The sequence below is a fragment of the Dermacentor andersoni genome, chromosome 6 (genome assembly GCF_023375885.2).
Source record: "Dermacentor andersoni chromosome 6, qqDerAnde1_hic_scaffold, whole genome shotgun sequence".
NCBI classification, from domain to species: domain Eukaryota; kingdom Metazoa; phylum Arthropoda; class Arachnida; order Ixodida; family Ixodidae; genus Dermacentor; species Dermacentor andersoni.
In genome coordinates, this window is record NC_092819.1 from 44872548 (window position 1) to 45016726 (window position 144179).

At 44.8% G+C, this 144179-nt stretch overlaps 4 protein-coding genes across 5 annotated transcripts; 2 read left to right on the plus strand and 2 right to left on the minus strand.

Annotated features, from left to right (window-relative positions):
- Positions 1 to 12735: 12735 nt before the first annotated feature.
- LOC126522013 (protein O-linked-mannose beta-1,2-N-acetylglucosaminyltransferase 1-like) lies at positions 12736 to 37136 on the plus strand. Of its 2 annotated transcripts, none has more exons than XM_050170786.3 (19): positions 12736 to 12904; positions 12969 to 13046; positions 13112 to 13159; positions 13721 to 13805; positions 15428 to 15577; positions 16118 to 16227; positions 18126 to 18210; positions 20041 to 20167; positions 24005 to 24071; positions 24171 to 24269; positions 25521 to 25610; positions 25729 to 25805; positions 28528 to 28627; positions 29603 to 29652; positions 29793 to 29919; positions 31167 to 31428; positions 35063 to 35236; positions 36719 to 36850; positions 36941 to 37136. In XM_050170786.3, exons 1-19 carry the CDS (start codon positions 12853 to 12855, stop codon positions 37050 to 37052), a joined length of 2025 nt encoding a protein of 674 aa, XP_050026743.1. In that variant the 5' UTR covers positions 12736 to 12852; the 3' UTR covers positions 37053 to 37136. The 2 variants fall into 2 exon arrangements, with proteins under 2 accessions (XP_050026743.1, XP_050026744.1); XM_050170787.3 differs by having other exon boundaries at positions 13724 to 13805.
- A 1661-nt stretch (positions 37137 to 38797) lies between these two features.
- LOC126522016 (uncharacterized) lies at positions 38798 to 55306 on the plus strand. The gene is made up of 7 exons (XM_050170790.3): positions 38798 to 39049; positions 39108 to 39194; positions 39306 to 39592; positions 39903 to 40049; positions 43720 to 43940; positions 48988 to 49117; positions 54038 to 55306. The coding sequence occupies exons 1-7, from the start codon at positions 38998 to 39000 to the stop codon at positions 54197 to 54199; spliced, it is 1086 nt and encodes a 361-aa protein (XP_050026747.1). The 5' UTR covers positions 38798 to 38997; the 3' UTR covers positions 54200 to 55306.
- A 3825-nt stretch (positions 55307 to 59131) lies between these two features.
- On the minus strand, positions 59132 to 60025 carry LOC129382302 (uncharacterized). Its single transcript, XM_055066095.1, has one exon. The coding sequence runs from the start codon at positions 60023 to 60025 to the stop codon at positions 59132 to 59134; it is 894 nt and encodes a 297-aa protein (XP_054922070.1).
- A 504-nt stretch (positions 60026 to 60529) lies between these two features.
- LOC126522015 (reticulon-4-interacting protein 1, mitochondrial-like) lies at positions 60530 to 70876 on the minus strand. The gene is made up of 9 exons (XM_050170789.2): positions 70456 to 70876; positions 70205 to 70356; positions 69973 to 70041; positions 69749 to 69873; positions 69297 to 69345; positions 66698 to 66834; positions 65264 to 65447; positions 63286 to 63378; positions 60530 to 60874 (listed from the first exon to the last, which is right to left on the minus strand). Exons 1-9 carry the CDS (start codon positions 70676 to 70678, stop codon positions 60731 to 60733), a joined length of 1176 nt encoding a protein of 391 aa, XP_050026746.1. The 5' UTR covers positions 70679 to 70876; the 3' UTR covers positions 60530 to 60730.
- Between the last annotated feature and the right edge of the window lie 73303 nt (positions 70877 to 144179).

The window sequence follows — 144179 nt, forward strand, 5'->3', positions numbered from 1 at the left end:
GATCAAGCGCCGCAGCTTGTCCTCCGTCTGCGCCAGCGTCGCGAGGAAGTCGGGGTCGCGCACGCGCCCCGAGTTTCGGTAGTTGGCGATCTCGTTGGCCAGCTGGTTCTCCAGGCTCATGAGGTTGTGCAGCTTATTCTCGGCCGAGTACACGCGGCTCAGGGGCGCCGGACGGCGGCACCGCAGCCGGTCTCGGGCGCGGCTAACGCGCCGCGACTCGCGCATCACCTGGTCGGTCAGATCGCGGATGCGGGACGTGATGTTGATGGTGGCCATTGGCTGCGCCCCCGAGGTCGTCTGTTGCACGTGCGATATGGTCTGCGGTTGCGGCATCATGGACACCTGCGGCGGGGACACCTGGACCGGTCCGACGGGCGGGATGGTGATGTGCTGCGTCGTCATTCGCTGACCAGTAGGAGGCAGCGTTATTGTCGCCATTGGGGACGCCGCCAGGTTGGTGGCGCTGCTGCCGCGACGAACGACGATGTTCCCCGGGCTGCCCGGCGAGCCCTCATTGAGGATTATGGTGGTCTGTGCGACCATCGATGCGTTGCCGAGGAAGTCATCCTCGTCCATTGATCCGCAGCCTATCGCCCTCACCGACGGCTCCCGCCGCGGGGGAGCCGGAAATTTGATGTCGTACTCGTTCTCGAGAGTGACGACCGCGCGTTGCGCCTCGCCGACCGCCGAAGTCTCGATCACGGGAGGCGGCGAAAGGATCCTGAAGTTAGGCTGCGGGGCCACGGTCGACTCGTGGACGATGCTGTTTTGCCGCTGCCTCTGCATCGAAACCGGCATATAGATGGGTGTGAACGGGATGCCGGTGATGTTATTAGCAGTATCGACGTTCTGAGTCTCCAAGGAGGCCTTGAAATGAAGCGGACACTCGGTTTGGACGCTGCGACTGAATCTCTCAGCGGCTTCAGCTGCCGACGCGCGGCGACATCCTCCCGGTATCACCGGTGGCGGGCACAGTAGCGCTGGCGGAGGTATGGGCCTGGCGAAAGGTACGAGAGCATGCGGAGGCACTGGCCGCACACGGAGGCAGTGCTGGTGGCCGTACGGCGGCGGAGTTGGGGGTCGTGCCTCGACGACGACCGTCTCGACATTGGGCTTAATGGCGTACTTCTCCCTCTTTCGGCTGATGACAATGCCGTCCGGAGTCACATGCCTCGTGGTGGCGACTTCAGGTTTGCCCGCGCTCTTCCCGTCGTCAAAGGTTAGGGCCGGCTTGATGAATACGTTTGGGGAGATGTCAATGGGCGTGGCCGCTGGCTTACCCTGTTCGCCTGGTGGGTAGTACACCGCGGTTACCTTTGTTGCCTGATCTGACATTGGAGCCTACATGGTGAAAATTTCGTTCAGCCTAATCCTGCGGATCGGCCTGACCCGCGCCCGACGCTGCGCTCGAAGCCGTCGCGCGAGCGGCTCTCGAGCGCTGTGCGCGTGTCATCGCCGCTTCGTCTTCCTCTCCTTGAACCAAGGATATACACAACCACGACAATTCAACAAAGGCTACTTTGTAAAAAAAACAAGCGGAAGACTTGGCGCTGTATTCTTCTCCCTATAAGACTAAGGACACAATGCATGCATACGTCGTCTGAAGGCAATTAACATGTGAACGACAGCATTATCCCTTGATTCCGCCAGTTCTGGAGCCAGATTCACAGGAAACTTGGTTATACGATGACGAAGACGTGCTTTTTTTTGTTTTTATTCTCTGCTGTCAGTATAGGACAGTTCTCTCTCTCTCTTACCAATGTCGTAGATTCTAATTCGATTTTGACACTCCTTATGATTTCTATGAGCACGCCAGGGACGTCACCAGATTCTTAGCCGATTCCTAAGAGAGTAGTATGGCTACTTACTGTACCAGAGGGCAATGGTTATCATCATGTTGAGAAGACACAGAAAGTCGGTGCAACAGCATATATGCCTACTTAGAGAACGTTGTGAAACGTGAGATCAGCCAATAACCTCTACCTATATAGACTCCACATCTACGGCATTCTAAAGGAGGGCGGTGGTGCTCTGCGAATTGGAGATATTGCGAAAAGCCCCTCTCCAACCTTGCGCGGGGAGCCCTAATCCAGCAAGGTGAGGGGTAGCGTCACAAAAATGGGAAATCCTGGAGGCCGTGGCTGCAGGGTGGTGCAGTGTCGCCGATTTGTTCTGCAAGGCGCTGGGAGTGCTATTCTGCACACTATCAAACTCCGCAATGTTGTCAAATTTTGCAGTGGCAGGATTTAATTAGATGCAATGTAAACAAAGAGCAGACAGTCGCAATACAGAACCGGGGAATACCTCTGGTAAAGTGTACAAATAACTTGGTGTATATGGTGTTGGATCTGGAGGACAATACCAATTGCTGTCCCCCAGAGTTTGGACCTTGCCGTTGGGTGCGGAAGTTGGCTGAGGTTGAGGAGGACTTTGAGAAGAAAACTGGAGGTTTATTTACATTATTTACAGTGAGAGTGCAAAGAAATTAACAGTCATAAAGTCATTACGGGCCGGCAGCAACTCGGACTCTGCGGCCCGTGGCAAGAAGCTCGAAAGAGATGAATGAAGGAATGCTCTCTTGCTGCTCTCGGTCTCTGGCTTTTAACCCCTTCGGTGTCTCGAATTCACGTCACGTTCGGCCAGTCGGCGAGCCCGCTCAGGTGGCGTCATTTTCGGCCAATGGTGGGCGCCCGTGTGAATGTAAGTCACACCCGGCGCAGAGGGTCGCTCCTTGAGCTCCAATTGTCCGAGGGATTACTTGTCTGCGGTATTGCCTTCCTGGTCTGCAACTGTCGTCACAAAGGCGGACGAGGGGGATTGCTCCCAGGGCTTCACGGTGCATTACGGCCGTCGTTGCCTCGCGGCTTGCAAGCGCCGTCACAACAGGCGGATGGGGGGAGACGGGTTGTCTTCGAGCGACCTTTCAGAGCTGCAAAGCAGCTTGGCTCGGGATCCACGTTACCTGGAACCGTGCCAGGCTCCCGCTACACTTTCGCGAAGAGTCAAGCAGTGGGACAACAGCTCCACATGCGGCGCACGAGGGGGGGTGGGGGACGCCAACTTGTTTGAACGTGCCGTGCCTCGGGAACGTCGTATATAGATGTGCTTCTGCGCTCCTTAATTAGGTGTGACGCGATTCGCTGTGGTCTGGTGAACTCGAAGTAGGCTCAGGAAAAGGTCCCGTATCTAACAACGGATAAACGAAGGCAATATATATATGGAAACACAGGAAAACACAATAACAGCAAAGAGTGCGCGAATTGCGGCCACAATGAAACACAGAGCGCTATGTCGATACAATAGGTGCGAAGTGCTTCCAGGTGTGAGGAAAGATGCAATGGTTCCAGGACTTACATTTGGAAATGTGGTTGTTTGCTTAAAGTCAGAGGTACAACCTGGGCTCGATGGCAACGAAAGGACAGTGGAAAGCATCGCATTGGGTGCCCACGGGAAGACTACACATGAAACTGTGCATGGTGATATGGGCTCGACAAGTAATGAAGTGAGGGAAGTTCAGAGTAAAATTGGTCTTAAAAGACGACTCAGGGATCTGAAAGAAAGTAAATGGGTTGCGAGAGTGTTCAGGTATGTGTACAAAAAAAAAAAACAGACTCACAGTGGAGGAAAAGAACTAGGAAGCTTACCTGCAAGTAAGCAACCGGTGTGGTAAGCAACCTGAAAACAAAGAACGGCAAACGCAAAGTCAGAGAGGCTGATACAATCTCATGGGTGGCGGCAATGGAAAGGAAACCTGCTGTGAGTAACTACCTAAGAGAAAAAAAAACGACATCGGAAAAGAAACAATTTATGATCATTCAAAGGCAAGCTCCTTTTCGAAGCGAGATCAGGAGGCTTTAGAGCGCGTACTTATAAAGTGAGGTACACCAAGGAAGAGGAGCATTTGCTCTGGCCTCCTTGAATCCCTTGGGTTCTAGGACAGCAGGGAAAAAGTAATCATCTCCGCAACAGATATTAGTAAGAGGTGATTGGAGGTTTCGTGGCAGAAAAGAAGGGAGACCACAAACAACGGCGGCGTACAAAAACAAAGTTCCCCGTATAGTGTATATAGTGTCACGGTGTTTCACTGCACACAGTAATCACTTCCTTCCTTTTTTCTTCTTTCTATTCCCCCTTTCCCTCACCCCCAGTGCAGGGTAGCAAACCGGACGCTCGTCTGGTTGACCTCCCTGCCTTTCCTCTCCTTGCTCTCTCTCTCTCTCTAAGAAAGTGTGTGTGTGTGTGTTTTACAATTAACGGCGATGCGTTCAATTTTCTTTACTTCCATTCTAGGTAACCGTTACGTTTCGCCTACGACGCGCGGTATAGCCGGCGCGGATGCAACGGACGCCGGGGCTTCGTTCAAAGCGGCGGACATTTTGGCCCGTTCAGCGCCGCCGATACGCCTCCCCGCCAAGCGCGTCCAGGCATGTTTCAATGCCACGTGTCTTCAAGTGTGCGTGTGTGTGTGTGTGTGCATGTTGGTGCCCACGCTTGTCAAAGCGCGGCAGCCGGGGAGAGGAGCTCCCCAAGTGTGAAGCGAGGAGGTCTGACCGGCGCCAGCCCGGCGGATGCGTCACTGCACTCGTCTCAACCTGTCTCTCAGCGTGTCCGTGCCCCGTCACGTGCGCCTCTATCGAGGCGTTCCTTCTTGCCCTCAATTCCGAGAGTATAAGAGCAGCTGCCCCCGGACGCCAAGAGAGAGGCTCCGATTTCTTCTGTTGAGCAACGTGCTCTCCCGTCTCTCCACTTCGGTCGACCTGACCGCCCGCTCTTTTGCGATGCTAGAATAAACAAGTTGTTCTGTTACCAGTCGACTCATGCTTTGCCGGGACCTTCGGATGCTTCCAGTTGTGCCCCAGGCCGCCAGGCCAACGCTACCCTTGGGGCTTGCGACCCAGTTGCAACAACTCGTGCCAGCGGTGCGATTGCAATAACGGGTGTCGGCGCTGAGACCACAACAACTGGTGGCAGCGGTGGGATTCCAACAACTGTCTGCCAGCGGTGAGATCGCGACAACGGAGGCCAGCAGCGAAGATATGCAGTTGACTGTATGCTGAGCAGCACAACGACCATCCGGGAGCAGTGCAACGAGCCCTGTGTGATGACTGGTTGCCTGCAGCGGAATGACTGCGCTGAATTCTTGGCTGCGAGGTTTGGTGAGTGCGGGACTTTCTTCTTCTGAGTTTTGCCAGGCTTTTGTTAGTGTCAGAAACAGAGCTGGTAATTGTGGTTGTCGTTGCTGCCGGGTTAATTTGCGGCAAGACAATAGTAGGCAGTAGAGAAAGCAGCATTCAGAGCAGCCATGGATTTGAAGTCGTTGCGCAAACCGAAATTGCTGGAGCTTGCAAGAGAGTTGGGTCTGGATGTCTCAGACAAACTCAGAAAACCAGAACTGCTGAGGGCTATTCTTGAGTTAGAAGCTGAGGATGACGATCTGTCGGAATGCCTTGAGACCATTGAGGAGCGGGCAAAAAGACAGGAGCGCGAACTTAAAGAGCAGAAAGAGAAAGATGAGCGCCAACGTCAAGAACAGAAAGAGAAAGATGAGCGCGAACGAAAAGAACAAAAAGAGAAAGAAAAAGAATAGCGCGACCGTCAAGACGCTTTGGAAATGAAGCGTCTCGAGGTAGAGATGGAACGCGCTCGTAATGGAAGTGAGGCACACGGTGCAGGAGAAGGAGTATCGTTCAAAATGACTGACCTGATGCGGCCGTTTAAGCTTGTAGAGGACATTGGTTTGTTCCTGGTTAACCTTGAGCGAACGTGCGAGAAGCAGGGGTTCTCTCGGGAAACGTGGCCACAGCGCTTGCTCACTTTGTTACCCGGCGAGGCGGCCGACGTAGTCGCTCGCTTGAAGAGAGAGGAGGCAGAGGATTTCGACAAAGTGAAATCGAGTCTGCTAAAAAAGTACAGGCTGTCAGCGGAGGCGTTCCGTCGGAAGTTTCGGGAAAATGAGAAAGGCAGAAGTGAGTCATATACAGAGTTTGCCTACAGGCTAATGTCAAACATGCAGGAGTGGCTCAAAGAAGAGAAAGCGTTTGGTGACCACGAGAAAGTTCTGCAGTGTTTCGGGCTGGAACAGTTTTATAGTCGGTTACCTGAGAACGTGCGGTACTGGGTCTTGGATAGGCCAGACGTTAGTACGGTGGCTAAAGCCGCCGAGCTAGCCGAGGAGTTTGTGACGCGTCGGGCTCGCGGAGCTAAGGACGGTCAAAAGGGTGAATTTGGCTCCAAGTTTGAGAGGCCGAAGTTCACGCCCATGAGAGCAAAGGGGGACACACGTAGTTCGGATGCGAGGGAAAGCAGTCCGACCGAACGTAAGGAGACGGCGGCAACTGAAGCCGAACGCAGAAAGCGGTTCGAGACGAGGCAAGCGCGCGTGTGTTATACGTGCCAGAAGCCGGGTCACTTTACGGCGCAGTGTCCGGAAACAAAAACAAAAGTCGTGTTTTTGTCATTATGCAGCACTGACGAGAACATGAAGCTTCTCGAGCCTTACATGCGAGACCTCCTCGTGAACGGAAAAGAGTGCCGAGTGCTTCGCGATTCCGCAGCTACAATGGATGTAGTTCACCCCTCCTACGTAGAACCCGATATGTTCACGGGCGAGTGCGCATGGATCAAGCAAGCCGTGGAAGCTCATAGCGTGTGTCTGCCCGTAGCAAAAGTGCTTATTGAAGGACCTTTCGGAGCACTTGAGTCGGAGGCCGCAGTGTCATCTATGCTGCCCCCCCAGTACCCGTACCTATTTTCGAACAGGTCCGATCACCTCCTACGCGAGAAGGGGCTTTTGTTTGGTGAGGCTAGCGTTCAGGCCTTAACCAGATCGAAGGTTCGGGAGCTCGCTGCAAAGGCGGTAGTTGCGGGGCCGACGTTGTCGAACAATGAGAAAGGATCAGAGGCGCAGCAAGCTGATATTCAGAGCACGTCCGAACTGAATAAAATTGAGCCTGTAGCGTTGAAGGCACCAGATACTGGAGAGGAAATGCCCGACACGGGAAAGTTAGAAGAGATATCTGCAGATTTGCTCATCGCGCCTACGTCAGACGGACTTAATAGGTTGCTAAAGGTCAGCCGGTCGGCTTTGATAGCCGAGCAAAAAAAAGATGGCAGCCTAGAAAACATACGCTGCAATGTCAAGGAAGGTATCGCCAAGAAAAATGCTCGCTTTGTGGAAAGAGGTGGGGTCCTGTACCGGAAGTATCTAGACCGCAGGGGAGTGGAGTTCGATCAGCTGATCGTGCCTCAGTGCTACCGTCAGGATCTGTTGCGCTTGTCGCATGGGGGTTCGTGGTCCGGACACCTAGGAGTTAAGAAAACTAAGGACCGTCTCTTGCAAGAGTACTATTGGCCAGGGTGTTTTCGGGACGCAGACCACTTTGTGAGGAGATGTGACACCTGTCAGCGGGTGGGCAAACCAGGGGACAAATCGAGGGCGCCGTTGAAGTTGGTACCTATCATTACGGAGCCTTTTAGACGACTCGTTATTGATACAGTGGGACCTCTGCCGGTAACAACCACGGGGTACAGACACATTTTGACTGTGATCTGCCCAGCGACAAAGTTCCCTGAAGCAGTGCCGCTTAAAGAACTCAGTTCAATTGAGATAGTCAATGCACTACTGTCCATATTTGCGCGAGTTGGTTTTCCTGCGGAAATCCAATCAGATCAGGGCACAGTGTTTACTAGCGCTTTGACGACAGCCTTTCTCGAAAGGTGTGGGGTAAAGCTGTTACACAGCTCAGTGTACCACCCACAGTCGAATTCCGTTGAGAAGCTCCACTCCGTCATGAAGCGCGTGTTGAGAGCATTGTGGTTTGAACAGCAAACTGACTGGGAGCTGTGTCTGCCTGGGGTGAGGTTTGCATTTAAGGACCGCGCCGCATGCGGCTACGGGGTTTTCGCCAGCTGAGCTGGTGTACGGTCGCTCGCTACGATCTCCGCTTCGCATGCTTCGATACGGATCACTGCCCTCTCCAATGGCTGCAGACCATCTCTTCCACAAATGGCCGCCTCCTGCGCTGGAGCCTCGCTTTGCAACAACATTCCTTGGAGGTGCGTTACAAAAAGGGGAGTCTCAACGGTAACGCCGATGGCTTAAGTCGAAGCCCCTAACGTAAGAATCAGCCTCAAAGTTATTTGTTAGTGATGTTTTTCTTCCTGAGTCAGGATTTTTAACATATTGCTTTTGTGTAGTGTTTCAAAGTGATGACGTGCTTTCTAGTGCAATTTTCCAATTTGTGGACGTGTTCTGGGTGCTGCTAGACTACTGTAAGGAACTAGGCAGTAGTATAAAAGGGGAAAGAGCCTGGCATGGCTTAGTGAGGGTTGTGTCGTGCTTGCTGACTGAGCGGTTGAGTTTCGGCGTAGTTCTAACGCTTGCCGGGAACGAGAACAAAAATGTCAACTCTCCCGAAGTCACTTTGCAGTGTCCTGTGTGAACCTGAACGAGAGAACGAGGCCTTCTCTGTGCGCTGCGCTCAAGAAACGCCGAAGGACGCCCGACTTCGGTTATGAGCATCATCGAGCGACATCCCTCCGGACAGCGGATGCAGTCCCCTGACCATCGGGATCTCCTTCCCCCGGCGGGGCGGTCTGTTACGTTTCGCCTACGACGCGCGGTATATCCGGCGCGGATGCAACGGACGCCGGGGCTTCGTTCAAAGCGGCGGACATTTTGGCCCGTTCAGCGCCGCCGATACGCCTCCCCGCCAAGCGCATCCAGGCATGTTTCAATGCCACGTGTCTTCAAGTGTGCGTGTGTGTGTGTGTGCATGTTGGTGCCCACGCTTGTCAAAGCGCGGCAGCCGGGGAGAGGAGCTCCCCAAGTGTGAAGCGAGGAGGTCTGACCGGCGCCGGCCCGGCGGATGCGTCACTGCACTCGTCTCAACCTGTCTCTCAGCGTGTCCGTGCCCCGTCACGTGCGCCTCTATCGAGGCGTTCCTTCTTGCCCTCAACTCCGAGAGTATAAGAGCAGCTGCCCCCGGACGCCAACAGAGAGGCTCCGATTTCTTCTGTTGAGCAACGTGCTCTCCCGTCTCTCCACTTCGGTCGACCTGACCGGCCGCTTTTTTGCGATGCTAGAATACACAAGTTGTTCTGTTACCAGTCGACTCATGCTTTGCCGGGACCTTCGGATGCTCCCAGTTGTGCCCCAGGCCGCCAGGCCAACGCTACCCTTGGGGCTTGCGACCCAGTTGCAACAACTCGTGCCAGCGGTGCGATTGCAATAACGGGTGTCGGCGCTGAGATTACAACATAACGTGTAATGTCATCCAATCTTTATAGGTTTCTCCCCTACAAAGGTCAAAACTTCATTGTCTTGCAATTTTGTTTTATGTTTATGCAGTACATCGCTCGCAAGCTACGCCGAAATGCATATACTACAATTCAGGTGGATGCACAACGCGAGACGTACACGCAGCGATGTCACAAGGATGACTATCAATGTATGATGCTTCTCGAAGGAAGAATAGTGATGACAGGTGTGCGCGCAGAAAAGTGCGACCCGTATCAAGCAAGCAACATTTAGGGATTATGTACCTGCTGTGTCACAGTGGGACGTACCCATTTTGGACTGGCCAAGAGTGGACACACCCCCCAGGACTTACCAAATGGCTAAATCACATGAAATTGAGTCAATCAAACTATCCCTGGAGTATAACTCACCATTTTATTAACGTATCGGCGTGTTTGAGAGATATATCTTATAGGGAGTTAACTTTTTGTTACGCAGAACAGAGGGGCGCACACCTGGTCCACCATACAGCAGGGTATTACATGCCAGTTCGCTGGTACTTTCATTCGTGCGCACGTATAACCTTTGTATGCATATCCTGAAATATATCCGTCGGGATACTGACCGACCAAACAGCTACCAGCAGCCAGGCAGCCAAGGCCAAACACGGGAAATTAAACAAAGAAAGCTTCGCTTTAAAACAATGGACGGCGCGCTTGGGTAAGATTCGCGTCTGCTTTGGGCTTCTTTACCAGGAAACCAAAAGACACCATTGCAATCCAGAAACAATCCAGAAACAATCCAGAGGGCCTCGCTAAAGTGTACTATTTTAGTACACTTTAGCCTCGCTTCGCCGAAACGCCCGGTCGACCTACGCGCGCATGTTCGACGCGTAGAGGGCAAGACGGCTGAGAAACACGCCCGAGTTCACAGCGCAGTAAATAGGAAAGATTGCGTGTGCTTCGTAGGATGTGCTCCGGGAGGTGACTTTGCTGGCGGCTCTCGTGGGGCTTATATATATATATATATATATATATATATATATATATATATATATCAATGATCCGTAATGAGAGAACATAGACAAATGACGAGGAAAACAAATTAGCAGAGCAGGAAGAAACGATTCACATATCGCCGATTAGAGAGACTCCACATATACCAGGTGTTTTATTTTCATTTTTTTTTTTTATTTTTTAAGATGCACCAAATTTCTTAACATTACTTCTGGTAGGTAGCACAATATTCTAACGCTTGAACTAAATTGCTCAATGAGGCGACCATTTCATCTGCAATCGAAATGCCTGATCGAATAATTAACATAATTACACTAATTATTTCTTTAATTATTTACTTTGCGGCACGTATTTCAATGTACGAATCAATTGTAGCCGGTAGGTTCGCAGGGCGTGTCCACTTGAAACTAATCCGCAGGACTATACCAGTTTCCATAAATTAATTTTCAGTGTCCGACGAAATGCACAGGTGTTCCAGTTGCTTTTGTGCTTCAATGCACAAAACAGCGTTTTCGTAGATAACTAAGTGGAACAGCGCGTTTTTACCGCAAGTTTGACGGCGCATATCTCAAAACCGTTCCAAGTGGATATATCTTGTGACCTTACTAACTACAATTCGTAGAGCGAAATACGCGTTTTAAGGTAATTAATTAAAACGACAATTAGTGTAATTATGTTAATTGGTCAATTAAGCATTTTTGCTTCTTCAGAAATAATGGCCGCCTCATCGAGTAATTTAGGTCAATGATTAGAATCGTGCTATCTGCCACAGGCCACTTTTAAAAAATTTGGCACTGCTAAAAAAAAATAATGACACTCTGTATATGCTTTCGCATATCACAAAGTGTAGCATCAGGAGCCCCCAAAATTTTCAACATTTTAATGGAGCGATTTGCATTGTTCAAGTACACTTATGAGCACTCAACAATGATGCGCAAACCTGTAAATATTGTGACGCAGCAGTATATTTATATATATATATATATATATATATATATATATATATATATAACCCAACAAACAAAAATGGAAGGAATGGTTCGACGATAGACAAATTACTCCGAAACTATGCATGGTATTGAGAAACTGTTGAGGTGAACTAGTCACAAAGACGATTACATAGTTTAGGAGACTGGAGGGAGGGATACATAGGGCTACACATGAATAAAGAGAGGGCTACAACGCCGTAGTAGCATTGAGAGTATTTCAAACAAACAAACAAACACACACGCACGTTCATGTATTTGCATGAATGGCGGTTGGGCGCACAAGAATTCATATTCGACCGTGTGCGACACAGAAGCTTCACGTTTATGCGTGATTCTCCGTTCTTTGTGATAAAATACGCTTCTAATGCAAGCATTGGAGCTTTTTATCGCTGCTACCCATGGCGCAAATGATTAAGGTCAGACGTTAATGGTAGCATTTAAAAAGTACTGTGTAGAACACTGCATTTAGTGTAGAAATTATTTAATTACTCTAAGCTGCATTGTGCATAGGTCACGAAAAGAGGGGCTTCACTTTTGGGCCACTCCACGTCGACATGCTTTAAAACGGAAGGATTTAGCAAAATGAGACGGCTATTTATTTATATTGTATTTCTTCAGAAAACAGTGTTTAAACGTGTGCTATTTTCGAAGTCGCACGTCAGAAACAATTGACCACACGCTTCTCGCATTTATGTAAGTGATGACATTTAGCAATTAAGACTATTTAAGTTTTTACGCTGAGAAATGTCTCGAAATGCCATATCTGGCATCATCGACGCGTGTTAACGTCATGACATGTGACAACGACATGATATTAAAGAAATGTTAGTCGTCGTGTAGCAATAAAACCAGGTACGACGACCCTGTCCATAAAAAAGGCAAACGAAAGTTCTGTATGCATTTCTTCTGGCTTCTTTCGCACGTGGCAGCCGCGATGATTAACTTGTAGAAACAAGTATTATAGTAAATTATTGTGGTGCTCTAACTATCTAATGCAGTATTTTTTTTTTCCTAGGGTATGATGGCCAGGTGGAGAGGAAAAGTTTTTTTAGCCATACATTATGAAAAGCTTGCACCTTTTCGGGCTTATCTTGTCTCCAAACGTGACATGGTATTATTAACAGGAAAGTAGCGAGCCTGGAGTTTTCAAGAAAGGAAATGTATCTGAGCTTCTGAGGATATATATATATATATATATATATACGATACTCCTGTTTATTTCTGTAGGAAACTCCGTGTACGATATGACAGGTTTCGCAATGCAGCAATGCCATGCAGTATTGATGGAGGAGTGCGCGAAAACCGACATCTCTTGAGCGAAATATGTGTGTGCCTGTTGCCTGATAAATCCATTAAATCGCGAGTCGATTACCTAAGGTGAATCACAAACCATGACCAACCAACGACCTCCTCTGTGTTGCCTCTACCATGATCAACGTTTACCATGACTGCACGAACAAAATTTAGCGGTTACTCGTTCGCAAGCTGGCAACCACTTTCAACATGGCGCCTGCCTGAGTAAAAAAGTTCCCCACAAGAAAAGTGCATAAGAAAATGTGATACCTAGTTTATTTAGCGAGACACAGTTGTACAAAAATACGCGTAAAACATGGCAATTATAGCGCGAGTCATCTGCTACAAGCTATTTAAGGGCGGGAGTGGTAAGCTGAGCTGTGACACTTGTGTGCGTTGTACAATCGCGCTATGATGCGGTTTCATTTTCAGGTGCTCACTTGCGTCTGAAGCTAGTTCTTGCCATTTCCGTGCTGTACTTACTTTTTAGACCCTGGATATCCTGGAAAGGTAAGCCTTCTCAAATGTTGCCGAATATTAGTACAGATACAGAAGTTGTCTTTTTGTTCCCTCAGGTTATAGCGGCGGTAACGGTGATTATGCACTGGGGTTGAACTCCACAGGTGAGTTGCCAACTATCGCCGTTTTATTTCCATCTCTGTAAAGTGCACGCGAATCAACTATACAAATATTCTCAAATAACTTATTCTTATCTGTAAGCTGTCCTTTGTTTCGCTTTACGTGACTTGTTTTGCGAAAGCACGTAGGCGTACCACTTTTAGCTGGCTTACTTGCACATCATGGCTGTCATGTGGCATAACCAACCTAGTCGCGCCTGTGTTTAAGGAAGTTCGTGCGCTGGAGAGGTTGGTAAGAGGAGGCGCCGGACAATTGTGGCAGCTAACATATTTTTAGCAAATCCGGCCAGCCAGTAATAAACAGTTCTTAGCTATGAAATGTTTTCTGAGCTCAAGTCTCGAAATCTCTGTTGTTTGTGCTTACTTTCCATGCATGGTTGCTGCAAATAATGAAAGCATCTTTGAGGTATGATGTTATCTTGAGCTTAATGTTATTGAGTGTTCGTAGGAGCAGTAATCTTATGGGTTGTTTCCGACCTAATTCAACGTATAAAATCAAATTGATTGGTAAGGTTCTGACTTAATTTGTGATTGCACGTTTTTCAGCAGGTTCTGTCTACGAGGACATACACATGAGCATGACGAGCTTAACAGGATTCTTGAATGCATTGAAGGTGGACACGGAATCGGAGTAAGTGGCTCTCTAAATGAGCACTTACTTTCTTTGCTTAACTGACACAGCATGTGGAAAGTAGCACTACCAACTGAACTAATATCTTATCATGTATGTCATTAGGTTCATCCGCCGTGGTTGCTCAGTGGCTATGGTGTTGGGCTGCTGAGCACGAGGTCGCGGGATCGAATCCCGGCCACGGCGGCCGCATTTCGATGGGGGCGAAATGTGAAAACACCCGTGTACTTAGATTTAGGTGCACGTTAAAGAACCCCAGGTGGTCGAAATTTCCGGAGTCCTCCACTACGGCGTGCCTCATAATCAGAAAGTGGTTTTGGCACGTAATACCCCATAATTTATATGTCATTAGGTTCGCGAAATAAAATGCTACATAACGGTTATTAAAATGTTGCTTTCCCTCAGTTATTGATTATACGTCTGATACGCAAATTCGTAGTTTCTTGGTGAATCTATAATCTACGTATACCCATTACTTTATTGAAGCTGGTTTTTTCTCACTTGTAATTTTTGCATATTTCGTAATCCCCCTCTGCTGTAATGCCTTAAGACGCTTCAGATATGGGAACTAAATAAATAAATAAATAAATAAATAAATGTTTGGCATTTTTGGCATATTCACCAGTACCCTTGTTTTCTCTCATTCACAAGTTCACGTTCAGAAAGATGCCTGCATTTTCAGTTAAAATTCGTATCTGTCTTACTATTAAGGCTTCTTAAAAGTCAGTTTGTGTATCTCCTTCTTTATAATATTTATTTACAGTTAGTAGTTCTCTCATTATCAGTTGAATGCATTGATCAGATCAGCATAATAGCCTTAATTTTCCCACTTTGTAACTAACAGGCTGTTGTATTTAGTGGCTCAGGGGTTGTTTTGCACTTGTAAAAGTGACTGTGTATTTAATAGCTAAACTTCCACTTATAACCTTTAGGACATCAGTGTGTGCTTTTAGATTAAGCTGTCAGTGAGAGTTGAATTTCAACGCCTCTAAATTGTACTCCAGCAGTTTTAGTTGATGTTTGTTTCATTAGCACCTTTATACATGAGCTCAGTTATTGTACTGTTGATCTTCAACTTTTCCCATGCCACTGTTATCATCTTTGCTTCCACTCCACTGCTTAGTGCTCAGTCTGTGCTCTTGAGCCAGAGGTGCTTCTAATATCCAGTTACTGTGTCAAGAATGTTACAGCTTTCAGAATAACAGTTGCATATGCAACACATTCAAAGCATGGTGAAATTGTTGCTAAGACCACCACTGACTTGGTCAAACTACATTTCAATTTTGTAAGGAGAAAAGTGTTTGAATAAACAGTTTTGTTCTACAATGCAAAATATAAAGGGAAATGAAAATTTCATCATATCCAAAGCACATATCTTTGAATAAAAAAATGTTGCTTAATCGATGGTTCTCCATGTGACTTACACATTTATTACCCATATATTCCCAGATGTACCTATTGCATTCTTTTGAAGTTTTGATGAGCTGATTGGGTTTATAATAAATGTAAATGACATTTCACATTTTAAGATAGTCCATAGGAGGAAAAGACAAAAATAGAAGAAAGGAATGAAAGAACTATGGGTTTATGCAAACTTGCTTTCAACCTCTTGTTCACTTCAGGATCATACATGTTGTACCAGCAGTACTAATCGGTGAGCGTGTTCCCAACTGTGGTCTACCCGAACCATGTGCCAATGACTCCTTTGCGGTCCACATCTTTACTGGCAAAGACCACCATGACCAGCCAAGACTGTGCATCGATGGAAAGTAGTACGAAAACTTGTACCTTTCCTTATGCATTTGGAAGACAGAGTGGCAACATTGTCATGGTTATACATGCCATTAGCATAAAGTTTCTGTGTACCTATTTTTTCAAGGGCTGCGGAAAGGTATTTAGAAAATACGAAGAGTTTTCGGTCTTGGAAGCTTCGAATAAGTTGTAAACAATAATGACAAGTGTTCAATTCCTAGTCTCCTTTTCTTTTTTGATACATCTAATGAGTAGCATTGTTTTGCTCAACAGAGAATATGCAGTTACACATCACTGTTTGTATTTTATCTGAAACTACACCTACTTTATGTGTAAGGGGATTGCCATGTGTTCATTGTGCTCACTATGTAATTTATAACTTACGTGCGCGATATCATTGCTTGTGGGCTTACGACCCTTGTGGACAGATATTCTTCTCTATATCTGAAGAGTAGTATATAAACTTTTCAAAAACCTTTGCAATAGAGTTCTTTACTAGTTTGCTTGCTCTTTTTTTTCTTCTTGTTGAAATACTGACAAAGTTTATTTCTGCATGGCAGCATCCTTGGAGCCAACCTAAACAGTGGTGGACGTGGCATGAATGTGGCAGTCATCGATAGCATCACACGATTTGTGCAGCATGTCAGCCATTTTGACACTTACGAAGAAGGTATGGTTCCCAAAGTTCCTCTTTGCAGTGCATAGGTGTTCAATGTGCTGAATTCTTTGAAGCCAGCTTTCAGTCAGTGTAGCTGCATAATGGGCTGTGCTTATTTCACCACAGCAGGTTTAAAGCCAGCAGGTTTGCTGAGCAGCATAGCCTCCCATTGCTCGGCCGTGGTGATTCTGAATGTAGGACTGGTTCTGTGTTTAGGGGAATGATGAAAGTCTGAGGAAGCCTAACCTGGCGAGTAGGGAAAATTTGGAGGCAGTTTGAAGCCACAAGACTCTGTGACAGGCATTGGAATGATGGACTTGTGCACCGGTGCGGTGTGGAAAAGGACACACTTCTTCAACGTACCAATCCATTTCACCTTCATGGCCTCTCAAAAGTGCTTCACTTGGGCAGCATAATGTGTTCCTTTCACTGTCCTACCTTTTTGGGGTACTCAGTCAGGATGACACCTCTCGCATCTGAAAAAACAAAGACCATCACCTTGCCAGCTGATGGGACTCATTGAAATTTTTGTAGGGTTAGAGGAGGAGAGGTATTTAAACTGCTTTAGTTGCACTTTGGACTGTGTCTGAAACTGGCGTACACATGCTACGTGCACGGTCACAAAAAGTTTGAGAAATTTCACGGAATCTGCCTCAAGGAGAGTCAAGTTTGCGGCAGACTTGGTGTGCCTCTGGTGTTTGTTTTCAGGTGTCAATATTTTAAGGACCAGCTGACTTTACGACTTGTGTGTGTTGAGTACAACTGTTAAGATGTGTCCGACCCGTTCCTGGGACATTCCCACTTTCTCTGTGATGAAACATTCTGTCAAGCACTTGTCTGCCTTTACAATATCTTGGATTGCTGTGATGTTTTCTTTTGTACTGGCAGTTGCTGGTCTTCCACTGCAAGGGGCTTTTTTGGACCGAGTAATGAATTCAGCCACACACTTTTTCACAGTGGAATAAGATGAGGCATACTCCCCTTATGCTTCGATCCTATCCTTGTGAATGTACTGGTCAGTCATGCACTCTTTTAACAGGTATTCGATAACTGCACATTCTCTCACTTTATCGATCTTTCAGGCAGTGATCACCTTCTGCACCTTCTTCAATATCTGAAACAAAGAATAAGCTATTAGCGAGAACTTTTATATGGGGCCTTGCAAAGACATCTACGTACTATGAGTTGCAAGATTAACTTTCAGCTGAGGCAAATGTATCATTGTTAGGTTGACAAGTCACCTCTTGTATAGCAGAAATTACTTCCAGAGGTTTTATCATAAGAAGCCAACAAACACTGACACCAAGGACAACATAGGGGAAATTACTTGTGCTTAATAAAGGAAATAAAGAAACAATAAATTAATGGAAATTAAAGTGGATGAAAAAACAACTTGCCGCAGGTGGGAACCGAACCCACAACCTTTGCATTTCGGACACATAAATACCCAAGAAAGTGGATGGGGAAACAGCGCCGCGGTAGCTCAATTGGTGGAGCATCGCACGCGAAATGCGAAGGTTGTGGGTTCGGTTCCCACCTGCGGCAAGTTGTTTTTTCATCCAATTTCGTTTCGAATAATTTATCGATTCTTTATTTCATTTATTAAGCACAGGTAATTTCCCCAATGTTGTCCTTGGTGTCAGTGTTTGTTGGCTTCTTATGGTATGACCAATAAAAATCGGGCCCCTCGGTTAACCACCTTTCTTCTCGTTCATTCCAGAGGTTTGTCATTCAAGATGAAAACTTACGTACATGTGTTGTAGCATGGTCTACTTTCATTGAAAAGCTGGTTTCTATTATATTATGGGATCATTGAAACACACAAATTGCAACCGTGTTCTTTTGTGCACTTTACACTGCAAGTATTTCATGTATAGTTGAAGGTTTTTGGTTAAATATTGTAATTCCAGACTCATCTCAACTAGAGACACTCCTTCTAAACCTGAGGCAAGGAGATATCCTGATTCTTCTCACATTTGATGAACCCACGCGCAAGTGAGTTGATTCTGTTGAAGTGTCGTTCGCTGTCACATACTAAAAGGATAATTTTGTACTTAAATTTATATTTTTGGTAACCATTGAAGGCGCACTGCTTAAGTCACTGATGACTCAATAAGCCTATAGCTTCCTGTATACTTTCATAACCCCCCATCCATGCCAGGACTGCAGGGCACAGGCAATTGCGCCTAGTGCCGACACTTGTCGGCAATGCCAGCCCAGAATAGGACAGACAGCGCAATAGCATGATGCACGCTGTAGCTGTCCTTTTTTTTCTGCACAGATTATATCGCTTTATGAATATAAGTGCCAGTAACATGTGCACTGACACAAACAAACAGTCTGCTGCAAATAATGTGTGCATACGAGAAGTGAATAAGCGTAAGAAATTGCTCTAATTTATTTGAACACGCTTCCTTGTGCTTTTGTTTATACTTGAAAGATGTATTGCATGCTAGTATAGCAAAAAAAAGCGATGTAGAGTTTTAGAAGTATAACACAAACACATTCATTGCCATCATTTGCAGCTAAAGTTTGTGGACCATCCGTGACAGTGGCTTCTGTGCAAAAGGTTTAGCAATGCTCCATCTCATAAGTAGTATGCAGCACTATGGAAGCTGCAGGCCTCCTTTACAATAGGAAGAATGCCCCTTATGATGTGTTCAGCTGCACCATGCGATCTGCTCAGCGGCTGCTGAATTCACGATATACGACGTGCATGTGCAAAAGTCCCAAAATGTAAATGTAATGTGTCGCAGTGACATATCATGTACCAAGCAAAAAAAATAAATCGTGTATTGGTGTCATTAATGAAATAATTATACATGGAACTATATTCCGCTGCACAAGGATATTGCCTGTGTATGCGTCATACCTTCAGCCGCGATGCAAATTACTTGCGAGATATGAAGTATAGTGGGCACCATAGGTGAAATGCAAGGAGGCCTAGTGAGAAGGTTTAACGGCATTGCTGGAGGGATTGTGGGGGCACGAAAGTGTATAGGAACCTATGGAATGAGTCAAGCATGTTATGGTCATGGTTTGGACTATTTGGTATAAACTGATTAAATATGAGAAAGGTGCCCACCGGTTCGCATTTCATGAAACCAGTGTAAACCGAAAGAGGCCTACTATTTTCAGTGCAACCAAAAGAGAAGAAAGATGGCCAGAGAAATGCAGGATTAATGCTAGCACTATAGAAGATGCACTGAAGCTAGCCCTTCCTGCCTGCATAAGTTAAAGCTACCAGTTGCTTGTGTCATTGTCTGTCAGTAATGTGGAATAAAGTTTTTTGCAAATCAGGGTTATAAATGGAAAACAACACTGCTGTTTGAATGATGAAAAATCTTGAGATGTTCACTTGCATGTAGAGCAACAACCTCAAGCTGAATGATTTCGCTTGTTTCATTGATCTGTGCCTTCATGTGGTTGTGACTTAGAGAAACTGGAGCCCCTTGGATTCTATTATTCTTCAAGTTGGATTTTAATTATTTCAAGAAGCAAACATCGGTGATGCACTGTTACCTATGTGCATGTGCCTTTTTGTGTTATGTACTGAGCAGCATACCTTGAGATTGAGACACGCTGTACCAGATAGCCCTGTCAAAGCATTTCAAACATTGCAGAACTGGTATTGTTCAGTGGTTCATGTTGTACTTATCAACTTAAGAACTTGACTGTACTATTTACCTGCTGATCTCTCATCTCTGAGCCACGTAGTGAAAGATGTTTTGCAAGTCACTACATATTGTAATGACCGCATTTGTTGTATCATCATCTGTACGCAATAGCACTTCAGGCATGACAGTTCCCTTTTGTCGATTACAGGCTTTCGCAGATTGCCAGGCTGCTCCTTCATGAGCTTGGCAGTGCAATGGCACAGAACCTGCATTACCGCTCCTCGTGGTACTTCATCACTCAGAAAGGCATATCTGGGTTCTCACCTTACGAAGATGTAAGTGTGGTTGCAAGCGGTTTGTCCCTCAAAGCTAGAGTTCAAACTAGTTCACATCATAAAGACTATCATGTTTTCCGAACTGTAGTCAGTGGACTGTAGGTGTCGAAGTTGAAATTTTGCGTGATGCTAACCATCTATGGGCACTGACTATACACAGTTAATTTTCTTAAAGATCGTAGGTGCACATGAAAAAAAGGTACCCAACTGTGCCTGCAGCCTTTTATTGTGCTAAATGACATAGTGAAATTGGCCGTACAGATTGCAGACACTATAAAAAAAACACTTATTTTTAGGCTGAATTTGCACCTGCGGACTGGACACCGAATGTGGACTATTTACTGGAAAATACAGTAGTTAATCTAAAAGAACACATTTATTGAAAAATTGTTTGACCATGTTTGTGTTCATTCACAGCTGACAAATGTACACTGATATTTCTTTCCTTTCATGGCGCTGCTTGCTCGCAATTATGGTAACTCTGCTAATTTTCTCTTATGGTTTGGTCAAACAGGTTTGAGATTTTGGATGTTCTGCTTCATCTGATGTATTGTTATGTGATGAAATTCAGTCAGCACTTTCAGTTGATTTTTCTGAAAACATTTACTGCTTTGTGCAGTTGATTGTCCAGAAACCAAATCCTGCATGGTCAAATTCACCTCAACACAGAAACTTAGAGCAATGCTTAATCAGAATATGGCCATTCTTAGTACTGAAATGTGAAAGGTTATTTGAAAGCATAAGCAAGATGGCAGTTGGATCCACGATTCCACAGTCAAGACTGGCCATGTCATCAAGGTGACAAAGTAGTTTGGCATCACAGTGGCTGCCAGACCTGCATACATTACACCATCAAAACTAACCATTTGATCTTCTGTTTGTGAGCTGGTGTAATATGCCCTCCGAAAAATGATCACGCACTCTCTGGGAACGAGAAAGTGGCCTCTATAGCCAAAATTGAAGTATGCTGCCGTGGAGAAGAGTACAGTGCCACTGAATTAGTAAATAAGGCATCATCATATGCATGCTGCTTTGATGGTAAAGGATAAAAAGTAAACACCAATAGCTTTTGGGGATAGCTATGAAGTCTGCTTTGTTTGCATGTCTGCTCATACACCAACTCAAGGATTTGTGTAGTTGGAAGCATCATTTGGTTTCTAATAACTCAAACATTAGGTGGTTTACATAAAATTCTGTGTCATCGGAAGTTTAAGTTGATATTTTATGTGCACTAGCTTATGTGGAATCTTTTGTTTGATTATCATTTCAGATCTGTTTGCTTTGTGGGTAGTAGCTGTGCCTAGGTTTGTATGTTGAGTTCTTCTTGCATGAAGCATGCGAAAATTGTGTTTCTCTTAAGTTGCATGCCGTTACACCCTCATTAGATGACGATGGCACAATATGTTGTGTATTTTACAGCCTCTTGGGCACAATCTCGCTTTTCTCCCTCACGAGTATCTTTCTTTTCTTTCTATTTATCACCTACCTACTGAAAAACATTCTTAGTTTAACGTATTATCTTAATTCAGTAACAAAAAACCGATAAGCATGACACAGTGTGCAAGTACGAACTAGGATTCGTTTTTATCTACAGCCTCATTGCCAATAAGTATTTAATTTGCACTATATAATGCAAAGAAATTGAGGATAGACATTCTAAATACTTGGAAAGTCATGCTTATTCTTTGCAAACGACACAAGGTATGTAGGCTTTGAAGTCCCATTCGCTCACTGGTACCTTTTGACTTATGACTTCTATGGTACCATACCCTCCTCACTTTGGTTTTCTGCTTAGGTAGTTTCGTAGTGGAAGGGCGGTGACTGAATGCATATTTGCCACTCTATTACTTAACATTCAACCACTCGGCGCACTGCCTTGACTTCCAAGAGGGGAGAGCGCTGCTCACTTGAGTAATCCTGCTGTGTGATTCTTGCACTGAGAAATTGCTTGAGAAAAACCTCTCCACTGCCTTTGAGTAGGTGTTGAAAGTGCCTGCTTTAAAATTGTAGCCTGGAAATCAGTGAGAAGTTTTGGTAAAGTGTAGTGACTACTTCAGTCGACAGACCACCCTACCATTCTCCACTCAGTGGAGTTGAGTTTGTATTAGCGTGAGGTTGAGGTAGATTTGCAAATATGGGTCTCAGTCTGTTGCACCGTTTGATGCTGTGAAACTTGTTATGTGCAATCAGGTTAACAGCTGCATTGTACTTTGGAAGTCACAAAAAGTTTAATTCCTCCTTTTCTCCCTCCTGACTACAATTGATTGGTGGATGTCAGTGCCAAGAGTGAGAAATTATCACAGACATTGAGCTGGTCTGCAAACATCCACAGTCAATGCAGATTGTCTTTTGAAGTGCTTCTTGCATTGTAGTCTCCTATTGGACGGTCCATTGTGATATTGCACTTAAATTATGGGGTTTTACATGCCAAAACTATATGATATAATTATGAGTCATGCCATAGTGAGGAACTCCTGATTAATTTTGACTAACTGAGCTTCTTTAACATGCACCTAAATCTAAGCACAAGGGTGAATCAGAAAGTCCTTGCCCCTATTTTTTATTAGCCAAAATAAGGTATATACAGGCAATTACAAGTATGCGTACTATTCTACGTACCTTACACTATAGTACTTCCACATAGTGCCCACAGCGGTTCAGACATTTGTCCCATTGCAGCACTAAATTTTAGAAATGTTGTCGTCAGTCAGCGATGTACGTGGCCTCCCCGAACAATCATTGTCATGCAAGTCTTCGCAGCCTTTTGTGAACTCACAACACCACCACCTGACACTTCTCAAGGCGAGACACCTCTTCCTGTATGTGGGCTGCATTTGCCTGTGGATTTCGATGGGCGTTCGTCCCTTGCTCCATAGAAAACGGGTCACACTTCGTTGCTTGTAGGCCATGGGCGTGTGAAGCACAACGACCATCTTCAACAACTTACAGCAGTGCTGTGCTACAGGGCTACCAGCAGATAAGGCTGGGCCGGTCCAAGAAAAGTCCACAGCTGAAAATGGATATGTTGACTTCATATTTACAGCCATAATCTGGCAAAAAAAAGAAAAAAAGAGATATGGACAAAGACTTTCTGATTTGCCCTCATGCATGAGTGTTCTTGGATTTTGCCCCCACTGAAATGTGGCCGCCGCAGCAGGGAATCAAGCCTGTGACCTCGTGCTTAGCAGTGCAATGCCATAGTCACTATGCCACCGTATGCATTTACTGTATCTTCTGGCTTTTGAAGAGGTGAATGGAGTGTTGCTAGGCTTTTCCTGTATATTTTTTGCATGACATCTCTTATGCAAGTGTCATTCAAGATTGGCTGTTGCCAAGGCAATCGTCTCATTTTCACACTGATCATTGTCATAAACAGTGGGTGTCAGAATGCTGGCCATTGAACCAGCGCTCTTAGCACTCTTACATAAAAAAAAAGTTTTATGAATACCGGCCTTGGTTTTTCATCTGGGAACTTGAGATGGCATACAGGTTACCTGCAATGTTCAATCATGTTGAAACAGTATTTTTCGCTCCTTGGAAGCACTTGAAATGCTAGGGGTAACCTCAAAGAACTTGGGACAGGCCGAGTTAAACACCAAAGACTTGCCTTTACACCACGATTTCAAGTCCTGTTATCGTGGGCTCATAGACAGTTCAAAGCCAGTGACCACTCTGCTCGGATAATTGTGATTTTAGAGAATGGCATGTTTAATTCTTTCTTCGCTGACAGTGCCTGTGTACCCTACTATGTAGTTGTGGTAGATCCAAACTAATTTTCGCATGTTCAGGTGAGCAAGTCTCGAAGTAACAGTACATCTGGTGTATTCTTCCTGACAGCTACACTTTGTAGAAGCAAAAGGCTGGGCCATCCCCCATGACATTCGTTTCTGCATACCGTTTCAGAGTGAGTATATATCAAAACAATGCATAAATGCTTGTCAGTGGTGCATATGAATGCAAATTGTTGTTTGAATGCCCATATGCTAATATCAATTCTCTGAAGTGTCAGGGAGAAGCATTCACCCTGACCCCAGGCCTCAGGAGAACTTGGCAAGAAGACATTTTTGTAATAAGTACCAACACTTCCCTTCGTTCTGTTCAGGTATGTAATTCTGTGTCGCTCATGTTCTGTTACTACACAACCGTTTACATTTTGATGAAGGTGAAATGCAACAAGCTTCATGGACCATATTTACTTGCATAATGAACGCACTCGCGCAATGATCGCACCCCTGGATTCTGTCGTCAAAACTGAATCTTTTTTCTTTCCCGTTTAATGATCGCACCCCGACCTTGCCGCAGCAATATGTCGTGTGCCAAGTCTAGCTAATGATGATTGCACTTACGATCTGTCAAATGCTGCCAAATGCTGCCAAATGCTACGCAAACGACTCTTCAAGACATACCAAGCAGTGTGCACCAAACATTAGTAAAATTCTTAAGCAGATGCCCCATTTCGTTCCTTTCATCACTTTCTGCACTTCCATGAAAAAAAGAAGCTACAACCAAACTTGCCTTGGCTTTATTACTTGTAGGCCTTAGAATGGTTGTGGTCAACAACAACAACAAAAAAGGCGCCTTTCGATTCTTCTCGTCTGCACTCTGGGCACGCAACAAATCACGAGTGGCAACGATAATAGCCACGTCTACACTGATACGTTAGAAGTGTACCTTATTCATATGCCGACACTTGTAACACAGCTAAGATATTCGCCCACCCTTAGCGGAAACAAGCCGTATTAGGATATGTAGTAGTGAAGACAAATGCTACAGTTTCCACTGCATGCCCGCCATGTGTTTCTATGTCACTGGCAGCTAAGTGTGCCCATCTCCGTTTCCGTCCCCTCACAGTAGACATGGCTGCGTTACTGCCGCAAATTTGCCGATATTAACAATATTATTCATTACTGATACAGAAGAAACTGTTTCAATGCCCGTAATGTACTCATAGAGAAGAAAAAAAAATCTCGTTCGGCGCATTCGGCTTGCCCCGCCGGCCGCCATTTTTGTTTTAGTGTTCCACACTGTTACAGCAGCAGCCGCCAGTTTGTTGACCTGTTGTCATCCCGCAGCAAACGCAGGATGAACAAAATTTTTTTCTTTTTGCGGGAAATTTAACCCACGTAATGATCGCACCCCGGAATTTGCGTCAATATTTTTGACGAAAAAGTGTGATCATTATGCGAGTAAATACGGTATTTCGATTTAGGTCCATGTCAAAATATCCCACATGGTAAAAGTTAACCCAAAGTCCTCTACCATGGTGTGCCTCATAATCGTATCCTGGTTTTGGCATGTAAAACCAAAAAGTTAAATATTAAAATTGTTTTTCCTTTCTATTCTACATTTTCAGGAGACGTCGTGGACAACCCACTTTCTCCCAATCCTAGTGTGAGGTCTCCGAGCAGCAAGATCTTTTCGACACCTGTCATTGTAATGAGTGGTGCGTTGTTCACTTAACAGCCTTTTATTGAAGTGTCTTTTTTTTTCGCTCAGATCTTTATTTTGAGTGTACTCCTGCTATCAACTCTACACAAGTCTTTCTTACCCCTACCTTTTAGGAGAAGACATTCGTCACTTGCCGTTAACACTAGAGACTCTTGTGATGCAGCCTGGGATAAATCCACATCGTGTCGTGGTAAGTGATGTGAACAATTTTTTAATCAGTTGTTGGGGCTTTCTACAGTTCGATTAAAGGGACACTGTAAGGAAAAATGTTTATTGGAGCTGAATTGGTAAATTACATTTCTGCAATATCAGGCCTTCCTGGAATACAAGGTATTCTTGAAATACCAGAAATGTCACTATTCGAGAAATGTCAGACCACCAGAATACCACAAATGTTGGTTTCTCGAACACCGGAAATGTCAGCCTTATGGCTGGCAGAGTGCCAGGCCAGAAATAATGTAAAAGTGGAAAGATCGGCTTGAAGTTGTCAAACTAGTTCCTTGCGATGTCGTGAGATTTGGACTGCGTTTGCTTGGGATTGGTTTGTAGTTTGTTTACAAACAAGAGTAATATTGCAGTCTAAAAGCTCCACCCATAGAGTTTCTCATTATATTTTCACAGGGAAATCTGGTGCCACCGTCTATGGGAGTTTTCTAAGGAGTGCTATGCCATCTTTGGAATGACGGTGTATAGGTGTGCGAGGCTTGTGTTGGCTGGTGTTTTACGAGGCTTTGTCTAAAACGTGGATGTGGCTACACAGATAATGAATTAGTAAAATGAAATCTTCATAAGAGGTTTTCATTCACCCATGTTACATTTTTCAGTAAAGTTTACTCACCTACAGTGTATAATCAAGAGAAGAAAGGCAAGAATAGACGACAAACTGTTCCAAAGCAAGTGCAAATCTTGTCGTCTGTCCTCAAACTTTAGTGGCCTGCTGATGCTTTTTGCATTTGATATATTTGTACATTCAATCACAAGTCCTCATAATTAAACAAAACATGATTTTGTGTAATAATAAAGCTAAAATAGCTCTTTACGTGCTGTTTTAGTAGGTAATGAATCATTGTGACAGACGGAACGGTGCTAGCAAGTATGGTCTTCAATGTGTCCTGGCTTTCCGAGAACGATGCCAATCCAAAGTCGTCGTGTATTGTCATTCCCATGCATACAACAGCACAACAGCATCAGATTTCTCTCTAGGTAATATAGTGAGAAACTCTGTGGGTCTGCCTAATGAGTCCTAAGGCCTTTTTTTGAAAAAATATGGCCAATACTTGCAAGAATACTTGGAAATTCAGGACATCATACTAGCATACCAGCGCTGTGCTCTGGGCATGAAATTCGATTAATTTCTCAATTTCTTCAATTTCTCTGCTAACAACCATTTTATTTTACACCAAATCGAGTCTTGAAAAAATATTCCACCAAAGTGAACCAAAGTAACTGAATCTCACTCTTTAATGTCTCTTTAACACAGTAATTAAGGAGAGAACAAAAGAGAAAGAGAGGGAGAGAAGTAACTTTATTTAATGTCCAGTGGTTTAGGGGGATGAATCCCTGCCTAAACGACGGCCAGTAGCCCTTCGGCCCTTGTAACGGCCTCGGCCAGCTAGATGGCCCAGAGTTGGTGAAGAACAATTTGAGATGTATTAGTAAATTACCCTACAGCAATACCTAAAAAGCATTTATTACCTTAAGAAGAGAGTTGCTAAACCAGAAAAGGCGCAAAAGTGAAAGACGAGTGGCAGTGCTGCATTGATGTTCCCGCACCAGCTTGCCACAATGTCGTAGATTCAGCAACGTCTGCTCAGGCCTAGCTAAACATTTATTAGTAAAGATGGACTACCTTGTATTCCAAAAGAGCCAAAGCTGTACTCGGAAAGTTCCAAGAATTTGTACTGTGCCACAATGGTCCAAATTGATGGAATACCTAAGTTTTGAAAGAATACTCTACCGGTTTAATCTGATTTTGTGTTTCTCTTGAGTGTCTCTTTAAAATGAAAAACACACAGCCGAGACAAGGAGGGAAAACATTATGTAAAATATGTTGGTCAGTGATCAAGCACCTTAGTCCAGAGGGTCGCTGTCTACTCGCATTATTGCTGATTCGATGTAAGCAGCCAGACAGTGTCGACCGGCAGTGGATGTGGCCTGAGTCAGCCATTTGGCAGATTGAGATATTCTGAGCTCGGTTACCAAGGGGAGTGATGGCAATTGGGCTCATGTTCCCATAAAATACATGCTAAACACTGCAATTGGAACCCTTATAAAGGCTAAATGGGATTGACAGAGTGCATATGTCCATCTCGCTTCCTTGTCCCATTTGTATGATCTGTTTCTTCATTTTAATGAGTGCGTATCAGCTAGACCAACATTAGTGTCTTCTGTTGCTTGACCTAGGTTGTGACTCAGGTATTTGACAAATTTTTCGCCGGAATAATTTGAAATTGTGGTTGTAAAATGTAGTACTGTACATTTGAGACTGTAAAATTGCATTTCTTTCTACTTTAATTAAGATATGTATATGAAGATGTGTCTAGGTTTTAATTGCTTTTTCAATGAGAAAGCAGTGCCGCAATTATGTGGAAATGCAGGATCCCGAATGAATGCATGTCTTGCCAGCTGCTGAAAGAGCGTGATGGTGAAAAGTTTGCAACTGCTGAAGTTCGTGACACGTGATGCAGAGTTTTTAATTATGTGTTGTGTGTCTGACACAACAAAAATGTTTACACATTATCCTACAAGGCTCATAATACCAATAGATCACCGCATGTAAAGCAGAAGATCAAGCGTGCATATTTTCTCCTGGTAGTATTAAGGTTTTCTTTTCTTTTCGAAAGTACACAACACAAAAGAAGATATTTTTGAAACATGCATTTGAATTATTTGCCTTGTTTTGCAATTTGCAGGTGTTCTACCTTCCTGAGAACCCAGAAGTGAAAGAACTCTGTGATCTGTTTGAGTTTGCAGCAGAGCAGATAGACACCGCCAAAATCGGCAAACCATGCGGTCTGTGGCTTTACAGTATTTACTTTTATGCGCATTTGAACAAGTGACATGCATGAAGGTTAGCTTTTTTTTTAGACTTTGCCTTGTAGCACAGTGAACTTCTAGGTTCTACGCATCTTGCGTGATCACAGTGTTTCATTATTTAATTTGTCCTCAATCAATTTTTACCCTTGCTAAGCACAGCTGTTCACTGTCTCACTATTAAAAAGAAAGTTCTTGGGTGACAGAGACTACCCTTAATGGGCCCAAGATCAAAGGAAAAAAAGAAAAACAAATCAAACCTCATTAAAGTGACATGATGTACGACGAATGTGTAGACATAATGAGGCAATATTAATTCCTGTAATTCCCATAGAAATGCATGCACTTAACATCTTGCTTTAACAAGCCCAAAATTTTCTATAAATAGATGTAGTAATTCCAGTAAGGTAGAAGCATAGGCCAGTTGGCGTAGCATGGTTAAAATTCTAGAAGACCAGCGTTCACACTATCGCTCCTTTCTCTGTGCTTTGTCTGAGAGCTGGTCTTCCAGAATTTCAAGATGTAGGGAACCTTTTCATAGTTCATATTAATATTTAGTGATCATTTTGGGTCGATTCGAAAAGTGGCATCACGCGACGCTGCTGGTAACTCATCTGATGCAGCAGTTTAATACTCCCCCGAACTGGCAGCCACATACAACGTGCCAAACTGGGCATGCTGTCGTATCATTGGCCAAGCCCATGCCCTTCTGCTGCTACCGCGCCACTGCAATTTAATAATGCCGCTGACTCGCACATTCTCCTGCTCTCTGCACCCATTACATGCTGCACATTGATCAAGCGTTGCATGCTGACAAAGACAAAACAAAGCAAATATAGTGTGTTGGGGCACCTTAGTCACCCAAATTAAGAAGTTTTCATCTGCCTTCATTAACAATGATCGGCAATTATGCTACACCCTAACTTCATTTGTCTTTCCGTTTTTCTTTTATAGATCAGTTCACTGAAGCATTCGAGTTTGCAAAGCACCAGTTTCCAGATGCCGTAAGTGAGCACTTGTAGTGTTAAACCGTGCACAGACAAACTTTCCTGCTGAAAATCGGTTATGTTTGTTGTTTTTGGGTTGATCATGTTCAAAGCACAAACATCAGGTGCAGTAGCAAGGCCTCATTAACTATGTTCAGGCACACTTTGTGGTGATTGAAGAAGGTGTTTTGCTGGGACCTGACTTCCTGGCTTACCTTGGTCAGCTTCTTCCACTGCTGGAGATGGATTCTACCATAAGCAGCATTTCAGCGTGGAATGACAATGGTAAGACACCTTAAGTATTTACTATGGAAAAGCTGATTTCGCTCAACTGAAGCCTTGGTCATGTTACATGTGGCACGACACTTACATTTGGCATAGTAGTTCTGCGGAAACCCGCAAGGTGGAGAGAAATAATTAATAAAGGGAAAATCAGACATCCACCCGTTCGTAGCAATTGCTACAAAGGAAACCCATACAAGTTCCTCAAAAGAAAAGCCTCACAGATGAAGAAAAATTCGTCCTGGTCCGGGACTCGAACTCGGGACCACCGCCTTTTCTTTCGAGGAACCCGTATGGGTTTCCTTTGTAGCAGTTGCTATGAACGGGTTGATGTCTGATTTTCCCTTTATTAATAGACACTTACATTTAGGAAGGTGTACTTGCTCCTGTTAAGAGACAGGAAGAGAGTAGTGTGGATCAGAGATCTAACAGTGATAGCCGATATTCTTGGTGACATTAAGACAAAAAAAGAATGGAGCTGCGCAGGCCATGTGATGCGTAGGATGGATAACCGGTGCACCATTAGAGTTACAGAATGGGTGCATAGAGAAGGCAAGCACAGTTGATGACAGCAGAAAACTAGGTGGCGTGATGAAATTAGGAAGTTTGCAGGTGCAAGTTGGAGTTGGTTGGCACTGGACAGGGGCAATTGGAGATTGCAGGGAGAGGCCTTCATCCTGCAGAGGACGTAAAAATAGGCCGAGGATGATTAATTTTTTATTCTTTACTTCTGTACTATGATGATGATGATGATGATGGTTTGCTCCAGTATGTTATAATGCGCAAACTTTTTACTTCATCTGCACATGTTTGATGGAGGAGAAGAATATTGAGAGCTGACCAGCTTAGGTTGGTCACTCTCAGTGGCTGTGGTGTTCTACTGTTGAACACGATGTCACAGCTTCGATTCCTGGCCAGCACTATGGCATTTTGATGGAGGTGAAATGCTAAAATGCTTTTGTACTTAGATTTAGCCTTCCACTACAGCATCATTCATAACACCACTGTTGCTTTGGAATGTCAACCCAATCAATCAATCAATCAATCAATCAATCAATCAATCAATCAATCAATCAATCAATCAATCAATCAATCAATCAATCAATCAATCAATCAGTGAGATCAACATTGAGAGGTACAGACGCACCTAGCCCTGCAAAGATGTTCATGCTAAAGCCTTATTGCACTGTGATACACCTACATCCCCAACATCCTGATTCATTCATTCATTCACTCTGCTTGGCTTTCAGGTTTTCAGGGTGTGTCTGCAAATAACAAAAGATTGTTTCGCATTGAGAGTCTGACCGGCATGGGCTTCCTAGTGCGAAGAGGCTTTACTGCCCAGACTTGGTGTGAGCGGCGCTTTGTGCCCGACGGGTCACCGAGCGGCGGCGATACAATTTCACCAGACGTCTCCAGAGTGATGCGAATCTCGGATCTCATTTATGATGATGAGACTCCATTCTCAGAAGCAATTGGAGCGCTGCTGTCACGTGAGAGAGTCACAGATATGTAAGAGTCTTTTCATTCATGGTCTCACTTTTTTGCATTATTGTGGCGTGCAATGTGATGCATGCATGATATTGTCGCAGTTCACTGAGAACGGGAGCATTAATTGCGAGAAGTCTGTCACACTCTATAGGCACACCCGAAAACAGGGAACGCCTGCGCGCACTCTTGAGCAGATTGTCTTTGTCGTCACCATCGTGGCTCAACCTAGACCGGCGTAAAGCATTGGCCTCCCTCCAGAGCGAGCGCTGTTCCGATGCACGGCGAATAGTAGTCAGTGCACAAATGCAGGCTGCCCATGTCACTCGGAGAGATAAGGCTTCATGCGAGCAAGATGGGGTATCAGGAACCATAAGGCTTCAATATGCTTCTTAACAGGGCATATTCAAATTCTGTATGCTTCCAGTAATGGCACAAACATGCACTTCCCTTGGAATGTTGTTGTGCAGTTAAATATTGAAGAATGCCAAATTCTAGGCATTGGAAGGACATACTTAAATTGAAGAAATTGTGGAATATCACATGTGAAAATATTCAACAAGGAAACCAAAGAAAACATAGAGGAAATTGTGTTTTTTTTTATTAAAGTGTCGAATTAATAATTCATGGCAAAGCCAGCTAAAGCTGGAAACTGTGTTTGCTGTGTCTGGCTTTCTAACCTTTCCATTGAACCATCATCGCCATGCAGTCAACACATTGTGGTGTTGTCATTTTTGTGTTGTCATCATCATGCATGGAGGAAGAAAACTACGAGGGAGCATAAAATCAGGCAGACTGGCTTCCAAAGTTGCCAGTGCTTTCTCCAGCCCCGTGCTGATTGTTTCTGCTCACCACATTTAATGTACTTAGTTCTCGTCCTCGACACCTTGTTGCTTTGAAACATCGTTGCTGTTGCAATAGCAACACTAGCTCAGGAGCATCCACACAATTAGGCACTCATTACAACTTTCAAGCAGCTGCAAAAGCGTTGCAGCAGACAAACAGACGACGAACCCAGCACAGCTACATGGGGTGACTAAAAAACACCAATTCCTATCACATGCTTGGGTACTTTTCCCATGATTCCTCCTTTTCATTTATTTTTATGACTAGGCTTGATGATTGCTACGTGATGCTCCTCCTATTTTAAAAACAAATTTTTTCTTTCCTCTATGTCATCAAGCCACCTCTTCCTCCTGAGCCTCACCCTCACCAAATGGCAAATAAAAACATAAGTTTGCTGACCATCACCATTGGGGCTGAAGCTCATGTCCCTGTGGCAATCTTCATTTTGGAGCCAGATTCACTAACCACTGAGCTATTGCACGAAATTCATGCTTTGCAGTGTGTGTGGGGCTTTTGTATCTGCAGAATACTCTGAGCGGTGGCATCTGTTCATGTATTTCGGAGGCCAGAGCAGGCGATACTGTAGCGTTCAAAGATGGCAAAGTGTCCATTGCAGTGAATTTTTTCTCGAGCAAATGATGGTGTCTACTGTAATAGCGTGTTGCTATCACAGTAGGTAAGCTTATAAATGGAGGGAGTGCTGAAATCTGCTGATTTTTTTAGAACCATCGACAGTAATGTGTTTCATAAACAGTGCACAGCTTTAGGAACAAGTGATGTATTAAGCAATTAATGCTATGACACTGTGGTGTTTCTTGTGTTATAGATAGCACTCAAGTTCTCTCGTCACTCAGATTATGCATGTACAGTGCTCATGAACTGAAAGTATCAATTCAGGGTCAACTAATGCGCGCAGTTTCACTTCCACTGTTTGCAGTTTGTGTGACATTGGTACAATTTTGGCTTGTTCACTTAGATCACAGTCCGCATCACCTTTAATGACCTGATTCATAGCAACACGGCATGGCACTTCCAAGTATAATTGCATATGTGAAGTGTTCTGCACTCCATTTCACACGTAGCAGGCAGCACTACGAAGGCTTCTCTCACTGTTTACATCTGCAACCAAAAAGTAGTGCGTCACGTGTGAAAGAAAAGCATTAGGTATGACGTAATAGTCCTGCGGAAACCCGCTAGGTGGAGTGAAGTAATTAATTAAGGCATTAGGTGCACACCATGTAATTGGATGTAAAATTAAGTCTCGTACTTGTACCCTGCTAAATATGGTGTATTTATTACACAAAAGGCGTTGGAGATCTAAGCCTATTTCCCGCCAAATGAGCAGAGTAACATGTTTTTGTGACCAGCGGCTACGGCGCATCACTTGCGCTTGCAACCAAGTATATATGTGGTATGTTGCCTGCTAGAAGCGCAAATATGCACAAGTAATAAATGATTTGATGTAAACTTGCATCCACAAGTAGCAGTTGTAATTTGCGACGTAGTTATTCAAAAATAAACATTGCAGATGAAGAACAACTGTATTGTAAAACGTGCAGAGTGAGATTTCTATGGCCGCATACTAGTATGGCCTCTGCAGTGTTGCATGCTAACTGCGAACCAGGGTACACTTAAAGCTTACCTGCTGCATTTAATTCCACGAGCACTGTGCACCATATACAAACAAGACAAAGGAGTCATAGAATGATGGAGACTTGAGGGAATTATGAGTGGATGAGCAACACTTATATCTTTGGGGGGGGGGGGGGGGGGCTTGTCTTCTTAGAGAAGTACTGACACGACAATTTTGTGCCCCACTCTTTTTCTTTAGGTAGCTGTAGACACCATAGCTACAATATGAAACCTCAATTCCTTGAGAGTGCCACAAACAATGACTAATTGCAGCACATTTTAGGCAACCCACTCAGAATGCACGCCAAACGCAGCATAGCTTGAAACGTGAGAAAGGAGAATATTCACAGTGCATTGGCGGGCTAGTTGGTGCGAATCCATGAAAACTTTGTTTAGCGCAAAACAACAGAAACAAGAAAGACGACAGGGAAAGGCGTTTGTCCTGTCGTCTTTCTTGTGTCTGTTGTTTTGCGCTAAACAAAGTTTTCATGGAGAATATTCACGTCACCCAAAAGCAAAGGACGCGCTCATGGGGTATCACAAGCAAATCAAGAGTGCGCCAGCTAGCCTGGTGCAGTGGCTGAAGGTAATGCGATGGCCATGTCACTGAAGGCTCCAGATTAACATTTCTAATTGTGAACTTCTCTTGGAAATGCAGGGGAACTCGCTCTCCCCTCTCGTCCCATCAAGTGTTGAACGGGCTCAGCTTTCGGCAGCATGGTCTCAATCTGTGTGTATGTGTCTCTGGTGTCTGGTGCCATGAGAATGCAACATCGGGTTTCGGCGATGTTAAAAGTCTCCTCTTTAACGTCCGAAGCCATGGTGCACGTGGCTCATGTTTTAAACTGGTCACATTAAATGTAAATAATTCTTTTTTGCGCGCTCAAGGAATTGAGGCTCCATGTGGTAATTACAGAATCTACAGCTGTCCAAAGAAGAAATATAAACTAGACAGAAATTTTTTGTCAATGCTCCTCAAAGATGAAGACACGTTTTCTTGTAAGAACATCGGCTGTATACTGAGGCTTTCCTGGTTCACCCTCTGTTGATCTCTACATAGTATGAAGTGACATTGGGAATTGCTAGTGTAATATTGTAACACCCGTTGTGGAACTCCTGTTGTACAGGTTGAAACAATCCATAATGTGCATGTTATGTTTCTAACATCTCTGATGTTTAGGGAGCTTGGAGTTACCATTGAAGGCGTGGAGACTCTTGAGCGTTCACACTACGAGAAGGTCGTGCATAATATGCTGAGCACCAGTGAGACATGGGCACTCATCCAGCGATACCTTGCACTCTGCAGTGCTGGATCATGGCTTCCACACCTGTCTAGTTCAACGGCATCAAACAGGTACTTGTTTATTAAACGTGTGCATTTCAAGGCTGTAGTGATTTTCTTTCCTTTCTGCTTCCGAGATGCTGTGAGCATTTTATTAGAACAGTAGCAATATGAGGCAACAGATGATGTTCGAAACATGGCTGCCATGTTGTTTCTTCCAGCATCTGCGGTATTCAAAAGCATGGTCTTTGAGATTGGTGCCTGTTAGGCCACGTTCACATTGGCGAGTCAAAGAGGTCACACAACTGAGTTAGTCTCAAATGGTCACTTTTTTACTAAAGTGACCATTTTGGGGCACTCACTCGCTGTCCAGTCTTTCAGCTCTGCAAATCGCATTGCAAAGCTGTTAAACAAATAAGCCGCACAGGAGAAGGACATCGGTGCAACTCACACTTGCTGGTGGGAACATTAGTCACCATGAGTTGCTCTTTGGTCATCAATCACAGTCATCCACGTGACCTCTGTCAATTGCTGGTGTGAGTGCAACCTTACTCTAAAGGGGCCATTGCTGGAGGCTGCCGTGTGGGCACCATCTTTAGTAAAAAGATGTTTATTTCAAAATTTCAAGAGAAAAGTACTCAAAGGTCATTGCTGCAAAAATATATATGCATATGTGTATGTAAGAAAAGAAAATCTTCAAAGAACTTATTGGAGAATACGTTGGAAGCTCAGCCTCACCTATTCAGTAGATGCTAACTGCGGTAGTTTCCCTCACCTGCAAAAGTGCGCAGTTAGCCGCCAACAGATGTCATAACAAAGAGAGGAGTGAGAGCCTTGTACCCGTACATTCTAAAAAAAGTTTGCATCTTTTGTGGCTGACCTTGTCCCCAAGCAATAATTTTCATCTATCTTGCATACCTTTTCTTTCTTTAGCACAGCACACCTGGTACTTCAGTCATGAAGGGGGTGTGCGTAATCGGCATGACATTCATGACAGTAAGAATCGAGCGCAGTTTTCAAGAAAGGAAACACAAGCAAAGCAGATGGCGATTATTGTTTAGCAGCAACAAGATATGTCTCAAAGGGTGTAAACATTTTTAGAGTGTAGCAGTGGTAGTGTTAATTTTACCAGCTTTCTATTTTCGTAAATAATAAATATATGCAACATTTCTTGCATGTTGCTCTAGCCCATGTCAATGAATTTGATATGGAAATGTTTCAAGAAAATCAAAGATAGTAGTGTTTGTTATTAAATTCATTTTTTTTCAATGAGGAATATTCAGTAACATGTCTGCATTTGAGTGCACAGGTAAGCACAGGTATCACGGGCAAAATTTTTTCTCACCAGAATAAGATTGGCTATATTATTCAGGTATTCACTCGGGAAATACAATTTTTTATGAAAATCAAGAACATTCACTCACCCATTCAAACTTATTTCAGCACTTTAGCAGAAACTTATAGCTGCACTTCAATTTATGTTTTGAGAAATGAGTTGGTTGCTGGAATTCAGTCTTGATTGCCTGTAGCATTTGCCAACTGCATCCTTTTCAGGCCTGCAATCAGCATCTTCTTCTACCAAGCATCAAAAGATGACTTTGAAACTTTGCGTGCACTTTGCTCTTGTTTTGGCCTTTACCATCATCCAAAATTTTCGCCAAGGGGACTGTATCGTGGAATGCTGAGGTACATACCAAAACTTTTGAAAGTATCGATAATATATCGATGCTGTTGTTTCATTGCTTTTCTTCTAAACACTTGGTATGCCATTTTCAGGTTCACTTGGAAGGGGCGTGACATGTTCCTAATTGGACGTTACTCACCGTACTACAAGTACAAGCCAAAAAATATGAGCCCTGTATCACTGCGCATTGCTACCTCGGGATAATATACTATTTTTGAAGCCTGTTGGATGGATGATGTATGAAACAAAGAATGTTTCACTGATAATAAAGTTTATATGATTATTATACACCTTTGTCTTTGTCTCATCTGCATAGGTCATTGCAAGTTCTATTCAGTTTGTCATACCAGTTTTTCTGCATACTACAGCTGTAGCCTTGTTGTTGAGTATCCATCCACCTTGGCTGCAGGAGGATGTAGGTTGAAAACCGCACTGCCGCCAGTTATTTAGCAGTTATTCAAATAGACACAGGCGTACCCCAACGTGACACTCAGCTTTCTCTAGGGGTGAACTGTCCTAGCCAGGGAATGAGCCTGCGCCATGTGAATCTTGTTGAACCCAGTGGACAAAATAAGATCACTGTAAGAGGTTATTCTGGGCTGCTTCTATGGCAGCACTTTCCCATGTGGTATCCCAAAGCATGATAGAATGCATAAGCACAGCTGAACGAAGACATACAAAGAAACAGATACACAGAGACGGCGCATCTTCGTTCAGTCGCGCTTACGCATTCTATCATGGATTCAAACCAGCTAGCCCACCGTGTTTTAATCCCAAAGCACCTATATTAGGTGGGGATGCCTTCAGGTTGGAAAGCTACACCCTCTTCTCGGCACTGAGGTCTCGTAATGGCTGAGCAGCTGGCTGGGGCAAGCGTGTGACTCACGGCTGTCCTATTTCAGGTAGGTGTCACATTTTTTCTCACTGTAATGTTTGTACCACTTGCACCTGCTTTAGCTCTAGCCTGCCTTCCCACAGCAGTGATGGATGCATTGGGATGCTTTGATATTGATCAATAAGTTGGCTGCGGTGAAGTGCAACTTTACCTCTTTAGCCAGAGTGTGACTCAATCATTAGTTGCAACAAATTTTATGGTGCAATTACAGCTAAGGTTCTGCTATATTACCCGTTATTAAACTTGTAATCATTTGCTTCAGGAGATACGTTTCAGCAGTGCAACTGAAGCCAATCAGCGTTTTCTGTAAGGACCAGCTTCAGTTCAATATCGGCCCCCAAATTTTGATGCGAAATGCGCTTGCTTTCCTAGCCATTTAGGCAACAGCGCTTAATTAAGAAAGTCTATTGGGAAAATAAGTGACAGCTGAGTCGGTTGGCACTTTCGTGCATGGCTTGATAATATAAAAAAAAAAAAAACAGCAGCAACAACTATAACAGCAACAGAAAATCAATTTGGAACATTTGCAAAATTCTGTAAGCCCGCTTTGCTGTGTATATATATATATATATATATATATATATATATATATATATATATATATATATATATATATATATATATATATATATAATATGCCTTTTCTTCAACAATAAAAGATCTCTTTCACAGACTGCATTACTTGCGCTGGTGCGGTTCCCCTAGGAAAGAGTTTGACCACGAAGGCTTTTCGAATTCTGAAAATTTAATAGCGGTCACAGTTCGCACAGATGTGTTCCCCACATGTGTTCCCCGACGAGTCACATGAATCGGGAATCCGTTGTTACTTTCTTATTTGTTAATTTTACTACCAACGAACTGCTTTGATTTACGTAATACATCCAAAATAAAAGAAACAAGAAATGCTTTCAGCCGTTTAGTTAAGTTGTATTTGTGATAAGCCGGCAGTCTATTGTGAGAAGCGTTTACATTTTTCGAAAATCGCTTCTTTTTTTTACGTGCCGAAACCGAAACTTTTCCAAGCGTCACGCGCGTTTCCGCCGTTGAGAGGCGCTAGATGTCTTTCTCGTGCACCGCTTTTTTGCGAGTTTTGAACATCTGTCGCTGCCTCTGCGCGCGATGTACTACGGCTTATTTATATTTCGTGTATCAGGTGCGAACTTCTGATGAACGCTCTTGTTGTACGCAAGTGAGCACAGACCGTCGTCAGCACCTCCTGTAAATTTCCCACAAATCTTTTGTATCGGGCTTCCGATGCCGTTACAGATCAAAGAGACCGCTAGCCTTCACGGCACGAAAGGCGACGGTAAGGCATGTTTGTGTTGTGGCTTGACCGAAACTTATCGTAAACTTGTAATTTACAGCAGTGATACATTCACTCGCCAAGCTATTGGAAAAGGTCCACCGCCTCGAGGCGAAGAAGCGCGCGGCTCACAGCTGTCCTTCTTCAGGCAGGTGTCACGTTTTTTTTTTTTTTTATTTTCTCTCGCCGTAACGTTTCAAAATTTTGCATCCTTGTCGCTTATCCTCTTCTCGCTTTTCCTATTTTCGTGTGTATATAGAGCTCGGAGAGCACATCGCACTGGTGGAAGCCCAGTGTGCCTTGCTTGAGGAGCAACTGCGGTACGCGCGACAAGTTCTGGTTTTCTCCACTAAACCGAGGAGCCCTCCCGACGCATTTCCGGAATGCGCGTTTACCAAGTCCTCCAGCTACGACAACGACGATGTGTTTGACGAACCAGAAGACGCCCGGGCCCCTGTGTCCGAGCAGCGACCTGCAGCCCAAAAGTCGGCCCCAGAGATGAACACGGATGGCAGGAAAAGGACGTCGAGAAAAACGACTCCAAAGGTGCGCCGGGTTCAGGCTGTGTGTTCACTGCAGTTTACACACAGCCACGAGAGTGGTTAATCACTGATGGCTTCAAGCTGCTCTGTACACCGGTGATTGCGTTCAAATCTGTCATTTTTATTTTACATGACCATCATGGTGAGGAATACGTTTTGTTTGCAAGATTTGCTTTACCAGAATGAATGAGTATGTTTTTAGACATATGCAAGGATTATTATTATTCTGTCTAAACGCTATTTGTAAAGTACTGTCTTGCACAAGTGTATAACAGTGTATTAATGTGTTCATTGCTTTTCATGCCTCACCTTAGGTGCCTGAAGCTGCAGTGCCTGAGAAGCACTTGAGCCAGACTCGTCGAGCAAGGTCAACATCTGCTGTTCCACACACTGTTCGTTTTCCTGACCAAGTTTACCAGTGCAGACTCAATGTTGCAGATGTGCCATTCATCCTCAGCAAAGTAGGTGCACTTCTTTAGATATGGTTAGTCCCTTAGTACTTAGCCAATCACAGCCATAGACTTGTCTGAACATGCAGATGGTCACTCAGTGCTGTTGAACAGCAATGGTTCATACTACCTCTGGGTAGCAAGGATATATCAAGACAGAAAGCTGCGGTGATAATGCTAGTGCAGTGGGTCATCGCCTTCTTTAGTCTTTCTGTTCATGACATCTTTCATGATGTTAACCAGTGTTATGTGCTACACGACAGATTGCTACAATGGAATAGGCGAGAGCTTGCGCATGTGCTCTAAACTAATACCTCTGTATCAATAATTTGCCAGGCTAGCATCTTGGGATTTGGGGAACATTGTTGCAAGTGGATTGGCCTGTAGAAAGGTTGACTGGGGGCACTTTCTTCATGAATGTGTGCATGTTTCTTGATTTCAGTGCTTTTTATTAAAGGGTCCATGAAGCTTGGGCATGGGGCGCGCAATGAAAATATAGATGGAAAATTTGAATGAAAGCTTTTGTGCCTGTCTTCTCAGAGGAGTGACTCTCGCCGCCAGCAGAGATGACGTCGCACACTTTCCACTTGCAGCATACATATTGTCAGTAGTAATGCAAATGGCCTGTTTAGCAGCAGAGAGAATCTCTCATTTACCTGTGAAGGTCCACTCGGGGGCAGATCCAGATGCCTACTACACGTCTGTAACCAAATGGTTATGATTAGTTCTCATTTTCATCCCTTAATGCCTTTTTCATTGACACCTTGCAGGGAACCATGTGACCAGTTTGAAAACAGTTTACTGACATCGCTGGGCATGGTCAAACCTTGTAATAGCACTAAAACCTGTAAGGAGACGGAAAACGGAGGTACAAATCACACTTGACCTCTTTACTATTGAAAGAAATGTAGGCAAGCAAACAGAAACATTTTCGACATTTCCTTTGAAGTGGTTTCAGAAGTGCAGAGAAAGAAACAGTGAGAAAATCTTCATTTTCAAACTATACAAATGAGTGTCCACTGACATGGACATTAGTTGGATGCGTGGTAAAAATGAAAGAAACAATTTTACCCTTGCAGGCATAAGAAAACATTGCATTTCATGCACAAAACTCTCAAATTTGCTTTGCAATCTTTGTTCCTGCATCATATTGCATTTTCAATTTAAAAAAATTCTGGGAAGTGGTCATAACCATTTTCTCGTGTCGCCATCAGGCAGCTAGGCTGGCCTAGTCTTCTGAAGCTGCTGGTCTACTTTAATACTTATGTTTCCTGGCACTATATCGATTTGGGTTATGTCTGGTTAATGCTTTGACTACATCCTGCTTGAAAGACAGGAGATACCATACCTCTTTTTGTTGTAGGTGCAAAGCTGTTTCGTCACGACGGTATTCAACCCACGCTTTGCAGACAGCAACGTCGAGAAAATGTGGGAGCCTCCTAATGGCCCATTTCCTGGAGTTGACCTTTGTCCTAGCACATGAAATGTACCTTTCGATGAGGTCCATTCCCCTCATTTATTGATTACATTCTGATACACTTCCTAGGTACAGTACAAATTTCTTTTTCATTTCATCCTTCAACCAGCACTTGCATGAAGACATAGGGTCTATTCCGACAGCACTGGAAGAGTAATTTATGCCTTTATCTTTCCATTTGACCAGATACACATTTCTGTTCTCAGACACGAGGGAGTTCAGTTCTCCATGGTTTACTTTGCTGTTCATTGGGAAGGTTTACAGCAGCGCCCTCAGTACGGTTCGGATTTACTCTTCCATGCACAAACTTTTTCTCATGAAATAAGCAATTAGAAATCTCCAATGTGGTAAGATATTGATTCGTGAAAATATGTGACTACTGCACAGTTGTCTCCACAAGCTCTATTAGCACTGCTCTGCCTAGGCCACTGGCTTTCATGTCATCAGCGAGGACTGTGCATTTTAGTGTATATAAAAAAATATCAAGCACTAACCCATCTGAGGAGGTTGAAACAATATCCATGAGATAACGTGCTGCAAAACACGGAAAAAGACACACCAAGTCAACACACCCACAACTTGTGCCCACAAACGGGGCACCGAGTGCTCTACGTTCACAACTGCCTACAAATGTGGACACGATTTGAACACGTATGATTAATGACAATTTTGGCTTTCAGTGTGGTGGAATATTGTTAAGTGATTCAAAAAGGAGAGTGGCATAAATTTTACCCGCTGTATTCCATGTACAAGAAATATTATTTGCAAGAATTGGAAAAGCCTATGCATTGGTCGCCATGCATTGCATTAGTTGGTTTCCGCCAATTTGTTTGTTTTATATCAGCCGCTGAAGGCCACTTGTGCTGCCCTCTTTTGAAGCATGAGTAAAGCATACTCTTTGCGATAAAAGGCGCGAGTTTAAATGATGCTGAATGGTTTCGAGATCTATTGATACTGAAAGATGACTCATACCAGTGCAGATTCCTAACGTAGCAGTGCGGAGTAAGGGAGCACGTGTCTCTGAGTAAAGGAGGGAGAAGGGAAGGCTCCCTCCTTGCTGCCAGGCTGATTGCCTCGCTTGTATGAACAACCTTCTGCCCTCTGAAGGGACAAAATGGCAGGTGGGGAGGAAGTGATTAGCTTGCTTCCACAAAGGCGGCAGTTGCATTAGCCAGTTTCGTGCCCAACAAGAAGTAGGAGTGAGGGGTGCTTTGCTTGCCGCAGACAAAAATGGTTGCCCCTATGGCTTAAAAAATTTCACGTGCTGAAAAATTGCAGTCAAGGGAGGTGGAAGGGGTGGGGTGTGTATTAGTTAGTGGCTTTGGGGAGGGGGAGGACCCCCTCCCTGAGATCCTCCACAGGGTCCACTGATGGCTTTGGTTGTTTCCGCTGTATTTACTTGGTAGTATGCGTAAAACTGCTTCCAAAAATGCTATGCACAGCAAGAAGAAAGGATGGAAATACAGGAAAGTAGGAGGTAGGTTTGTGGTGTAAATTTGATGGCCCTTCAGCTCTGGTATGAGAGTAGGCAAGCAAGCAATGTTGCCTGTGTGCACTGGTTCAGGTAGTGGAAGAGAGCTGGGGTGAGAATAGCTTAGCTCCTTGCATCATCATCTTGCAGCATTGCATTTGCTCCTATTGCGGTTATTACTAAACCCTTTTTAAAATATCCTGTAGTAGTATGCTCCCTGAAACAGTATAATGTAAAGGTTGTTTGCTTGATTATATTTGTTTCTCATTATCTACAATTTACGGCTCATAGAGCCAATGATAGCATGGGTGGAACAGCACATGGGTCATTGACAAAGTTGAAGTATGAAACGGAATACCATCAGAATAGAATCATTACATTATCTCGACCATGGATGGCATTTTACAACGTCTAGTTTACAAACACGATTTATAGCAGGGCCTGGTGAGGGGCCCTCTAAAGATTGACATGTTTCATGTTTGATGCTAAACTGTGGCAAGTACATAGCAGTACAATTGAAATGTGCTGAGAAGAACAAGTCGTACGTAGAACATCACTGTTGCACACAGCTGCCATAGGCCAAGGAGCAGGTGTCTCTTGAACCATGAAAATGTTCATAGAGTTCAGCATATTGCCAGAACACGCACACTTTTGTTGCGTAAAAATCAAACTATGAAATTTTTGTTAACAGTGCCAGTCAAACAATGTACTGCATTACTTTTGCCTTGTTTCAGAGCACTTCAGCGAGTCACTCACTCCCTGCGAATCTTCAGAACCTTGTGTCTCTCCTGAAGAAGGCCAAGCCACAGAGTGTGGGGCAGGACTTTGCAGATGGCACACATCGAAATGTTTGTGTAGTAGGGAAAACGGGCTTGCCCAGGAGCAACAGTGAGATTGACTTGCGTGCGGCATCTCAACCTGATGCTGCTAGCAGAGACCTTGTGCAACTAATGCAGTGAGTTTGCTTCTTTTTCACTTGAGCTATTAATGAATATCCAGAAATTTTTTAACTTAGAAAAAAAAAAGGCTTTATGGGAGAAGTTCTTAAAATTTTTTCTAAGTTGACCAGAGGTATAATATGTAAAGGACACACAGATACATAAATAGTCCCACACTTTCTGAAAAAGATATCACGTAGCGGTGTGTGCTGTTGCAAGGTGTACTCTGATACTGCAACATATCGTGCTCTGTGTTAGGATCTTCCATAATGTTGTTGCATAGAAAGCGTCAAGGGAAAGACTTCGTACAAGTAAGTGCATGTGTAGCTCTGCCTCATAACAAATAACCCATGCAAGGTAATGTCACAGTCATCTTCACCACTACGGTAGACTTCTTCGTCAAAGGCAATAACTGTTCTGTAACAATATTTTTGCATACCTTTAGCACATCAGGCACTCCGTGCCCCCTTCCCCTCCTCCCTTTACCATTCTGGACACGGACCCACTTACAGGCTGTAAAGTTCCTACTATGTACTGTCAAACCTTGATATAACAAATTGATGAAGGCTAAAATGAAAGTAAATCTAAGATTTCTTTCGTCGATATCAGTGTGTAACGAGTATATGCTTATAACGAAGATATTTTTGTATCGGATGCAACTTTCTTACAACTAGATTTGACTGTACCACCACTACTACTACTACTACTACTATTACTATTACTACTATTACTACTGTTACTACTGCTGCTACTACTACTACTACTACTACTTGTAACGACGACTATTATCATCATGCTAGGTTGGCACAGTAAGTAGATGGTCACTCATGCTCACTCACCAGTTGTTTTTTCAGGCTATTTTCAATATTGATAGAACAGCGGCACAGATTGTGTTAAAGCGGTCATTTGCACCATCCTGCTTCAAAACGGCATATTAGCAGAACATTGCACCAAGCCTGCGCCACATATGGAGCATTAGAACAAAAGTCTCCTTCAGTTGATACTGCTTCGGTAGTAGAAATGAAACCTAAAGCATGCCGCTGTCGTCATGATCATGCTGAAAGGCAACAGAGTGCCCATAGCCATGGCATAGCTGATCGCGTTACATTATCATTAGCCGATTTTGCACTTTTGTTTCATTTCTCTTCTGCTGGTGTTTCAAGCTGCTGCCATTGTACGAGCTTTCTGTATGTGCCATTTGTGCTGCCGTTCGATATTCCTCGTACTAGCATGGCCTGAAGCTTGCGCAAGGAGGATGTCAGATCATAAAGAAGCCTCAGATAATGTCTGGCCACACATTATTTAGGGTAGTTCTTGGTGGTGCCGCTTTAAAATTATCTTGCAATGCATGTTCTAAACTTCTGACGTAAAATTTGCTTATGAGGGGGGACCTTCCTTGCAGCCTTGCGTGATCGCAAAAGCAGACTCCATGGTTTAAATTTAAGCAGCTTTCACATGTACCATGGTGTAGTTATGTAGGAGAGCTAGTTTACATTAGAGGAAACCTGTGTTGTAGAGAAGACGAAAGCGGCAGCTCCCAATAACTTCAGTTTAGTTGTGCATGTCCTGCGGTATGGTCTTGTTGACATGCCCTAGTTCTGCAAACTTCTTTTTCTTGCTGTCTTGGAGTGCGCCGAATGCACAATGGCTGTTGCAAGTCTAAATGGTAGAAATGGCTTTATACCGTTATAAATCCACAGGCAAAATCAGTGTATCAATAATGAATGAGACTAGTAGTTTGGTAGCATGTTGTGCTTGAATGCCTCATTGATGCACATAAAGCTGGCTGTGCTATACTGTTTGACTATATCAGTTAAAATTCAGACTACCTGGTACATATATGTGTGTTGGATGCTGCAAAAAACTGCTTGTCGCTGTGTCAGATCAGATTTTTGGCCGCACCAAGGCCTGTGCTAAAAGGGGAAATGGCTGTTCCACCACTGACTCAGTGGCACTCACGTGCGCTCACTCATCGGCACTCACTCATGTGCCTACTCGTGCTCGCACGTACTCGCCACCGCTCACTTACGTCCGTGCTCACTTTCATCTGCACTTACTGACACCCACTAATGCTCATAATCATGTTTACTCGCATACATCAGCACTCGCTCGCGTTCATACTCAAGCCTACTCTCACTCGCCGACAGTCTGTCACATCCATACTCACGTCCACTCAGTCAGTGTCACTAACTTTCATTTTCATACTGATGTCCACTAAAGTTCACTGAAACTCATTCCCATTCCTACTAAAGTCCAAGCACACATTTCACCACTCACTCACACTTCATCTTATGTCTGCATGATCACTGTGGAACAAGTATGAGTCATTGTAGTCATGTGCGAGAACGCCAACCTATGACTACTAGTACCACTGCTACTAGCAATGAACAAACTTGTCCAACAAAACCCATTGTTGCAGGTGTCCTTGGCAAGCATAATTTATGGAAATACCAAATGAAATGTGTTGTGAGGTGCACCATTGACCCCTAAGGTAACACAGTATAAACGAGAAGTCCTTTCTCAGCCTATGCGCCTTTTAAATGCACGCTCCCATGATAATTCTCAGTGGATGCAATGCATAATGGCCGTTAGCAGGATTGTGTTCAATCTATAAACATGTGGAGGCACTAGGGATTGGAGATTAACTTGTTTATTCCATTAACAATTAGTCACTCATCATTTTAACCTTCATTTGATTTTTATGCAAGGTCTTTCATAGATTGATCGGTTAAACAAAATTTTAGGAGGGCACTTTTAAAATGCTTGAAACACAGTTATGTACTTCTGTAGGACCATATCTTAATGTTTGAGAACAGGAACCAAGTTTGAAACACAAGTGTATAAAAATTTGATAAAGTATTATCTTTAACTTGTTAAATGCTACGGAACTATTAATTATTAAAGACTAAGGAACTATTATATCAGAGGCTAAATACAGTAGGTAGTAGTGGCTTTTCAAAAAATAAACAATATATGTTTTATAAAATGGCACTTTGTGCAGGATTACATAAGATACATGGCACTAGTGAATCCCTCTACAGTACAGTTAAACAAGATGTAAGAAAAATGGCAAACATGAAAGGTGAAGTCCAACTGAAGTATGCAAGAAATCGCAATATGTGCAGGGGAAAAGAAAATTACTGGTTTAGGACTTTAAAACCCATGGTCTTTTCTACAGAGCGAAGGAATGCCAATTGGCTGGGATGTTTGGGTAAAACTGACACCTTCTTTGTGGGCCACACAACCAGCATGAGAGAATAGATGTTCGGACGCCAAATGTTTGCTGGAATCGACATGCACTTCATTGCTATGTTAAATACATGCTCCAAACTTGCGTGCGTGCTGTGCCATGTCTTTAGTGGACTGGGAGTGGCACGACGACCAACTGGGTTGTTATAGTATGCCTTGAACTGTGAGGGCATTTCAAGTCGGTCGACGTGGTGGTGCATGGGCCAGAGAGGGGAAGCGCTCAGCTCGATATCTCTCGTAAAAGTAGTCGGCAGTCGCTCAAGTACAGCCGCACGGTTACTGCTCGTGCGCCGCCATTCCAGTACGATTTCAAAATTTTCACGCCACTCCTATCAAACTCTTGGAAACGGTTAATCGAACAGGTCTAATCGATTAAGTCAATTAAATAAAAGGTAGACATCGATTAAGAATAATCGTTTTACGGGATACTTTTAATTGATTAATCATTCATCGATGTTACCAACCCTAGGAGGCACTGGTTGCATTGGCCTCTTCAATGTCAAGAAGAAAAACCAAAGCAATACTAAGCCGGGCTTCCCCACATTCCAGTAAAAGTGACATCTACTTTCATTGTAAAAAGCCCAGACTTGGAGCTGCAGCCGACGCTATGACGAGGTTTGCAACATGCTCAGCGGTAAAATTGGACAGTGGTGCAATGTACAGCTGCAGAGCGTTGAATGCCACAATTGCCTCTCACGTCAAAGCTCTTTACTAGTTAGCAGACTCTTCATTACAGCTACTGTCGTCGACCTTCATCTCCATCTCCTCCTTGATGGCCTCAACAATGTTGTCAGTTCCAAGCACAGATCATCATGTTGGTTGAAAGTGGGGGGGACGGTTACCGTAGCTACTGCGATGTCTGTACCCTCCGGCATGGTGGCGGTGCCGCTATGTGCGTTTGCCATAAATCAACCAATCAGCTTGTAGATGCTTATATTCCTTTGTTATACAGGTTATTTTATTGTAAAGGCATTCGACTGTATCAATGAATGGTTTAATGAGCATGTGACGAACTGAAAAGATACTGCAGCCAGTGGGAGTGCTTTTGTAAGAAGCATTCTGTCTGTGTATTGACAGTGCCATGCCGTAGTGTTAGGATTTGGAGAGAAAGTACCCCTGGGCATAAAGTTACTACAAAAATTACTAGAGGAAAATCTAGCGCTGCAAATCATTTAGCTACCATGGGAACTATGGTTATAACCTGGGTTGGCTTAATCTTCATGCTTGTTGCTTCAAACATTCTTGTGGCATTATTCATTGCACTTTATCTTTCTAATTTCCAAGCAATCATATATTTCTTTGCACATACATAATCATTGCGAATTGTTGTATATATAACACAATATTTTGCTTAATATTATCAATTTGCAGTCACATATTCATTTGAAGCCAGAAGTACAAAGTATAGGCAAATTCATGTACTGCTCTTTATATTCCCATGCTGACCGAACCGCCACGCTTGCAGTTCCTGTAGGCACCAACGCCAGAGTTGCTGCTAGTACATTTTTCTAGTAAACTCTATGGCCTCTCGAAAAATAACGTCCAGGCGTGTTAAGGCCCTCTAGCAATTCCAAGTTTTCTCTGCTCTATTTTTTTTTATTCACGGCCATTGATGAATGTTTGGGGACAATAGCTTACCATCAGAAGCAGCAGAGCTGTGAAGGTACTATACCTAGCTCTCTCAGCTTGTGGCCTCACTATTGTTAATGTTGTGTGAGCACATTAACAGTCTTCAAATGATGATTGCACCGCGCTCACAAGGTGTTCGTTGTGCTGCCTACTTTTTTTTCTGATTGCTGCTTTTGGTTTTTGCAGCCAAGGGGAGCAGCTGTTGAAGCAGTTGAATCAAGCCCAAATGCCTGGCACGCGACACTCTCTAAAGTGCCAGTGCCGGCGGCTAATCAGCCGCATTCAGGCCAGAATGGCAGACATTGGGAAACCAGAGGTATGTTGAGCATTACTGGACGCATTTTGCTTTGTTCTCTTTAATGTTAGCGATGGTGTTTATATAAGTGAAAGTGTTACTGGTAGGGCTATAAACAAAACCTCCTTGTACTATTTGTATGCAACTAGAATAAATGCTGGAAGAGCATTGGATGTAGAGCCCTACACAGCTGGATCAAATCACTGAGAGTTAGGAATGATTCATACATTGTTCATTAATTCGAGTTAATCAAACAACTATGAGAAGTTTGATTGGCTCACTGTGGTTCTGATGCTGTGTAAAACTGCCTAATTCAATTGTCCAAGGATTCCATGGTCACAGCCTTTGTTCTGGCATGATTCCATGTCATGCTACTGAAATTTTTGACCTCACGAGTTTCAGCAGCGTATAGTGAATTAGATTTGAGTCATTTGTTAATTAATTGACAAGCAAAAAACTTTTATTGTGCTTCATATATTGCCTCAGGTCATGACTCCACCTTTTTCATTACACAGAACATTGTGTCTGTGCCTTCTTCATAAAGCCTGCAATGATGATCTACATATGTACAGTAGAACCTTATTGATACAATCCTGCTTCGTAAGATTTCCCGGCACCAATGTTTGCGATTGAGAACACAAAAATGACCCACTACAGTTAAGCATCCTTCTTGCCAGTTCATATGTTCCTGGAAGATATGCCGAACTGCTATCATAACATACATTTTCCGGTCGCTAGATCACTTGTAAACAAGAAAAGGCGTGAGGCACGTGTGATTGAGAACAGTAGTCGCCCGCTGCAGCAGCGGCGCTGTCTGTTTCTTATTATGGTACCAGCAAATTTCCTCCCGGATCATCACATATTGCCACCAACCCTACTGCGATAAGCATCTTCAGCTATCTGTTTCACAGCGCGTGGAGGTTAGTGCCATTGACAGCGTACTGCGCGCTATTACTAATAGGCGGTAACGTGAACACACTGCCGTTACTTGCTGCAGGCGGCATGAAGTGACTGTCGTGTTTCACTCTCGTGGCATCGCAGGCATCGTATTCTGGTGCTGTCCACTAGCCTATTTCATTTCGGTGTCCCGTTGCCATCTTAAAACGCTACACAATAGGAAAGTGACAATGTACGTCTCTGGTTGCTCGGGCACCACCAGTTCGACGCATGTTGGCGTCTCACACCACCTACAACGATTTGCGCTGAGTGGGTATATCAAAACTTCCAGCCAAACCGCTCCGCTAGAAGAAGCTGCTGGCCCAGGTCAAATTCAAGGAGCGCAAATGTAAGCTTGCCAAAGCTGGAAAAATGAAGGAGTGCCTCTCGCCAATTGGGACCCCACCAGCTCGGCACGCGTCAGCGTCTCACAATGTTTCACATTACGTAGGTGTCAACAACAGTTGAAACTGCCAAATTTTCTTGTAACGTTTGGTCGTACATTTACGCGGTTAGTATGTTTTCTTTTTTTTTTTTTTTTTTTCTCTCATTGCTTTTTTTGCAAAATGTACGGATGAGGTTGATCTGTACAAGTTGCCGTCAGACTTGTATATCACTCAGTAGTGATCATTGCCACCAAGTTTGCAGCCCAGTGATAAAGTGCACGCTTGGTGTGCACTCCAATCTGTAGAAGTGCTAGTAGTATGTACACATTGTTGCTTCGCCACAGTATTCGACAGTGGAACCCACATTATGCACAAACACAACATGAAGCAATCAATTATTTTTCAGGGTAAATACTTCTACCTCTGCCTGTGTGGCTCAGACTACTGAGAATCTGCAAGGTCTGCTGTCTAAACCTAGCTTAGTTTACCGTATGTACTCGAATCTAACACACACTTTTTTTCTGATGAAACGGGTCCAAAAATTACATGCGCATTAGAATCGAGTATGACCCTAAATATGCGTTACCATATCGCCATCGGCATTTCAAAATGGCCGCCTCATACGTGCTTCAAGTCTAGCTGCCGTAGCATCCTCCATGTGCTGCAGTAGGTGTGCTTAAACAGTGCTTCCTTTTGCTTAGGTTAGTGTACCGCATATCTTCCCGTTTTCTGCGTTTGCTGCTCTATCAGCATGGAAGTGCCACCTGCAAAGACATGCCGAGTTCATCACAATATGCCGCAATTAAAAGGAAAGCGATCACATGTGCGGAGACGGACGGAAATCGGGCCGCATCAAGGGCGTTTGGAGTCCCCGAAACTTGCGTGCGAGACTGGCGCAAACATGAGAGGCGTTCTAAACCGGCGGCTGCTACGTACAGTGTGGCTGCGTGGTCCATATCTTGAAAGCAATCTGCGGTGGAGACAAGAGTCTACGTATCTAGGCGCGCCGCGCCATGTTTTCGTCGCTTAGTTTGCGTTGAAGCGAGAGGCCGCACAAAGATCAATTCCCTCGCTCTTGCTACCGCACTTCCTCGCTCCAGTGTTTTGATAATTACCACGGTCATTGAGTGAGACGTATTCACGTTTGCTTGTGCGCGCGTGACGCTATGCTTGGTAATTTAGGTAGTAAGCGAATGTTTGAAATTTTATGTGGCCGATAAAACTACCGTATTTACTTGCATAATGATCGCACCGTCTTATTAAAAAAAATTGATGCAAATTCAGGGGTGCGATCATTACGCCGGTTAAATTTCCCACGAAAAGAAACATTCTATTTTTTCATCCCGCATTTGCTGCGGGATGACAAGCAGCTGGCTGCCGCTGTCGGTGCGTGCCACCAAAACAAAAACGGCGGCCAGCGGAGCAAGCGGAATGCGCTGAACGCGATTATTTTTCTTCTCGTGAGTACATTACGTGCATTGAAACAGTTTCTTACGTATCAGTAATGAATAATATCGTTAATATCTGCAAGTTTGCGACAATAACGTAGCTATGTCCACTTTGAGGGGACAGAAACAGAGATGGGCATGCTTAGCTGCCAGTGACATAGAAACACATGGCGGGCATGCTGTGGGAACTGCGGCATATGTCCTCACTGCTATCCTAATACGGCACGTTTCTGCTAAGGGTAGGCGAATATCTTAGCTGCATTACAAGCATATGAATAGGGTACACTTCTAACATATCAGTGTAAATGTGGCCACTATCGTTGCCACTCGCAATTTGTTGCGTGCCCACAAGTGCAGACGAGAATCGAAAGGCGCCCTTTATGTTGTTGTTGTTGACCAAAACCATTATGAAGTCTACAAATAATAAAGCCGAGGCAAGTTTGGTTGTAGCTTTTCTTTTTTTCATGGAAGTGCGGAAAGTGATAAAAGGAATGAAATGGGGCATCTGCTTAAGAATGTTGGGTACGTGCAGACCGCTTGGTATGTCTTCAAGAATCGTTCGCGTAACATTCGACAGATGGTAAGCGCGATCATCATTAGCTAGACTTGGCACACAACATATCGCTGCAACAAGTTCAATACATGGGAAAGAAAAAAGTCTAATTTTGACGACAAATTTCAGGGGTGTGATCATTACAAGAGTGTGATCATTATGCAAGTAAATACAGTACTATCCTTACTTCTTGTATAGCTGTCTACTAATTTGCTGTCGTAATCGATGCTTCACCTTTTGGACGAAACTGCAATTTCTTTTATTTATTGCAACTTTATTGCATTGGGAGTAAATCTTTGTTTTTCCCAAATGAGAGAATGTTGTATTTCTGTATGAAAGAATGAGGTGCACAGTACTGTAAAGGACTTTTCCATGTTTAGTTCAGGGCAAATGGGTGCATGTTACAATCGAGAGCATTTTTTTTCCCTGTTTATTTTGGTCGCGCAATATGGGTGAACGTTGCAATCGAGGGTGCATTAGAATCAAGTAAATACGGTAAGTCATTTTAATGTTAACACACCTGCCACCCAATAATACTTTTACATGTGAGTAGGGTATGTTGAGAAACCCCCAAAATAGGGTCTGTTGTTGCTGAAAGCATATGAAAGTTATTAATAAAAAAAAACTAGTTACAAAGTTCCCAATAAATAAACATGTGGTAATGATGTAGGATCCCATGCAATATGTGCTGTCCTACCGAAATAACCCATAAGGTTCCTTGTGATCATATGGGGTTATTTTATATACAGCATATGGGGCTTGCATGGACCTTTTTATGTATTGGGGAGTGCTCTTAGCTTAGCATTTCAGGTCTCATTCTACGCCCCCGTGTTTCCTCTCATTACTGTCCCACTCATGGCTTTAAAGGGACGCAAAGTGTCCCCTTAAAGAATGTTAAGCTAGGCTGTATTCATATAACATTTCTAGAATGCCAATAAGCTCACTCTCGTCCCGAGTAAAAGCTGTTTACATTAGGAAACACGGAAATGGGTGCCGAAACCACTCTGAAGTTTCTAAGCCAGCTTCGCATAGCATCATAAATTTCGACAGCATTTCCTTGTGTTTTCTTAGGTAACTGTTTGTCAATAAAGAAAGCTTACGTTGCATTTTGAACAAAACCAACACGAAGCCTAGAAAGTTTTGGAAACTTTCTCTACCCTAAAGTTGCCGAAGTACGAGAAAATACAGTTGACTTCCTTCAAACGGAACTTGGGAAATTGGTTCCATTTATCAGGAGTTCCATTTGCAGAGAGACAAAGCTGAACACAATTGCATGAATACAAAACCAACCAACCATGTGCATGGTGTTTTGTTTAAGAGGCAGTTCCGTTTAAGCTATTTCCATTTATCGAGATTCCACTGTATACTGTGAAATTTGTGACATGACACCAATGTACCAGCGTTACGGCTCGATTGTGAAATTCAAAAATGGGAAGCTGGGCCTTCATTTTCTGCCTTAGTGATAAACTTTGTGTGCCATGGGCATGAAAATAGTTTTGAAAGGGTACCTTAACTGTCTAAACTGATTTCGTGTTGTTCATTGCAATTTAAGAAACTGAAATTTTTTTTCTGTTTAGCTCTATAACTTGCATTACTCATGCTTTGATTTTTTTTACAGACTGGTTTCTCAAATAGCACAGGAGCGAAGTTGACACACAAAAGAAAGGGCACTGTAAAGCCAAGGTCGGCTTCTACATCCTCTCACGTTGGCGACACTTTCAATCGCGTTTTTATGCGAGAGTTGAGGAGGATTCAGAGCCACCTTGAAGAACAGATATGAACTGCATCTGAGACAAAAACCACGAAACCATACCTTTTGACAGCGATTCTCTGATCTCACATTCAGAGCTCGTAGTTTGTGCCATTGCTTTTGTATATTTGTAGGCTTGTACAGGCTTGTCAAATCTGTACATCCATGGTCAAAAGTATGTGAACCAGGGTTTCTGTGAAGAAAAGCATAATTCTTTTGGTGCCTTGGGACTTGAAACTAAAGGCTGCAGTTCAGGCTTGGCATTGCAAACATCGTAGTGCATTTGTCAATTTCAGCTCACCAATCCGAGTTGCCAGGAAACTTTTTTTTCACCTCAGATATGGTCCACATACTTATGGTCATGGGTGTACATACTGCTGGCCCTGTGATCACTAGTAAGAATGTCACCTGATTTGCCTGGACCTGTCAAAATGCCCTGCTATTGGATGGCGAGTAAATGGTCCACTACTTTTCTAAGTGCCATTTTATCATACTGTTTAGTAACTCGCACTTGCGTGCTGCACTGTCACCTTCTTTGGTATTTGAAAAGAGCACAGACATGAAAAGATGAGAACGTTGTTTTCTTGCTGGGAATAATAAATATTCTGTTGCTTGTGTAATGCTGTTAATGTAGTTTCCGAGGACATGCCCTATATTTTATTGCACCAAGCTTTCTTCCCGTGTTGTAGTTCTAATTTCTGGAAGTCTTGAGATGGAATGAGATGATGCATGAGTAAATGAGCTTTGTTAGCTGTAGCTTTGGAAAGTTAAAAGGTAATCCTTTGATAACTTGATCATCTAGAAAACAAGGTGGCGTTGCTAGACGTGCAGCAGCCTGTGAAGCCAAAATTGCATTGGAGAAAAATTGTTAACAAAGCTTAGTTATAAACTGCATTGGAAAAAATTGTTAACAAAGCTTAGTTATTGCTCATTGGCAAATTTTGTAAAGTAAATCGCAGTGAATGCTCCCGTAGGCAGTGTTCTCAGGATGAAAGTGGTACTCTACTTCAAATGCCGTCTCTCCCTTATTTCCTTCGGTTGCTCCTTTCCTCATCTGCCTGGAAAGTGTGAGCCACTTGTGCTGTTATCGATCTCAGTTGACTCTGATTGGCTCAATAAAATGAAATGGAAGTGTTAGATTGAAACGTGGGGTGCATTAATTCCATTGATGGCATTTTCACATGTAGTTGGTCGAGTGCAAACACAATATGGGCAGTAGAAATGTTGTGGTGCTGTTGAATACTTATTGCTACTGTGAAGTGTTATGCTGAACTGTACATCTCGCAAGAGTGATGTTGAGCATGCTCAAGAGTACAGTCTCTGATTGGCTCGTTGTGGGTAGTCTGCGCTATTATGGTGCTCTTTGGGGACATAGAATGGACTTGCAGACATAAAAAAAATTTGTTAGAGCTTTCTTTAGTGTTCTAACATGCCAGAATGAAATGCAAATGGCAAGAAACAAAGTACTGTGGCATTAGTAAATGCTTAATTACTTGAAACTGCAATGTGTGGCAGTACCGTGCATGGGCACTGAAAGCCCTGAGGCTCCCGGACTAAGCATCTGTGAAGAGATTGTTCCAGTGTCGCTGACATTGGTGAATGTATGCAGGAAAGTGAAACTTCATGATAGTTCTGTCATATTTGCATTTCATTCCAGCATGACAGCAAAATGTGTGTGCCATATTTCTGCATGTCACTGGCAGATTGTCTTTCAATGTGAATGCTTTAGTTGACTCTGTGACTAAAATTCTGCAAGTATAAAAGTGCATCCATATGACAGGCAGTTCCTTAGACAGCTGTTCTGCAGCTCATCTGGTTGGGAAGAGCATTCACATGACGAATGAAGCAAGCAGAGGTTGCAGCCAGAAAAACTCTACAACTCTAGACCCCACATCATCCACAAATGCTAGTAGCAGAGCCACAGAATACCTTTACTGAGTGTGGCGGGAACCTATGCCAAATAAATTAATGTCAAATTCAATTAAGCTTCAGCGGAAGCTCTTGGAAAGCAAAAAGAAAAGTGCTTCGATCCAGATTTGGCCATATTTGTATAGGAGCTGCAACCCCAACCAGGCAGCCCAAAATTTAAAGAATAACAAAGGTTGACAAAAATTTGGAGAACAAGACAAAGCATGCCTGCTCTTAAATTTGGAGCACATGGGGTGTCTGGATGTTGCAGTGAAAAGCTTTAAAGCAGCAGATGGATCGTATGGAGGACGAGTGTACTATAACCAAAGGTGTACTGCAAAATTGAGCCTGCGCAACGGTGACAGCAGCAGTGGTGAAAAACTAGATAGGCGCCAGATGTGTTGTATGCATTGGTGAACAAACAAATGCATTATGAAAACGACAGCATTTTGTGTTAAGGTGATAAGGGATCACGAATAGACGGAAAATGGTGCTTGAATGGCCTAACCTGATGCAAGAGCCATGCCTTTTCAAAATTGAGGGGGGGAGTATGGCCCTTAGGTGAGTGTATACAATACATCCACAGTGTTTGATGACCAGAATCAGAATGTGGAAAATAGTTTGGCATCTTCCGTCCATGTGAGTTGTGGACAAAAGCAGTTTGCAACATATAGTCACATGGCACGTCATCTGGCATGGAAATATCCGGGTTTTTTATGTGTGACATGCTTTATAGTGCATGCATTTTAAATTTCTTTATACCGGGTATTTCCACAAAGGCTAAGTAATATAATAGCTGTATTGAACTAAAAGGACAGTTCCTTTAGAGACATGCCATCACTTGTGGCGACACGGGATGACGGATGATACGGGGTAATTAGTCTAACAAAATCCATTAAAGAACTCTAGCGCTTTTAGTTCAGCAGGCTCATTGCAATTGGGATTGAAGCGAGCTCTCCGTACAAGCCGCATCTACTTTTGGATCTGGAAAAATCTGATTATCTACAATACTGTGGCACGACTAATTTCAGCTGCCAGAATGCGCGAAACCAGATGCTTGAGTCTTGCATTTTGTTTCAATTTATTAGACAAAAATAATGTCAAAATAAAGAAATTCAAATGAAAAAATTCACTAGAATTTGATATTAACATATTTCGTATGAATAGAGCACCACAATTGCCTAGTAAGAGCATTGCATTTTCCACGCGCTTAAGAATGGAAACCAAACATAACCATGACGAACTGCTGCCTTCAAACGATTCGGCTTGTGACAGTTCATAGTAGCTGTCATGGAAATTTTACTTCACTCTGCATTTGTTTAGTTCCTGCGGTAAAATAAACTCTTAAAAAACAAGTATCTCCTTATATGCAGCTCTCTCTAATGTACAGCATCATGCCGAATTTTCAAGTGCTTGCGTGAGATATCTTGGAACAGCTGTGCTCCTCTGACATTTGGGTTACCACATGCATTGTGGCCTTTTGCTTTCTCCCAAGTGAATTTGATGTGGATTTTCAGATTCAATGTCTGTCATGATTATGGAGCTCATAGGTGTGACATGTACCTCTGTATTTCATGGACAATTCAAATTGGGACAATTTTTCAGGCAACAGCTGTTCTGCATTCAAATGTGTCAGTCAAGGTGATTAGTGAATGGTGTCCTGTAGCTCCCATATTTGTGCTTTTAAACTTATTTATGCTAGGAGGTGCCTGTGGCATGCTGAGAAATCTTGAAAGCGACATGCTCGGATTTATGTTGCATCTGCTAACCACCAGGTGCAGGCATGGTCTACTTGGGTGCTATTTAAAGACTGCTAATAAGAAAGACAATTACCAGCACTGCACCTTTGACAAGATTGCTTCAACAGTATGTACTAATTTAAATCGATTTATTCATAGTGAAATTTCATTGCAGTTTGCCTTTAAAGTGAGAGCCGCTGTAGCAAAATCTTGAATGTAGGTGCTTGATAATGCTCACAGTTGCATCTCTGTTTTGACATCACTTGCGATTACATTCAGTAACTGGTCTTCCATAAAGTGGCACAAATCTTGCCTGCTGTGATGACTCAGTGGCTATGGCATTCTGCTGCTCAGCATGAAGTTGCGGGTTGAATTCTCGACTGAGGTGAAATACAAAGATGCTCAAGCACTTAGATTTATGTGCACAATAAACATACCCAGGTGGTCGAAATTATTCCGGACCCCCTCCACTACAATGTCTCTCATAATTAAGAGTCCGACGAAAGTTCGTCTGGTCAGGCATGGAAATGAAGGGATTACGGTCAATGACCAAGTCTGATGAATAATCCGACGTTTCGGAACCGCGTACGGGTTCCTTGTTCACTGAGTTGGACAAGAAATCGGCGTCGCTTATATAGCCAGCATGTGACGTAATGAACGTGCGTAAACAGCAGGCATAGTCCCTGGTGTCCGGTTCATTGTAGCTGGCGTCGATTGAATGATTAGAGATTCTAGCAGCCGTCGGGATGACACGTTCTTTTCTTTGGCAACAACAGTGGCATTGTCCCAGTCAATCTTGTGATTATGTTCATGCGCATGCTCGGCAATGGCGTTCGTCGTGTGGCTATTATTTCTTACATCACGTTTATGTTCCTTGAGGCGTCTGGAGAACTTCCCTGTTTCACCAATATATACTCTGTGGCAATCAGCGCATGGTATCTTATACACAACTCCTGGGAATGATTCAACAGGTAACCTGTCTTTCACATTCATGAGCTGGTTCCGGAGCTTGCTGGTCGGGATGTGGGCAATGCGCAAATCGTATTTCGAAAACACGCGCGACAGTGCCTCGCTGATTCCTTGGACGTAAGGGATGGCTGCACGTGCACGGACTGTCGTGTTGTTCTCCGAGCTTGGCTCTAATATCCGCTTCTCGGTCCTGCGTATGAAACGACTAGGGTAGCCATAGCAGGTTAGTTAACGGTGGATCGTCCGTAATTCCTTTTTTAGTGCATCGTCGCCTGAGCAGACGCGTATGGCACGTGTTATCAGGGATGACACTACAGATGTCTTATGGCCGACAGGGTGACAAGAATTAAAGATAACGACCTGTGTGTGTAGGGTTTCTGTATACCGAGAAGGCGAGAGCGTCCCCATCCCGACGAACCAGTAGATCCAAGAAAGGCAACGAGTTGTCCCTCTCGTGTTCCACAGTGAATTGTATGTGCGCATTTTGGGCGTTCAGGCAGTCCAGGAAGCGTTGGATGTCTTGTTTCTTCAAAATACAGAAACAGTCATCCACGTAGCGGTAAAAAACTTTAGGTGCCGGGTTGAATGTGGCCAGCACTTTCCCTTCCAAGGCTTCCATTACTAGATTGGCCGTGGTGACCGATATTGACGCTCCCATTGCCGTGCCATGCGTTTGCTGATAAAGGCTGCCACCATAAGAAAAATATGTGTTGCTTAGACAAAACCGCAGCAGCTCGCTGAGTTCGTGGACGTCGAAGGGGGTGCGACCAGGAAGACCACTGTCTGCTTCTAGGGCTTCTTTGCATGTGGCTACTGCCAAATCCACTGGGATACTAGTGAAAAGCGATGTAATGTCGAACGAGACCAAGGCGTCATCTTCACTCAACGTGATGTCCGTTATCTTTGCTACAAATGCGGATGAGTTTTCGACGTGCGTCGAGGTCTTACCGGCAAGAGGGCTCAACACCTGGTGAAGGTAGCCCGATAGTTGGTAGAGCGGTGATCTGGTGAAGTCGACGATAGGAGGAAGTGGGACGTCAGGCTTGTGGACTTTTGGCAGGCCGTAGATTGCAGGGGCTGATCCGTTCGTGCAGAGCAAATGGTGATAGAGACCCACGTGGTGTGGAGGGACCAACTTGAACAGCCTGGCCAGCAATTTTTGGAGTTTGGTTTGTAGTCTGCTTGTAGGGTCATAAGCCAGAGGAGCGTACGTATGATGGTCGTCGAGAAGGGCCGACATCTTCTTGTGGTAGTCGCTCTTATCTAGCAGGACCGTAGCGTTGCCTTTGTCGTTTACGCACGTTCATTACGTCACGTGCTGGCTATATAAGTGACGATTTCTTGTCCAACTCGGTGAACAAGAAACCCGTACGCGGTTCCGAAACGTCAGATTATTCATCAGACTTGGTCAGTGACCGTAATCCCTTCATTTACGTCTCTCATCGCTGTAGTGTTCTTTTAGGATGTTAATCCCGATTAATCTGTCAACCATCAATGTTATCAGTGTTCTGACCACCATACCTAATGGTGGCCTGTTGTGTTTGATGTGTGATTGGATAGACCTGAAATGCTTGTCCTGCCATGTTTGCTGGTCACCTGGACGGATTCTCAAATAGAGAAGGCAGTGTTTTTTGTTGTTGGTAAAGGGCATAAATGTGTGTTTGTTTCAGTTGCCATTGTTTGCCATGTTTGTTGGACGACCTGTGCCTTGAACGCCTGCTAATGCAAAGATGTTTTTCGCTACTGCAAAGAGGTGCGAATTTTATTTGTGTCGTATAATACATCCTAAAGCCCCAGCAGGGGAATAAAAACATTCCATGACGGAAATATTCGTCTAACATATTTGTCATGACTGCTTAATCTGCATTTATACACGACGAGCAACTCGTGAACATTCCCTGCATGTACTTCTGTAAGTAGAGGCTCAAAATTACGCGATTTCGAGTCACGGTTTCTGGGGCTTGTGGACAGGAGGTTCTTGCTCAACAACCGAGATCACTATCTTTCCCCTGGCGTGGCCTTCCTTTATCTTGTGGTAGGCTGCTGGAACTTCAAGAAAAGGATAGGTGCTGCTCACGACAGGTGTCACCTGAAAAAGAATAATTGTATTCTATTCACTCTCGGTTTCTTACCATCATCGAACTTCTACAAACAATTGTGAAACAAGCACCAAGTCTGTCTAGGCAAGGTCCCCACAGTGGGATGAATGGCATGACAGGAAGTCGCCAAGCCTGACATCTTGTCCAGTGTGATAGCTTAGTTCAACAAAAACTAAGCGCAAACGTCAGCACAAGTCCTCTTAAACCTACTCTGGAGGTTTTCTTCAATTGAGAGTTTAGCTGGTGTTAGTACTGGTGGCGCTACTGGTAATGCAACAGCAGTTCGACCCAATCAAGTAAGGAAGCTGTCCACAAATGCTTTTAAGAAAGCACTGGCCAGCGATATTTACTAGTTCTTGCAACAAAGTCAACACAGGCATCTAGTATATATTTACAATCACTTACATATTGGCACATAGAATAAACCTCCTAACCAAAAAAAAATCTGAAGAAAATTGAGTCTCAAGCTGATTCAATTGTTTACAGCATGCTCTTATCATTTTCCACCTTCAGTCCACTTCCTTGCTTTCATGTTCTGCTGCAGCAGCAAGAAATAATAGCTAAATAATTAATATGGCCGACAGAATGGGATAAGCTCAATGAGAGCAAGCTGCACTTGATTATACCAATATTTCGAGCATGTAAAAGTTGCAGACACCGCGAAAGGCTTTATGAGGTCGTACTGTGTCGACTTCAAGTTAGCCATGGCAAATCAGTCCTGCAGAAGCACGCAACGTGACGAAAGGTTCATGAAAGGGAAACTTGCCATTCACCTGGCTTGAAGTTACAAAAAAAAACCATACGTGTTTCTCGTACAGGAAGCTTTTCACCTAAAGAAAAGTTTGTCCAGGTCCAGCGATCGAACTCGGGACAAACACTTTTCCCGGGCAATCATGCTGCCATCTGAGCTAACCCGATGGGGTGTGCACAGGTACTTGAAACCCTTGAAATTGAAAAATATGTTTTCAAGGCCCTTGAAAGTTCAGGAGCTCTTTTTTCCCTAGAAAGCCCTTGAATTTCTTAAGTAATACAGTCTAAGATCAATGTCAAGACCCACCTTCTTGGCAAATCGGCATCGGTCCAGCAAACTGCCCATTTTAGAAACAATGGCACAGTAAAATAAAAAATAAAAATGGAAAAATTTAAATGAGAATAGGCTATTTCAGAAATACTTTGCTGCAAAAAGTACTTCAATGTGTTCAGCAGAAGCGGAGTTATTGGCAATCGAACATGACCTCTGCTGTGCTCCCGTTCCTTCTTCAATGCTTTGCACTGCAAAGGGTACGGCGCCATGGGGAATGCCCACAACGCTCCGTCTTCTAAATGTCACCGTGGCACACAGTTCAAATTTCATTTTGGATGTTAATGTAGACTCCACGACTTCCGCCTTTGGTGCCTACGACGTGCTAGACATAATTCAAACGCGATTGTCCTCGGCGAGCCACAGTGCGCTTAGCCAGTGGCCTTGTGACGGCACCCTGTGGCGGCCGCGGTATCTACGCCATGTAGCCAACCATAGCTTGATGTCAGCTATTGGCCAATAGCTACCGTCCAAAAGCTGCCGTCTAAGGGAATGACGAAATAGTGCATCTAGAAGAGAGTAAGGACAGGGCTTTCTGTTGAAAAGAGAGCATTTGTGAGAAGATGCCTTCGCGATTCGCTTACGAGCTCCACGCACTCCATATGGCAGCAAAACTTGGCCGAGATGCTCACAGCAGTGTATGCTACCCCTGGACTATGTTATTTCACCAAGCCCAAGGGGTGGTTCGGGCCCTTTCAAGCAGGGCTTTGCCCTCTTGGCTTTCGGTTGTGTAGCTTCCAGTGGACAAGCAGAGACGAAAAGAGAGAGAAAGCTGGGTAGCGGTGGGATAATTTATTTATAGTTGGAGGATTCTAAAAATGTTTGCGGCATGAAATTTGTGAGATGACGTCCTTTAATAGTGAGGCCATTCTATGATTAGTAAAAGAAAAGTGTTTCAGGGCCCCTTCTGGGATGTATGTGGAGCGGCTTTAACTGAGAACCGTTTATTAACATATCTTGTAATTTTTATGAGAACAGCTGCAAGAAGTGTTTTGCTGTATTTTACAGCTACAAATATTATTCATCTTCTAGGAGAGTCACGAGTTGGAGTGAAAAGCCCAGTTGATTTCTGAAGGCTGCCAATAGCTTTACACCAATTATATTTCACTCAAATATCCACAAACTATAACCACTGAATTCGCACATTCATAAAAAAGGCACGGCTGCTGTGCCAAAAATATTATAACAATACGGCTACAACAAAATATGCTGTTAATGTACATGGCAATATATTGTTGCACTTTGCAGCTGCTTTGTCTGTAGGAGCCCTGTTCCACAAAAAAATTAGATAAATGACCAACTGTATTCAGTGGGACTTACCTTGCCGAGGTCAACAAGCTCGGCAATCTCCTTCAATGCATCGGCATTGGTGCAGAAGAAAGCCCAGCGAGCACTGCGGCCATCAACAAGCTCCTGCACATTATACAGAAACACGTTCCCTAATCAGATTCAACTGGCCAAGAACGTAAACGACACGAGGAAGTACCAGTATAAAATGGAAATACTCTAATCTCGAATGCATAGCAGAATGTGTAAGGAAAGATGCCACGTGTGACTGCTGCCACAACTAGAAGATGGGCTTGCTAAATAAATAATGTGTAAATACACAGCCTAAATCACACTTGTCTATAAAGGTCAATCACCTGATTTCGCGGCCATCTTATGCAAATAAAAAGCACAGGCCCATGCTGCGGTGAGACCATGCATGGTCATGCCGCATGCTGAGACCATGTACTATAGGACAAATTTGGAACCTAGCTACCACAAGGTAGCAGCTGCAGGCGCTGGTGCAGTCCGCAGCTGGCCACTCGACCGCTCTCGGCAAGTGTGATTCAGACTGGTATTTAAATCTGGCCTGTTAGAGCACCGCTTGCAACGAAGCAAATTCGTTACCCCAATTTTTTTTAATAAAATGCACCGTTATACTGGTGTCACTAGTGACGAAGTCCTTAAGAAAAAGCTTTAGCTCGAGAGCTCCTATATAAACATACATGGAAACAGAGAAATCATTTTTCTCTGGCAGGTACACTAAGATGGAGCTTGTAGGTAGGCTGTTACATATGTGTACAGAGCTACAGTAACAAAAAAAAAAAGCAGCTCACCATGTGTATTGGTTGCCTGCTTTCTTTTAAATGTTTATGTTATTTAGCTTCCTTTCAAAAGCTCCTGCGTCAACTTCAACTGAACCCACACCATTACTACAACTTTCTCTATCTCTGCCGCCCTAAACTCTATTCCCCTCCCCTTCAAATTTATTTGGGTCATGGGTCACCTGGTCTAGGTATTACATGACCTGTGCAGATTTTTATAGCTTTGCGCTGTGCTGTCATGTGGGTGACAATTTTTTTTTCTTTTCGACCTGTGCACCTCCATTTCTTACTGTTAATCTGAACAAGAATACCATCTACTTGCATTTGGTTCATAATTTAGAGTGTTTTAATTCTATCTCTTAAATGACTGATAAATAACTCAACAAAAAAATGTCATTTATCGCCAGCTGTTTGCAGTCTACAATAAACATACAGCCACAAGAATATTTCCAAGTGATGCTGCAATAGTAATGTTACAGGCATTTGATGAACGACTATGTGGTGCGCCTTCTTTTTTTACCCTCCCCACAGGCACTCTCCTAACAACATACTGTCACCAACACCATACAGTGCGGCAAAGGCTACGGGTCACGTCAACACACAAGAAGAAAGGCTCCTCCATTGTCTGCCTCTGATCTCTCTGAGCACGACGCCGTGCTGAATGGAAGCTTCAGGGAAGGATCAGTGGCACACAATGGGCGAGCCCCCTATTTTCATAAAACACACAGCCGGCTCTCTCATCATGTTGACGCTCTCGTTCCTCGCCGACTGACCAATGAACAGTTTTTATCCTGGTGCTGGCATGCACATGGCCCTGCTGGCCTAATGCAATCTGTAGAGGAGACCATAAATGTCCTGAGAGAAGCACGGGATTCCTTTCTTTACTTTGTGGCTTCCTCGTGGTACGTAGTGCTGCCATGTTCAGCAGGTTCAGCGAGATGATTGATGTAGCATTCTGTACACAATGCATGTGTTTATTTAAAATGTGTTGAAAGTGTCAGAGGCGATTTAGAGGGCTTTTATTGCTGGATTTTCCGTCTTATCACCTATTCCTGTTGTGAACGAGACTGCGCTCAGGACAATAATACTTAAAGTACTATTTAGCTTAGCCATTATCTGTTTTGTTTTTCAAACCCTATCATGCTAGTAAGTAGAAAATAAGAATGTGCAAATCTTTGCCACTCTGAAAACAAAATCAATGTCCTCACCTTAACAGTAACCTGTAAGGCCTGGCAAGCAGACAGCGCCATTCCGGAGAAAAGCCCCATGTCATCTGTGTTTCTTAACACAGGTGACACGACGGTAACATAGGTCGAAAGGCGCCCTTTGTGAAGCAACTTGGTTGGTGACAAGCCTTGATGAGCACCAACGCAATCTAGAATAAAGTCAAACCTGTAAAAAAAAAAAAGAAGTATGTGCAAATTGCGAAAAGCATCACGAATGCAAAGGCAGAGTGCTCTAGACCCATTTTAGAGCTGTTTAGGCTGGCATTCCTCCATTGCAGCTTTACGTTCACTACGTTGGTCAACATATTGTTAAAATTACGATTAGTGAGCACCTCTTGCACTGGTGCTGCTTTATATGCATCCCTGTTAGACCAATTACATAAGCACCAAGCAACTAGGTTTATTAATTCAGCCCAATATTATGGAGTCATTCTGAATTTACTTCAATCAATAATGGCTTTGTGAAGCTGCAGCAGCTTTATATAGGCCCAGCATAGCAACCCTGGTGGCTGGCGGTAGGTGTTTGTGGAGATGTGCAGTAGATGTAGTAGATGTTTATGTAATGCTTACGTTAGATGCGTTAGATGTTTATGTAGATGGAGTTTCCTAACTAGAATGATTTGCATGCAATGTCCACTTTCAGTTCCAGTCAATAATCTTAAATCCACAAATGTGTGACTTTCACACATTATCATTATTGATGTGCTCACCACCACATCCTTGGCAGAGGTGCATGGCAGAAAAGCCAGTGTAACAGTTTTCAGCTAACGCAAACTATTCAAGTTATGTTCACATTTCAATGTTTGTTTAGTGACTTAAAAAATCTAAACACAGATGACTAAACATAGATGAGTAAAACTGCCTGATTGCTGTCTCCTGCTAGCATCACTGCAGAACTTATAAGTACTCTTGTCTCTAGTCTTTCTAGCCTTGTGTTGAGTGAACAGAAATGAATGCTAGGATTGTCATTTTTGGAAATGACATTTTCCGTGCAGACCAGCTGGCAAGACATGCAAGAGAAACACTTATTCTGTGACAGAAAGACATTGACGGATGTGGCACAGAAAAATGTTTTCTTTATATGTGTTTATTCTAGATAATGAAGTTAATGGGAAAATACAATAAAGGTGCTTTTCTCTGCCCTTTTGGCAGGGCTGCAGTTGTGGTCAGCAGCTGTGTATCCGGCGCTTCTTGTGAGATGCAGTTCTGCTACAAACGCATGCCGTGACTGGCCTCAACCAAGCTACTTTATATATACTATCAACCGTTGTTTAGCCCTCTCCAAACGGCGTGGCATGCTGTAATGACATTATAAGCAAGCAGTTCTGAAGCAAAAGTATAAAAAGTCGTGCCGACAATAATGTAAATGAGAATAAATCATGCAGCGAGCGAGCTTTTAAAATTGACGATACATACCTTGGGCCATGGAGCAGCTGCGCCTCAAAATCGGGTGCAGTGTAATCCACAACTGTGTCTGCCCCAAGTTTTGAAACCAGCTCTACCGCTCCACTGCTGCATGTGGCTGTGACGAATCCGTTCCAAGCTTTTAAGAGCTGCGTAAGCGCAATCACTTTTATAATTTAGCCAAAGGGCCACTACCAAAAGAAGGGAAGTAACTGCATGTAGGACATTATTACGAAATCAAATGTTGTATAAATAACATAGCCAAGGGGTCCTTTCAGCTAACCTACTGGCTTTTTCGTGCTCAAATTTCAAACAGAGGTGCCGTTTTTCAATACATTTTGTATAATGCCGTTTTTTTTTTTTTTTTGAAGCAGTACTCTTATGTTTCATCTGGGGTAAGTTGTAACTATATGCTGTTTGCAAATATGAGAGATTTAAAAGTGTTTGTTACACTGAAAACAATGGTTGCCCTGTGTAATGCACTTTTTTTCTGTCTGTTTCATACCAATAATATTGAAATCCGGTCACCTCGGGAGTTCCTCAAGGTAGTGTGCTAGGGCCACTGCTCTTTTTACTCTATATAAATGATATTACTACTTCAATCCATCCCAACGTGCAAATTAGGTTGTTTGCTGACGACTGTGTGCTTTTTAGGGAAATCACTTCAACCAATGATCAAACTGATTTAAATGCTTCTCTAGCTGGCATTACTGATTGGTGCAAAACATGGGGAATGCGGCTTAACGCTGAAAAGACGGTCTTTCTTCGCTTCACTCGTCAGAAAGCTCCACTAACCTTTAGTTACACGTTAGGTTCGTTGCCTTTGCAGGAAGTAACAAAATATAAGTATTTGGGCGTCACAATTACTAACAACTTATCATGGAATTTACACATTGATAATATCTGTTCTTCAGCCTTGCGTAAATTGTATTTTTTGCGACATAAACTTAGAAATTCCCCACCTAACGTAAAACTGCTTGCTTATTATTCATTAATTAGACCTAAACTTGAATATGCATGTGTTGCTTGGGACCCGTTTACTAAACAAAATATTAAATGTCTCGAAAGGGTGCAGAAAAAAGCCGTACAATTCATATATTCTAAATTCTCTCGCTATGATTCCCCCTCACAAATAATGCGTGATAATGGCATCGAAGTCCTTGAGCAGCGAAGGCAACACTTAAGAATTCGATTTCTTACCATGCTTATTAATGGAGACTTATCAATTAATCCTGCATCGTTTCTGTTCAGTACAACGTCTAGGCTTACTCGACACCGTCATCCGAATTCACTAACACCTTATTTTGCACGGACGGATGCATTAAAGTATTCTTTTTTTCCCCGAACTATAACAGACTGGAATAACTCGTTGTTGCCCGTTTCAATTGATTGACTCATTGTATTACTGTTGTGTCTTACCACCGTATTTTATTGAATAATCCATTGTAATATTGTTGTACTTAACCACCCTGCTTGGACCTGTTTTAGGTCTGCAGTATGAAATAAATAAATAAAAAAAAACTAAACCACACGTGAGTGGCGGCAAGAGGCTGAAACACTAAATGCCTCTCTAAAAGGAACAGTTTTGTCCTCTGTGGCTGTTACAGTGAGACATAGCACTCGCTGTGCTTCAGCATAATCCTGACAGAGGGCCCCACTGCTTTGTTGCTGAGAAAGTCTACACTTATGTCTGCTATCATCCATTGACAGGCAATGTCTACTGATTCATTAATGATGAAACAGGCAAATACTGTGCGAGTGGGTGATGGAACGTCTTTATTAAAAATGAAAGTAAAAAACATTTACGTGACCTCAGTGCCTAGCCTAAACGAATTTATAATGGTGGCTGCTCTTAATGTGTCAAAACACAGCATTAGACAAAGTGCACTGTTCCACTTTTGCTTTGCACATCACCAAGCATCTGACATAGCCATGAACCAAATCAAAGCTGAAGTGAGAACTTAGACAATATCGGGCGCATCACCAAAGAAAGGGCGCTATGCCTTGAGCTGCTCATTGATCCGCCTTGTTGATAATAAGGTAGTGACCCCATCACTGCCTGTGTCGTTGCTTTTTGTTGCCTGTTAGGGTCGGCGAGTGTGCCACATTAATAAAAGCTTCTTCGTGTTCCCGGAGTTGTCTTATGGTCCAGTCTATAGCCTTGCTCAGCCAAAACAAAACAACGCCATGAAATTACACCTCCATGTGAAACTTCAGCTGAATAGAGCTATAGGTTTAGCGTTATTTCAGTTGGATATAATAAAACTGAAAGAAAGTAACAAAATATACACCTCCCTGTACCACTAAGTATAATGAAATGTGGTTTAGCAGGAAGAATCGTATATACCTGATCACCTTATTTGTGAAATGATTGGTATTGAGTCATGTGCCCGTGTCATATTGTAACAGTGGCCAGCACAGTGTTGAATTGAGCAAAAATAATGCAATGTTTTGTAGAGAAGGAGAGAAGTTTGGTTTAACTCTCAAATGAAAACAGTCATGTAAAGCCAGTCTAGGGACAAGTATGATATTCGGACCAAGGTGTCTGTAAGGGTTGTTGAACTTCATTTAGCAATGTTTACAACAAGTAGTATGTAGGAATAAAACACACCTGTACTGCAAACGTTCCAACGCCACCAGAGGCCCCTAAAACTAAGCACCTACAACGAGGGAAAAGAAAGAAAGAAGATAAATACAATAAAGCACAACAGACGAAGTTGACTGCTAGCCCTTTCTCTGCGGAAAGTAGCTTTAATCGCACTGACCACTCGCTAAATAGCCGGCATAAAAACAACAAGCACTTTGTTCAGGTGGAAAAGACGTAGCTATAACTAACCTTGTCAAAGGTGGCAAAGTACAAGAGAGATACTACATTAAATACCACTTTTAGTCTGCCAAGTCTGTTGAAAAAGATTACAGCTACTATTGTGTATGAAGCTACTAGATTCGATTTGCTTTGGCCACTATTCAATTCAGTCTCAAAAGCTATTATTCGCACACCCCTGTGGCATCCTACAACTACTTCATTACAAAGAAAAGCTATGGTTTGGACGCCTTCCTTACCTTTTATTTCGGGTTGTGTATCTGCTGAGGTTGCCCACAGTGCGGATCCCAGCCCAAGCGGTTAAACCTGCATACGGCAATGCTGCCGATTCCAAGTGGGACTTTGTTCTTGGCTTTTTCGATATCTGCAGAGTAGGTGGGATGCGAAAGTTTCCGTCATAATGTAGCTTCTTGAACTGCTACTTGAAACGAATTTGCATATAAAATCAATAAGAGCCTCTTACAACGCTTGCAGGTACTGCAATGTACTCTGCGTGAGATCCTTGTCGGCCAGCCATGGTAGCACCCCAGACCTACAAAGAAAACAACGTCGCAAACTGAGTGACGAGGTCAAAAATTAAGCATACATAACTTTGAAGTGTAGCGAGAAGAGGAAGGGTGCAGTTATCTGTTCACGAGCGATATCGCACGTAAATTACAAAAATGTTTAAAGAAAAATGTAATCGTTATTCTTGCCTCGTCTCCAAATTGAAACTCCTTCACGCCGTGTCCAACACCGACGACTTCACCGGAAAAATCTCTGCCCAGGACCATAGGAAACCTTTCCCTGCTGTTAGGGAAGTACTGAAGCGTCCTTAACACGTCTATAACATTTCTGCCATATCCATCTGTGAAAAACAGCATTTCACCCTCTCGTCAGCACTCCTTCGCGTTTAAGCATCCTTAGGAACAAACAAAGCTACGTGCGCAACGGACGCAGTGCGTACCTAACATCGCCACATCAAGTGGGTTGACGCTGGCTGCGTGGACTTTAACGAGGACTTCGTTCGATGACGCTAGCTGTGGAACTCGCGTCTCTTCCAGAAGGACGCTGTCGATGCCATTAAAGTTGCGGGCTTGCCATGCTTTCATTTTTGCAGGCAATGTATGCAGTTTCCGCGATCCGAAAGTAATAATGCGCTTGGTTTCGAGCAACCGGTAAACGATCATTGCGTCGCTCTGTACAGCCCTCACTCTAACACAGATAGAGGCACCGCTGTTTTTAGGCTGAAATAGAAGAACAAGCGCTTGACAGTAGATCAGCAAAGTATATCGACCTCACGTCACTGAGTTATCACACCACCTGCGCACTCCCATGCACCGCCCGCCTGATGGAAAACACGGAAAACAAACTCTATGCAAAACACATGGTTTTGTTGCCCACAGTGTTGCTTGTTGCCATTAGTTCTAGGCTGCTGGTAGAGAATTCTCGTGATTTGGCCATGATTTGGTGTTCGGGTCTTGCTCCGTGGTTCGTGAAAGGAAAGACGTGTCACTTTCCTCGTGCATGCGTGGTCGTGATTTGCTGTATTCCTTAAAATTTCTTTCTTTCTTTTTTCCTAGCTCATCATTTGGACTGCTGGCGCGTGCAGCACAGAGGAAAGAAAATGGCGCGCAGTTTTAAACGTGTTCGTTTTCGTCATGGAGGAAGGTTTTGTTGTCACCTTAGATTTGTGTAAAGTTTAATTTGCGTTATCTGCATGGGCTGTCTGTACAGCTTAACCGTAGCTTACCGACTACCTCAGTCTATCATTTTAGGTATCAAATGATATTAATTTACTAGGCGTTGTAGTAGGCAGTATACATATACAAATATGCGAATGGTCAAAAATAGACTATTTTAGATCGGAAAGTGACACTACGAATTATTACGGCCGTGTGCAGAGACTTTCATTGATCTGTTAAGCAAAACAACAGTTAGCGTGATCGGCATACTGCGTGCGTTAAAATAGAGAATGAGTTCTGACTCTGCCCAGTCGCTGTCCATGCTGCGGTGACATGTCCATAAACGAACACTAACAACATTTAAGTTAAACCGTTGCCATACGAGATCGGGCCGTGCGTACGGGCTTTGTGCTGCCCGCTCCCGAAGGTCATGGTTAAACGAAGCAGAATGCACGGCGTGGTAAACACAGGAAAAGAGGTCACAAGCGATGCATGAACAATCCCCCACTGTGGCTACGTGCTATGTATGGAGGAAGAATGAGAATAATTTCGCAGGACCAGTCTCACGACGAGTGTCAAGGTTACAGCGATTAGCATTGAAGCAATGTAGCGACACGCCGTAATGCCAATAGGGAAACACGGCATCTATGAGTCGTGTAAGCAGCCGGGCTCCTCTGTCGCGCTTAGGTGATGATGTTTATGTCATGGTATGACATGTCAATGTCTGTCATGTCATGGAGGCTTGACATTCTTGTCATGTCATGCATGTCATGTCATTCGCGGGATTAAATCCTAGCCACTGCGGCCGCATACAATAAAATTTTGCCATACCATACTGAGGCCGCATTTCAATGGCGGCGAAATGCAAGAACGCCCGTGGGGTCCCCGACTGCGACGCGCCTCATAATCAGATTGTCGTTTTGACACTTAGAACCCCAGAATTGCAAAAAAAGGTATGTCATGTCGTGCATGCCTGTCATGCACGTCGTATACATATATCACGATATGTTATTGCGGTAGCATTTTTGTGGACACTCAAAGGGAATTTTTGTCGTCACCGTGATGTTCCGTATACATTTAGGTAAACGTATGTTCCCGGTGCCGCGCTATTCTCCACCGGAAAATACAAAAAAAAAAAAAAAAACCCGTGTGTTGAGAAAATTGCACAAACAGGCCTGGAGTGCGGCCTGATCCCGGTGACCAGAACCGGTAACGCACTCTCTCACCAGAGCAGGATTGGCCACCCTGGTGCAGTACTTGGCCACAACCTCCTATATGAATACAACAATCGAACCCCGGCCCTCAGTCCCCAGCAGCCGCGAAGCAACTGACCACGGCGGCGGTCAGATCTGTGACGCTGCAGAGGGTGCTAAGAATACCTGGCTCCGGACAGGCCGCCATTGGAATCTGAACCTGGCAACGTTTAACGTTAGAACGCTATCTAGTGAGGCGAGTCTAGCAGTGTTATTGGAGGAATTAGAGGGTAGCAAATGGGATATAATAGGACTCAGTGAGGTTAGGAGGACAAAAGAAGCATATACAGTGCTAAAAAGCGGGCATGTACTGTGTTACCGGGGCTTAGCGGAGAGACGAGAACTAGGAGTCGGATTCCTGATTAATAAGGAAATAGCTGGTAACATACAGGAATTCTATAGCATTAACGAGAGGGTGGCATGTCTTGTTGTGAAACTTAATAAGAGGTGCAAAATGAAGGTTGTACAGGTCTACGCTCCTACATCTAGTCATGATGACCAGGAAGTCGAAAGCTTTTATGAAGACGTAGAATCGGCGATGGGTAAAGTCAAAACAAAATACACTATACTGATGGGCGACTTCAATGCCAGGGTAGGCAAGAAGCAGGCTGGAGACAAGTCAGTGGGGGAATATGGCATAGGCTCTAGGAATAGCAGAGGAGAATTATTAGTAGAGTTTGCAGAACAGAATAATATGCGTATAATGAATACCTTTTTCCGCAAGCGGGTTAGCCGAAAGTGGACGTGGAGGAGCCCGAATGGTGAGACTAGAAATGAAATCGACTTCATACTCTGCGCGAACCCTGGCATCATTCAAGATGTAGACGTGCTCGGCAAGGTACGCTGCAGTGACCACAGGATGGTAAGAACTCGAATTAGCCTAGACTTGAGGAGGGAACGAAAGAAACTGGTACACAAGAAGCCAATCAATGAGTTAGCGGTAAGAGGGAAACTAGAGGAATTCCGGATCAAACTACAGAACAGGTATTCGGCTTTAACTCAGGAAGAGGACCTTAGTGTTGAAGCAATGAACGACAATCTCATGGGCATCATCAAGGAGTGCGCAATAGAAGTCGGTGGTAACGCCGTTAGGCAGGAAACCAGTAAGCTATCGCAGGAGACGAAAGATCTGATCAAGAAACGCCAATGTATGAAAGCCTCTAATCCTACAGCTAGAATAGAACTGGCAGAACTTTCTAAGTTAATCAACAAGCGTAAGACAGCGGACATCAGGAACTATAATATGGATAGAATTGAACAGGCTCTCAGGAAAGGAGGAAGCCTAAAAACAATGAAGAAGAAACTAGGAATAGGCAAGAATCAGATGTGTGCGTTAAGAGACAAAGCCGGCAATATCGTTACTAATATGGACGAGATAGTTCAAGTGGCTGAGGAGTTCTATAGAGATTTATACAGTACCAGTGGCACCCACGACGATAGTGGAAAAGAGAATAGCCTAGAGGAATTCGAAATCCCACAGGTAACGCCAGAAGAAGTAAAGAAAGCCTTAGGAGCTATGCAAAGGGGGAAGGCAGCTGGGGAGGATCAGGTAACAGCAGATTTGTTGAAGGATGGTGGTCAGATTGTTCTAGAGAAACTGGCCACCCTGTATACGCAATGCCTCATAACCTCGAGCGTACCGGAATCTTGGAAGAACGCTAACATAATCCTAATCCATAAGAAAGGGGACGCCAAAGACTTGAAAAATTATAGACCGATCAGCTTACTGTCCGTTGCCTACAAAGTATTTACTAAGGTAATCGCAAACAGAATCAGGAACACCTTAGACTTCTGTCAACCAAAGGACCAGGCAGGATTCCGTAAAGGCTACTCAACAATAGACCATATTCACACTATCAATCAAGTGATAGAGAAATGTGCAGAATATAACCAACCCTTATATATAGCTTTCATTGATTACGAGAAAGCGTTTGATTCAGTCGAAACCTCAGCAGTCATGGAGGCATTACGGAATCAGGGTGTAGATGAGCCATATGTAAAAATACTGGAAGATATCTATAGCGGCTCCACAGCCACCGTAGTCCTCCACAAAGAAAGCAACAAAATCGCTATAAAGAAAGGTGTCAGACAGGGAGATACGATATCTCCAATGCTATTCACAGCATGTTTACAGGAGGTATTCAGAGGCCTGGAGTGGGAAGAATTGGGGATAAAAGTTGATGGAGAATACCGTAGCAACTTGCGATTCGCTGATGATATTGCCTTGCTTAGTAACTCAGGAGACCAATTGCAATGCATGCTCACTGACCTGGAGAGACAAAGCAGAAGGGTGGGTCTGAAAATTAATCTGCAGAAAACTAAAGTACTGTTTAACAGTCTCGGAAGAGAACAGCAGTTTACGATAGGTAGCGAAACACTGGAAGTGGTAAGGGAATACATCTACTTAGGGCAGGTAGTGACCACGGATCCGGATCATGAGACTGAAATAACCAGAAGAATAAGAATGGGTTGGGGTGCGTTTGGCAGGCATTCTCAAATCATGAACAGTAGGTTGCCACTATCCCTCAAAAGGAAAGTGTACAACAGCTGTGTGTTACCAGTACTCACATATGGGGCAGAAACCTGGAGGCTTACGAAAAGGGTTCTGCTGAAATTGAGAACGACGCAACGAGCTATGGAAAGAAGAATGATGGGTGTAACGTTAAGGGATAAGAAAAGAGCAGATTGGGTGAGGCAACAAACGCGGGTAAACGACATCTTAGTTGAAATCAAGAAAAAGAAATGGGCATGGGCCGGACATGTAATGAGGAGGGAAGATAACCGATGGTCACTAAGAGCTACGGACTGGATTCCAAGAGAAGGGAAGCGTAGCAGGGGGCGGCAGAAAGTTAGGTGGGCAGATGACATTAAGACGTTTGCAGGGACAACATGGCCACAATTAGTACATGACCGGGGCAGTTGGAGAAGTATGGGAGAGGCCTTTGCCCTGCAGTGGGCGTAACTAGGCTGATGATGATGATGATGTTATATGCCACACTATTTTATATTACATGCAGTTTATGCGGGTTATATTGCCGCACCATTCTATTCCTAAAGTTGCTTGTACCAGGTCTTACATTAGTGACAAGATTATTCCTCAGAATTTTGGGAATGGCAGCCCGCAAACAAATGCCATCAAACAAAACACCGACAGCGCGTGTCTTTCATCTTAAACCTGCTCAGACTTACATCTTAAAAGGGTGAAACAATAACAGAGGTCAAATCTTAAAATGATGTAATTTCATTGGCGCGGCTGTCCACTACCTTGGGGATCGGCCCATGAAAGAGGTTTGAAACATACCCGATACGGAAAAGTGATGGTAAAGCCACTGAGAAAGACGTTGGCTTTGATTAATAAACATAAAATGAAATTGTCCGATGGCAGGATTCAAGCAGAGCACCACTAGCACAACAACTCGTTTTTACTTGGTCAGTTTACGTTGACTTTAATTTATACTGACACTACAGCTACACTTCGTGTAATATTCTAACATGTTGCTATCGCATTCATTGCTTCGCCCTTATGGCGAAACATTGCTTTATTTTTTAATGTTCATTTAAGGAAATGACGGCATCACGACAGCGTAAGACGCAAGATATATATATATATATATATATATATATATATATATATATATAGAGAGAGAGAGAGAGAGAGAGAGAGAGAGAGAGAGCTTCTTCGAAAGCTTCTTTAGATAGGGTAGGCCAGTCCAAGGTTCTTCGAGAACAAAATACTGTGAAAGGGATCGTTTCAGCCAGTAGATTTATGGAACTAAGGTATCAAAGGATGGCTCGACAATGCCTGTATTGTCAGCGCCTTCTGACTGCTCGCTTACACTGACAACAGCCTAGCCTTTACGTCCCTTGCGGGGAGCATATGCAGGGATATATATCTAGCCTTTGTATCAAGCTCCCATTGTGCCCGCACATCATTTTCAAAACCTAGAATGTCACCGAATTAAGCTCATGTCTATTGGTGGTTTCTCCGTACAAACGGTCTTGACTGTCTGATTTCAGGTATGGGCATGTTTATCACTGATAATGTGGTGGCGGTGTTATGTTGTAGCGGCATGCGGGTTTAGTCTAACGATCGAGGCCAGCAATTGCTCCGCCTGAGCATGTCCTGCAGTGTCACCGGAGTATTTACCACACGTCGAACAGATCAGTGTCTCTTAGAAATATAAGAAGAAGGCGTGAAGCAATTCCTTGCGGGCTGTGGATCCTTCTGCAGAAACACACGGGCACGCATGTGGTAGGCCTTGCTTCTGTAGATTCTCTAAGAGAGCGTCCCTTTGGCACCACTGTAGCTTGGGCACGACCACAGCAAGCGTTATAGATGTACTGTCTCATTGCATGAAGCATACAGAGCGGAGAATCGGCATGTCCCACCTTTAATAACCAGGCAAGGGTTATATGCAGATCCTGTCCTTATCCGATGCAGTAGCGAGGCTTTCTCTCGACGAAACCGCTTGGTTGCGCAGGGCGCATCTGGCGGAATCCAGAGAGAGATAGAGAGCTCTTTATTGGAACGCATAGAATTCTGTACGCAAATGTAAAGTCGCTTACATGCTACTCTACATGGGGAAGGGGCTGAGGGATTGAAAAGCCCAAAGTGAGAGAGTGAGAGGGCGGAAGAAAAGAAGACGGGAGAAAGATTTTCTTGGTATTCATATATGTTCGCTATGTTTCATTCAAAATGAAGGCTATATGTGAAAATGAAGCTTTCTCTTTCTAATGCATATACACGACATTTTCGAAAGCTTGCCAAGCAAGCCAATATCTCGAAAACAAGCAAGCAACAAGCTTAAAGCCTGCCGCTGCTTACAAGGGCAAGACATATAGGACCTAATGTGCTTCTCAGTGTGAGTGGTTCCTGACTAAATTAGTCCATTTCGTTTTCATAAAATGTCCTTTTTTTATATAGGCTGGGCTTTCCAACAAAAAGCGAGCACTGATGCCCGATTTCGTGATTTGATTACCTTTTTGGTGCTTTGATTTTCGAGGGGTGTGAGTGCTGCGTATGAAAGAGCGTATGCTTCGATCTCCATTTCCAGCAATCCCAACGTGAGAGGGGATTCACTGAAACGTCACTGTGAAGCCCGTATCGTTGAGGTTTTTCACGAATGGCAGTGACTTGAGTGGTAATTTGGGGAACGGAAAACCACGGCAAAGGTGTTCCGAAGCAGACTTCGAGACCGCAAGGAGTACGACATCTTGTGCAGGCAACGTCTTTAACTTTGGTATGGCAGCAGCTGTTGCCCCGCCCTTGACTACCGTTGACGAAACCAGACGGTCCAGCCGGCCCGACCATACGTAGCTCCCACAGAGGGTATTCAAACGCAGCGGCGCAGCCCTCTGAGTCCTCTTTGACGGACCCATCAGTGTACACTCACTGATAACATCTGTGTATGCTCACTGATAAAGCACTGAATACAAATGTACATTGCTGGCGTTGTATGCCCTCTTCCACTTATCTATAGCTGTTTGAAGATTAGGAGTGATAAATATGAGCTATGACACGGGCTGCTTATATACGTACACTGCACCATGGTGGTGACTTGTGTTATAACCAACCTTTAGCTTTCCCTGCCCTGAATTAAAAGGCATCTTTACATTAATCGGTTTCATGCGTCGTGATTGTCATTACAAGCCCCAGTTGCATTTTAGAGCACAGTGTTGTTCACTACCCCGCTAATTTTAGGTTACGTCAGTCGAGTGCGGTGTGACGCAACACCTACTCCATAACGGAGGGCCTCTTCGCTTTCACTTGTGACGTCAACGGTAAGGGCGATCATCTAAGTTCTAATTGGGCCTCTGCCACCGCTTATCACGGCCTTTTATTTTACTGCATCATCATCTTCGTTGGAAGCGTCGCTTGCGGTGTAAGGAGGTGAATGTGCGATGATACTGAGAGAATTATTCGTACGGACCGAACTTTCCCGCCTTGGTAACTGTCTTACGCATTAATGGGTGGCGCCACTAGCCCGTTCGCTGCCTTTTCCATGTCGATGACGCTCGCCTGCACGGCAGTAGCATGGTAGCACCGCTAGCAAAAAAATATTCGAACTCCGCAGAGTGCTACCACCTGTTGGCGACAACGACAGACGCAGGACCGTGAGTGTATCACCACGTGTCACGCTGCGATCGTGTGCCGCTGTGGTGTCCTGTGACAATATCGTTTGCAGCAATGCTATATAAGTGGGGTATGTTTCGTATAATTCCGCTACCGGCGTTGTTGTTAGTCTTAGTTTGCTTCTTTGAGGATAGCGAAAGTAGTGTACAACCGTCTGCGTTGAAGAACTACAACACTGCTATTTACGCAAATGACTTTCGTCTGTGGTTCATGAATTAGACAAAGGTAATGGAATTGAAAACGAACGGCACAAGAACTATACACCTAAGCGTTGTAGCTTTGTAGCTTAAAAAAAAAAAAAACACGAATGAGAAAATTAGAGCTGAAGAAACAACGAGACCAGAGTTCATCGCATTCTGCTGAACACTTGAATACAGGGACGAGGACTAATACACGCTTCTCTGGGACATACGGCCCTGATACGATTTAGTCGATTTCAGAAACGTGTGTGCCGTAAAAAGTCAGGGATTTGCAAATTTCGAGGTAACCGCATTCACCACATCTGCTGTCAGAGCCAAGTGAAGTCATAGAAATGGTCTCTCCTTCGAATTCTCCTAGCAAACGAACTCGAATCAAATCTGAGCAATCGGTGATTTCTCGAAAATGTACATATTCCGACGTCTTCACGCATCTAGAAAACTCTCCGAGCACGAGAATAATTTACACTATCAATTTAAGGTGTCACGCGGTGTCGTGCAAATTTCAGGGAAAAGGCGCACTCGTAGCCACAAAGTTCTATTTTTTTTTTTTTTTTGAAATTTGAAGTTTATTTTTCTTTCTTTGTTACAGAACGAAGAAACAAGAGCTAAAGGCCATACGGCCAGACGCCGTATGAAAGACGCCGGGCTCTTGCTGAATGAGAATGAGAATGAGAGGCTGTATTTCGTCACGAATAAAAGTCTGTGTGAGAGTGCCTGATCGTCCGTGCTTTACCCCGTGAAATGTATGTCATCCAGTTCTATCAAGCATTCGATAGGTTTTTTTTAAAGAAATATCTTGTTTACTGTTCACGATAGAAAATGCTAAAAATATAATTACTTAAAAACGTACTTTCACGCCGTTTCTAAGTACTTAGAAACGGCGTGAAAAAGCAGGACAGGATCTGACAACCACGAGCATACGCAAACAAGAATAACTTGTTTGAGAAGACCTATGTCTACTGGGTGAAGAAACAGCCAAATATCGCTTATGTTCGATACCAAAAGCTAATGTTGCAGTGTTAAACGACAGCCGGATCTCACGTCTATCACGTGGTCAGATGACCGAATCGAAGTATCGTAATATTTTAAAAATATCTCGCACGTTTTTGCCCGTTACATTAAAAGCCTTCACCTTTACGCCCTTTGCGGGTGTGAGTTACACCTTTAAGGTTCGGGTGCAAATCGGCTTGCAGTATACTTGCACCACTTAAGCATCATGCTCTGCTCGAAAATCGCTGTGCAACCGCATGAGGCAGCATAGATATTCCCCCGGTTTCACGTTGGGGGTCCATACATGTTCCCTTAAGGCTTAGCCGGTCTTTTCATGACAGGTGGCGCATTTTTATCTATAGAAAATAATGGCATTTTGGGAGAGCTTCAGAATGGCTTTAGAATAGGTAGGCGTTTGGATGATAACTTGTTTGTTCTTACTCAGTGTATTGAAATATCAAAAGCAGAAAGCAGACCGTTGCATGTGGCCTTTTTGGACATTACAGGAGCATACGACAACGTAGACCGCAGCATTTTGTGGGATATTCTGGAAGGGGAAGGCTTAGGTAACGATTGTATACAGCTTTTGAGAGAGATTTACCTAGAAAATACTGTTTGCGTTGAATGGGAAGGGATGAGGAGCGCGGAGAAAGTTCATATCAACAAGGGACTGAGGCAGGGGTGCCCTTTATCCCCGCTGCTGTTTATGATGTACATGGTGAGGATGGAGAGGGCGCTAGAAGGAAGTAATATCGGGTTTAATCTCTCATACAAACAGGCAGGTACAGTAATAGAGCAGCAACTCCCAGGTTTATTTTATGCGGACGACATTGTGTTGCTCGCAAACAAGCAAAGTGATTTGCAACGTCTGACTAATATCTGTGGACAGGAAGGCAACAATTTAGGTTTGAAATTTAGTGTTAGAAAATCAGGTGTTATTGTATTCAATGAAAACAGTGAACAGACAGTGGAGATACAGGGCCAAGAAATACCTCGGGTAACAGAATATAAATACCTTGGTATATGGATAAACGAAGGCAACGGATATATGGAAACACAGGAAAAAACCATAACAGTCAAGGGGAAGAGAAATGCAGCCATAATGAAGCACAGAGCGCTATGGGGATACAATAGGTACGAGGTCCTCCGAGGTATGTGGAAAGGGGTAATGGTTCCAGGACTTACTTTTGGAAATGCGGTTGTTTGCTTTAAATCAGGGGTACAATCAGGACTCGACGGGAACCAAAGGTCAGTGGGTCGCCTCGCATTGGGCGCTCACGGTAAGACTACAAATGAAGCGGTGCAAGGGGATATGGGCTGGACTAGTTTTGAAGTGAGGGAAGCTCGCAGTAAAATTGAGTATGAAGAACGGCTGAGGAATATGGAGGAAAGTTAATGGGCTGGGAGAGTGTTCAGGTATCTGTACAGGCAAAACATTGATTCACAGTGGAGGAAAAGAACTAGGAAGCTTACCAGCAAGTATGCGGCCTGTGGGGTGGGCAACACAGCAACAAAGAAGGTCAAGCGGAAAGTCAGTGAGGCTGAATTAATCTCATGGGTGGCGGCAATGGAAAAGAAACCTGCCATGAGTAACTACTTAAGGGGAAAAAACGAAATTAGGAAAGAAACCATTTATGATAACTCAAAGGGAAGCTCATTACTTTTCGAAGCGAGATCGGGATGCCTTAGAACACGCACCTATAAAGCGAGATATAAGAAGGAAGAAGAAGCATGCGCTTGCTGCGGTAAAGCTAGGGAAACGACGGAGCATATTTTATTAGAATGTGAAGACGTCTATCCAGCGGTAGATTTAGGCACCACTGGCCTCCTTGAAGCCCTTGGGTTCAGCGGGAGCAGTGGTAAAGCAAACAGGTCCGCAATAGACATCAGTAAGAGGCGATTGGAGGATTGGTGGAAGAAAAGTAGGGAAACGACAAAAGACGGAGACGTACAAAAGCACAGTTCGCAATAGGGTATCAGAAAATTTGGACGTGGTAGTTCATACTGTTTTTTTTTTTTTTCTTTTTTCATTGGTTAACCTAGGTAGGATATTAGGCAGCATAGTAGCAAGAGATTGGTGGCGCAAGCCACCGCCCCGTTCCAAAGGGGACGCTCATAACATCCATCCATCCATCCATCCATGTATATACATATACATATATGCATGTTTTCAAACAGAGGGTTGTTTTCGATGCGGAATTTTGTTGTTTGCCCCGTTTTTTCGCGTTGTTCCCAAATATTTACGATATAGAAGTATGATTTCACCCATACATGGAGGCTATAGTCGGGGATCTAAAATTACAGCACACAAAAGCAGAAATTACGAGAAAAAAGAAGGAAAATAATTTTTTTCTTCCCCAGGTGACATAACCGAATTAAAACAAATATCGAAAATATCGGAAGTTGATGATTGAAAAGTATAGCATGGCAGCCATTTTACGTTGACATGTGACAGCCTCTGTTCCTTTTAAAAAAAAATATCGCTTAACGCTGCGCGCAGATACACGATACGCTATTATGCTGCCCGGCAAACCTAGCTGTTTGAATTAAAGACCAAACAAAGAATGCGCTGTTCTTTCGTTATAACACGTGCGTAAATAGAAAGTTACGTTATGCGAATTGAGGACTTGGTGCTCTGCTTGTAGCTTAATTAAACTGTTAGTGCCTCCCATCATCCTTGTTCTTTTCTCCCGCTAAGCCGACTGCAACCAAATTTCACTTCAGCTAATTTGGCTATAGACGAATAGTATACATCACTGAAGCAATATCGGCAAAGCCGCAGGGTAGGTAATCACATAATATGCTTATTAGCAGTCCCTAAGCAGCCGACGCTTGCACTCGATGGTTAGCCGCCGTGACTTAATTTCCAGCACGTCGCCTCCGAGATTTTGCAGCCTCCTAGTCTCGGAGGTCATGCCCAAGAGCAGCGCCTTTTAGATCATGCGTCATTTTCAGCGACAGGTAATGGCGGCGTTGTTATTATTACTTTTTTTCAGTTTCGGCATCAAAGACGGCTATTTTTGCGATATATTCGTGACGTTTCTATTCGTATTTCAAACGTAAAATTTTGCATGAAGACTCCTCTGCATTTGCGCTATCCTAAATTATAGCTTTTTTTACGCCGTCCGAAATTTTCTTGCAGTGCCTCTAACCCTCTTCCCTGTGTGTAAGGTAGCAAACCCGAGGCACATCTGATTGACTTCCGTATAGTTCCTCTCTCTCTCTCTCTCTCGCCTTAGGCGAGATGCCAGCGAAAACGCAAAAAGAAGAAAGCCAGACACTGTGGCGATATATATATAGAGCGAGGAGCAGGTCAGGAGCGGTCGTAAAGGTAGACTCGCGGTGCTAAAGGAAGAAGTCTGCTGATCTAGACGGCTGTTAGCTGTCAACACGAAGCCGTTCCAGAGGGTGTCGGCCAGGTACGTGGCTTGAGATGCTCGGAAATCTGAAACAAGAAGAAAGGGACGGGAAAGCAGCAGACAACATGACAATGAAAACAATGGGGCTGTGCGATTAAAAAAAAAAAGGAAAAAAAACACTGAATATGACAAGGAAAAAAAAATTAAAACAGAAGAAAAAAGATGTGTTAAGCATACCCCAAGCTTTTCCGCCTTTTTGGTTTAGTCCGCGGGAAAGACAAAGAGCTCAGCTTTGGATGGGCCTGTGTGGCTGGCCATGGATACTTTGCGAATAAAGCAAGTGGAGGCTCACGGAGAAAGAGAGGGAGAAAAAAAAAGAACCCAAGGCGGTTAACCATAGTCGCGGCCGATTGGCTACCCTACAAGTGGGAAGGGGAAAGGAGGAAGGAAAAATGGGAAGAAAGGAGAGTCAGTGTGCGCACAGCCGCAGTTGAATGTTCACTCACGTATCACTCGCATACGAGTCACAAGCTCTCGTATACCCCAGTTGCCTTCAAGGAGCGTATTTTAGCTTCGGTGGCCTTGTGCATGTTACAGAGCGCTTCGGCCAAGGTCTTGCGTTGTTTGCTTCCGAGAACGGTCTGTCATCCGTGTGGCTGAGTGAGACTAGCACACAGAGTGTATCTCGCACAGTCGGACGATGAACAGTGCCTCTGAAGGGCCTTATATATAGTTACGTCACATCCGCGGGAATGACGTGTGTTACTGTCCTTGGTGTCAGTGTTTGTTGGCTTCTTATGATATCACTAATAAAAATCGGGCCCCTCGGTCCCTTTCTTCTCGTTTGTCACATAACGAGGGTCTCGAATCCGGCAACATTGATGCCTTCAAGCAGCATGTGTGAGTTTATTGACCAGTTGCCTTCACCCAAAAAGATGTACGTTCTCGTGACGCCTACGGAAGAAAGGACGTTCCACGTCCACCGCCACGGTCTGTGAGTGGTGGCGCTGGCTAACACTCCCAGGGTTCTACTAGGAAACATAAATACCCAAGAAAGTGGATGAGGAAACGGCGCCGCGGCAGCTCAATTAGTAGAGCATCGCACGCGAAATGCGAAGATTGTGAGATCGTTCCCCACCTGCGGCAAGTTGTTTTTTTCATCCACTTTTATTTCCATTAATTTATCGTTTCTTTATTTCATTTATTAAGCACAAGTAATTTCCCCTATGTTGTCCTTGGTGTCAGTGTTTGTTGGCTTCTTATGGTGTACGTGTTACTGTCGGCCATTCTGATGAGGAATCAATAAGCGTTCTCAAATGCAATGCCCAGCCACACGCTGTTCACTAAAGCTTCCCACCCCCCCCCCCAGGAGAGGAATTTGCTAACAGGCATACCTACTCGTAGCCAACGCGAACCGCGGAGTAGACGTGTAAGCTCGCTGTATACGGGCGAGATCTTTTTGGCTTTAGTGCACGGTTACGGTTGACAGTACTGTAAAAATAACTTGGAGGGTTCGGTAGAGTAAGTGAGGAGATACAGACTTGGGTCTTGAGAACCGGTGGCGATCGCGTGCTTGTAGGTGACAGAGCACTTCTTTGCATGCAGGGCTGCCGCGAAGCAGCCATCGTGTTTACATCTGAGTAAAAGTGAAATGAAAAAAATAAAAAAATAAAAATAAAAAATAAAATAAAATAAAATAGCGTGGGTTTTGAGAAGGTGAAGGGAAGGGAAGGGTAGCCGCATACACAGTAATAATATTTGACTTGGATATTAAAGAAATGTCCTATGGAAAGTCTGCAATCTTATTCACAATGTTTAATAACTATTGTTGACTCTCTTGAGCAAGGCTACAACAATGCTAAATAGTTGCGTGTTTTCTTTTTACGAGCCCCTCCCGCAAACATTATTTCTACTGCACCACCCCAAGGATGAACAGTGTTCACAAAATAATTACCGACAGAATTGTAGTGTCGTCATGGCTTTTTCCAGTTTGCATGCTCCTCCATTATTTCCAGACAACGATTTTAGAATTAGCCTGAGCAGGTTAGCGGGTGTTTATTGTTAACTTCCCTCCACCAAGCGCCAGTTCGGGGGATGCTGGTTTCCATTTGGAAAACCAGTGGGTGCCCGGCGTCAGCAGGAACCGAACGCACGACCTCCCGTAGCAGAGGCGGGCGCTCTACCACGAGGCCGCGGCTCTCTATTCCTCATTATCATTGCATGAAAAATGGTATTCTTTCTAGTTGACTAGGAATAGCAATTACACTATTCTTTTTTATATTTATGTTCTTTCACTTAGCCCCGAGAACGAACTACAGGGGCGCTGCGAGCGGCGCTCGCGTCACGTCGGGGCACGGACTCGCGCCTTTCGTCTGTTGCAGTTCGGGCGGTGTCCGGGCTCCTTCTGCAGTGTTTTCGTTTGTTCTCCGTCGTTCCCTCTGCTTGTATAGTTATGGTGGTCGTCTCAAATATATTTTTACGATGTCTTCGTTCGCGAAAATTTTCTCAAGGAGCTCACTTTTTAGACGATAATACAGTTCTCAAAAGCATCGCTATAGTGCCAGCCGAAGGAGCTCAGACCAGCCCAGTGAGGGTTTTTCATGCGCGGATCGACAACCGCAAAAACATAGCATATAAGAATTCAGTTATGATACCATACCTGCCGCGGTGCAACAAGTATGTCACAGACGCTGGCTATATATGACTTCTATAACAGTTACTTTGATTTTAATGCGCTAAAACAGGTTAGCTCACGAAGAGTAGTTCATGGTATAATATCGAATTTTTGCATTTCTTCACAGAAACGCTCCACCACGAGGGCTTAACACTGCAGTTTAGATTGTACCAGTAGAACTTGCTTATTTAACTGCTTCACAAAATTAGGTGGTTCTTCAAGTGTTTATTTTAAGCGGCGGTAATTTGAAGTAAAGCTAATTGAGGCTTACAGCTGTTTGCAGAATATGAAAAAGAATGTACCAATATATATTCCCTTTCCCGTGCTACACGTTCAACTCACTTGAACAGTTTACTGGCGTTTGTTGGTTGAGGAATATACATGACGAATATGTTTGGCGAACTGACACAGGCTGCTCGGCCCAATTTTTTTTTTTTAGTGAAGTATGCCTTTTGAGCCGTATGGCTGCAGCCAGAAAGAAGCCGAAGCGTCATTCATTATTAGTATGGGACATATTGAAGATATCATAATCCCCCGGTGGAGGGTAAAAATGAAGTGAAATATGTAAGGATTGTGGTGTCTTCCTTATGAAGGTTTGCGACGTTCTCTTTTATGTACCGACCAGGCGAATAGTTCGCCGTTTGTGCAATTAAGCAACGCTGGATCGAGACATGGTGAGGCAGAAGGTACTTGACTTTTCCTTTTCTAGGCAGCCTAAGCTGCCTAGAAAAATACCTCGAGTATGCTTTGGGCATTGCAGTTGGCGCTGTAAAAAACTGCTTCATTGTTTCAATTCGAAGTTGTAGTTAACTGATGGGTTTCGCGAACAATGCATGCCTCACCATAACGACAGTGGGTTGCTACCGTTGCGTGAGGGGTGTGCCATATTGCCGATAAACTTTACTGAGGGCCACCATGAAGCATTTCATCGCTTGCACTTGATTGGCTCTTGATCTCAACTACGAAACTTTTTATTTCTGATGATTGCTACTATAGTATTTGTGAATCAACTATGTAAATATTCTACATGACGCGCCGTCGTGTTAGCAGCCATGAGTAATCCGTTATTTTTTTATGGAGGCTTGCTTCAGAGAGCGGTGAAAGTAGCAACGAACTTTTTCCTACGAAATGCGCGCCTAACTCTTTCTTTTACACATTAATAAATTGGCCACATTTGACTAGAACAACTCACCAGAGTAATAAGAATTAGGATGATATATCTTCACTGGGCAATTTCTTTCTAACATGGATAACATGTTGACACCAATTACCAAGATTTTTCTTCCATGTAAAATGCAAATAGGTCTCTCATTAAGTACTAAAGAGATGTTAAGTGTTTAGAGAAGCATCATACACAACTTCGCGTGTTGAATTTTCAGACATTCTCATTACGCAACATTTATGGACAGACACGGCGCATATATCAATTGCAATACTTGTAGAACCCTTCAAGGCTAGCTAGCTTGCGATATACAAGCCGCAAATTTTGTCGACTCACGCGCTTTTGAAGAGGAAACTACGGTTCAGGCATGGTAGCAGAAAGAAGCCGACATATCCTTCAATAAGTGCGGCTCGAGCCACACATACGCCAAGCATGCACGAAGGAAACGAGCGCGCGCGGCAGCCGAGCGAGCCGGAACGAGCGGCGTCCTGGTCGTGACGTCACTCACGAGAGGGCGCCACTCCAAGTTCTCGGCGCTAATACTGATGACCGTGATTTTTTTTTTTTTTTGTCTGCAATGGCTTTTCACTGAAATAACTTGTGCGCAGTACAAGTCCGCATCCTTCGTGGGTGTTGTTTTCTTTAACATTTTTTTTTTATAAACGCTCATTTGATAGTCAGAGCTTGTGTAGTGTGGTTCTCGTCCTTGTGTGGTTTTCGCTGTGAAAAGTTGACAACGAACTTTTACAGACTGTACTGTTATTTTTTTTTTTTTTTTGCGGGATGGCACGGTTACGCACGGCGCTAAAATTTTTTGCCTTTTCTACGGTTAGCTCTTCTTTTTTTGCACATGTATATCAATATCAGCCCGACCTGTTATCCGTCCGTGTTTCGCATTTATCAGCCACCCGCCACTTCCCCGCTCCTCAATTCTCCACCTTCTATCTTTGCGTTCACCGAAGGATGGCTAAAAGGAATAAAAGAAAAATATACATATATAAGAATGAACTTCTTGTTCGTTCTCGAACCTTGACGTCTCGACGAGTTGCCGAAAAGTCGCAAACGTTGTTGCAATACGCGCGCAAGCGAAGGGGACAAAATTTGGTCCGCGGGCACTGAGAAGAAATGGCTTCCAATTGAACGTTGCAGAAGGACGCCGCGGACCCCCATACATTTCTCGAGGTACTTCGTATACTGTTTCCTTAGCCTCACACGTGGTTCTTCGCCGACTTTCCCGATACATCGTGCTTCGCGCAATAGGCTTGACACCTTTTCTCCCTGATGGTAGAGCAATCTCCCCGGAAAGGCACTGGTCACGGCTTCAATTCCCGAACCAGGACGAATTTTTCTTCAACTACGAAGCGTTTTATCTGGGAAACCTGTATGTATTTCCTCTGCAGCTTTTCGGTGTGTTCGGCGTATGACGATGTTTTCTTTTCCCGAAACTTCCACCACCTTGCGGGATTCCGCAAAACTGATCGGTCATAACTTTGCTAAAACTATTTCGTGCTTACTTTCAGCCCGCGATCTCGCCTTGTCAGGATTTGCGGTGCGTTATTTCCCGGCTGTAAATCATGGTGTTTTATTTAGTTGCTGCCTAAACCAGCAACCGGACCTAGAAGCGATCGTTGCGGCGTGGGCATTGCTCGGCGTGCGATGGTGACGCGCCGAAAGCATGCCGGATAATACGTTTCACGGGTTTCACGAACTACTTATTCGTTCTCTCGCACGAACGACTATATACGTGAGTCTGCATTCTAACCTCTTGGTTACAGTGCATACGGGGCTTTTCCTCAGAGAGCAGTAGTGTTTGTGTGACACGGATTTCGTGCTCAGTAGACAAATATCGTTTTGTAAAGTACATTGACATGTGATTCGTGTTTACCTTTACTGCATAGAGGTCCGTGGTTTCGAGCTTCATTACTACCACTATCTAAGGTGCTTTGAGTCTGTTGATCATTCATGTCTGGCATTGTGACCCCATTCACCTGCCTCCAAGGCGAGCAGCTACTGACCATGCGACGTTATGTTGCAGTCATTTTTGGTCATTTTGACAGAAAGAAAGCGACCCTTCGTTTTTTTTATCGTTCTAGCGCTAAATAATCATAAAAAAATTGTGTGGTTTTACGAGCCAAAACCGCTTTCTGATTATGAAGCATGCCGTAGTGGAGGACTCCGGAAATTTCGACCACCTGGGGTTCTTTAACGTGCACCTAAATCTAAGTACACGGGTGTTTCCGCATTTCGCCCCCAACGAAATGCGACCGCCGTGGCCGGGATTCGATCCCGCGACCTCGCGCTCATGCAGCCCAACACCATAGCCACTGAGCAACCACGGCGAGTTTTGCGCTAAAATTTCGACATAAATCTTCTCTCGCTGTGGATTTATTTCTTTGGGGGAACTGAATAAAACAACTAGCACCCAGGAATCAAGTTCCGTATTGCTGATCATACCGCGGCTCTGTTTCATTTCACCCAGCGAATGATGTAGGCGAGATTCTCGCCAGCGCGAGCTTTGCCAGCGTAAGATATGGATTAGAACTAGGCGACCAGCATACTTTCCGACAGCTTATTTATGGGAGAGCCGCACTTATATGATGAATGACCAGTTATGTGACACGCGGAAGTTTCTGATGGAGCTGCAGCCTGGGCCTTTACTGCGATTAGCTCCCTTTAGTTAATTTTTTTAATGTAAGCGCGCCTATTACTTGCGTAGGTATATACTACCGTCGTTGCAGTCAATGCTATTTCTCCGAAAAAAGAAATAACTCGGCGCGTTCATATATATATATATATATATATATATGTATATATAGCTGCAGCGTAGCGCAAGGGTCCGAGCGAAACTATTACACGTTGACCACCATAAAAGACGATAACGACTCAGGCTGCTGCTGCTGTACAATCTACACACGTGTGTTTCATGCGCTGGCTCCATAACCGCGTCAATGCCGCCCTTCCATTTCTTTTTTCGCCATCTTTTTGTTAGGCTCCGAAACCTGAGGCGCTTATGTGCGTAGCTGCTGGAATAGGAGCGCCGGAGCAAGCTTTATTGGCGCCGACATTAAAACACCGAACAGAGAACAGGTTCTCCCCAGGGCGTTCATCCTTGGCCTGCTATTACTCGAATGCTTCTTTCTTTTCACATTTATTGGGACGCGGTCTGTGTCCTCGACCATTGTATTTACTATAAGCGTGTCGTCTTGCACGTGTGCCTGTAGACATCTTGCGCGTGTCTGTGAGTTCTCTCGCTTGCAGACTGTTCGGTGCACGTGCGTTTTGTCGACTTGTTGTTGCTGCCTTGGAAGTTGCATGATGTGCAGCAGAGGTGGTCTAGGTGGTCAGCAGAGGTGCAGCAGTGGTATAGAACTGTCGGAAGTAGATGAGTTAAACCGAAATAGAGTCCTAGAATAGCGATTCAATAACACTAAAGACTCTTCGCATAAGACGACGGCTGAAAGGACTTATCACGCAAGTTCATGTCTTCCTTGCACACAGCGCGGTTACTCGCGTTCACGTGCTCTTGCTCATCAGACGCTGGGAGAATGACTGCGGGTATTTCAGTTCAGCACATTGCGGCTTTTTCTGCGCGTTTATTTTGCGTCTTTTTTTCATCCTTGGACGTATAAGACACAAGAGGTTTCATGCAAGCTGACACGAGCCAGTCCAATCACGAAGTGTAACTTGCTGTCGTAAGTAAACGACTTCACACGCTTTAACAGCACCTTCAATGGAGTAAAATGTTCTTCCACGAAACAGGGTATGCCACAGAGAAGAAAAAAATGACGACGTTCCCATCCGCCGTGCTGGCTATAGCGGCTAAAGTGTTGCGCTGCTATAGGCACGAGGTCGCGGGATCGAATCCCGGCCACTATGGCCTCATTACGATGAGGACCGAGATGCGAGAACGCCCGCATACTTCGCATTGGGTGCACGTTGAAGAACCCCAGGCAGTCAATATTATTCCGGCGTACCACACTACGGCGTGCCTCATAATCGGATGCTGGTGTTGACACGTAAAACCCCAGAATTCAAAATGTTTTAAGAGAACGTTCCCAATAATAGTGATTCTTTCGCTTTGCACCGACATGGCTACGGAAGTGATGAAACCATGCATTAGCGCCTTTGTATGAAGCTGTAACGTTATCAACGCTTTCAAGGTTCCTTGCGCGCGCCGCCTTTGTACGCATGCTTCACCGCTCCACTAATTTCGTAACATATTTGAAAAAGTTCTGCTTTCGACGGCAATGCGCCTGCCAAGATCACCTGCATCTCCATCATAAGCTGCATAACAATAGAACCTGGTTGGCGCGCAACCAATGGCGGGTAATTTACGTAACATGCGCTCTTGCCAACGCCTACCTTTGCGACGACCCCCAACACAGACCTGAAAGAACGATGCATTGGCGCTTCGCCAAATTAGGTTTCATCGGAGGGTGGCCGAAGTCGCGATCGACCAGCACGCTGCCCAGAGGTCGTTCCGTTTACGCTAACGCCGATCTATACAATGTCTATGTACCGCGTTGCTGTCACCGCTTCATTGCCACGGAAAGTTGTCCACGTGCGCAAAAACTGATGATTTATTTTGCGACGATGCGAAGTGTTGAGGCACAGAAATGATCAAGGAATGAAAAATATAAAGTGCACGGCATCTCGAGGATGCAGCAAGAAACCGACTGAGAATGGCGTTTTTTGTGCGATAAGTTAACCGATGGAGCGCTAACGTTCATGTCCTTTGTTCTCTTACAATTTGTTCAGCTGTCATAACTTCGCTCTTTGTTTTGTCTCGACCTCTCACAATGGCGTTTCTTTTTTTCTTTGTTTTTCCGCAAACGCTGTCGCGCAGCCGCAACCATTGCAGTGAACAGCAAGACGGCTTCGTGTGGCTGTCACCTGAATTCACAAATGAATGAATGAATGAATGAATGAATGAATTTGGTCTCCAATTCACTGTAGCAACCAACTTGTGCTACGCAATCATTATTTCCTGACTACTTATAGTCTCTTATAGTCTCTTATACTCGCTTGATTACAACTGCCACGTGGAAACAGTGGTTACATTCAGACCCCAGTTTTTTCCTGAATGGCAACCGCATCGAAATTTCATTTTGCCTAAGTTATAAGCGAGTCGTACGTACTATTGAAGAAAACTTGCCAATTACCTTGGAAAAAGAAAAAGAACTTAAAAAAGAGAGAAAGAAAAAATGCGAAAGGCGGACACCTTGCATGTTAGTCTCCCTCTCTTTCAGTTTCTTTGTTTTTTATGTTTCCAGCATCCATATGAAAACAGTCAAACTATTTCTGTCTCACTATTCCTGGTTTCTGATGGTGTCCTTGCTTAATCGATGTTTTTTTTTCTTTTTTTTTTCTTTTTATGCAATGGTAATGTAACAACGCCTTATGGCGTGGTACTACACTAGGGGCTAGAAGCAACTGTCTCTGCTTCTTCTGCACGAGAGGTACGCGGACAGTGAACACATTTATACTGATCATTCCACAAACATCCAGTGTTCGTCCGGAGCTGTGGTTGTCCCAGCAAGAGCTATTACCATCAGCTTCAGGACTGACCACCCAACAACATCGACATCTGCGGAACTAGCTGCTCTTCGCACTGCACTTTGTTTCGTCAATCGGGAGCCACCTCGACAATGGTCAATCTTCAGCGACTCAAAGGCAGCCCTACAATCTGTGCTATCAGCTCTGCGTCGCGGGCCATTTGAACAGCACGTATTCTATATTAGATGCCTACTCCATACATCACAGGAGAAAGGACACCACGTGACGTTTCAGTGGCTGCCAAGTCACTGCGGCGTCATAGGAAACGAAGACGCCGATAATGCCGCTCGGGCAGCTCTTGAAGACGCACAAGAAAAGGCCATACCACTTTCACGGTCCGACGCAGCTAGCAGACTTCGAGTGCTTGCACAGGAGATCACGCTCTCTCTATGGTGCCCACCAAACAGTCAGACCAAACGGAGCAACCGTCAATACCACCTGCCTTCTTTGATGCATCTCTGTATGCCAACTGGACTCCGCCGAAGAAAGGCGACTCAGTTTTATCGCTTATGGCTAGGGGTGGCTTTCACGAAATCTTACTAATTTCGCATTGAAATGGCCGACAACGCTCTCTGCAATGCCTGTCTTTGCGAGAAGACGTTAGAACACATTCTGTGCGACTGTCCATAATATAATGTTCAGCGACAGTCCCTGGCATCCGTTCAAGCGCACCTTGACACTAGACCATTGTCCCTCGAAACGATTTTCACATGCCGCCGATAGAAGACATCGCAGCTGAAGGCGACGAAGGGACTACTTCGGTTTTTGAAAGAGACGGGATCGGACAAGCGGCTGTGACAGTGATATCACGTACCACGCCAGAGTGATGGACTCTAACGGACGATGTGTGTGTGCTGTGCTATGTGCTCTCTCTCTCCCTTCCCCATCTTTCATCCCTCCCACTCCCATGTGTAGGGTAGCAAACCGGTTAAGCTAAACTGGTTAACCTCCCTGCCTTTCCTTCTTCACGTTTTCCTTCCTTCCTCCCACGGGGGCTAGAAGGAATAGATGGGCATTGCGATTGCATGTACATTTTTTCACACGTAGGATTATCAGACATTCAGGCAATATCTCGAAGAGCTCCTTGCGAAAAAAATTGCCTAAGAAATTTGATATTAGAATTTTGACGTTTACTCACAGCGCCGAAGGGTTTACAAACTATTGTAGTTTAACTAGTAGCCAGCACAAGACATGTCTTGTTCTGGTAGCCAGAAAGAGAGAGAGAGAGAGATAGATGGGGATATAAGGCCTTACAAACTTTGGAGCTTTTTTTAGACCATACAGAATTTTTAAAAATCTCCTGTGGCAGATAGCCTACGTAATCGTAGTCCTTGAAGTGGATTAGTTCTCGCACTAGTTCTCGCACGAGAAATCGAAGTGTTTAATTGAATAATGTTCTAAAATTGAATAATTATCTTTATAATTAATTAATTCATGGCACAAATTGCAATTTACGAATTGTAGCTGGTGAGCTTGCAAGGCACATCCAATTGGAACAACCTCTAAGGATCGCAGGATTTCGAGATTTGCGCCGTGAAACTTGTGATAAAAAATGCGCTGTTGTTCCACTCTCTTAATAAAGCAGCGTTCCAGGCACTGATGCACAAAAGTAACTGGAACGCCCAAGTATTTCGTCGCGCACCTTGAAACCGGGGTCATACGAAAAATTCTTTTCATGCGAGTATGCCTTGCAAGTTCACCGGCTACAATTCGCAAATTGCAATTTGTTCCGCAAAGTAATTAATTAAAAAGTCATTTATTGATTTTTTTGTGATTAGTCGATTATGCATTTCAATTTTCCGAACAAGTAATATCCGCTTTCTTGAGTAATCCAGCTCAATGAGTAGAATCATGTTATCTGCCACAGGCAATTTTTAAAAGAAGATGTATTGTATAAAAAAGAAAAAGAAACACACGCGGCAAAATACTTTTGTATACCCGTTTAGACAAGGGTTTCGATGCAACAATATCTTCCTATTAACGTTACTTTATCGTCAAAATGAAGACGTTCGATTTCATTAGTCAAATCTGATCTAACCATCTAGGATGCATTCGGCAAGTAAAGAATGTGGCATCCGAGACTTCGGCGCACTTTCTGCGTTTCTTCCATATTTTCTGTGTCGATTATTTCTGTATCGCTGATGTAACTCATTACACGTCTCGGATGGCACATACGACATACAACAACCCTTATAAACAAGCACCATCACAAAGACTATGTTGATATTGCAAGTTGAATAAAAGGAATCTGTCGTCCCTGATAAAGACGGTCTTCTTTCGGCGGCTCCTGTCATCGCGTGCCTGTTCTTCAGACTCTCTGAAACAGGCGAGGAAAAAAAGTGTATTTCAATCCTGCTTATGTGCCCAGACCGCACAGCACAGATTCAAAGATTAAAAGTAGGTCGAGGTCATCTCAAGGAACCTGAGGCTGCTATGGTGACGTGGAGGAAAGAGTTTTTCTGCCGAAGCGTACGCACTGTTTGGGGATCTGTTGTCGGCAACTTCGGCAGTAACCTAATACCCAGAAATGTCCTAGCGAAAAGAACACACTGATAAGAAAAAAAAAACGCCTGTAACCAAGAGCGTTGAAGAGCATGCGCTTCAGATAGATCTTCAAGTGAAAAGCCGCGTGATTCAATGTGAAAAGCATCGCCGGCGAAAAAGAAGACTTGCGAACTCCTTCTTATTTCACATTCTGCAACGAAGTATTTCTATCGCTTATTTCTTCCTGCGTGGTATATATAGCTGGGCGTTGCTTCAGGATTCCCTGGCTTACACATGTCGAACGGAAGACTAGATCTTGTTACGACTTCTTCTTTGGTTATGCTCAGGATTGCGGAGGGAATGGCATTTTTGAAGGAAAGCTGTGGACGTGCCAAAGCCCTCAACGCGATATATCCTTTTCATTATTTATGCTCTGCGAAGACCTGTCACAGAGGGATAAAAATATTCTGATGCGCAAGAGAGCCGCCCATGTGTGCCGCCCCCTAAGGAACGAAATCTGCAGGCCATGTCACTTGGCAGCCTTCTGGTCAACCTGCATGCGGTGTAATTTCCTTACTTCGGTAAATTCTCTTTACGTGGTCGCTCAGTGGCCATGAGCCATTCTGACTGCTGTTTCATCCTTAGCCACAGTGGTCATGTTCCTGTCGGTGGAAACTGCAACAAAAGCCATGTGATGATTTTTCTTGGAATGGCAAGAACACATGCATATGAAGCTCTTCCACCAAGACTCTGTCTGCATTTGATGCTGCTGCTTTACTGCTACAAACATTGAGATATGTTACATAATCTTTCAAGTGAAGTCGTCGATAGTTTATGCCTGCCCGTAAACGTATTTAAGCTTGTGGAATATACCAGAACGCCAGAAAGCCAGGGCACCGGCAGAAAACAATCAGTAATGGTCCACTAGACGTTCATCTCTAAGATACATGTGGTTTTTTGGTCATTCTTACTAAATTATCTAAATTCAGTTCCGATACAAGTGTGTTGTGGAGCCATGCAGGATACTTCCGCAGCAGACATTGCATATTATGCGCAGTCTTGCCCAAATTAATCCCACGAAGTATGGTATAGTTGACCTTGCTGATTGAGCAGGTTTCTCATCGAAACTTTTTGCAACGTACGTACAGCACCGAGGTGTAAAAGAAAATGTAGTGCGAAACACTCGCCCAACGGCGAACAGTTATACAACGTGCGTAAGATCGTACAACAGGTATTTAAACATTGCAGTATGATTAAGCGCACAAATGACAAACGAAGTGCTTCCAGGGAAAACACGAGGAATGCGGGAGATTGAAATTCAAGACGATGAGCAAAACGAGGATAAAGTGAAAGCAGGAGCCAACGTTTCGACAAGTGGACTTTTCTTCTTCAGGGCGAAGTGCTTGGAACACTGTACAAAAGCAAGATACAGAACATCGTGACTAAGCGCTTAGTCGTGTTGCGCACTCAGCTATCATTCTAAGTGAGGGGCGGCGAAAAGCAGAGCAGTTTCAATGGGATTGACGTGTCACGTTTCTGCGTCTATGTGTACTCATGAAAATTGCACTCACAAGCAGCCTATATGTAAAACGTCTGCCCATCCCTATGGTCTGCCGGCTTTGTTGGGCAATCCTGGTTAAAATCTCACAACCGCGGGCACATTTCTATTTATTGAAGATGCAACACACAAGGCCAGAGGGACAACAGGCGCAACGCAGCTGGAAGATCGAGGCAAACATCAGAAGTATTGTGACGACACATATGGGAATTTAGCGTCGCGTGGATGCAAAAAAAAAAAAAAAAAAAACCAGCCGGGTGGATCAAATGCTGGAGGGAAGTAGGCAAAGGAAGCTTTAAAGGTCATCGCCGTCCGCATGCCGTGGCAGTCGCGCTTCGCTCGGTGACTAGGTTGCGCCAGCCCGTAGAACAATTTCTTTCTCTATGGTGCAACTGTCCGTGAGGCGAAAACGCCGTCCACTATGTATAACCGAACATATTTCTGCCGCGCCAGCGTGCCAGTTTGGAAGAAGCATCACTTCGGCGCGAGCGTTTCCAGCGTTCGAAAGCGCACAAAGCCGCCCACGAAGCATGATGATTGGCAATTGTATACGCATCGTACACTTTCGGCCGCTGGGATGCATCGCGACTGTCGTACGAGCTGCTGAGTGAGTCCGAGCAGCCCGACGCGATACAACGTTGCCGCAGGGGCACTTTTCCAAGCGTGCGTGGCCGTTATATGCACAGTTCTTCGCTGTGGGAATTTTTTCGGTGAAAGCGCAAGACACGGTCGACGTGCACGGCTCGACTGCATCGTGGACTGTGCGCCGCGTCGAAGCTCACCTCGTCTTGCGAGCCATTCGTCACGTTCCAAGCATCGGTGAGTGTCTCACTGTGTGTAATTAAGAAGGTTCCCACGGCTGCACTTGTTCATTTGACCTACATCGACACCGACAACGCTCGTGGTGCACCGTACTGCCGGTGACTAGCTGTTGATATTGACGAAGATTCTTTATTCGCTTTAAATATGCCGGTGTAGACTTGTCCCCCGCAGGGTAAATTTGTTCTAGATAACAAAACGGGGTTTTCTCGCTTTTCTTCTTAGCATAAGCTTCTGAACACACACACACACACGTTTACCAGGTCTACGTACGTTCGTTACCTTCACATAAGCACCGAGAAAGAGGTGGTGGTAGTGTATTCTTGAACAGCCGTTGGTCGGCCTAATTATGTGCGTGCGAATGGCGCATTTCAGCCCAGCGGCCGCCGCTGCGGTTTTCTAAAATTCTGGTACAATGTTTTTGTTTTTTGATTTAGTCGTTACGGTTCTGAAACAGATGGTAAATATTGATGCCGACCGTGAAGTTCGCAACCTTTCTGTTCAGGCCTGTCCTACTGCCAGTAGGCCAGCAGCCACATATGTTTCAAAAAGTGAGAATCGATTCAAGCTGAACGCCCTTGTGGCGTCAGTTGGTGCCGCTTAGGAACAGACGTCAAAGTTAAGCGCCATTTTTGCCCGCGCAGGGCTTCCTTGAAGATACAGAGCAAATACTTCAGTAGTAGGAAAACGTGGGCTGTATATGTAGCTTGTTGTGCTCTTCCCGGACGAACATTTAGTTGAGAGTCAACGCTCGTCTTATGAACCTTATTTCTCCGTCCTCGTCTGCGTTAGCGCTGCTGTACATTGTCAAGTAGGATCAAATTACTATTGTATTGACCGCTAGCAACTTCAATTTCTTCAGGGTGTCCCTCTTTACTAGCGCCTTGGGAGCCTTGTTTTTAACAGGATCCAGCTGAAGAGTACATTAGTACAGGCGCTTGGCCGCTTCGCTGAGTTCGACAGAGATGGTGCGCCGCCTTGCATCCACACTCCGACCCCGACACCGGTTTTCTGCTTCGGCTCGCTGAACGAACGCCGTAAAAGAAACTTTACGACGCCGCCGGATTGTGCGATCAGTCGTCTCGCTTTCCGAGTGGCGGGGCTACGACTTTTCCAGCTGTGGCTGCGTCGACATCCCTGGACAAAGGTTCCAGAATTACCGACGAAGCCACGAAATTCAACACTGAATCGTGGCTGCCACCCTCTCACTTGTACGTACACCTAGTTGCAGCCCTTCGTTGTTCATTGTTTGTTTGTGCAATGGGAATGTAGGTACGATGGACAAAAAAAGTGTACGCAAGGTATATGTGAACTCATTGCAAAGCTTTCATAGAAGGCCACATGTCTAGAATATTAAGGCGTATTGAAAGCACCGGCATCTTTGTGTTGGGGGGACAACTTCTATAAAAAAGAGAACGACTTCGGGCTAGGAAATGGTGCAACGGGTGCATGAGCATGGTTGGAATCATTTCAGTGACGTGGGGAGTGGGGCAGGCTGACTCGCTCACCTGCATGCCTCACCTACCTAACGACCGATCACCTACCTCAGAGGACAGGGGGTCCCTCTTCAGCCTAGTGCTCTCGGACCTCCCGCTGTATATTTATGTGTACGTTTTTTTTTTTACTGTGAACTTAATATCTTGATTATAAACTAAACCTGACACACCTGAATCCCTTCCCTTGCGCTCTCCAGAAATAACTGAAACCGAGCCTCCGACGGATTAATAGACGCGTCTTGATGCATCCCTGTCTCCACTTTCTTCACCGCAACCTTAACTGGGCCCAGGAAACATCTCTTCGAAGGCTGGAGTGGCTCTTCTTACACCAGCCGTTACCTGGGGTTGTGGATAGACAAGACACGACCAAGGAAGGTGCCACAAAAGGTTCGGCTCCTGTGACAACGTCAGATGCTCGACACCTGCTTTGAATGTGCACGGGGACGCGGATGATCAGACTTCAGATTTTAAGAAGGGCTGGACTGAAGCCAGACCTACCTGAAAACTACAACCGTTGGGTAATGGACAGTAGGTATGCGGAGGAACTGCTGCAGTTCCTGTACGATGCCGGGTTGGAAGCCTTTATTTGACTTTCTTTTACTCTTCGTATGTCTTGCGCAGTTTTGCGCAGGTGAGCTATTTCTTGAGGCAGAAGCACTGGTCCCCCATAGTGGCCGCCAAGAACAAACCAATACATAGTGAAATAGAAAAAGCATACATTTTTGTTTGTGAGACGTTCAAATTACCTCAAAGGGAAGTGTTACTTTATTTCGCAATACTTCGATGAATCATTCTTGAACACCTTTTTTTCTCTAATATTTCTTTTTGTTTCATTGGCTGTCTCCCTCTCACCTAATCGCGCTTCAATTTTACCAGGAAATATGCGCTAGGACCATTTTTTGTTCTAACTTAAGGGGCCAGTTAAATCGAACTTGGCATATCGTTTCATAATATCACTTTTGGTCGTCGCTTTGAGCTACAAGAAAAATGCGATGCTTTGTTTTGCGAGTGTCAAACCTTGCTCACATAGTGCTTGGCCTCTTACCTATCTTTTGTTTTGCCGCTGGTACAAAAGTGGAACGCCGTTACCGCACCTTGAGGGCTCTTAAACCACCTCTGATATTAAAAAAAGGAACAATCGCGTGCTCTTCTCTGGGCTTTTCCAGCGTTCGCTTCACACGTCAATGACTCCAGCAGGGTCGTTCAGGTGACGTCACAAGAGTAAAAGCTGTCGATTTGTTCCTGTGCGAGGAGCATCAGTTATGATCTGTCTACTTGCACACATTATGTGACACGCACTGGCATTCCCGCTCATTTTCGTCTCGTTTGCGTGTTGTTCGCAATCAATTTATTTCAGCTCGTGTAGCATGTTTCGCACTGCGCATTTGGCGGCAGCAGCGTGTAGCCAAAGAGCGCAGAGCCCTGATAAGCCAAAGTTGATGGTGTTTTCAAACAGGAGTGCCAACGTGAAGCTCGGCACTGACGTATTACTCGCGTGTGCTTTTACAGAAGCACGCGGCGAGGAGGGAGTGGCTTGGGTTGAGGGTAGCGAAGGCGAGAGACAAACCGCTCGCTCTAGAGGCTTTAGCTCGTCGTTCGCCTTTGAGCTTACAGTGGTTTAGGTACGGCGCAACAGCGTGGTCGATCGATCGATCGATCGATCGATCGATCAATCAATCAATCAATCAATCAATCAATCAATCAATCAATCAATCAATCAATCAATCAATCAATCAATCAATCAATCAATCAATCAATCAATCAATCAATCTTTATTAGCGATACAGCAGAAGTGATACATAGGGAAATATGCAGAAGCAGGTCCCGAAATTGCAAACCGCAGGCGGAACACAAAGTAACAGACGACCAGGGGTGGCTTGCAGGAATATTTAATAACGAAAATGACGATTTTAAGAACGCGTTCTTAAATGTTCCATAGACAACGCCTAGTCCGCGCGAGAACGCGTTCCTAAATTTGTTCTTATTTTCGGTATTAAATGTTCGCGCAAGCCGCCCTAGACACTTGCATCCGGGTATAATTGAAAACAAAACTAATCTTTTATATTCGACATTCACCGGAATGGCGTGTTGCAATCACCACTCGGCGATAGACGTCGAAACAAAACAGTAGCGTAATACCATTGCTTGCACCTGTAAGGATGCAAATTCAGGAACCCCCTATCTGCCCCTTTCCAAGAAAACAAATAAAAAACGAAATAGCTAAAGCATGCTTTTTTATCATTAGTGATAGCTAAAACAACTCTGATTAAAGAATCCAATCAAGACAGCAGCTCGCAGAAAGACGGAGGCTTGATCGAAAGCATTGAAAGCGGTCGAACAAGAATGTCGGTAAAGCCATCGTTTTGACAAGGTCCCTTCTCGAAACGTTGGAGTAATGAGAGTTCGATCCCTGTCGAGGAGGCCGTATTTCGATGTGCGCGAAATGCAAAAACGTTCGTGCACTTGAGGTTCTTTAACGTAGTATATTTAAATCTAAGTGGTCGAAACTTAATCCGAAGTTCCCCGCTACGGCGTGCCTCATAATCGGGTTGTGGTTACGGCATGTAGAACTCCAGCAATTATCCTAATCTTAATCGAAACGTCGTCTTTAGTGACATCCTTCGTTCGACCATTGTTGAGTACTTCAGATTTAGGGAGAATCAGGAGAAAGAAAAATAAGACAAAAAATTGAGTGGCCAGAAAGAGCCGCACACTTGCACAAAAGAGCACGTGCGAGGCAGCGCCGATGGGGTGTTTCTGTCTTCGACAGAGGCCTGGGGAAAGAAAAGAAGAAAATGCAAACTTGGAAGGTAGTGGTTAAAACAGAATATTGGCCGAATACGTTGCTCCAGCTTCGTTACAGAACAATAGATTTCAAGTGAAAGCGACGAGAGAGTTGTAATTCAGTTGTTCACTCTCTCAAGCCAACGCCGAACTCTTCTTACTCCATTCCTCCAATTCGTAGCTGTATGGAGTGCACTCGTGAAAAGTCTGGCGTATATGCGGCGCAGTCGCCGGGCAAACTTGCACACCTAACGGAAGGGCTGACGCTCGCGTGCTCGCTTTTGTCCCCAAATGTTCCGACGGCGCGAAAAAGTTGTTTCCTTTGTTATGAAAATTACTCGGAAGTGCACGAACGCATTGAAATCGCATCGTCGAAAGTTCCTTTTAACTGAGCTTTCTTATTGCGTGAATAACTTTCCGGAGTGTTAGAACGGAAGCAATAGAGGCCCTCAGAATGGGAAGAAAAAGTTTGAATGTTCTTCTGGACTCCAGCACTCCCGAGCTCCTATTGCTCGTAAAGACAGTCGGGCCGAAACTCGCATCTTATAATAAAAAAAAAAAAAAGTTCTCTCTGTGCGATCGTGAGAAAACTCGTGAGCCATTCGGTCCCTACTGTTTTGAATGTTGCAAACTGACGCCGGCGACATGCGCCCCAGAATTGGCTTTGTATTGTGATTTGGCAATTTACTGGTGTGATCAAGGCTTCCGTCAATTCTGTTTTTTTTTGTTTTACTTTCTTGATGGAACGTGGCAGAGCGCTTCGAAACAACGAAGTAACGCAGAATGAACAGACACGAGCGCTGTCGAAGGACGCGGCCAAAGAAGAAAAGACGCTGCAGTGTCAGAGAGAAATATGAAAGAAATAAAGAAAAGACGGGCAGGTCAGTCGAGCGCTTTATTTTTTACTCCTCATCATGGCCTTCGAGATCTGTTATCTCGCCAGAACGGTGCACTCAGTCTCGAATGCCATGTTCCACGCCAGTCTCTGGGTGGTGCAGACTACAATATCGGTTGGCTTGCTTTCAGTGGGGCGCAGCTCCAAAATATGTCCCATCCATGTTATCGCTGGATGCAGCGATTCACGTATTCGAAATATAAAGGTAACAAAGCGAAGACTGTCTAAAACGTTCTTTGCTGGTTTGCGATATTGGGTGGTCCTCACGCTTTCTTTTTCTATTTGCCTTCGGCTGAAGCTCCATGTTGCTTGAACATATACTGATAAGGCCAAGGCCACATTTCTCGCAGGCAGGGTAATACGAATGCGCTCTGTTTTTTTTTTTAATCTTGAGAATTGCGCAGTAGCTATGCGAAGATGCTTTTCGAGGCAGAATGAAAAGAACCGACTGGAGAAAAAAAAGTTTTTGGAACCTTGGGGCGCGTGATAGTGCAGCCACTGGCAACGCTCTTGGGCGCGGTTGTACTGCAAAAGTTTTTTAAAAGTTGCTTCACGGGTGTGCTGCTAGTGTTTGTATTTAAGGTTCGTGTGCTGGGCACTGTGCGACATTGCTGGTTCGTGCTCCCCAAAACTGCCTGCTGTGGGTCCCGATAACATGCTCCTCATGGTCGCAATGCGACGGAAAAAAAGAAAGTCCTCAAGCGTGACCTAGAACCAAAGTTTCGGTAGAATTTAGTAGCTAGTCTCTTCAGTTATAGCGATAGCGCAAGAGAAAAAAAAAAAAATGTCACGTGCAGACGGTCAAGGTCATCATATTGTGGTCTAACGCGGTGATGGCGTGCTTTAGAAACGATTTCAACGCCTGAGGAAAAAAACAAAAACAAATAACCCATCTTTTCTTTGCAAGGCAATATTACAAAATTAATGTTGTTCTCTAAGAAGGTACAACTTCTCTGGAATTTTATGACGAGGAGTTCACTTCAAAAGGTTAGAAAAAAGAGCGTGTATTTCGTGGCTCGTCTTTACGACATAAACACCGAAGAGAGTGCAGAGAAGGATGGCCACATGTGAAGTGGTTAAGAAAGTTCCACCACATCTTCTTTAAAAAGCAAAAGCAAGAAAGAATGAAAAAAAGATCGTTGCGATTTTGCTCGCAATTCTGAAAGAAGCTTCAAGTCATGCCTCTTTGCACTCGTGGATCGGTCCACAAAACGTAGCATGCCCCAAGATCAAACATAGAATATCGCGCGTGAGGACTTAAAAGCAGGCTTCAGCTCAAGGACAGCTCCAATATCCCTACTGAAATACGTGTAAATGCCGATACGCTTGTGGAGTCGGCTTGGGACAAGCTCTGAACCGAGTTGAATGAGTTCTTCTGAATGTAACAGCGAAAACTGAATTCTACTGACTGAAGGCAACGAAAATTTAATTTAGATCCCGAAGTTTGTATGTTAAAAAAAATCTAGGGCACAAAACTTAGAGATGGGTTACTCCGAATCAAGCACAACTGCCTCCGTTCTGTAAGCTACATCTGTTAGCGCATATCGAACGGGCGCAAATACAATATAGTGTCACATTGTCGCGACGCTGAACAACCACAGTGGCACAACGAATTCTGGGGAACGAACTTTGAACGAATTCTGAGAACTACGCCAGTTTCGAGATACTAGTTTTCAAAGTGTCCGAGGAAATGCAATGGCGCGGCCCGGATGCGTGCCCTCTCCTATGGCGCGCGAGGCAGAGGGGTCAGGCGAGGGAGAACGGGCGTTCTCCGGTGGCTACTAGGGTGCCTCGATATCCTCTTTGCCCGCCGCTTCGTACAGAGTGGAGACAATCGCGGCGTGTACTGTGGCGTTGGCCACGGGAATCGCGGACGCCGTATAGTAGACGCCTTTGGCGGACGCCGTAGGGACGTGTTGCGGCGCTCGTGTGTCTTGTGTGTGGCTCGGAATTACTTTACTGGCCTTCCCAGCTCCGCTGGTCTCTGGTGTTTGCTAAAGTATAGAGCCACGCATCATCTCTTTTTTTTTGGCACTTGTTTTGATTTCTCCGACCTTGTACAGCTCTTCACCTTCAGCGAAAGCAGACACAGTTAACTCGATCGCGAATTTCTATCGCTAATCGAAAATTTAGGGACATCCTCTATCTATGCAGTTCTGAACTGCGTTCAACGCCGCCTGCGTCGGAGCCTTAAAGCGGCCGTAGACCTCGGTGTTGGCCGGGATTCTGAGGACGTGCAAGCCGGCATCGTAAAAGCCGGCACAGCACAAGCCAGCTCGTTCCCTCGTTTCTACAAGCCGACGGTCGTGATTTCTGGACGGGCTCATCTGGAATTGCACGTGGATGTTGCACGCACTTGCTTTGCGCGCTTCGAGAGCCATTTGTTGCTGAAGTCGTTCATCAGTCTCTCAGGAGAGTTGGTAGGCGGGACAGAAGCGACGGACGCTCACCACAAAGCGCGGGCTCCGTTTTGCCGTTGGGGAATGCGTTAAGACGTGAAGCGGCTTGCGAGGTCGAAAATGCAGACTGAGAACTTCGATAAAATATCGGTAGCAGACTGTTGAGTGTTGCGTGTTAATGCGATAGCGTTAAGGAACCCGTGTTCAGAAAATCCGGCGTCGGCGTACGTCGTCCCGCACCCGGCGTCCAGCGTTGGACGTCGCTTCGGCAAAAAGAATACCGTACCACGCATACCGAACCATGCAGGGCCTCTATGTGGTGCAAAGAAATTATTGGTCTAATTGAATTCCTCAAGGTAAATACGTAGAAAAATCGTAAAGTACGACTCGCACACAACCTACAGAAATGATTTGAGTATAGCACGAATTACAGACGTAATTTGAATATACAAGCAAACATAATTCTGTTACGTGAGAACTAAAAAATAACACAAACCACTTTTCCAGCGTTTCTACCTTTCATAGAGTGGCCATGGCCTCCCAGATTTACGCGTGCAAATCTCAAAGGCCTTAAAGCGGCGTGCCCGGTTCCTTGCAACATCTCCAGAGAGCGCTCGCCTCCGCCGCATCACGGCCCACGCAAGAGGCCGCGTTTCTACCAGAAAGCTCGTCTTCGCGCATAGGGTCCGCCGCCAGCGTTTCCCGGTAAACATTACGGTTACATAAGCTGCAGTTGCCGGGAAGCATGAGAAGCCCTCAGGGATCTTTGAATGCTATCGCGTTCCACTCTTAAAGGCAAAGCTTAACCGTCCTCCAAATTTAGTTTCAAATTATGTGCGGTAAAAAAATTAAACCAAACCATTATGGTGTTTATTTTACACGAAAGAAAACGCAAACGAAACAGCAGGACTTCCGCTTCATAGCCAAGTTTCATACCCTGTGCCAGTGGGCAAGCACGCACGCACGCACGCACGCACGCACGCACGCACGCACGCACGCACGCACGCACGCATGCAGAGCTCATGATTCAAAACAATTACTTCTAACAAAGCAAGTATGCTTCATATTGCGTAGATGAAAACAGGGGTTGAGTCTCTAATTTTGGCTTGAACGAGGGCTTAGTGATAAATAGGTAAGAAGAGAGATGCTTGAGGGTGAATGTCTTAGGTGTGCCGTTTGAACTTTACATTTCTCTCTGGCATTGAAGAGAAAATTGAGCGAAATGAAGGATAATACTCCGAGCCGGCAAGGGGGTTTTCCATTATGGCTAGCGGGCAGGGCAGCGTAGTTCATGCCTTCATCAGATGAATCGAGCTAAAGCTCTAGCATAATTAATCTGTTGAAGGGCTCAACTATGCAACACTGTATGCTAGCCATAATGGCTACTCCCTTGCCAGCTCTAAGCATTATTTCTGTAAAGTTCAAACGGCACACCTAGCGTAAGCTTTATTGACGCGACGAACTCAAAGCAGCGCTTCCGGCGTCGGCGTAGCGTCGCCGTCGCGGTTGCCATTTTCTCACTGATCTTGCTGTCCCCGCAGCTTGGCGAGCGCGGCAAGTTACCTTACCATAATTCCTGATGCGATGACATCGCGTTTACATGCACTCCGAAAGTGAGCTTACTCATCTTAGGCCACCCCTGTCTGGCGTGTTAATGTGACACGCTTTCCTAGCGCATTAGCCCCATTACATGGATACGATGGATACGATTGGAACGATAACCTCGTTTGGATACGATGCGTTAGAAATTTGATGTGATGCAGTGCGATGCGCCAGTTGTCGCATTCATGTATACGCGGCTTGTGACGGTCGTGCTTGTTGGGGGATTTTAATCGCGTGTTAAACACGCGAGAAGATGTGCAAGGCCCGGGCTGGGGTCGACCTTCCTGGAACGCACGGGAGTTGCGTCGTCTAGTGCAACACTTTTCGTTGCTGGATGCATATCGATTCTTTCATGGATCTTCGTTTGTCTGGACGTGGCGACGCGGCGTATCGCCCAGCAGGTTAGATCGGGACTATGCGCCAAAGAATTTAGGTCCGTATGTCTCACAATCTGATGTGATAACTTTACCTTCGTCACCTGTTCATATTTACGATCATAGACCAGTTATGCTTGAAGTTTGCTTCCCTTTTTCCTCAACAGTAGAAAATTGGAGGGCGCTTAAGCTTTGCCTTTAAGAGTGGAATGCGATAGCAGTCAAATATCCCTGACTGGTTCTCAGGCTTCCCGGCAACTGCAGCTTTCGTAACCGTAATGCTTAGCGGGAAACGCTGGCGGCGAACGCTATGCACGAAGGCGAGCTTTCTGATAGAAACGCTGCCTTTTGCATGGGCCGATTCCAAATCTAGTGCTTAGCCGCGCCAGACCTCGAACGGCAGCTGGAAAATGAGTATTTGTTTGTGTTTCCGCGTGACGGAATTATCTTTTCTCGTCTATATTCGAACTACAGACTGACGCTATCATGTCTGTAGGGTGCGTGTAAGTCGTACTTTACGAATTTCCTGACGCATTTTACTTTGAGAAATTCAATTAGTTTGGTAACGCCTATGCGCCACGCGGAGGGCGTGCGTGGTTAGGGATGATTTTTCTCTCACGGACAACGCCGGCGACACTGACAGCGTACTTTCTGCGACACGGGGCCCTTAACGCTCTCGCGTTAACGCCTTGGCGCCTCGACATCCGCGTTCTGCATGATGCGCGCACGCACTCTTGCTTGTCAAGTCTTGTGTGCCTCTCTTTCTGGATCTGGCCCAGAGTCGTGGGAGGCGCTGAAGGTGCAGTTGCGTCGGCATTGTTCAATTGAAGGGAATTCCCTCAGAAGACGTTGGTCAGAAGAACTAGCGGACACTCCCACGAAGCTCCGTATTGCCCTTCTGGCCATTCGGCTAACATCCACTGATGAGGTCATGGAAGCGTGAGCTACGGAGTGGTTTCCAACGCCTCGTCGCAGCGTCGTCTTTGTCAGCTGCTGCTTGACGCTGCAGACGTAATCCGTGTGCAGGCCCTGAATTCTGCGCTTTGCTAAAAACTCACTTTTTATACAGCCGAACGCATTGGGTTCTGCTGCCACAAGAGTACTTGTTATTTCGCATCCCGCGCGAGATTATTCACCCTTTGTAACGCATTTTGAAACACGGCGCGTAAGACTATTCAAATGGATCATGGTACTCGAGGATCTTGTACAATTCTTAGTGGGCTGCCTCAGGTTCAACATGAGGTGGCTAACCGTCTTTGTGCGCGACCGCCAGCTAATGAGGTGAAGGGGGAATCATACTCCATGAAGCGTGCCTAGGCACCAGGGCCGGGCAGATTGCCCGTTGATATTTATCTAACCATCTCGGAAGGTATTGGTGCCACTTTCATATCTATTATCAGTCGCTGCTTTGAAAACTTTGAATTCCCGGTTAGTTTTTGCGACGGTCGCATTCTGCTGATACCTAAGCACGGCCCATCATCAGTTCGTCCAGAGGAATGGAGGTCAGTTACGCTTCTCAACGTTGGCTGCAAAACCTTCACAGCTGTTTTCACTCGACGCTTGGGAAGCCTGGTGCCTTCAGGCATGCTCGGTCCCTGGCAGAGAGATACATAGTATCTCGTTCGTTACGCGTGACATAATGACGTACACGCTGACTAGGTCAGCACGTGGTATCTTAGTTTCACTAGATCAAAAAGATCATTCGATCACCTTGAACATATAGCTACACATTTAGCATCCTGAACTCGTTTGGCTTTTAGTCAAGTTTTCTTGAGCTTATTAGGAATGCCTATTCAACTATTTGAGGGACATTGTTTCTTGATTGTCGTGAAAGTGCCCCATTTTCCGTTACTCGTGGTGTTCAATTGTGCACTCTATTCCCAGTACGCTTTGTGCTCATCCTTAAGCCATTTCTGTGCTCGGCACTGAGAGACACTTACGTGTGCGGTCTCCCACTGCCTGGTAGCGGTGTTGTGAAGGTGACAGCCTTCGCCGATGACGTCACGCTGTATCTCGGGAACGAAGATAGCTTATCCCCTAGCCTTCGAATTTTCGCTGAGTACAGAAATATTTCAGATTCGGCGCTGAATTTTTCAAAATGTCGTTATTTGTTCATTGGTTCCCCACAGACACGCCTAAGTCCCTTTTTTTGTCATTAAAAGAGCGATTCTATTCGTAATTTAGGCCTCAATTACACCTACGATGGCATATCAGACTCTGTGTGGCTCTCAATTCCTGAAGGTGTAAAGCGAAATATTCAGGATTCTCAAGGGTATGATTTACCCTTATTAAAAATAAGTTAACACAGTATCTTGCGGCCGTGTGGGGTACGTTTGCCACGTTGTACAGCCACCATTACTGGCTTGCTTGTTGTATTCTTGAAGGTGGCAACTGCGACACAGCGAGGATGGGACCATGCCCCACCGCTCTAGTCTGTCACGCGTTTAGAGCACTTGCCCCCTTAGGTGCCACATAAAGTCGCGTCGGTAGTAACCATTACTGGTTACTAGGTCATTGCAGTCCCTTCTTGGTTTGTTCTTCTGGTCGGGCAGCACAGAACTTGTCTGTCGCTCGGCGCCTGGGAAACCACGCTCTCGCGGTGGGTTCTCGTACCCATCCGTGTCTGTAGGCTGCTGGCTGCTTGCTCTGCTATATCTGCTCCACCTGTTACAGCGTGAATAGCGTCCCGCACGTGAAGTTGCCTGCTATTCCTCTGGTACGAAAATTATTTACATGCTACCAGGCGTACATTTATATCGCGGACCACAAGTGTTAAAGGCACCTGCATTTTACTATTCAGCCGTTGCATTTTATCGCCACGTGCAACAGGTTTATACTGATGTGGACGCCCTCAAAAACCGTGTTGTGCTGTCAATGTCAGCCTTACTGCTTCCTCTGGTTCCCCCAGCACGCCGCGCACGTCCCAATAATGTGTCGTGGGGTTCGATGACGGGGCGCTTTCTGCCTGGCCACCGACGCGACCTTATGTGGCACCTAAGGGGGCAAGTGCTCTAAACGCGTGACAGACTAGAGCGCTGGGTCATGGTCCCATCCTCGCTGTGTCGCAGTTGCCGCCTTCAAGAATACAACAAGCATGCGCTGCTGCAAAGCGTCGTAGCTAGGGTATTTTGGAGGGGCCGTCCATGCTGATTTCTGTGGCCTTGGAGTTAACTGCGTTATCACATCTGGTCGCTGCTCACGTGGCCGCTTTGTGCGACTTTAATAGCTGCGGGAGCCTTTGGTCTATGGCGTAACCGGTGCGAGGCAGTTGCCGCTGGACATCGTCGCCGCGCTCTGTTTCCACTTCCGGGGAGGCTCTACTTTGAGCTACTGTCGTTTATGTCAGAGGATGAAGAGTTCCTTCGACAGTGGTCATGCCGTTTCCTCTCGGTGGCTGATGGACGCGTATGGCTTAATTTTCGACCAGCCTGGTTCTTGTAGCCAGGCCATCAGAAGTATTCATCAAATGTACATAGTATGTAGGTGCCCGTGATTTCCGTGTGTGAATGCTGTCACATGCATGCTAATTTTTGTATATACGCATGTCACAGCAGCACTACAAAATTATGTAGTTTCTCGGTCACATCATAAATGTACGTAACTATTGTGTACATTGCATACAAGGTGTTTCGGCGAACGCTTTCTTTAAAGATTGCTTGTGGCAGATAGCGCAATTCTAGTTCATGAGCTGGTATACTTGAAGAGGCGGAGATTACTTGCACAAAAAAAGTTAGAATGCATAATTGACTAATTAAGAAATATGCTGTAATTATGTTTTAACTAATTACCTGATGGTGCATATTGCAATTTACAAATTGTAGCGCCTGAGACTGAAAGGCATATCCACTTGAAAAGAATTGGGTGGATGACACCATTTACGAGATATGCGCCGCCAAACTTGCGATAAAAATGCACTGTCGTTTCACTTACTTTCTTAACAAGACCTTGTTTTATGCATTGAAGCATAAAAGCTACTAACTAGAGCGCTACTGCATTTCTCCGCAAAGATCGAGAATTAATATCTGGAAACTGGTGTCATCCTGAGAATTCATTCCAAGTGGATCCGCCTTGCGAACTCCCCGGCTAGAATTTGTAAATTGCAATATCTGCAATGAGTGATTTGTTAAAAATTTTATTAACAAGAATTTGTTGATTAGGCGATTAGCGATTTCAATTTTTTTTTGTGCAAGTAATGTTCACCTCTTCGGTAGACTAGCCCATGTACTCCAATTATGCTGTCTGACACAGGCAATTCTTTAAAAAACATGTTTGAAGTGTTCTCTGAAACATCCGGTATACTCAATATCAGTTTATATAATGTGACAAATAGTTTACGCTTAACTGTGTGCTCCCATGGGTCTATGTGGTTATATGTTAGTGGGATCATGTGGACTCGGACATTTCTTTGAAAACGTGCCGGGTATACAAGGTTCCGTACTTTGCATGTGCTATCGTCCTGGTGGAATTGTGCCGTCGTTGTTACTCAAACTGTCCATATCGTCTTTTTCTTGAAATAAGCTTCTTTCTAAGCTCGTAGTACAGCAGCGGTCTTCGGTGCACTAGCGTAGGTGCATCAACTGCAATCAATGATGCGTTAACAATAGTTTATGATAACGAGTACTGGACGTAATAAATGCGCATTTTTTAAATCGTTAGTTGAGAAACGCGCCATAGATTATTTGTCATTTGAGAGGAAGCGACATGAGCAAGTGGTGCTTATATGTGCATTTAACTCGGCCTTTAGCGAGTGCACTCAACTTCTCCCAGCCTCTCCCGAGATATTTTGCACGTGGGCTTCTTCAGCGGCGAAGTTAACGAAAACCTTTTCCACTGATTCTTTTTTTTTATTTTCAACCTAAATCAAAAGAATGACCGCGTTTTCTTCTTCTTTAGTTGTCATTGTTTGTTCTTAAATATTCCGTTCTTCCCTATTGAAACGTTCCATACGCCATTCCAATAATTCCGTATGTTTCCGTATATAATTCTTACGGAATCTATATGGGTTCCGTAAAGTGTCGTACAATTTCCATAACAACTATACGGAATCATTGGAATGCATACTCTGGGGTCTCGCACGTGCCCTTGGCACAAAGGGACGATGACACAGTTATTGAGGGCAAATATGCAAGTGCGCATTTATCGCATGTTTCACACACCAAATGCCCGCTAGGCGAGTTACTACCAACGTGTCATGTCAATGGACGCACACGAATCGAGGAAGTCCGACTCAGTGCGACATCATATTCAGCGAATATGTCCGCCCCCATGCCGGACACCAACGCCTAATCGTTCGCGTGTACAGTCACGCGAACGGTGGCAGGTGCAAACTAACAAGTTCGTCCACTCCGGCGTCCCGCTCCGACGCCTCGCAAGATGGTCCCCCACAGCGCGCCGACAGGCGCGTTACAAGTTTGTGCACTCTGCCGATCCCGAGCCCCAGAGGAAGGGACTACGCCACGGAACCACCCACTTTCGCTCCCGAATAAACCTGCCGTCAGGTGGCGTTAGCAGCGCCAACACTCGCGCCCTCTGTCGTACTGTTCTGCAACTACACCGATCGCTGGTGGCGCTTAGCTAGGCGGGCAAGCCGGATAAGAGAAAACGAGAGAGCCATGCGGGGAAAACAACATAGGTGGGCGCAAGAGAGTCGAGCGTCCCTTACGATACGGAGCGTATCGTAAGGGGATGAGATGGACGATGCTCAACAGGGATGGACGATGTTCGCAGTTCGCTCGACGTGTAACGTACGTGTTCTGTCAGTAGGGATGCAAGAGGGATGCATAACCTCGCCGCGCATTCCCGCGCCGTGTCTGTCAGTGTAGCGCTGCAGGCAGCGCGAACGCGACACAAATAATGCCCCCGTCACAACCCCAACCGTCAATAATGAGCGCACTACGCTACGCTGCGACGCCGTCGTAGCGAACGCGATTACGCGTTCTCCCTCGGTTTCCCTCGTGACCGCAGAGACCGGCCACCGATGCACTGATGTGGGACACATAATTTGGCTCGCCGGCCACGCCAGCCGCGTATGTATGTTCTGTGGCAACGTCGTCGGGAGCCTTTATGTGTGTGAGCGTGATTCTGACGAGCGGAGCTAGAAATGACAGGCGTAACGCTGACGATCTGAAAGAGCTGTGTGGATTGGATGTGGCTAGGTGTTATACTAGATTAAGAGGCACTGTGCTATAGGGCACGTGCCCGAATACCCCGGAGATTAAGCTGCACTCAGAGAAATGGAAGTCGTTGTTACTTACGCCAAACGACATAAACTCGATAAGGTATAAGCTACCGAAGTGCCTGCTGCCCGAAATGATAAATACAGCGGAAAGACGAGAGAAATATAACGAAGAGTAGACAGATAAACAAACTAATGCATAAGTGAATAGATAAATTTAGTGGTTTTACGAGCCAGACCAGGATATTATTATTATTATTATTATTATTATTATTATTATTATAAGGATGATGATTATGATTACGAGACACACTGCTGGCTGAGTCCGGAATATTTTGACCTCTCGGAGCTCCTTCAACATGCACCTAAATCAAGCGCATGAGTGTTTTTGCATTTTGCTCCAATCGAAATCTGGCCACCGCGGCCGAGATTGAAACCTTTTCATGGTTGCATGGTACCGTTTCGCTGAGCGGGCTGCCTTCAACACGTCGCTCTCAAAACCATTTCGCTACAGAGGGAACACGATTTCTTTTTTGTCTTCCGCTTTAGCGTAGAAACACCAGTGATAGACGCTGTTGGATTCGAGAAATCAACACGCGGAGCCAAACCGTGCGTGTTGTTGGTGCAAGGCAGAAGCGGGGAAGCGGTCAAAAATTGATTGACTGCCACACGTTCTGGCTCGGCGAAGAGACGGGATCGATGTGAAACCTGTCATTGGGATATTGACGGCTGGCGCCAGAAAACAAAAGGGCGTGATCGTTGGAGAGCGATGGATCTGCCGCCTATTTTCCTGGCGCGCGATTCGTGTCCAACTCGAGCCGCTGAGAGATCAATGAGAAAATAATGGATAGAACGGAGACGACTGAACGACGGGCACTTAGGTCCTTCGGCTGGTCCATTATGAGCCCTCTTGTGCAAGCCCCAGGACGCTCGATATTACATAGAAGCTTATCGACGTGTTCTCGCTCTATACTCTGCGTAAAATAAGGGGAAAATAAGAATGGTTTCCTAGAGGACGAAAAGAAGAACGCCGCTTTTTTAAATTTATTTCTTTTCCTTCCTTTCTTTTTCTTACCCGAAAGCAAATATAAACTAAGATGCGGTTTTCGAACAGACTCGCGGTGTTTGTTTGCACGAGTCTAGCCTGAAAAGAAGGATTCATCGCTGAACGCAGCAAAAATAGGCGAATATGTTTGACTGCACTTTATTATAATGATATACGTACTCAAACGGGGAGTTCTGCGGCATTTGTACGGTGTTCACAAGCCTTATCTTTATACGTAAGAGCGTTTCCCGATTGGCAGAAGGCCTGACGCTTGGCCATGATGGTAGCGATCGGCGTGATAGTGAGGTGCTTGCGGCGGCCGTGGCTAATCGCCGGTAACAATGCCACAAGCTACATTTTGGACTACGGGCACTGATTTCTCGTTAAGAATTTTGAGTGTCCCTCGTACCGTTAATTAACGTATGCCGTTAATTCTTGCAGGAGAGATGAGCTCTCGCGTTCGGAGTGGTTAACGCAATGAAGAAAACATATTCACTATACTTGGAGCATTTAAAAGCGGACCGATGTCCCAACAATTCGAGAGCCACCTGTCGAGTGAGGGGGAGCCTAATAGGTACGCCCGAAGTATTTGAGAGGCCGATTCCGGCTGTAGAACACTCCTCCTCCTTCTCGTCGTGCCGTTACTGCGACGATGTAAGATTGCCGGTGTAAAGGGCTGAAACGAACCTATACAGGCGCAAGCTGTAGGCTCCGGACACTGTCACATAAAAATTGATTCGCTGAGAATGAACGCGTCTCTCCATATATACGACATGCTTGCAGTTCTTAGAGCGCAACCTGTTTCCTCCCATATAAGAAGACGCCACCTGCTACCGCCTTCATTCAAAACGTGATCGCAACAAATGTTACATTGCCTTCGGTTCAGAGATCTCCTCGGTGTTTCGGTCATTAGTTTTTCTCGCTTCTGTCGCTTCCTTCTCGAGATGTCGCAAGAGCTTTGAACCAGTGAACTCTGTCACTGCTTGTCTGGCGAAGCGGAAATCCTTTCCGCGTCTGTTTCAATTAGAGATGTGGAAAAAAAAAGGAAACAGCTTCTCTCCGTACATGCAATCGATGCTCATGTGTCAAGCGCAGCTCTCCTTCATATCGGCTTCCTTCCTGCTGTGTCGTCGATGGCGGAACCTCGGCTTTAGCGCGCAACGTTTTCGGCTAATCTTGGTCTCCGGTGACAGCCGCTGCATTCGTTGGCGGTTTTCGTGAGGTCTTTTGTACCTGCGTGCTCCTCATTGCTGCCCTGCTTTTTTTTCTCTTGTCCAGAAGTGTCGAGACCCGATATATTCGCGGGAACAATTGTAAGGCAAACAGCGATGGCGCGATATAGTGCACTACTGCTTACGAGACATTAGGTTCATAAACTAGATAAGCTAGGAGCGGTTACATCGCTTTCGGTTTTGTTTCTCACACCCTTTTAATTTCTTGTGTTATTTTTTATTTTTAACTGTAGAAGGAATGATCAGTCAAATAAGTTTTTTTTTTTCAACGTCGGCCATGTCTGCGTAATTTTACCGCTCGTGTTGTCTCCGAAAAATATATGCGCACGCGATCCACCTCTCGAGTTTGCAGCGTGTACTTTGTACACTGATTGATTGCTTAGTGGTTAACGCGCTTAGAGACTTAGTATTAACGCTTGGCTAAAGGCTAGACGTTAAAGGCTGAGTGGTTAACGCGCTCGATCGATTCCTATCTGCGCCTGGGGTTCGGCCCCAGTGTCACCAGTCAGCATAACTTGAGTTGGATTTCACTTTCATGGCAGCGAAAGAGAAATAAGTTGCTTTTTATCCAATATTAAATTTATTTTAAATTATTTGCACTCGGCAGTGGCCTATCCTTGTGCGGGGATTCCTCCTGCGAAGCCTAACATCACTCAAGAGGGCGATCATTTATTTGTAGAATATTATTGCATCAGTTGAGCTGTACGTTTTCTATCGCTTAGGAATACATGCCTCGAAGCATGGGCTCTCAGGCCATGCCGTACCATTTGACGAATAATGAATGCATGAATGAATGAATGAATGAATGAAATAACCATTTATTTGTAAGGATGGCCCATTAGCCAAAATTGGGAAGGGACACGAGTATGAATGAATGAATGAATGAATGAATGAATGAATGAATGAATGAATGAATGAATGAATGAATGAATGAATGAATGAATAAATAAATGAATGAATGAATGAATGAATAAATGTCTGCTACTAAGAAGGTGGGAGAGGACCTGGGTATACGTCACCAGGCTCCCAACGAATTCGTTAAAGAGGCGCATAATAAATGTGAGACTAACGTACACAAACAACGTCTCTGGCGCGCCACGGAAAACTCGCTAACGTTCAGCAACCAAATATTCTTGGAGGGCACTTACTTTCGCTGCGACCAACGTCGCTCGTCAAATTCGCGGCTGTTATAGTTTCTGCGCGTGTTTCGAGAGCGTGTGCTGCTTGAGTTCGTGGACGCGAAGATCACGCGCGCAAGCCACGTTTGCGCAAGCTCCTGGTTCCATTAAATGCGGAACTGAACGCGAAGGTTGATGTGAAAATGGAACACCCCACACACACAAAAAAAAGAAGAAAAGAATGAAAAGGAAAAGAAAAACCCGCGTGCATGGCAGACCATGAATGCGTTGAGATTTATGCGAATGATGGGGTTAACGAGAGCGTACTGCGACCAATCGCGCTGCTTTCCACGCCGCAACATCCACCGTGGTCTATGCTGTCTACCAATCCGCGTGCCGCAAAGGTTTTGTGCGATGATGGATGGGAACATTAACACCGGATCTGTGCGAGTGATATCGCGATTTATTTTCAATTGAAGATGCGCGCCGTCTCCCGTACATTATCCACTACTTCCGAGCCATTTATTCTCGAGTCCTTGCCCATTGATTCCCAGCCTTTTGATTGTCCTTTGCTTGGCCTTAAGCGGGGATCGATCTTCCTCCGCATACGAAACGAAGCGGGTATGAAAAAAAAAAAGGTCACGTATGCGAAGTATGTTGTAATTGTTTTTCTTCGCATTTTGGTGATCTACGGCCCTCGCTTTCTTTTTAAAGCGAAGCTTTCTTACATCTTTCTTCGAGCTCTCCGCAGCTGTTGCTGTTGCTGTCTGCAGTCTTGCCGATAATAGAACAACTTGGATCACGGGGAACGTGAAACAGGGCGTGTGCCAGTGGTTATGTGCCTGAGTAGACAACCTCGTACACTTGGGTATGCGCAATTGGGCATATAAGCATTCCGGGCCAATGCCCCAAAGGGTGTGCGTGTGTGTGTGCCACTAAAGATGTGCTCAAATATACAAGCCGAAGGAGAGGCAAGCAGTTAAGAAGTCAGCAACAGAAGCAGTCGAGTGTGGAGAAAGCAGTTGAGTGAACAAAATTGCCCCACAGAGTTCATTGAGCGAGGAGGCTGATCGTGTGCGAAGATGTAAGAAAAAAATTTAAAGAACGAAGAAGGAGGCGCTGCATCTTGTCCGAGTGCTTAAGAGGGAAATCTGAGTTCCTTACTTGATTTGTATTCCTTGGTTTCCTGTGCGTCGTGTTTCGATCCGTGTTGAGGCGGGAGCGACTGAACACAACGAATAATGGAGAGAGTGACGCCGACACATTGCCCTGTTTCTGCCTCCAGCTAGTACCTAGTGTACAATCAAAATTGGGACAAGACGGCCTAGTTGTCTAACGCAGGAGTGCATCTGCACGTGCGCGGACACACGCATGCATACGCGCGCATGCGCCCACAGTGCAGAATCAGTGTGGCGGCTTTCCGCAAACTGCGTGCGACTTCTGTAACACATACAGGGACATTCGTAAACAAGTGGCATCGTAGTTGCTGAAGAAAGCGTCCCCTGCTAACGTCACGAATACGCGGCCACTCTTCTGACACTTTTTCTACGATCGATTCGTGGGTACAGTAATTATATAATTTGGAAACAACGCAGCTGGGTCTCCATTGCACGCGCTTCAAATTTTTGAACCTCTTCTCATCCACCCCCGATCCCCCTATACTTCCGGTGCTTTGACATACTATGTTCTCTTGGTAAGACACGGAAGCTGTAAAAAAGGATTTAGTTAATGTGCAGCCATAAATTTGGCCGGATTAGGATGCGTGCCACGTCCGTGCTCCTAAGAACTCCGCCCCTAATCCCTCCCTGGCTGCTTACACTAAGTGCCGCGCCAGTAAATTTGCAGCTAAGGCTTCGGGACTTCTTAGCTTTTTAGCGCGAAAAAGGCACGGGGACAGTATGACAGACATAGACAACAACGTAGACTGTCCCTGTGTATTTTTGTGCGCTAGAAGGCTAAAATGAAATAACAACATGGCTGAACTTAAATTCTTTTGGGAATTCGTTTTAACTTTGTGGTGCACCCATGGCACGAAGACACAAATGGTTCCTTGAAGCAATAAGAAAGAGATGAAGAGACAAAATCTTGTAAAGCAGTATAGACCACACTTGCTGTAAGCTCTTGAACATGTTTAATTACTTCAGGGTTAGTACAGTTTGCTGTTACCATGGCTGTTCACTGAGAAGGCATTTATGTTGCTCATGATTGGTGAAAAGAGCGCATGCTATCGGAGGTTTGCTGATGAAGGAAGTTAACGTCGACAGAGAAACTAAAGCTGTCATTTATGTGGGATAAGATAAGCGGTTTTTGTCAAGTAAAGAGTGTGTTATGACACGGTTGAGACACGGGGAAAAAATGAGGAAAAGGAGCAATAAGGAAGTAAATCAGATAAATATTGTGCTTTGCTACCCCAAATGACAGGGGAAGCGAATATAGGGCCCAGAATATAAAACATAGAGGAATGTTAGAAGCCGGGAGTGGAGGAGACTCAGGCTGTGATGACGCTCAAAAGCGCGTTTCTGTGGGCAACCTCGACACTTGATATTTACGGTGCGTTTTTCAATATTTAAATTTCACGATAATCTCATGTTTTACTAGCGAAAACTACGGTGTGATTGCGAGGCACACCGTAGTGTGGGGGACTCCGGATTAATTCGTACCACCCGGGCTCTTCAGCGTGCTCCCTAATTTAAATACTCGAGTGCTTCTTGCACTTCGTCCCCCATCGATATGCAACCGCCGCAGCCCATATTGAACCTGTGACCTCGAGCTAAGCATCGCGGCGCCATAATCGCTAAGCTAGCAGCGGCGGGTATTTGTTATATTTAGGAACAAACTATACTTTCGAACTAGGAAAGTGTTGGCAGACATTTCCGGTCCACGTTTACATTTCTATTTTTCCAGTCACAACGTTAGAGGCCTTAAAAACTCTCTTGCAAACTTGTTGTTGAAGTATAGCTGGTGAAGGTATTAAGAATTCAGGCGCTAGTCAATTTATAACTGCAAATACGGCTTTTTTGGAAAATTGTTCTGTAGTCCTTATAGACACATTTGCACAGACTCGCTCTCTGTTTAATGAAGAGCATATAAAAATATAATAACCACGAATAAAACAATCAAATAACTCGCGAAAGCTACGCATAACTCAGAACGCGCAGGAATTATTATTGTGCCGAATGAACTGCCGCACAAGTTCTATTGTTCATTTTGTAACGAATTGTGTGCATTCGTGGCCGCGTTGCACATTCAACTTGTGTGTCGCACGCCTGGCCGAAATTCTGAAAGCACACGCACACGCGCGCACAGTGAATAGCAGTAGTATAGAAAAAGGAATGTCGCTGGAGCTGGCGTCTCAACAAAGGGGGCCTGGTCTTGCTCAGGGCCGCAATTAATTTCTTTCCTATGAGCAGTCACTGCCCAGACGAATACAGCCTTTGTTGAAAACGTTTGCTTCGGCGACATTCCTCGTCCGACCACTGTTTGTCGCCTCAAGCCTACATCTTCCTCTGAACCTCTCTCTTTCTTAGCACGCACGCACGCACGCACGCACGCATAGGTACATTCAAAGGACACATGTCTAATTGTCAGTTATTCGAGTTTCACATCGCATTCGCTTCCGTCGCCACGCACGGAAGCGTTTAGATTTTCCACTTTAATGTAACCTAGTGCTTGTTTCAACAAACTACAGACATGTTTAGAAGCACTTATGACGACTGGTGAAGAGAAATAAACGAAGGTAAACATCAGAGACGTACGCGCACTTGCTCGGTCTCTGCCCTTTGATCCCTCGAAGATTGCCTCGACGCGTGAAACACTCTTCCCGCAAGCAAGAGCTTCTAACCATTTCGCAGTTGTGCAGGAGTTTATGAGTAAACACAGTGAGGGAAACTCTGAACCATTCACAGTTACTGCTTAAACAGGCACATATGGTTTGCGGCAACGGGAAGCCCTATTGGTTAAGGCTCTCAACGCTAACAAAAAGATAGTTTCTTATTCACTTAGTTTTCTGTTATGCTTGTAGTATTAATTTCTGTTACTCCTGAAAGTGTTCGTCACTAACTGTTCATTCAAATCTTACAATCTGCTGCAAAACGGGGCTTTTATACCTTAGGAAAACAGTGTGTCGAAACGACGAAAGCAATTCTGCTAGCGAGTTACCCAAGTCCGAGCAACTTCTTCGTCGGCGCTCATGGTTTGGTGATGTATTCAGAATAGCGAGAAAGGGCGCTTATGAATTGTCTCGTGTGCAAAGGTAACTCTTGTTTCACAGAAAAATGTTGCTGTTGAGGGACTCTGCTCGCCAGCCGCTTCTGCTTAAGTGTGCAGTGTATTTCACGTGCGTTACGAGAAGTTTTTGTGTGTGCATGTTTAGACATTCCCAACTGCACGCCGCGATCGACGCTCGCTTCCTCCGCAAGCTTCGTCCTCAGATGGGAAGCGATTTCTTTCTTGCTGTGGTGATGTCGAATTCAATCATCAACTCTGGCAGGTGGGACTCCTCGTTATATTCCGTCCATGACGCGCTTGCGGGCTGTCACAGACCTTGCACCATCCTACATGTCAAGTGTTGTGTGGGCTCTTCGATGACGTGCCGTGCGTATTCCTTTATTTGACTCCTTAACATCGAAAGCATATATTTCGTGTGGCGACATCGTGATGCTTGTGGCCAGCCCTGGCACGAGTGCTTTCTTTCTCGTCACAGTCGCTTTGCCATTTCTGGGAAAATGAACGTGTCGTTAAGACCATATGCATGGCCACAGCATATGGCGCATGCTGCTGTGGATTAGGAATGGATTACCGATAGTTTGCTTTTCGAAGCATTTCAAAAGGGGCCAATAACTAAATACGGGAGTGGTGCCTCACTTGTTCACAACCTTATTATCTCTCATATTAACTTTATGATGGCGGCAGATATTTTTATATAGTTTGTTTTATATAGTTATCTAAGCAAATCCAACTTCTTAAGACCTGGAAAGATCATAAGAAGCGAAGCGATTGTTCAAATTTTTCAACAGGAATTAGCATTCGGTGTATGACAGTAATAAATGAAAGGGTACTCACATTTGTAACGTATACATTGTAGTAGTGTCTTATCTGACCTCTATCACCCATAAGCCAGCGCGTATATAAATATCAGTTTGGTTTGGAAGAAGTTAGAAGTCTGACTCACGCAATCGTCGTTCCTGGGCAAAGCCAGAGTACGTGGGAATAAGCCACCCTCTCTTCTTCGGCTTCTTGGTGTTTAAACTTTCCTCGATGTTGTCACTCACAGTTGATGGCAATGCAGCAGCTATGGTCTATAAAGCTGCACACTGCACTTTTGTTTATATTTTATTTGCGATCAACACAACCGCCGCAAGGAAAATGTAAGTTCGACCAATCTCTGATTCATGCATGGGACAACAAACAGAAAATTTAACCTAATCAAGACTAAACTTGGGGTCCACTTATAAGTGTCGCTGTGTTGAACAAGACCGTCGAGTTCGCCGTTGCCACAGGAAGCTTCTGCCATAAGTGGGTGAATACGTCTAGAAGGAGTGATCGAATCATGTTTATTAGATTACTTACTCTTGAGTACAGTTATCCAAAGTGGCTCGGGGAGCTGCCACTTAGTGTTCGGGCAATGCACTTTGAGCGCGCATTGTTCTAGCATGTCTCCTTGGAAGTGCATTCAGGAAAGGACGTCTTATTCAGACACTGGCTTCGGAACGCCAGTCGTATGAAGTGGCCGTGGGTGCCTGAAGCGTCCTTTACCAACCGTAGTGACCGATGAATGCCCCCTCCTTATAGAAAGCAATACGAGAGAGAGAGAGAGAGAGAGAGAGGGAGGGGTATGGGAGGTTTACCACCTTGAAATGAGGAGGGCTTTGCAGCGGAAATGCCAAGTTGCTTCCCTTGTCAGAGCCACTCTGCCTGCCGTTGGAAGCCGTGGAACTGTCGAGTCCTTGTTTATAAAGCAATATCTGCATTCTTCTTCAACTTAACTATAACTTGAAATCACAATAGTAGAACAAAATAGCGCTATAGGCTTCACACGCAATGCATGCGCCCTTGCATCGCTGCTACGTGACTCATGTTAAATGTCGCCCTTACTTTCTATTTAGTCTCTGTTATTAGATCAGAAATTATATGAGACCGGTGGTTGTATGTTGGAACGTTTAATTGCACTTCGTGGCTCTAAGGTGCGTAGATGAACCTGTGTATACCGTACTGTGTTACGACGACGTTTTATTGCGCAGGTTCGTTGGTTCAATTTCTGGCGACGATAAGTCCCTTACCGACAGGTAAGGAATGCGAGAAATATCGTAGCTCATCACGGCCTCACTTTCGCTTCGTGCAGTTCCTCATCAACTAACAAATCCTGCAAGAAGTCAGCGTACGGCTTTTCACGCCACGCCACGCAAGTTCTGTGTTCGAATGAGTGCAACAAACCGCGGCGTGACGGTGGCGCGGCTACAAGCAAAAAAAAAAAAAAGTAAACGGGAAGCGTTGCGGACGTCTTCCTTGCACTAAAACTGGATTCTAGCCCATTTTGCCACGGAAGGCGCTCCACTGTGTGTAACGTTTCAAAGCAACTTGTTTCTGTGAACATTTCAGAGCATAGAGCGGCAATAAAAAAAATGGCATTACGATATCTGTTGTTCTGTGGTAGCCCAGTGGAGAATGAGATGGTTGGAAGCGTGCAGCACTACCTTAATATCGTTTGGGAATTGGGAAGGTGCAACATGCTAGAGTCTATGGCGATGCTCGAGATCTGCCATAAAACGTGCTTCGTGCGGACGGAAGTCGGTCGACAGAGATGGTTACAGGCTTTGAACGATCAGGCGTTTCCGAACCTGCTATGTCGCTTCGGGCGGAGCTAAAGAAACGGCTGGTGGGGGCAGAAAATTGAGCATTCCAGTGCATCTGAGAAAAAGCAATAGAATTGATAAAAAAGGAAAAAGAAAGAATACAAAAACATGCAGTAGATCCAACGAGTTGGAATCTATATGCAGCGAAGCTTTGTGTGAGTGTACAAAGAGTCGAAACACGAGTTTTTAAAAAAATGTAATTTCCGCACAAAGTGACACGGAAGGCTTTATTCAGGCATTGTAGAGGCTAATGCAATGCTGCCGCGAGTGCGTGAAAGCAAGCTTTCTGGTTCGCTTTTTTCCCCGCACGGACGTCGCCACCGCCGCCGCCGCAGATGCGCGCGCAATCTGGTGGTGGTGCAAGGTACCCAATTTCGCGCGCGACGCGCGTACTCCGCAGTAATTGGTTGGCCTATTCGATAAGAGAACAGTCAGGACGGTAGCACCCATGGTCACGAAACCTGGCGATCGAGGTTCGCAAAGAAAAGTTCCGTTTAAAAAAAAAAGAAAAAACGAGAGGAATGGCAATACTGAAACCTGAGGGCGTAAGAAATCTCATTTCCAATGTGAGGCAGGCCTGGAAGTTGTCAGGAGGTGCAGTAGGCGAGATACACTGAAGATCGGAGGGGGGGGGGGGTGGAACCTACAGGATCAGGAGTAGTGACGCAGTGGAGGTGCTGATGACCCAAAGAAATTATTTGGGCGACCTATAGGAAATTTTCAGATCTGCTGGACGCTGCGATGTCTACAGAAACGTCTCTGCGACCGTTTATATAGACTTGGTGTAATCCTTCAAGTGTTCGCGCTATTAGCGGTCTTTCTCTTCCCTTCTTTATCTCTTTTCACACCTTTATCACCTTTATCCAGTGCAGGGTAGCAAACCGAACACGTGTCATGCTTAACCTCTAGCTGCCTTTCCATGTGCACAGTGCGTGCGACAGCACGTTCGCTTCTAGTGGAGTACGGAGGCCTCTCTGCCTTTCCTTGCTTCTCTCTCTTTCTAAACAGCGTGTGGGCGTATAATGCTACGTTTTGTGCCAACGATTGTTCGGGAATCTTCAGCAAACATTAAAAAAATTCAATGAACAAGAGTGAAAAAAAAAAAACGCATCGCATCCAATTTTGCCTGTCGCGAAAGCGTAAAGCTTGCTACGGTCAGACGTGAAGCTCTATAAGAAAAAAAGGCTACGTAAGTTGAATCTAGAGTTTATCTATGGAGTGCCTACATTCGTTATCGAAAGCTAGTTGCTGTGTTCATATCTAGGTCGCTTACGAAGGCAGTCCCACTAGAGCAAAGATTCAACAAAAATTACATTGCAACAGGCATGTGCAGTAAATAGACAAATAGAGAACCCGCGAAATTGCCTTCCTTATTGTGTTTGAATTTATTTGTGTTTGCATTGGTACATGCTTGAATGTCAGCACGGTCAGTGTGAGGCTTTCATACGTGCATACCTGAGAGCGTTTATTTTATGGCAGCTGGAGCAGATGTAGTGACTAAGGGAAACTTACAAAAAAAGTACGATGAAGAGAAACGATGAAGTGAACTGGCACCGGCGCTGTAACGCTTTGTTATGAAAGGGTTTTCTAATGACAGGAACGCTCATCGCATGCAAGCGTCAGCGCTAATTTGCGGTCTTTCAAGAACTTCGCGTATTCTAGCGTTTCTGCCGAAGTGACCTCGAACGCGACAGACACGAGTATCGAATGCGGTGCATGCTTGCAGGGAAACGAAACTTCCGCACCCATGGGTGTTCAAAGTTAGTGCTAAAGAACTCTCCGACGTTTCTACATATATATATATATATATATATATATATAGATAGATGAAGATGACGATAGTTGAGAACTACCGATGATTGTATCAGAAAATAAGAAAGCTCAATGCTAGGTGCGAGCATTGAACAAATTTTATCAGAATTTTGTCCTTATTTCCCATATATGCCGAGGGTAAAGTTGAGGATGAAGAAATGCCCTGACGATGACGACGCAATAACGACGATGACGATGACAGCCGTAGTCATCGGCGTAACGGAATGGAGTAACGGACTCGGAGAGGCCAGTTTCCGGACCTTAACTACTGTTGCGGCAATGATTCTTGAACTGTGATGCCTTCGTGTTGAAGCCTGCTCACACACGGGGCGGCGAGCACTGGCGGCGTTAGCAGCAGCTCGTAAAATACCGCGCGGTCGACGAAACGATAAGCTGCGAGGCGCATAAATCTTGCGGCCTGTTTCAGAATCAGAATCATTCTTATTTTCCTCAAGGAAAGGAAAAATGGACCCCAGACAAAAAGCTACTCATTGAGCAGCTTGACGAGGCCTGAGGCCTTACAGGCAGTGGCAACAGCGGCAAAACAGCAGTGTATGTCGTACTAGAAGAAAAAAAAAAAAGCAACTTTCGACAAAAAGCTCGTCCTTTCGCAGTGAGGACCGAGTTTTCGCCTTTCGTCGGAATGGAAGCTGGAACACAATATTTCCGCCACGCAAATGTCGCACAACTTTACGACATAGATTTACGCTATACGAGGTCTGTTAGAAAGGATCCGACCTTACTTTTTTTTTGCGAACGCCTGATGGATATGAAACCAGCGCGCTTTCATCAGCCGACCTTGAACCTTCGTGCGCATGCGCGAATTTTTTTCCTCCTGCCGATAGCGTCAGTCGCTGGGACGCAGCGTATGAGTGAGGTAGTGCGCAGTGCTCTCGTCGGTTTTTTATTACAAAGAAAATGGCGGAGTGACTGTGGCAGCGCTACTGCATCAAATTTTGCCAGAAACTGGGCGACAGCCAAGTGGAAACCATTCGGAAGATTCAGACGGCTTTCGGTGACGATTCTATGAGCAGCACACAGATGAAGGAGTGGTACAACCGCGCATTTTAAAGACGGCTGCACATCGGCGTAGAGCGAGCCCCGCTCCGGTGGGCCATCAACATGCCGAAGTGACCAGGTCATTGCCGAAGTTAACGCTGTGGTGACGCGGGACCGTCGTGTGACTATCCGAGAAATGGCGGAAGAGGTGGGAATCAGTAATTTTTATGCACATTCCATTATGACCGAAGATTTGGCCATGAAGAGAATTGCGGCGAAATTCGTGCCGAAGCTGCTCATGGTGGAGCAAAAGTAACATCGTGTTGAAGTCTCACAGGACATGCTGGATTCGACAGTGACTCCGACTTCATGAACACCATAATCACTGGTGACGAGTCTTGGGTGCACAGGTACGACCCGGATACCAAATCCCAGTCGTCACAGTGGAAGCATTCCACGTCATCAAGGCCAAGGAAGGCCTGCCAAGTGCGCAGCAACGTCAAAGTGATGATGACTGCTTTCTTTGACTCCCGCGGTGTGGTATACACCACGAGTACGCACTACAGGGTCAAACAATCACCAAAGAGTGCCACAGGGATGCCCTCCGTTGTCTACGTGATGCTGTGCGGCGCAAGAGACCGGAGTCGTGGTCAACAGGAAATTGGCGCATCCATCACGACAATGCTCCTACACATTCCTCGCACTTGATGCAGACTTTTTTGGCAAAAAACCAGACTCGTGTAGTTCAAGAGGCTCCTTACTTTCCTGCTATGGCGCCCTGCGACTTCTGGCTGTTTCCCAAAATCAAGAGGCCATTGAAAGGAGCGCGATTTCAGACAAGAGAGGCACATTATGGCTGCAACGACAGCCGAGCTAAACTCCATTCCGAAAGAGGCCTTCTCGAAATGCTTGCAACAATGGCAGCACCGCTGGAAGAAGTGTGTGGAGTCCCAAGGAGACTACTTTGAGGGTGATTCGGTTTCCAGCGCTCCAGTTATGTCAGTTCTTTTTATTCGGCCAAAGGTCGGATACTTTTCTAACAGACCTCGTACATTCGACTGGCCGTTTTCGAGCCCTCTATATAGAGCTGGTCCGGGGGCACGCTTTTATGTAAGTTTGGATGGTGGAAATAGAGCACTCGGAATACCTTCGCCTGCTTCATTCGGAAGCACTGTCCAGTGCGCTCAGATGCGCTCTCACCTTCGGTCTGGTAGCTGGGTCGAGATTCTACCGAATTCCGGTCACGTGGCTTCACTGTTGTACTGGGTAGCGGCCAGTCTTCCTATGGCGCCGGAATCGCGAGGGCTCCTCAGCGCTGCAATCGGAGCTGCAGCGTCGTAGGAACCAGTTCAATGTGCCATTAGAATATTGCTCCCACTCTTCCGCTACCGACTCCGACACGGGACTGATTTGCACGTGGTAGCCAAGTGGCGTGAGCTCGTACCTGGCGCAACTTAGGTAGCACGTGCAACTTTGACAGGCTACAGAGTCAGTTGCACTAACGGTATAGGTGTTGAATATCATAAAGATTTTCCGTGATGGTGTCTGCAAGCCCGACAAAGAAATGATGCGATATTGAAGCACTCGCGCTTTTGTTCCCTAAGAAACGCACCGCGATAATAGGTCGGGTGCAACATGGTCTTACTTATTCTTCTACGCAATAGAAGCTTTCGAGTTTATATCATTTACCGTGTTTGGACAGAAATGTGCGGGAGCTGGTGACTTGCTTACGCGTTGAACTCTGCGTGGTTTATGTGAGATTTCGTTCATGTTTTCTTGTGGTACTGTGTTTTCCCGTAAAGCCCCCCGTGCTAGTGGAAGCTAGCAAATTGTAAGCAGTGGGTAGGATTTAACCAGAGAAAGCCTAAACACCAATCCACATCAAGAAAGATTCGAAGGACGTGTTTACCATTATTTGCGGCAATGGAGAATGCATTCGTAGTAAAAGAAATTGAGAAATATTAGTTGAGTTGTACTTATTTATTGTACCACTGAATTATTTGTAGTTTGCTTTCTAAACTATCCACGACTAAAGCTTCGCTCCATACTATTGTAAACCCTACTATAATCTCTGTGTTAAATTTCCCGAGTTATTTAGGTATCAAACTCGGCGTATCGGAAGTGATACGTTGGGCGTTGTGGGCTAAAGCCGTTGACATACTTATCCATGGATTACTTAGGCGCGGACAAGATGCCCCACAACGCTCAGTCTATAACATCACAAAGCAGGAATTGCCGCGACAGTTTATACAGAAAGAAGGTCCAACTAGTGCGATTCTTTGTTGCCTTTATTTTTGAGTTGCAAGAATAAGATATTGGCGCCAGGAGATGGTAGCGGCTACTGCTTTTCACGTGATAAAGATTACAATGTATCGCAATGTACACATCGCAAAGGTAAAAGAGACACACTATAAAATCACATTACGATAAGTACTCAAAGCGCGAATTGTTCACTAGGGTTGAGGATTGGGCGAGTTGGTGTTGCATTATAAAACTAGTACAGCGCAACATAGAAAGGAAGAAACAAGCCGAGCCGTCCAGATAAAGAAATAGAGCGCTGACTTCCAACTGGTTTATTGGCAAGTTGCACGATATATATAGCTACAAGAAAGCACCAGGAAATCTCGTCATAACACTTTGCAAATCGTCACAGTGATAGAACCCTACACCATCATGAGTCACGGAACGCGAAATTCACTGGAAGTAAGATTTCTTGATCATTTTAACCGTGCATGAAAGAATTGCGCGTTCAGTGACTCATGATGACGTAGCCTTCTCTCGGTGTGACGTTTCGTGAAGTGTCATTTCCTGTTGCTTTCTGGTAGTTATGCATGTATTTCGAGCAACTTGCCCATAAGCCATTTGGAAGTCAGCGCTCTTTACTTTCATCTGGCCGGCTCGGCTGGTTTCTTCCTTTCTATAATATTGCGCCGTACTAGTATTAGAGAGCACGAAAGGTCACCGTGGAGGAACACAACTAAAGTGTCGCAAAGAATGCAGGAGCACAAAATGTGAGATCGGAAAATGCACACACTGTTATACATGCAAATACGGGGTATTCATTTTGAAGTTTCCCGGAATTTTAAAAAATCACTTGTGGGAGATATCCGAAATATTGAAAATCACTTGTGGCAAATAGCATAACTCTTGCCCTTGAGATAGATTACTCGAAGAGGCGGACATTACTAGCCCGATAAATCGAAAGACATATTTAACTAATTATTATAAATTCAATAACTTCTTATTTATTTAATTTGCCGCACATATTGTAATTTACGAATTGTAGCCAGTGAAATAGCAACACGTATCCACTTGAAGTGAATCTCCAGTGTGACACCAATTTCGAGAAATTATTTCGCAAATTGTGGGACCAAATACATTGGCGTTCCAGTTACTTTTGTTCTTCAATGCATAAATGAGCGTTTTGTTAAAAAAGTTAGTGGAATGACAGTGCATCTTCACTTCGAGTTTGATGGCGCATGTATCCAAACTGGTGTTATTCTGGAAATTGTTTCCAGTGGACGCACCTTGCTAACTCACCGGATGAAATTTGTAAATTGCAATATGTGCCGTAAGGTAATTAAGAAGTGAATTAGGGAATCTTTGTTGTTTAGTTGAATATATATTTCGATTTCTTGTGTAAGTAATGTCCGCCTCTGAATAATCCAGGTCAAGCACTAGAATTATGGTATCTGCAACAGGAGAACTTTTGAAATTCCCGAAAACTTAGAATGGTCACCTCGTAAAAACTTCCTATATATATATATATATATATATATATATATATATATATATATATATATATATATATATATATAGAGTGCTTGCACCAGGCAAGAAACGCAAGCTCTTAAGTTTCAGCAAAAGTGCCACGATACATTTTCAGTACACCTTGGCCAACAGGTCTCTTCGAAGGTCTTTTTTTTTTCACCGGAAATGGCGATAAAGTAGCATCCCCAAGCCTTAATTGCTACTGAGCTTTTCAAACTAGTAAATTCGCACAGCAGGGCTTCAGAACAAACGAACCGCTTCTGTAGGAAGGCGATAGCATTACCGATGGCCGTGGCTCAGCCGTAGATCCACGGAAGGTGCCTCCACAACTGCATTATATTTTGATGACGTCAGCAGTGATGCTTCCTGTGACACGTGTGCTACATCACAACACCGAAGGTGTCATCAAGTCTTCGTCGATTACTTAGCTAACATAGCGGCAACGACATCAAGTGGTTATGACTGGCAATGAAAGGCAGTGCATTTATCTACTCGAAACGAGGTGAAACTACAGAAGATGATTGAAATAAGCTTTTCCTATACGCTGAAGTCAGTACGAGGGGCCTGTCCTAAGTCGTTCCTCACGTAACTCCACGGTCACGGATTCAGAAACAGTGGACAAGGTAGGCTGTTCTCATAACGAGAGAAAACATAATAAGTGTTACTGTCGATATTTCGGAGATCATCTTATATTGCCAAGGTGGAATGCCAGCATTAACCGCCTTTTTCATGCGGCAGGAGTTTCCGTTAAGTTTCCGACTCACTTTTCCCCCTTTGTGCAAAATGAATATTCTGCATTTACAGCGTATACTTCTGGAATGACGTCACCTTGCCGCGCCCCGGTTACTCGCACTGCATCAAGTTTCCTGGCTACCTCCATAGCGCAAGCTTCTATGGCCTATTTCCGGGTGCTGAACGAAGTGAAATAGCCCCAACGTATCCAATGTCGCAGGCCCAGTCAAACCTCTTCAAAGGACCTACGTGGCGTTGAATGATAATAAAAAGATACGCTCACGAGAAACACCATGCTTTATTTTTTTATTTTAAGACAACTCATGTCTTCCCTTGACGTCCGAAATAACAGTGCCGCCTGCTAAATAATTCATGTGTTCGAGGTGGCTCAGAACTCCGTCCGTTGCTCTCCCCGCAGAATCAGTGAGTCATTGCTTTCAGGCGCCATCTTGTGTCAGGCAATCTTCTCGTTGACGAGGTGTATGTGCGGACGTTTTCGGCGGCCATCTTTACCACCTTGGGCAACATCATTGCTCTGTCGGTCTTTATGCTGCGTAACGGGAAATGTCGCTCTAACTTTTTGCTTATATCTCTCTTTAATTATGCGAACTACGTATGTAGCAAGAACGTATGATACATAAAAAAGTAAATGACCAGTGTTCTAGGTGGGCGGAAAGTATATTGAGTGAGTGATTAAATTTCACCTCAATTTCAATACCAAATAATACTAAAAAAAATGATATTGCGAAGCTCACTAGAAGAAGCGCTGCAACTACCGGCAAGGCAACATAAGTGCGCGATATTTAAGCAGAAGGCATGAAGTGTTCCCCGCTACTTATTCTCTTAGACCACAATTGCTCCCCTACAAATGCAATAAACGCACATTGCATAAGGGGACTCGCTCTACATCCATCACGCTTCTCGCAGTGCCAACGGAGTTGAAATCGAACGACGATCGTGAAGGAAGGCTCTAAACGCATGGAGCGTAAAATGAGAAGTAATTAGCAGACAGCCGTTGGACTGGGCTAAAATTTCTGTCAAGTCGTCTCGAGAATATAGACACTGGCCCAACGAGTTGTTTGAAGTTTCTCCTTGTCCCCCCTGTACGGTTCCTGCTGCGCTTGCTATCTTTTGTCAGGCCTCCGCGACTTCATAATGCCTCCACCCTGGCTCGCTCGGTGCTATGGAATGTCTTTCTTTCCGCCGGCCGTGCAGCTATAGTGTCGGCGACGTCCTTTTTGTATCAACGGCTGCGTTGGCTTCGAACGATACACGACGAAGCGGCATTCGTTTAACGCGAGACCGCCGCCTTCACGCAGTCCGCATGGTTTCATTTCGACGCGCATATTGCGGCAATTTGTCAAGCGTTGCAGTCAAAATTTCTTCTCAGTTTATATTTCAGGTTTCAAGCAACTACAACAAGAAAAGAAAGCGTTAGCGGCGTCGTAATGTTGTTCTCGATCGAACAAACAAAAAACAAATATTAGAAAATATGGCGCGCAACGTACCGAAGGGGCAAGGATTGGCACAGGTCTAACAGGTTTCAAGACGCGACTCCCCATTTATTTGAATAGCCGACCCCGCACAAATATTCTGGCCTTCCTCGTGTCAAAAGGAATGTGTCAGTGAAATTAACTTTGCGTACTTTGAAAAATGGCGGCACGCTTATTGCGATTTTATGGCGAATATTGGTCAGGTCAGTTACGAAAATCAGCAGTGGAGCATTCTGGTATAGCATAAATTCTTTAGTTACCCACAGCTCGTTATTTCTGAGATAATACCACTAGAAACGCAACCTGACAACTTTGTTTTTAGTGAGAAAACTTTCATTTCAGCATTAGTTACACAGAGAAAAGTTCGTCTGAGCTGCCTTCATCCTCCCTTTTTCCCCTCAGTGCAGAGATCTTTCTGTGTCAGTATACAGTACGAAGCCGCTTTCTTTAAAGATTATATTCGAAAGCTTGCTTGAAAGATGGGAACACACTAAAGTAAGGTATGCTTACGGAATTTACAAGTGCTTGTCCGGATGTCTTAATTCCTTTTTATGGCATGGCGGACGTGTTTAAGGTGAGAATTTGTGCGAATTTGAATGTATAATTTATGAAAACGCTCAGTATACATGCTTAGATGAATACGTCGCTCGCAAATGTGTGCATTTCTGAAGGGTACGCTTGAACTGCAGTGCGCGAGTTCATATTATAATCTTCGAGAGTGGAATTTCAAGAAGCATGCGCTTTTTCTTTTTCTTTTATGCCGTTTGAGGTTGAGACTTAACGAACAATATATATATATATATATATATATATATATATATATATATATATATATATATATATATATATATATATGTGTGTGTGTGTGTAAGCTGCTTAAGCAAGCGTCATAAAAGAAAAGAATCCATGCTTGTAAATAGAAGTGTTTGCAGCACAAATATTACGCTTCCCACAATCGTTCGCGACTTTCGTGAATGTTATGCAAATTAAGGCAAATTAGGCACTGAAAATGCGCCCCTATGCTCATGCAACACAGCCAGACGCAGCGCACCATATTTTGGTAGTCATAATAAAATAATACTGTTCATTTCCCATCACTACAATGGTTGGTGGAAGGGGTGCGACTAAAAAACGAGAAGTGCTTGACGTAGCTCTGACGTCCTTTACTGCAAGCAATTATTATTCACTTGTTGCTTCGCACTTTTGACTGACAGTAATTTTTATGCGTAAGCAATTAGCACACGATCGCGCGTTCGCAGGGTAAATTAAGAATACAAGGGAAAGAGAATTTAAGCAATTCCTCCCGAGTAAAATATTTTCATTTCTTCATTCACCTGGATATGAAAAGAGACGGTGGCGCCTTCGTCCTACACATGTGGAGGATAAAGGAATTACTAGACCAAATAATTTTTAATTGGTGTCTCCATCTGGCGACGGCTGTTAGTTCATTCCATAAGTAAGTGCAGTTGCAGGCAGTAGCTTTGAGAACGGTTGATGGTATACGATGGCGAATCAGAAAGTCTTCTAAGACAGCTAACCCAAGCTTTCTGTTAGTTCGAACATCTAGATATGTGCTGGTCTTTCCGAGCACACAACATTGATAACTAGGTAATGGGGCCGAATAGGCAACGCGTGCTGGCTGCTGTCTGGAAACAAACATATACTTGAAAACAAACATAAAACTGCTCATAAATTCGTTGGGGCCGAACACCAGGTTTAATGAAGGTTGACTCGCACTCCTAAGCGAGAACACTCGCAAAGCAGGTGCGCGATCGTCTCTGTGCACCTACAAACACCGACTCAACACACGAGTTTATCATTGCTCTGAACTTGGAATAGAGCACAAAGGTGAAATTCTTGCGCTGTTTTTTCCTCTGGTGATTACGTACGAGGTTATGCGCACAGCGTAAGTCGTAAGAAGCAGCGTAACAATAGTCGAGCCTATGTGGTCAATAATACGAATGAAAGAAAGCATATTTTCGGTAACGTACGCAAAGAAATAAAGACTTCAATTTTTAGCTCGTTCTATAACGTTAGGGAGCCTGTGTATCAAAAAGAAAAAATCCAGCGTAACCATCCACACTCATGCCCTCCATGCAACGCAAGAAATTTACTGAACTAATTGAATTTCTCAAGCTAAAATACGTGGTAGAACCGTAAACTAGGAGTTACACACAACCTGCAGATATGATAGCTCTCGGACTGTAATTTGCCTATACGAGAAAACATAATTCTATTACACGATAACTCAAGGAAACCCCTTTTGCAGCGTTTATACACTTCACAGACCAGCCGCGGCATCCGCCATTTACGCACGCCGGCGCGCGGGTGTCTCGGGGGCCACGGAGCGGCGCGCCCGGTTCCTTGTAATACCTCCAGCTGGCGCTCGCCTCCGTCGCATCGCGGCCCACACTAGATGCCTCGTGTCTACCACAAAGCCCGCCTTCGTGCATAGCGTTCGCGGCCGGCGTTTCCCGGTAAACGTCACGGTTACATACGCTCCAGTTGCCGGGAAGCGTGAGAAGCAGTCAAGGATCTTTGAATGCTATCGGGGGCGTTCCACTCTTAAAGGCGAAGCTTAAGCCTCATCCAATGTTTCTTTTTGTTCATCTTTGGTTTTGCGGGTAGCTCTTCTGAAAAAGATGCGATTCACAGTAAACCACGCTAATAAATTGCTACCAATTTTTTCGAAACTGCTGTATAGGCATTAGGATCGCCACTTTTCGCTGGTTCGTTCGCGTTTAATTAGCCCACTACCTGCAATTCAAGAAGCCACCAGTAACGTAATAATAACGCTGCACGAATTCTTCCTGCTCTAAAAAAAAATTACGTCGTAACGAGACGCGCGGCCAAGTGCGTAATGGGGAGGAATAATTATCTAAGCACTAATTGGCAAGTAAGGGCGTCCATCGCTAATTAGGGGGGGGGGGGGGGCTCGGACGTTATAGGTAAATGCGCCGCAGGTATCTCTATTTGAGCTGAGCATTTGTAGCGTGAATGAAAAATTAAAGCTGCAGAAGGAAAGGACGGTGCAAGTAAATCTTTTATGCTCCGTCTAACAATCTATTTTTAGCGCTGCCAAAGCTTCGGGCCACGCTGGCCAATCAGAGGAGCCAGTGGGCAGACAGTGTAAGTTTGCGACCCGATTGACGGATTGACCCGCACCTGTGCAGGCGGTTCTGAGTAGCACGGGGCAGATGACGTGGCTTGCAATATAACATGCAGTATCTGCGATATTGTAACAACACATGGGGAAGAAACTTGAAGGTTTACGAAGAACGTTGAGTGAAGGACTGCGCAACGAACGATGGAACGTGAACTGTTAGGCGAAACGTTAAAGAGACAGGAAGACAGCGGTATGGATTAGATCACAAACGGGAGCAGTATATATTTTACAGTTGACATTAAACACGTAATGCATGCAGCAAATAGGCTGTAGTCTATTAGAGTTACGGAATCGGTGCCGGTAGAACGGAGGCGTATGGTCGACGATGGCCGAGAACTATAGGGTGGTGTGAATAAATTGGGAAATTTACGGGCATAAGATGGGGGTCGGCTGGCGCAAGACGTGTGACTAGAGATCGAATGGAGAGGCATTCGTCCTGCTGTAGGCGTAAACTAGGCTGCTGCTGCTGATGATGACGACGATTATAGATGTCCCGTTCATTCACGGTGGGGGTACGCATTTGTGTACGCAACTTGTTTGGCCACGTTGATTATCGAAGCGAGAACAGTGGCACAGGAATAATCAACGTGAGACTCTCCAGTGTGCCTTAAATAGACTGGATGACAGGCCATTTACGGAAGCGAAGATCTTGGGAGCCTGGCCTCACAGTTCATTAGCCCAGAAAGCAGTTCGCGCGCTTTTTCGCTACCTGAGGGCAACAGACTTGAGTGCCCGGCTATAGACATCCTACACCTAAGTTCTCTCTCTCTCTTTCACTCCCCATTCCCCTCCCCACGTGTAGGGTAGCAAACTGGACTCAGTCTGGTTAACTTCCCTGCCTTTCCGTCTTCCCTTCTCTCTCTCTCTCTCTCTTCGTTTGGCCAATTCTGTGCAACATAAGCCTGCAGTGGCAAAGACAAAACCGACGACATTTACTTGAAGGTATGTTGAACACTCAGCTTACTCAATGAGTCAGTGTGACTCCATTTAAGTTTGCTCGCTTTACTGATGACGCCAGCATGTTTGGTGGCGTGTTCGACGTGCCGCGTTTCGCCAGCTATGGCGAAGGAACAATGTTGAAGTGAATTTTTAAAGCGACGTTACTGACGGCGCACTAAACCTAGATTTAAGTTACGAACCGCAGCACTAGCTAGAAATTGTGGAAATGACCGTTCTGCCACATTGACTTTCTTTCAATAAATTCTGCAGTGCTTTGAGAAACAAAATAAGTGCGTTTACACAAATTTATTCGCAGTCGATCATAATTCTTTAGTAAAGGGTACATGACCGATACGAAATCGCGAAGTTATACACTCTGCCGCGATTAGTTTATATACATTTATTGACATGATGTAATTGAAGAGGTTGGCGCCTGTGTACAAAGTCATTTACATACGTTCATTATCGTTATATATTTTTGTTACATATTGGAAATAAACTTTTTCTAAACAGGACAGACTCAAGGTATAAAACGACGCGCGAGGCACTGATAGTGCGCTTTCTGCTCATTTTGTTCATTTAGCACTCCGGTCTTTCCTTATATTTTTTTTCTCCTTCTCCTTTCCTCCAGCGTCTCTCTTTTATTGTAATTATAAGGACGCTCGAGGCGCATTCGCAACGTTGGCACCGCACTCGTGCTGTGCTGCTATTGACGGCGCATGCGCGGTCGGGCGCGTGCAGGTTTAGAATGCCTCCTGAGACGCGCAGTGGGCTTAGCTGCAAAAAAGTGACGAATCCAAACGTACGCAAGCTCCCCCTCCACCCAATCGTCTCCGCCGCGGAGCCAGAGAAGCGTTTTGCTTCCCGCATGCTGGAATTATCACTGCGGCATTTTCGAGAATGCACGTCCAGATTTGTAGAAATTCAGAAAGCACAAGATTCTGTACCTGCGTGGCTGTCAAGGGTGGAACCCTTGACCGCGCTCGAATAATTCTAAAATAGCCAGTCCGGTATAAGGCTGACACTTGGGGCTAAAAACTTACTAATTTATCTTGTTTTCTCAAATGTCATTTGTTGTTTGGTATAGTAGTACAGAACAGGCAATAAAAAATGGAATGATCACTGCGTGTTCCCGCTGATCAGCTGTGGCGCATACGTCCACACCGCCAGAAGAACTGAAAGTCGGTCTTCGTCTCTGTCCGTTGTCTTCTTGTCGCACGTTATATAGTCAATAACGAATGCCACACAACAGTGCACACTGTGGTGTGAGTGAACGCATTGTGTACTTCACGCTACAAACGCTGGCTGTTTTTCCTTCGGTCTCGTCTCGCGCAGCATTCAGATGCGATGCCTGCTGGTGGTGGTGGCGGTCTGCATCGCACCAACGTTGTGAGACGCCTGATAGCCGCAAGGACGATGTTTCTGCTGCACAGCAGCAGCTTCCTCTCGTACCGTGTCGCGCCAACATGTCGCTCTAGGGTGTACTTGTAACATCTTCTGACGAGCTTCGTTGCAACGGCAAAGCTTGCTCTCGCTTTCAATACTTCGCCCTTCGACCTTCGGCCAAGACTGCTTCATTCTTTTATTTTTCTTTTCATCTCACAAAGTACGCCAACGAGAAGGTTATTTTCGCTAGAGGTTGACCTGAGGGCCCACTCTGCGCGTACGAGCTTTGACACGTGCGAAAACATTGGAACGTCTTCCTCCGCCTCTGCTATATTTAACATTAACGTCGTGTCCTGGATAGTGCCTTTCCAGCGCGCGGCAAAGCCGTTGAATGCGCAATTATATCTCCCGCCAGTTTCAGTCGGTAATGTACCACCGCGTTCGAACTGCGGATGTGGCATATATCAAAAAGAGGCGGCTTGTTTCCAAAAAAAAAAAAAAAAAAGCTTAGTTCGAGCATTCTCGTCGCTTGCTCGTGCGCTGACCTAGCAGCATGTGCGCGTATTCTTCACTCCCTTCTCCAGCAGCAACGCGAGCTTTCGTATAGGATGCCTAGGCAGCAGCGCCGCCAGAAGCAGCACTGTCGAGGCACCCTGCTTCTGTATATCACAAGCAGCTCTTTGAACTCAATCGTGACACTTAAGGTGTCTATGTACCGGCGCACGTCCATCAGAACGCCGAGGCCTCCCTCATATAAACAGGACACTTTGATGCAATTCATCCCCTCCCTGCTCTCCGCCTGACCCTATTCGCAGCGGACATAATTTCGAGATGTCAATAGCGATGTAATCGAAACAAGAAAGAGTGTCAATGCAGTTTATTCGAAGCACGCTCGAGGTAGAGAAGATTGCAAGAAAGCAAAGGCAGGGAAACTAACTAGTCTCTGTACACATGGCTACTCCATACGGAGGTAGGCTGGGTAGAGTATGAAAGAGAGAGAGAGAGAGAGTGCTCAAGCCTACGAAATGTGGAAACATTGAATCAATACAGACTGTTGATTACCTGCTTGGAGACCTCGCACGTCTATGTATGTCTTATACCAAGATTTGACCTATATATAACGGTAGTTGCAGATAAAGTTCGCGGTTGAAGGGTTTCGAAGTTCTTCGGATATTCAGATGGTCTTTGAAAAAAAGGGACGGTTTACGTAGAAATAGTACGGGGATACACCGCACCATTAGTTACCTCCCTCACCGGCACTACAAAGCATGCCTACATGCATCATAGCTAGAGTCATCACAGGCATCATAGCTAGAGTTGTTGTAGACATTGGTAACCTTTAACTGCCCACAGAAATAGTGGTAAACGTAGAGTTAGACGCATTAATGAAGACAAATTAGGTAAAGTACAGATGGGCATTATGGTAGACTGCAATAAGTTTATTAAAACTCGACGAGCTTATGAAGAGTAAACGACTATTTGTCAACGCCTCATTTCAAAAAAGGATGCCAACATAAATCATAGTTATCTCGCAGGCTCAGCTGTCTGACAGGGTAAAAGCAGTGAGCTCTCTGCAGAAAAATTTGTACGCAGTTGACCAGTCTGCGTTCTCCTTCACGTTGAAGTACAAGGTAATTAACCTTTTCCAAAATAATTTATTATTTAAATCTGCCGATTATAAATGGGACGCATTATTTGTCATGAGAGGTGATACCGCAATTTCATGGTGGCGGTGCCAGTCCCATAGAGGGTAGTTATGTTGCCGCTTACGAAACCTGTTTTTAATAAGCAACACTGCGAATGTTTTCGGTCGGCAGAACAAGCGAGAAAGTAAAAAAAAAAAGTTGATTTTAAAAACACAAAATAAACTTCGACCCTTCAAAGAGTTCGTGATGACACAAGATTCGCTGAATGGTGCCATGTACTTGTGAGTTCAGGCCTGAGATACACATTCTGGGGCCCACGTATAGACAGACGGTGCACGAATTCGTGTAAATGCGCCTTCGCTTTCAGAGCACGTCTGTTGAAGAGGCGACTAGATCAAAGTAAGCTCAGGAGGAACGATAATGCCACTTACGAAGCCAAAGGCACAAGCGCCAATTCAGTTTTGGCAAGTCAGTAAGTCCACGCACCGAAAATCGCCTTCTGTGGCTTTGGCCGCAAACCTAATCGTCAGCGCCGCACACTAAATAGCACCAAACAAAAGTGCAACTAGAAAGCCACATAAGTGCAGAGACCTCAGGTGAAGAACCTGCTGGCACTTAAGCGAGGAACATCGTGTCTGAAAAACTTTTCGCTACGTAATTTTCCCTAATCCTGCTACCGCATTTACGTTCGATCTTTTTTGCATGACGCCATAATTTATGTACTTGACTTTCGCTTCTCTTCGCTTATCGGATATCGCAGTCTTGAGAGCAGAGGCGGCAACGTACTATTAACTCATCAACCTGAATATAAGATTTGGGCGTCAAAGCCCCATCGCGATCCTCTGTAGCCTCGGTAGCGTGCATGGCTTCAAAGGATCGCCCTGTAAGAGGGGGGCAATAACTCCTTTGGGAAGCCTTCGTGAATAATTTATTTTTCACGCACAATTCCTCCACGGAGAAAGAAATTCACCGAGCTACAATATTACGCACTGACGGGTATAAAGGAAGGTCCCTGCAGCGTCTCTCATGCCTTCATAGCGAAGTTATGGGTTAGGGATATAAGTACCTTCGAATTATTAGTTAGTACGTTCGCTGCGGCAGGAAGTTTTTGAAGTTAGGATTCCCGTGTGTCATGAAGAGCCTGTGGGTCACACGCCATTATCCTTTGAAGCGTTGCAACCCACCGGTGAGGCACCCGGGTGTCATGCTCGTTTGAAAGTGTAGTTTCAGAGAGCAGGAGCAACAATAAGTTTTACCCTCCATTTATTTTTACACAAGACGTCGCGTGTTCGCCACAGACAAACAGTGCATAGCCCACGCAAGGCAATAACCATAATGATCCACCCGTGACTCATGTCGCTGTGAACGTGTTGATGAACAATAAGCAAGCCAACCCAGCAACAGCTGCTGCTGCTATGTTAACCAAGCTTTGGCTTTCAAATGAAGAAGATCCATATGATTGATTAGTTAACGAACGGTAACCAAGCCAACACAACATCAGCAACGCACGGCAACTGTTGCATAAGCGTCATTGATAGCACAACACAAGAATAAAGGCACTCTAGCCGAAGGGATAGCCACAAACCCTTCGACATTGCCGAGCAATCACACGTTTACATTCTCACCGGCTAGGTGTCTGCGCTAACACTCTGAGTGAAGTACACACATACACACACAAAAAAACAACAACGAAACATAGACTTCACGAAATGTGGCTCAGGAACATCAGCCAAGCTGATGTCTCCTTTCAACCTGGCACCATTGACCGTCTTGCGAAGCGATGAACGAGCCAAGAGGGCTAATCTTCGTGAAAGAAAGCAGCTGGTCAGCAGTGCCCACAGAGAAGATACAGAAAAAGAAAGACAGAAAAAGAAAAAAAGAAAGCAAGAAAAGGAAAAAAAAAAGACTTGGTGAGGAATAAGACAGGGTCATTTTGTGGCGCGCCGTAAAAGTAGCCGTCGGACAGAGACTAATCGAAACCGCTATTAGCCTTCGGGAAGAAAGTACTCGTTGCGGGAAGCTTCTCCTGCATGCAGCGCGGCTCCATTTAGGTTACCCAGCAAGGTTGTGAAAGAAAGAGAAAAAGCGCGGGAAAGTTGAGAGCGCTCACAAGATGAGACTATCGGTACTTAGTCCACTGATAGGTAGTCTTCGTCCACTCCAGAGGTGATGAAATTCCGAAGAAAAGGAAGCACAAGCGAGGCGAAGTTGGGAAGAATATGAAGAAACGGTAAAGAAGACGAGAAAATAGACGCCTCTTGCGCTGCGCAGCGGCTACCACAACTCTTGATGAAGAAATGAAGAGGGTGGATGTATTCCACCACTGGATAAACCAGAGTTAGCTCGAACAGAAACGGTTAGAGACTTGGGAAGTTATCACACTATCTTATTTTCACAGAATTTCGATTCTGTGCAATCGTATGTGAAAATTTTTGAGATGTGTTCTATAGTACGAAAACATAGGGTATGAATCTACTGAACTGAGAGGAATGTGAAATTATCCAGTCTAAACACGATGACAACACGAGCAAGAAAGTACATCTTCACATCTTAAAGCCAAAGGGTGCTCTTAACCTCAAATAACGGCGGCAGCGGCTTGAATGTCGTGATTATTTATTGCTAGGAGGGAAGGTGGCACCGATGTTCTTAGAAATTTTAGGAGGAACATTAGCGTATCTCTTGCCCCAGGAGTGATGGTATACATGTCACAACATTACCTGCCGTCGCATGCGGTTACCTATACCTCGCTACTGTAAACGTTACTCACATGGATGTCGACTTCAGGCGTGACGGAAAACATTCGAAGCATCCAAACTGCGACACATATTACCATCATTTAGGACGAATGGCTTCGATTACATATAAGACGTGAAGATGTGAACTTTAAATCAAGTCACATGTCGTGTGGGATGGCGAAAGAACAAAATATTAGAGTTCTACTAGAATGGGAAACGTCAGCAAAGGTATGGTCGATGCGTATTATTACTCACTGCTCTTTTGTGCGTCAGCTAAGTAAGACTACATTTTCGTCGCCTTGCTGATAATGCTTCGTTCTCACTGGTGCTCGGTTTTTTTTTTGACGACATTGCAGAATTCACAAAATGACTATTCATGTCGGCCGCCGTGCCCTTCCTCCTCAACAAAGCGGTCAAGCTTCTTGCAAATGACATTATCGAAGAGATGCAAACCGTAAAGAACGAATATCGGCAGCTTCGAGAAGGAGAAGGGGCATCTGTAACGTGCAGTCACTGTCTCATCGCATGGTTCTACAATGCGCTTAAATCACTTTCCAGTAAACGTTATCTGCTTGCATATTGGGGCATCCCTGCATCCCTCCGCGTGCGTGCGCGAGCTCACCACGTCTTTCCTCCCTCTTCTCTCTTCCTCATCTTTCTGTTCCCTCTTTCCCATCCCGCTGACCAGGGTAGCCAAGCAGGCGCATTTCTGGTTGACATCCCTGCCTTCTTTCTTTCTTTCCTCCTCCTCCTCTTGCATATGCACACTGCGTGGACTCTTTACTTTTCAGTTTATTTCGTTTAGTTGGACAGTTTTATAACGTTAGAATTTCAACGGGATAGCTTTAAGGGCGGTGTCGGCGTCCGCCGTCGGCAGCATTGGCCACCAAAAAAAAAAAAAAAAAATCATCCCGAACCACAGCCACGCAGGACCTCCGCGTGGCGAAGAGGCGTTACTGAACTAATCGAATTTCTCAAAGTAAAATGCGCCAAAAAAATTTGTGAAGTCCGACTTACACACAACCCACAAACATGATAGCGTTGGATTGTAATATGTATATACGAGAAAATAGTTTGAATACACCAGAAAGCATAATTTTTTTACACGGGAACTCAAGCACAAATCCCTCTTTCCTTGCTTACGGGGATATGAGCCATTTCTCTGCTGTGCACTGCCACCGCGATCGGCCCGCCATTGTTTTCTGTCGGGAACCATGTCGCAGAATATCCGGTCTCGTTGTCGGCGTCTTGGGGGCCCGATAACGCTTTCGCGTTCCACTCTTAAAGACGAAGCTTAATCGACTTCCGAGTTTTTCTTAATGCCTGCAAATTGTGGTCACTGGGGATTGTTTTGATGGTGGTGGCTTTCTTGTAGAGCTGCATCAAAATGTCACGTGACATAGGATGGGGTTAACCATGTCTCCTGAAAGAAGCTCAAGGCGTGTATGCGGAGCGGGCCATTTGCTATGCAATTAACCGTCCTTGCTAAATTTTTGTTCCTGCAGGCAACTCTATAGGGTCAAGTTTGACGTGAACCGTCTGTCGCAGAGTTATTGCTCCCCTACCCCCTTCCCCTGTTTCCTTGAAGTTATAAAACGGACCACTAGCTTTTCCCGAATAAGACCAAAGAAGCACAAAATCAACAGTACTCTCATTTGTCATAAGCACCACACCTCTTCTTCGCCGTTAGGAACCCCGGCGTAGACGACGCAAGTTCGCGAAAACAATTACAGCACGCCAACCGGCAACGTCGTATCGATGTTGGGACAAATGTCATCGAAAGAGCATGCATTACTGCCATGCATGCATGCATGGCGGCTGTACGCATTCTTGAGGGACGGTACTGCCACCGCTGTGAGGGTCGGTAACATTTTTCTCTCTTTCCTTCAATTACTTCTTTTTTTTTTTTTTTGCTTCATCAGAACGTAGCAGTCTAGGGTACGCGAACAAGCTGCGGAGAAGTCCGTCGAGTGTCCAACGGTGTGATTAGAGACGTTTAGCGTGTCCGGTATTCGGGCAAGCGCGGGCGGTTTTCCGGTTTAGCGGGGGCGTCAACGTTAGCGGCCAGATTGGTGGCGCCAGCTGGTGGCGCAAAGCTCAACCACACAAACACAGAGCTAATTACTATATTCTGCTTAGCTGCTGGCGTAAATTTTCGACAGTGGCGT

Coding starts and splice junctions, on each gene's coding strand:
- LOC126522013 (XM_050170786.3), top strand. CDS start 12,853: ATGGCAATTATAGCGCGAGTCATCTGCTACAAGCTATTTAAGGGCGGG. Junction 13,047..13,111: donor ACCCTGGATATCCTGGAAAG/GTAAGCCTTCTC, acceptor TTGTTCCCTCAG/GTTATAGCGGCGGTAACGGT. Junction 24,072..24,170: donor TTTCTGCATACCGTTTCAGA/GTGAGTATATAT, acceptor AATTCTCTGAAG/TGTCAGGGAGAAGCATTCAC.
- LOC126522016 (XM_050170790.3), top strand. CDS start 38,998: ATGCCGTTACAGATCAAAGAGACCGCTAGCCTTCACGGCACGAAAGGC. Junction 39,593..39,902: donor CGAGAAAAACGACTCCAAAG/GTGCGCCGGGTT, acceptor GCCTCACCTTAG/GTGCCTGAAGCTGCAGTGCC. Junction 40,050..43,719: donor TGCCATTCATCCTCAGCAAA/GTAGGTGCACTT, acceptor GCCTTGTTTCAG/AGCACTTCAGCGAGTCACTC.
- LOC129382302 (XM_055066095.1), bottom strand. CDS start 60,025: ATGTCGGCCCTTCTCGACGACCATCATACGTACGCTCCTCTGGCTTAT.
- LOC126522015 (XM_050170789.2), bottom strand. CDS start 70,678: ATGATCGTTTACCGGTTGCTCGAAACCAAGCGCATTATTACTTTCGGA. Junction 70,357..70,455: donor ACTTGATGTGGCGATGTTAG/GTACGCACTGCG, acceptor TGTTTTTCACAG/ATGGATATGGCAGAAATGTT. Junction 69,346..69,748: donor TACACAACCCGAAATAAAAG/GTAAGGAAGGCG, acceptor CCCTCGTTGTAG/GTGCTTAGTTTTAGGGGCCT.